The sequence below is a fragment of the Pimephales promelas genome, chromosome 13 (genome assembly GCF_988280905.1).
Source record: "Pimephales promelas chromosome 13, fPimPro1.hap1.1, whole genome shotgun sequence".
NCBI classification, from domain to species: Eukaryota; Metazoa; Chordata; class Actinopteri; order Cypriniformes; family Leuciscidae; genus Pimephales; species Pimephales promelas.
In genome coordinates this window covers 319,171-454,700 of record NC_142781.1, presented here as the reverse complement: position 1 = coordinate 454,700, position 135,530 = coordinate 319,171, and the positions used below count along the sequence as shown (strand labels likewise).

The 135,530-nt window shown below is 38.8% G+C and overlaps 5 protein-coding genes and 2 long non-coding RNA genes across 9 annotated transcripts; 1 reads left to right on the top strand and 6 right to left on the bottom strand.

Moving 5' to 3' along the window:
* Positions 1 to 10,497: 10,497 nt before the first annotated feature.
* LOC120479278 (protein NLRC3) lies at positions 10,498 to 27,359 on the bottom strand. 3 transcript variants are annotated; one of them, XR_016145943.1, is made up of 5 exons: positions 27,253 to 27,359; positions 18,910 to 19,355; positions 12,651 to 14,534; positions 10,744 to 10,867; positions 10,498 to 10,637 (listed from the first exon to the last, which is right to left on the bottom strand). XR_016145943.1 is itself a non-coding variant. In XM_089118274.1 (3 exons), the coding sequence occupies exons 2-3, from the start codon at positions 19,335 to 19,337 to the stop codon at positions 12,647 to 12,649; spliced, it is 2,316 nt and encodes a 771-aa protein (XP_088974400.1). In that variant the 5' UTR covers positions 19,338 to 19,355; positions 27,253 to 27,359. The 3 variants fall into 3 exon arrangements, 2 of the variants coding, with proteins under 2 accessions (XP_088974400.1, XP_088974401.1); XM_089118274.1 differs by lacking the exons at positions 10,498 to 10,637; positions 10,744 to 10,867 and having other exon boundaries at positions 12,647 to 14,534; XM_089118275.1 differs by lacking the exons at positions 10,498 to 10,637; positions 10,744 to 10,867 and having other exon boundaries at positions 12,647 to 14,531.
* Positions 27,360 to 36,185: 8,826 nt separating this feature from the next.
* Positions 36,186 to 38,695, bottom strand: pcare2 (photoreceptor cilium actin regulator 2). The gene has a single exon (XM_089118273.1). The coding sequence runs from the start codon at positions 38,643 to 38,645 to the stop codon at positions 36,186 to 36,188; it is 2,460 nt and encodes an 819-aa protein (XP_088974399.1). The 5' UTR covers positions 38,646 to 38,695.
* Positions 38,696 to 39,605: 910 nt separating this feature from the next.
* On the bottom strand, positions 39,606 to 53,078 carry olfcb1 (olfactory receptor C family, b1). Its single transcript, XM_089118272.1, has 6 exons — positions 52,825 to 53,078; positions 49,370 to 49,661; positions 44,141 to 44,896; positions 42,658 to 42,861; positions 42,451 to 42,568; positions 39,606 to 41,141 (listed from the first exon to the last, which is right to left on the bottom strand). The coding sequence occupies exons 1-6, from the start codon at positions 53,019 to 53,021 to the stop codon at positions 39,982 to 39,984; spliced, it is 2,727 nt and encodes a 908-aa protein (XP_088974398.1). The 5' UTR covers positions 53,022 to 53,078; the 3' UTR covers positions 39,606 to 39,981.
* Positions 53,079 to 66,534: 13,456 nt separating this feature from the next.
* On the bottom strand, positions 66,535 to 96,820 carry LOC120479288 (apolipoprotein B-100). The gene is made up of 24 exons (XM_039671589.2): positions 96,714 to 96,820; positions 94,827 to 94,856; positions 94,587 to 94,690; positions 94,358 to 94,503; positions 93,673 to 93,820; positions 93,200 to 93,352; positions 92,371 to 92,495; positions 92,075 to 92,160; positions 91,541 to 91,997; positions 91,095 to 91,206; positions 90,382 to 90,528; positions 89,640 to 89,851; positions 89,375 to 89,570; positions 89,073 to 89,240; positions 88,814 to 88,993; positions 88,547 to 88,714; positions 74,867 to 75,072; positions 73,793 to 73,972; positions 73,603 to 73,712; positions 73,319 to 73,519; positions 73,017 to 73,153; positions 71,522 to 71,580; positions 71,058 to 71,425; positions 66,535 to 70,983 (listed from the first exon to the last, which is right to left on the bottom strand). The coding sequence occupies exons 1-24, from the start codon at positions 96,763 to 96,765 to the stop codon at positions 66,785 to 66,787; spliced, it is 7,944 nt and encodes a 2,647-aa protein (XP_039527523.2). The 5' UTR covers positions 96,766 to 96,820; the 3' UTR covers positions 66,535 to 66,784.
* Positions 76,878 to 84,998, top strand: LOC148973775 (uncharacterized). The gene is made up of 3 exons (XR_016145945.1): positions 76,878 to 77,151; positions 80,182 to 80,295; positions 84,620 to 84,998. It is a non-coding gene; the product is annotated as an uncharacterized LOC148973775 (long non-coding RNA).
* Positions 96,821 to 117,721: 20,901 nt separating the features above from the next.
* LOC120482543 (sentrin-specific protease 2-like) lies at positions 117,722 to 122,838 on the bottom strand. Its single transcript, XM_089118278.1, has 10 exons — positions 122,738 to 122,838; positions 120,449 to 120,564; positions 120,235 to 120,276; positions 120,075 to 120,146; positions 119,921 to 119,986; positions 118,971 to 119,059; positions 118,769 to 118,877; positions 118,572 to 118,680; positions 118,154 to 118,224; positions 117,722 to 117,968 (listed from the first exon to the last, which is right to left on the bottom strand). The coding sequence occupies exons 1-10, from the start codon at positions 122,772 to 122,774 to the stop codon at positions 117,876 to 117,878; spliced, it is 804 nt and encodes a 267-aa protein (XP_088974404.1). The 5' UTR covers positions 122,775 to 122,838; the 3' UTR covers positions 117,722 to 117,875.
* Positions 122,839 to 129,116: 6,278 nt separating this feature from the next.
* On the bottom strand, positions 129,117 to 129,736 carry LOC148973774 (uncharacterized). Its single transcript, XR_016145944.1, has 3 exons — positions 129,475 to 129,736; positions 129,303 to 129,350; positions 129,117 to 129,223 (listed from the first exon to the last, which is right to left on the bottom strand). It is a non-coding gene; the product is annotated as an uncharacterized LOC148973774 (long non-coding RNA).
* Positions 129,737 to 135,530: the final 5,794 nt, after the last annotated feature.

The window sequence follows — 135,530 nt, the reverse complement described above, 5'->3', positions numbered from 1 at the left end:
CCAGATCGGACTATAATGGACAACCTATTTTTGATAAGAGATGTGTTAGATGTGTGTAAAGTGTATGATCAAAATGTTGGACTTTTATCTTTAGACCAGGAGAAAGCGTTTGACAGAATCGATCATAGGTTTTTGTTTTCTGTCTTAAAAGCTTTTGGTTTTGGAGAGAGATTTATTGCCTGGATAAGTCTCCTCTATAATGGAGCTTCTTGCATGGTCAAAGTAGGGGGAGGACTTAGCAGACCAATTCCTGTGGAAAGAGGAATAAGGCAAGGTTGTCCTATTTCAGGACAGCTTTATTCATTAGCTATTGAACCTCTTTTGTGTTTTTTGAGGAACAATTTGAATGGTTTTAGGTTACCAAATCACATTTTTGAGTCCCCTTTAGTTGTTTCAGCTTATGCCGATGACATCAATATATTCATTAAAAATGATGATGATGTATGTACAATTTTAAGGGCTTTGAGGTGTTATGAAAAGGCTTCTTCATCGAAAGTCAACTGGGATAAAAGTGAGGCTTTACAGGTGGGAAAGTGGGAACAGGAAAAGCTGCCTTGTTTACCTGGAGGTGTGACATGGGGGAAAAATGGCTTTAAAGTTTTGGGTATTTTTTTGGGCACACAACAATATCAAGAAAAGAACTGGGAGGGAATAATGGAGAAGGTGTCTGCAAAAATGTCCAAGTGGAAATGGTTGTTGCCCCAGATGTCATACAGAGGGCGTGTTCTTGTAATAAATAATTTGGTTGCTTCCATGCTCTGGCATAAATTTATGGTTTTAAATCCACCGGAGGCCCTGGTTAAAAGTTTACAGAGGAAACTTTTAGATTTTTTTTGGTCAGGCTGTCATTGGATTAGAGCTGCTGCCCTTTATCTGCCTCTTTGTGAGGGGGGTCAGGGACTTGTAGATTTATCTTCACGTATTGTGACGTTTAGATTAAAAACTGTACAGAGATTTCTATATGGGAATGGGTTGAGATGGCATGAAACTGCAAAGTTGCTTTTACAGAAGGCAGGGAGGCTGGGTTATAGTAAGCAACTTTTTTTGTTAAAAACTGAAGAAGTAGATTTTGGGGAATTAACATCCTTCTATTATTCAGTTTTAAATGCATATCACATTTTGAAAACTACAAGAGATTCAACTGCATTGCCTGGAATGTGGATCTTTGAAGAGCCTCTATTTTTTAATGATTTTATTAATGTAAGGTCATTAAAATCTTCCAGTCTACGATCAGCACTGAGAGAGGCTGGATGCACAAAGCTGGGACATCTCTTTAGAGCCATGAATACCTCTCTAGTTGAACTAGGACGATTGGCCAATGTAAGATCTGAGAGATTGATTGGAAAAATAGTGGATGAGGTCTGTGAGTCACTACCATCGTCACTGAAAGCTTTTGCCAGTGAAAGAGATGTGCTGGGTCAATGGGAGGACGGGTGTGAATATGTTTTCCCATCACTTGATGTTTCTCTAACAATTGAAGAGGGGCTCAGCATAGAAAATAGCTTTCTTTCATTCTCAACTGTACAGCTAGGTTCTTTTGAAGAGTTGGGCAAGAAACAAATGTATATTCTGTGTGTAAAAATGTTTTACATGAGATCCTTGGTGGAAATGAAACCATCAAAGTGGTTTGATTACTTTGGCCCTGATCAGTCTGTGAAAGGCTGTTGGAGATCTTTGTATAAATTACCAATTGATAAGAGGACGGGAGATCTCCAATGGAGAATAACTCATGGGGCTATAGCCACTAATAAACATGTTGCCCATTTAGATCCTAGTCAAGGGGTGGAATGTCCTTTTTGTACCCAGAATGAAACTTTGGTTCATTTGTTTTGTGAATGCTGTAGGTTAGGAGAGTTGTTTCATTTATTGGAACAGTGGTGTTTACTTTGGGGAGAATGTTTTTCATTTTCTTTGTTTATTTTTGGACCAAAGTATTCTGTAAAGAAAAAACAAAAACATGTTTTGATGAATTATGTGTTTGGAGTGGCTAAACTTTCCATATGGATTTCAAGGAAACATGTGATTCAGAAAAAAGGGTCAAATGAAGTCAATGGGGTCTTTTTAGGCCTATTAGCATCCCGTCTTAGAATTGAATATGCTTATTACAAGTTGACAAACAATGTACAGTGTTTTGTTGAAAAATGGTCTGTTGCAAATGTTCTTTGTGTTGTCGGTGATGATGGAGAGATGGTTTTATCTTTTTGATAATATTTAAGTGTTTGTGAGATTGATGTTATAATGTCAATGTTTTAGGATGTTAATTAGGAATTAAAGGAGTTTTTCAATCAATCTCTCTCTCTCTCTCTCTCTCTCTCTCTCTCTCTCTCTCTCTCTCTCTCTCTCTCTCTCTCTCTCTCTCTCTCTCTCTCTCTATATATATATATATATATATATAAGTGGGCCGTGGCTTGATGATCATATGGGGGAAATGTGTGATATTTTGATATGTGAACTACTATTGACCAGGGGCGATTCTAGGGTCAGAGCTTTAGGGGTGCTGAGCCAATGAGCCCCACTGCCACCACCCACATTTTACACCCATATACGCTCCCTCTCTCTCTTCATTTTATTTATTTATTTATTTATTTGTAAGAGGGACAATGTACACATTAATCAACATTAGAATAATGTAAATGTACCCGAGTTAGCTAAAAGAGCTCATTTTCATCGGCAGTTCCCCAGCCAGCAATAAAAAAGGCAAAAGATATTAACAAATTTGTAAAACTATGTGGTGGACTCTGTTCCTCTAGGGGGGTTCGGGGGCATGCTCCCCCGCTAGAAAATTTTGTACATTTTAAGGTTAAATGCATCAATCTCGTGCTCTTTGAGAGATCAAAATTAAGAGCTTCAACCCATGAACTGCTCGTTGAACAAAGAAAACGCATTGATTTGTACCAGGACAATAAAAAGGGCTCAAACATCTTTTTAGTTGTGAGAGTCTCAGTCTACATTACATTATCAATGGTGTTTTAGGATGCCAAACAATTATTATAATAATGTAATAATGATTTATATAATTATTCCTATGATGTAAAATCTATATAGCCTATAAATGAACTATATAAGTGAAAAATAATTTTTTAAAAGTATATTTTAATCAACATTACACTATAGGAAAATTAAAATACATGTCATATTTCTACACTTGCAAGAAATAAACCCTTAAGCTTTTATTTAGGAGAAAACACCAGATATAACCATGCTGATCACGTGAGCAAAGTGCACACTTTTCTTTAAATCACCCAGCAAATGTGGAAGCCTATTCTTAAAGTCTTGTGCTGTTTTATAAAGGCACAAAGTCATATCATGGATTCGATTTTAGTTTGTTGGCAAAATACTGTATAACACTAGAGCCCTTTATGTTAGGTTATAAATTTTACATCTCATATGTGTTGGGAGATAAAGGGAGAAGAGAGAGTTCGGCAAAAGGCGGATTCGAACTCAGGTCGAGTGCATCTAAAACTGCTTTCAAACACATCACGCCCTACGACCTACACCACTGTAGCTTCTCCGCCAACGTGCATCTATTTACTAGAAAGACAGGCACTTAGTGCAAATATACGCTCCGTTATCGAAAATAAGAAAAACACAACTTTTTGTTCTTCCCCTCGCTTGGGCGCTTGGCGAACTTGCAATGTATAAATTTTATCAGACCAGCCCTCGCGGCCTTGAAACACTACCGGCTCACCGGGAAAAGTCCCGACTCTCCTGATTGCCACGCCGCTAACGTTACTCCACAGCGGCGGCGACCCGCTAGACTAAAACAGTCTGAAAATAAACACTTATTATAGGTTTACCATGGTGATTCAGGATACTGACTCCAGTACTCACCGATATGGTTTCGGAATCGGAACAACTGAAAGGAAAGAAGTGTGAGACACAGCTCTGGAGCGTCTCAGTTGATTCACAAAACTACCTAACGTTAACTGCCCGGGTTCTCTCTGCGTGTGTTTCGCGCTGGATGACGGCCGTGCTGAGCGGTGCAGGTACAAAAATGTAATGTTAGAAGAAGAGAAATGTTTTCATTTTCATTTCATTTTAAACCACAAACTACGGAGTATGTTTTGGACATTATTTAACCGTGTCAAAGACTAACTAAATTTTTAGAATAACAACATTTCTTGCTCCAAGTTTTAGGGGTGCTGAGCTCCTTTTTAGGGGTGCTGAAGTACCCTTAAGTACCCTACACTTTACACAGAGGAAGATGAGAAGAGCTTATACACACTTTACACAGAGGAAGATGAGAAGAGCTTATACACACTTTACACAGAGGAAGATGAGAAGAGTTTATACACACTTTACACAGAGGAAGATGAGAAGAGCTTATACACACTTTACACAGAGGAAGATGAGAAGAGCTTACACACACTTTACACAGAGGAAGATGAGATGAGCTTATACACACTTTACACAGAGGAAGATGAGATGAGCTTATACACACTTTACACAGAGGAAGATGAGAAGAGCTTACACACTTTACACAGAGGAAGATGAGAAGAGCTTATACACACTTTACACAGAGGAAGATGAGAAGAGCTTATACACACTTTAAACAGAGGAAGATGAGAAGAGCTTATACACATTTTACACAGAGGAAGATGAGATGAGCTTATACACACTTTACACAGAGGAAGATGAGAAGAGCTTACACACTTTACACAGAGGAAGATGAGAAGAGCTTATACACACTTTACACAGAGGAAGATGAGAAGAGCTTATACACATTTTACACAGAGGAAGATGAGATGAGCTTATACACACTTTACACAGAGGAAGATGAGATGAGCTTACACACACTTTACACAGAGGAAGATGAGAAGAGCTTATACACACTTTACACAGAGGAAGATGAGAAGAGCTTATACACACTTTACACAGAGGAAGATGAGAAGAGCTTACACACTTTACACAGAGGAAGATGAGAAGAGCTTATACACACTTTACACAGAGGAAGATGAGAAGAGCTTACACACACACTTTACACAGAGGAAGATGAGAAGAGCTTACACACACTTTACACAGAGGAAGATGAGAAGAGCTTATACACACTTTACACAGAGGAAGATGAGAAGAGCTTACACACACTTTACACAGAGGAAGATGAGATGAGCTTATACACACTTTACACAGAGGAAGATGAGAAGAGCTTATACACACTTTACACAGAGGAAGATGAGAAGAGCTTATACACACTTTACACAGAGGAAGATGAGATGAGCTTATACACATTTTACACAGAGGAAGATGAGATGAGCTTATACACACTTTACACAGAGGAAGATGAGAAGAGCTTACACACTTTACACAGAGGAAGATGAGAAGAGCTTATACACACTTTACACAGAGGAAGATGAGAAGAGCTTATACACATTTTACACAGAGGAAGATGAGATGAGCTTATACACACTTTACACAGAGGAAGATGAGAAGAGCTTATACACACTTTACACAGAGGAAGATGAGAAGAGCTTATACACACTTTACACAGAGGAAGATGAGAAGAGCTTATACACATTTTACACAGAGGAAGATGAGATGAGCTTATACACACTTTACACAGAGGAAGATGAGATGAGCTTACACACACTTTACACAGAGGAAGATGAGAAGAGCTTATACACACTTTACACAGAGGAAGATGAGATGAGCTTACACACACTTTACACAGAGGAAGATGAGAAGAGCTTACACACACTTTACACAGAGGAAGATGAGAAGAGCTTATACACACTTTACACAGAGGAAGATGAGATGAGCTTACACACACTTTACACAGAGGAAGATGAGAAGAGCTTATACACACTTTACACAGAGGAAGATGAGAAGAGCTTATACACACTTTACACAGAGGAAGATGAGAAGAGCTTACACACTTTACACAGAGGAAGATGAGAAGAGCTTATACACACTTTACACAGAGGAAGATGAGAAGAGCTTACACACACACTTTACACAGAGGAAGATGAGAAGAGCTTACACACACTTTACACAGAGGAAGATGAGAAGAGCTTATACACACTTTACACAGAGGAAGATGAGAAGAGCTTACACACACTTTACACAGAGGAAGATGAGATGAGCTTATACACACTTTACACAGAGGAAGATGAGAAGAGCTTATACACACTTTACACAGAGGAAGATGAGAAGAGCTTATACACACTTTACACAGAGGAAGATGAGATGAGCTTACACACACTTTACACAGAGGAAGATGAGATGAGCTTACACACACTTTACACAGAGGAAGATAAGAAGAGCTTATACACACATTACACAGAGGAAGATGAGAAGAGCTTACACACTTTACACAGAGGAAGATGAGAAGAGCTTATACACACTTTACACAGAGGAAGATGAGATGAGCTTACACACACTTTACACAGAGGAAGATGAGAAGAGCTTATACACACTTTACACAGAGGAAGATGAGAAGAGCTTACACACTTTACACAGAGGAAGATGAGAAGAGCTTATACACACTTTACACAGAGGAAGATGAGATGAGCTTACACACACTTTACACAGAGGAAGATGAGAAGAGCTTATACACACTTTACACAGAGGAAGATGAGATGAGCTTATACACACTTTACACAGAGGAAGATGAGATGAGCTTATACACACTTTACACAGAGGAAGATGAGAAGAGCTTATACACACTTTACACAGAGGAAGATGAGATGAGCTTACACACACTTTACACAGAGGAAGATGAGATGAGCTTATACACACTTTACACAGAGGAAGATGAGAAGAGCTTATACACACTTTACACAGAGGAAGATGAGAAGAGCTTACACACACTTTACACAGAGGAAGATGAAATGAGCTTATACACACTTTACACAGAGGAAGATGAGATGAGCTTATACACACTTTACACAGAGGAAGATGAGAAGAGCTTACACACACTTTACACAGAGGAAGATGAGAAGAGCTTATACACACTTTACACAGAGGAAGATGAGAAGAGCTTACACACACTTTACACAGAGGAAGACGAGAAGAGTTTATACACACTTTACACAGAGGAAGATGAGAAGAGCTTACACACACTTTACACAGAGGAAGATGAGAAGAGCTTACACACACTTTACACAGAGGAAGATGAGATGAGCTTATACACACTTTACACAGAGGAAGATGAGAAGAGCTTATACACACTTTACACAGAGGAAGATGAGAAGAGCTTACACACTTTACACAGAGGAAGATGAGATGAGCTTATACACACTTTACACAGAGGAAGATGAGAAGAGCTTACACACACTTTACACAGAGGAAGATGAGAAGAGCTTATACACACTTTACACAGAGGAAGATGAGATGAGCTTATACACACTTTACACAGAGGAAGATGAGATGAGCTTATACACATTTTACACAGAGGAAGATGAGAAGAGCTTACACACACTTTACACAGAGGAAGACGAGAAGAGTTTATACACACTTTACACAGAGGAAGATGAGATGAGCTTACACACACTTTACACAGAGGAAGATGAGATGAGCTTATACACACTTTACACAGAGGAAGATGAGAAGAGCTTACACACACTTTACACAGAGGAAGATGAGAAGAGCTTACACACTTTACACAGAGGAAGATGAGAAGAGCTTATACACACTTTACACAGAGGAAGATGAGAAGAGCTTACACACTTTACACAGAGGAAGATGAGAAGAGCTTATACACACTTTACACAGAGGAAGATGAGATGAGCTTACACACTTTACACAGAGGAAGATGAGATGAGCTTACACACACTTTACACAGAGGAAGATGAGAAGAGCTTACACACACTTTACACAGAGGAAGATGAGAAGAGCTTACACACACTTTACACAGAGGAAGATGAGAAGAGCTTATACACACTTTACACAGAGGAAGATGAGAAGAGCTTATACACACTTTACACAGAGGAAGATGAGAAGAGCTTATACACACTTTACACAGAGGAAGATGAGAAGAGCTTATACACACTTTACACAGAGGAAGATGAGAAGAGCTTATACACACTTTACACAGAGGAAGATGAGATGAGCTTACACACACTTTACACAGAGGAAGATGAGATGAGCTTATACACACCAAGTTGGGGCTCCATACACCCGGTGTGGGGGGCCCTCCTAGACGCCCCCAAAAGCCCAGAGTGTGGAGCCCCAACTCGGCTTATTTTTCACGTTACACCCGGTCAAAGTTGAAACTTCAACCGGGCACTGGGCTTTATTCGTGCCCAGGAGACCAGCACCCTGCCTTGGATGCACTTTTCTGTTCGCCGGGACCCCCGACTTTGAACGGCTAGAACTCGGGGACCCGGGCAAGTTGGACCTCGGAGGCGGGCTCTTTCAAAAGGCCCCGTCCAGCACTACGATCGATTCGAGTTTAGGGAAGATTGGGCCAGGGGTTATCGAGATATAAGCCAAAAATGCTGCGCCTTTGACCAGGCGTAACTCCCTGACCCCGAGGCCCTCGGGGACGCGGCTGGCCTCTTTGGATAGGGCCCCTCGAGACCTACAGACGACCCGAGTTTGAAATTGTTTTGCCTTTTGGTTTTCGAGATATTGGCGAAAAACAGATTTTTCCCCTCCGTTCCTTCGTTCGGTTGGTGTGGATGTCTCCGGGGGGACTTGTGCACCTTCCTGGGTGTGCCGTCAGAGCCTCTGGGGCCCTGGAAGTCCCCACCCACTGCACGTTTTCGGACTTTGAGGAATTTACAGACCCAGAAAAGGGCCCTGAATTTGAATGCCCATAACTCGGGGACCCGGCAGCCCAGAGACACCAGACTTGGGTCAAAAGTAGCGTCCCGGTGGGCCCCTCGCAAAGAGCCCGCCCTCGAGCTCCGGGGCCCCCGGGTCCCGGAGAAAAGGGGCCCGACGGATTGGGGGCGCCTCGGAAGAAAAGGTCCCGGGGAGGCGGGGTCCGAGAGGGCCCATGGGGAGCCCCCGACACCCGAAAGGGCGAGCCGCTGGGACCTCCCTTCTCCAAGATACGGGCCGTTTTGTCCAAAAGTCGCCCGCGCGTAACGGGGCCTATCTCGGGACCGGAAGGTCCCAGTGGCTCGGGATGGCGGGTGCAGGGCCCACCCTTGGCGACCTTGCTTCTCCCACCGTCCCGAGCCACGGGGACCTTCCGGTCCCGAGATACAGCTACTTCCTGTCCAGCTTAGACCGGGCGTAACTCGGAGAGGAAGCCGAGTTGGGGCGCGAGGCTCTGGGTGTTTAAAAGACATATTGAAGCTCTTGGTACAAAACTTTAATTCACTCTGGAATGTTTATATACACTCACCTAAAGGATCATTAGGAACACCTGTTCAATTTCTCATTAATACAATTATCAAAATCAACCAATCACATGGCAGTTGCTTCAATGCATTTAGGGGTGTGGTCCTGGTCAAGACAATCTCCTGAACTCCAAACTGAATTTCAGAATGGGAAAGAAAGGAGATTTAAGCGGTTTTGGGTGTGGCAAGGTTGTTGGTGCCAGACGGGCCGGTCTGAGTATTACACAATCTGCTCGGTTACTGGGATTTTCACACAGAACCATTTCTAGGGTTTACATAGAATGGTGTGAAAAGGGAAAAACATCCATCATGCACCTCTCAGGTTCATCACTCTTTGGCTATCAGACACATCACTGCATCTTATACAGAAACAGGCCGTCAATCAAAGTGCGCAGGATGCTTCATTGGCACATTTTTATTTATAAAACTATTTTAGGTCTTTTGCCTTCTTATATCTGTTTAAAATGTGTTCATAATCAAAGTACATATTTAAGATATAACAACGGACTACTTTGTAAGGTACCAAGGATGAGGACAGAAGCAGGAAAGAGGAGTCTTTCTGCCCTTTGAACTCCAGTCTAGGCTTAAGATTGGTGCGCTAATTTCCCTAGCTGCTTTATAAAAAATAATATATGACATGCTGACGGACATATGCACTTGTTTTTATTAATGGTAGGTAGATCTCGACTTTTAGTCTGTATTTGGTTTGTTTTTACATTTTAAACTTATTGCTTTTTTTTCTGTGTAAATTTTGTAAACTTTGAGTAAATCTTTATTGTATTTTAATTTACGTAACGTGTTGTTTTTCAGCTCATGTTGAAAATGTTGCTATACAGGACTCCCTTGTAAAAGAGACTGTCTCAACGCGACATTTCCTGTTTAAATAAAGGTTATATATATTGTCACACATACTTGAGTATCTGAAATGTGTAGTTTGGATCCTTCAGTTTGTCAGAGAGCAGCTTCACGCCTGAGTCTCCTGGGTGATTGTAGCTCAGATCCAGCTCTCTCAGGTGTGATGGGTTTGAACTCAGAGCTGAAGACACATAACCACAGCCTTCCTCTGTCACCATACAGCCAGACAACCTACAGACACACACAGTCAGACCATCTACAAACACACATCAACATTATAACCGGCAGACTGTAAATAATCTCTCATATGTTCTTAAATACCTCAGTATCTGCAGCCGACAGTTTGGGCTTTTCAGTCCATCAGAAATAATCTTCACTCCTGAATCCTGCAGGTCATTGTTACTCAGATCCAGCTCTCTCAGGTGTGATGGGTTTGAACTCAGAGTTGAAGACACATAACCACAGCCTTCCTCTGTCACCATACAGCCAGACAACCTACAGACACACACACACACACACACACACAGTCAGACCATCTACAAACACACATCAATATTATAACTGGCAGACTGTAAATAATCTCTCATATGTTCTTAAATACCTCAGTATCTGCAGCTGACAGTTTGGGCTTTTCAGTCCATCAGAAATAATCTTCACTCCTGAATCCCGCAGGTCATTTTTACTCAGATCCAGCTCTCTCAGGACAGAGTTTGAGGATTGTAGAGCTGATGACACAATTTCACAATCCTGGTCAGTGAGATTACAGCCAACAAGACTAGAAGAGAGGAAACACTGCACAATAAGTTGGGGTTCAGGGTGCTTTTGTTTAAAGGAGTATCAGTAGCAGCTTAAAAACCAGAAAAAATAGATGAAATAAATAATTGGCAATAAAAAGACAAAATAAAGTCAAATATTGTGAAATATGTGGTTGTTGTGGAGAAGTAGTCCACATTGGTGGATGAACAGCTTGACTCATTGTCCATAGGGTTCCCTTGGCCATAGCATAGTTATTCAAAACTGAAGCAGTATATATTACAAAAAACTAAATCTATACTGGGACCAGCCATCGGGAGGCGATCGAGACTCTGGGTTTATGAGCTATACTGGGACCAGCTATACTGGGACCAAACCACATGTTTGTGTGCATTTTGTTTTGTGATTTCACCGTAACGAATAGAGTCTTCGCCACGGCGTTAGGGATAGACTAAAGTGCGCGTCCGAGTGAAGACTGTGCACGAGCTAAAAGAGATAGAGAACACTGTATCCGCGTCACTGATAGCAGCGGCAGCCGGCACTCAGCAGCTTGATTTAAAAACACATTTCAGTGCTAGAACGCCTCTTATTTAACAAACGAGCGGGAGATCGTAGCTGAAGGCCCTGACTGAAACCCCGCAGTATGCCACTGTTCATTTGACTTTTTATTCATGCAGAATCAAATCTGGCCCGAGTAATTTCTGTTGCCCAGTCTCGTTCATCTCTCCACGCAACGCAAAACGAAGATCGTCGGACGTGTCACAAACACACGCTAGTAGCACACATTCTTCACACGCCGTGTATCGCCTCACTGTATATAAAGCACTGAAGAAACTACGAGCATGAAACATTGTTACGTTGTAAATTAGTAAATCACAAAATAAAAGTAAAATCCCAATAAATCACGTTACTGGTGCGTCATGTGTTCGCTGAGAAGGATTAGCATGCAGGAATGATGTTCATTCTGTTCATCAGGAGCAGTTTCCATGTTTCATTAACAGTTCTTGTTAGTATTGTGTCACCATGGTAACTGTTGTTTCCATAACCCCAAAATGCCACTTTATTTTCACTTTGGGGTATTTTGTATATTATTAAATGACTGGTTGCTCAATCCAACATTGAATTAACAAAAACTAGTTTGGGACTGATATTTAAGAGCTGAACCTCATAGGCCTACTGTTTATTTATCAGTATTAGTCATATTATTACAATTTATGTGCATGTTCAGTAAAAGGGGACAGTGTGTGTGTTTGTGTGTCAACAATTTTTGTGTAAACAAATGTATTATAATAGGCTTATATATATATATATATATATATATATATATATATATATATATATATATATATATATAAAATAAAAAGTAGAACTGAACAAAAGTGGGCCATGGCTTGATGACCATATGGAAAAAATGAGTTGAGAACCAATAATGATTATACAAAACATCATTCAATGTAAATGTGATAATCGTAATTAATAATCACGATTACAATCTCAAGGGGATAATCAATAATTATGATTTTATAATCGTGCAGCCCTACTGTGAGCTGGAGTGAGTGGAGGCAGGGCTAATTAGCATATTCATAGATCAGCGTATACTAAATGAAGCAATGGTGTAGAGTGGCATTCAAGCTATTTTAAGAGGAAAGCTATTTCCACAGGAAAACACATTTAAATATGTAATTTTGTTGATCAAAGATGAGTTTTAAGGGATAAATGATTGGCTACAGAAGAGCTTTAATAATGAACACTCACAGAGCTTTTCTGCAGTTGACCACAGCTGGTATCAGTCTTCTTCTGCCCTCATCTGATGTGTTGTATTTCTTGAGGTTCAGCTCATCCAGCGGCTCTGAGATCTGAAGCATGAAGGAGATTGTTGAGCAGTGAGACGGAGAGAGTTTCTCCTTTGAGTGTTTGTCTGATTTCACAAACTCCTGAATCTCTCTGGACAGAGTCTGATCTTTCACTTCCAGCAGACAGAGGAACAGATTGATGGATTGATCTGCTGAGAGACGATTAATACTCCGCTCATCTTTGATCATCTGTAGAACGTCCTGTGTGATTCTCCTGATGTCCTCTGAGCTGTTCTCTGTGTGTGTCAGTAGATCCTGTAAGAGTCTCTGATTGGACTCCAGTGAGACGCCCAGCAGGAACCGCAGGAACAGATCCAGACGTCCATCAGCACTCCTGAGGGCTTTATCTACTGCTGATCTTAGTAGATTATATAGAGAGACTTCATATTCTGCTGGTGTTGGTAGATCATACAGAGAGTCAAATCTGGAAAATTTGAATTTATACAGCGGTTCCTTGTTCTTGATCATATACGAGTAAAACAGATAGAAAGCACCGAGAAACTCCTGGACGCTCAGATGAATGAAGCTGTAGACTTTCCTCTGATGAATCACAGATTCCTCCTTAAAGATCTCAGTGCAAATCCCAGAATGCACTGCGGCGTCAGTGACGTCTATGCCGCTCTCTCTCAGGTCCTCCTCGTAGAACATCACATTGCCCTTCATCAGCTGATGGAAAGCCACTTCAGCAAGTTTCACAATCACTTCTCTGTTGGAGCGCAGGAGTTTCTCTGGATCTCTCTCTTCATACTTCTGATTCCTCATGTGGATCTGAATCAGCAGGAAGTGGATGTACATTTCAGTCAGAGTTTGAGGGATTTCTGCACTCAGATCTTCTTCCAGGAGCTTCTGAAGCACAGTGGAGGAGATCCAGCAGAAGACGGGTATGTGGCACATGATGTGGAGGCTTCTTGCTCTTCTGATGTGAGAGATGATTCTGCTGGCTTGATGCTCGTCACTGATTCTCTTCCTGAAATATTCCTCCTTCTGAGGATCACTGAATCCCTGAATCTCTGTCAGACGGTGGATGTATTTGGAGGGGATCTGATTGGCTGCTGCTGGTCTGGAGGTGATCCAGATGAGAGCCGAGGGAAGCAGATCTCCTTTCATGAGGTTTGACATCAACACACCCACTGATGAAGACTCAGTCACATCAGAAACTTCCTGAGCGTCTGAAAACATCAGTGGGATTCTGCTTTCATCCAGACCATCAAAGATCAACACAACTCTACACTCCTCATACATCTTTGAGTCCAGATCTTGAAGTTCAGGATGAAAGTCCAGCAGAAGTCTGTGAAGACTGTACTGATGATCTCGGATCAAGTTCAGCTCTCGAAATGGAAGCACAAACATGAAATCTACATCCTGATGGTCTTTCCCCTCGGCCCAGTCCAGAATGAACTTCTGCACAGAGACGGTTTTCCCGATTCCAGCGATGCCTTTAGTAAGAACAGTCTTGATCTGCTGTTTCTCCTGGCGTCCTGGTTCAGGAGAGGCTTTAAAGATGTCATTGCAGTGGATTGGAGTGTCTTGTGAGTGTTGTGTTCTGGCTGATTTCTCCATCTGTAAAACCTCATGTTCTTCATTCACTCCTCCTCTCTCTCCCTCTATGATGTAGAGCTGTGTGTAGATCCTGTTCAGGAGGGTTTCATTCTCTTGGAGATTCATTCCCTCAAATAATCTCTCATACTTGCTCTTCATGCTGGTTTTGTGTCGGTCTTTGACTCTCTGTAGTTCATCATTCACTGGTTGAGGAGAATCTCCAGTTTGATCATCTCTATCCACTCTGCTGAAACAACACAAATGGGACAATAAGAAGATGATTTGATTAAAATAAATGATTTAAATCTATAAATAAAATATAGTCAATCAATACTAGGGATGTCCCGATCCGATCCACATCATCGGTATCGTGCCGATAATGGCCCACAATGCTAGATCAGAAGGGGGAAAAAATATGATCTGATCCCTATCCAACACAAACCATGGGAAAAATCAAGCTTAACCATCGCCTAAAGGCTGGAATATGAACATGTCCCTTGCTGTGACATCCAGTTAAGTGGCGCAGCCTGTCACGCGATAACAGTAGGGTTGCCAGATTGGGCAGTTTTCCAATCTATGGCAAAAATGGGTTCGGGCGGGTGGATAGAAATAGCCTAAGACAAAACATATCACAGTCTTGAACTAATTTATATTTAAAAAAGCAAATGATAATTGTCATCACTATTATTAGCCTACATTTAGTCTAGAAAACGCTTTTATCCCGAAAAGGAACAAAGCAATTCATCAAATGTCAGTCGTAATACAGGTTGGAAACCTTCTGATTAATCTGTAGCTATGAAATTCTCTCTAAAGGCGCATTCGCTTTACAGCGGAGATGGAGATATATTTCCAGCCCACACTGATTTAGAAAACACTCGTTTATTAATAAACAATTCAAATGTATCGTTATTTTTTCAGACACATTTATTTATCATTATTGGCCTAAATCACCTATAGCCTAAATCACCTCTCTGTATGGTTCCAGAGACATGGCTCTTCTCATTAGCACTGTGAGAAAAATATCATTTCCAGGTTTGGCCTTAGAAAACCAGTAAAATCTTTTTTCAGTATTAATTAATGAATATTTTACCCCTCATGTGGTGTTCAAAACCCTATAACACCTCTGGTGTTCCCGGTCAAAAATGAGCAGCCCATAAAAAAACCTTATAAATCAGTCATTATACCATATTTTCACCCAATCTTGGATTCAATCTTTTTGTCAACATGTTCTCTTTCAATTAGGACTGGTTTTATATTTTGATTAGCATCTGAATAATCATAGGCCTATTTTTTGAGTGTCAGGCCTCAACAATAAGGCTTGTCCGCTTGTCTGGGACAAGTGGATTTTTTATAGGACAAGTAGAAGAGTTAGTTGTCCGACCAGACAAGTTAACGTAAATTTCAAACAAAATAAAATGCCATGTTACTTCACGTTATGTGTGTAATGACTCACGGAACACGGAAGAATCCATTTGCAGCTTTATTAAACAATGTCGTACAGGCAGGGTCAAATCGAGGCAGACAGAGCAATGCAGGCAGAGCGATGGGATAATCCAGATAACAGGCAGAGTTCTGGGCAGGCAGCAATAAACACAATCCAAAGACAGTCCAAGATCAGGCCAGGCAGAGATCACTCGTAGAATAGTCAAACAGTCCAAAGTCAAAACCAGAAACAGGGGATAACCGCTCAGAAATGATCACTGGGGCAAATCAAGACTTCACAGAGATGTGGTGTGTGAAGGTGGCTTTTATGTGTGTGTGTAAATGCAATGCAGGTGTGTGACGCAATCAGTTCCAGGTATGAGGCATGATGGGAATTTGAGTTCAAAGCCAATGATCAATACTCCGGTGAAGGCTCCCTCTGGTGGCGGAGAGGAGGCGGAGTGGGAGCCTCCACTGTAACAATGTGCCACTCGTTACGTCTATTTTACAGATTTAATTTTACCGATTTGAAACTAACACATTTTTCGCGCTGCCTGTAAATGTCCTGAATGTGACTCTCAGAAAGACGCGCGCCAGTATAATGCGCATGCACAGACCGTGCGCCAGAAGTTCTCTTTCTCGCTTGAACGAACATCAACAACACACACAATTAAGCCAAAACGTCATTTGTCGAGTATCTTCAAAACATAACATACTCTGCGCCTCTGCGACTTTGGGAAGGAAATGATTCAGATTTCTCATGCCATAGCCATTAGAAGACAGACGGGTTGCTCCTACGTCATCAAGCTCTGTTTGAGTCTGCGCGTCAGGAACGGAAGTGCTAAAAAAAAAAAACGCTAAACATGGGCTTCACTTGTCATGAGATGGCTCTGTCCATTTTTTCTTTTACTGTCTATGGTGAGAACCTCACAGTTCCAAAACAAAATGTCATAATATTTTGTCTGGAAGCTGTGATGAAACATGAAAGAAAGATTCTTTTGAAGCCGGATCACTGCAGTCACGGCCAGTTTGTGTGTGTGTGTGATTATGTCAAATGGATAAATGTATATTAGATGCAGGTTAGGGTAGGATCAAATTTCTCTCTGTGGAAAAGAATGTGTGTAATACTCAAAGTTTGTGTGTTGTAACGTGTGTGTGCCTGAGTTGCGTGTGTATAAATGTATCGATACATGCACAGGTCCAAGGGCTCGATGTTTGCAAGCACACATGCTTATATGTGTAAATGAAAATAATGAACATGCTCCTGAAAACTAAATTGTTCTGTTATTTTCAGTCTCTCCGATTCACTTTTAATGGTCAGCCATTGTGACCATTTTTGACCATGCCTACTCTCGGATAAATTAGGCCCACGATTAATCAGATGCAAACAGAAATATAAAACTAGTCCTAATTGAAAGAGAACAAGTTGATAAAAAGATTGAATACAAGATTGGGTGAAAATATGGTATAATGAGTGATTTATAAGCTATTTTTTATAGGCCGGTCATTTTTGACCGGGAACACCACAAGTGTAACAAGGTACGTAACAAAACTCCCACAAAAAAATAAAAAAATAAAAAAACAAACAAATGAGATTTAGTTATACCGTTTGTCAACAAAGTCACTAAGTTTCAGTCCAAAGCGATAACATTAACTAGTATTTTCGGGAAAAAGAAAATCTTCTCCGGGTCAAATTGACCCGAACACCACATGAGGGTTAAATGTTAAATCTAAAAGAAAAAAAACACGCAATATTTATTTTTTTGCACAGCATTTGGTGTGTCTAGAGTTCAAATTCAAACTTTGCGTTTTAAAAATACAACAACCGTTAATTTTTCGTTTTTAAATTACGGGTTAAAATGGACGCAAAAGTACACGGCCCAATGGGTAATTTTAAATCTTGTTAATGATTAACTTTAAACCTGTTGGTGCTTTAAGTACTGAAGTACCTGTATTATTATTTTTTGTAGTGTTTGAATAAAGGGTGGCAGTCTTTCATAATCAACTGTTGTTGTAGACTATAAAGTGATGTGAATAAGTTTGGACACCCATGCTAAAGTTGCCTAAAAAGAGGAATAAAAAAAACATCTTTTGGAAATTGATGTTAATGCCTTAATTTGAAAAAAGAGGAAAAATCCAACCTTTAGGGACACCAATTTTCTTTGTGTATAAATAATGTATCATAAATAAATAAATGTTCTTCCTTAAAATACAGGGTGCACAAGTCAGGACACCCCTATGTTAAATTCCCATAGAGTCAGGCAGATTTATATTTTTAAAGGCCAGTTAATTCAGGTGGATATTTTAAGGGAACTTTATCAGGATGCATTTTATCCTGAATCCATGAAATAAGTGGCCTTTAAAAATATAAATCTGCCTGACTCTATGGGAATTTAACACAGAGGTGTCCTGACTTGTGCACCCTGTATTTTAAGGAAGAACATTTATTTATTTATGATACATTATTCATACACAAAGAAAATTGGTGTCCTTAAAGGTTGGATTTTTCCTCATTTTTTTAAATTAAGGCAATAAGATCAATTCCCGAAAGATTATTTTTTTATTCCTCTTTTTAGGCAACTTTAGCATGGGTGTTAAATTATTCACATCACTGTATAGTGTTCTCCATTTGATGAGATGTTTTTAGGTGGCTAATTGACCAAAGTGCTTCCTTATATTTTATTATTAGTAGTATTAGATCAAGAATAAAATAAAAATATCGGATTGATATCGGTATCTGCAAATAGCCAAAGCTGCGGCATCGGTATCGGAAGTGAAATAGTGGTATAAGGACATCCCTAATCAATACAGATGTCAATCTTGTGTTTTCTGTATAATTATGTCTGTATAATAAAGTTAATTTCCCATCACAGCTAAAGATGAGAGACCAGGAACAAACTCACTAACAGATTTAAGAAATGAGGAAGACACCAAATCCTCATCCTCAATCTGACACCAGAGATCCTGATAGACAATAAGTTTCTTATATCTGGACATTGAGGTCACAGTTCATTCTCCATCACTGAACGTTTGTCCACAGATTTGAGGAGAAATCAGAAATAAAAACTGAACTCGTCTCTCTGTGTGCATCCAGTGCGATATATATCATATATTAAAGAGAATATTATTAATGATCTGGATAATCTGGAAGTTGGCGTCGGCTTGGTGTGTATCGGGCTTAAAACTGGATTATATCTCACCTGGGGTCAGAGGTCACTGCTTCATCACTGATATTAGGAGGACTCATGGATCTGTTACTCTTCATAGACACACAGCTGGGGTCAGAGGTCACTGCTTCATCACTGATATTAGGAGGAGGACTCATGGATCTGTTACTCTTCATAGACACATAGCTGGGGTCAGAGGTCACTGCTTCATCACTGATATTAGGAGGAGGACTCATGGATCTGTTACTCTTCATAGACACACAGCTGGGGTCAGAGGTCACTGCTTCATCACTGAATTTAAGAGGATGACCCATGGATCTGTCACTCTTCATAGACACACAGCTGGGGTCAGAGGTCACTGCTTCATCACTGATATTAGGAGGATGACCCATGGATCTGTCACTCTTCATAGACACACAGCTGGGGTCTGGAGATGAAGATCTCTCTCTGTTCTCCATCATGAGAAACTGACTTCAGACCTGCATATGGAAACACAAGAGAACAAACACAAAACTTTAAATATACACTGAGGATTATTAGGAACACCATACTAATACTGTGATTGACTCCCTTTCGCCTTTCTCTGCAAGCATGTCGAACAATTATCCGATCAGATTTCTCTCCTTCTGACATAGGAAGGGGATCTTATTATAATATTACCTGCCCTAAATCTGCACCTTTCCATCGACGACAGAGACCAGTTCTAACGCAATGGAGAAGATCCAGCAAAGCCTGAAACTGTTCTGTGGACAGTGAACACTATTGACCAGAACATGTCACGGCTGTCTTATAAACCCCTCAGTCCAACATGATGATGAGATGATCAGTGTAACTCCACAACAACTACACAAATGTTAGGGATGGGAACTGGCAAAAATGTGACGATTCAATAGTATTGCGATATTTGGCCCACGATTCAATATTATTGCGATTCTTATATTGCGATACAGCAAGTATTGCGATTCGATTCTGCGATATATTGCGATTCATGTTCCCTACATTATTCAAAGGCATTAGGCCTATAAAAAATGAAGAAAATAAACTCAACTCACTCAAAATGTCACATGTAATTCTGTGAACATTATCTTCTACACATTAATTGAAGTACACAAACGTTGTCCTTGAACACTCAGGACACAGGACCTTATTACAGGACGTCATTATTCTCTGAATAGGAGACTTCTCACATGGTGAGCTCTCAGCACATAGCCTAACTTAAAATTATTTAAATACAATAGAGTAACATAACCCTGAGAATAATCATATAAATAATGTCAATAATCTAAAGGCGGTCGCACCGGACGAGAAGCTGATGTATATTGCAGCACAGGGTGAAGTCAGTATACATAATGACAATTTGAGACTAATAAATGTACATTTAATATAAAACTGTATAAATGGCGCTCTGTGGCGCGGCAGGATTTTAAACAAGGTCCTTGAGAAAATAAAAGCCTATTTGAAGTTTCACGGTTTCATACTAAAAGCTAAAAAAAGATTTCATACTAAAAGCTAAAATTTAGATTTCAGGGGGCTTTATCATGCGCAGCAGTCATATTGATCACAATAACTGGTCAAATAGGGCTTTGCTGGGACAAAAATTAGTTTTGGCAGTCGCCAAAAAAGTTGCGATATTAAAACTAATATATGGCCTGACAGGTGTCAGAACGCCGTTACTGGTGTAACCTTGGTTCTATGAATAGTTGAAGACCGACAGAGACGGTCGAACATAGTGGAAGGAGTCGCGTCTTGCAAGCCATATCGAGAATCTCGTATTGAGCTATATCCGCTCCGTTCACGTCACAGTCGTTCTCTGCAGTCATTCTCTCAATCCGAGCGACCAGAGACTCTGGTGGTCTTCCACTATTCATAGCACCAAGGTTACACCAGTAACCAGCGTTCTTTTTCGCTATTACAGACCGCCAGAGACGGTCGAACATAGTGGAAGGCGAAGTCACGAGGACCACTCACCTAGATACTGACCGCTAACACAACAGAACTGACCAAAGGAATAGGGGCCACACTGATCCTGTAGAATCTTGTGAACGTGCAAGGTGACGTCCATGTAGCCGCTGCACATATTTCAGAAAGGGGCACCCCTCGTAGTGCTGCTCAAGAAGTAGCCACGGACGGGTTGAATGGCATTTAACAGACGCTAGAACTGTCTGACCAGCCGAGTCATATGTCTGTATCCACCACCCAATGAGACAACCTTTGCTTCGACAGGGGTGAGCCTCTCTGACAAGCATCAAAACGGACAAACAGCTGATCAGTGATGCGCCATGAAGCGGTCTTCAACACATACTGATGCAATACTCTCACTGGACACAAGGCTGTCTGAGAAGCCTCTTGATGAAATGCTGCAAGCTGGGTTGGTTCACAAAGCCATCAGACAACACCTTAGTTCGGAAAGCTGGATTCGGTCAAAGTGTAACCTCAGGCCCCCACCTGAGACACTGTGGACTCACAGAGAGGGCATGAAGCTCACCTACTCTTCTGGTAGAAAGTTATAGCCAAGAGAAAAGCAGTCTTCATCAAAAGAGTTCTAATATCAGCCTGTTCAAGTGGTTCATAAGGCAGTAAACGCAGACTGTTAAGCACCATCTGAAGATCCAGTATGCATTATCCGCACCGGTGGATTAAGACGTACTGCTCCTTTAAGGAAAGCCACCACCGATTTTTCCGCACCAACCGATGGCTCCTTGTATAGCTTGCCTCCTGCGTGCTGTAAGGGTAGCCCTCATTATTCTGGAGTCCAGATGCAATCCCAGAAAGCATATTGACTGGCATGGAGTAAGGCAGCTTTTCTCTAGGTTTAGCCTCAGTCCTAAACAGTAACATGCTCCAGTAGGTGCTTTGTGTTGTTGGCTACTTGCTGAGGTGATCTGGCACAAAGCAGCCAATCGTCCAGGTAAGGGAGAATCAGCATGCCCTCTCGTTGTACAGGTTCCAGTGCCACCTGCATATGCCGTGTGAATACACGGGGAGAGAGGGAGAGGCCAAATGGTAGGACTCGATACTAGGGGTGTGCACGAATATTCGAATTTTGCGAGAATTGCGATCTGAAGTAGTGTAAAGCAGATCGCAATTCTCGCGCATGCATCGTGGAAATATAAGGAAATCTCGTTACTGGCCTACAAGGAAGAAAAGAAATAGTCGAATAAACTCGTTATTTTTGTTTGTTTTTTCGCACAAAAAGTATTCGCCTCGCTTGATAAACATATAGTTGAGCCACGGTAGTCACTTGGGATATTTAAACATTTTCTTCATTGACTTTCTGGGCCGTCAAGAGGCAGTCCTTTAGGAGCCAATGTGGTAGTGATACAGCTCTCAGATTTAATCAAAAATATCTTCATTTGTGTTCCGAAGACGAACGAAGGTCTTACGGGGTTGGTACAGCATGGGGGTGAGTAATTAATGACTTCATTTTCATTTTTGGGTGAACTAACCCTTTAAGCAAAGAGATAAAGCATGGGCTAATTACCGGATATCTAGAGATCCTATCGATTGGGAAAAATACAGACATCTGAGGAACCTATCTAAATTGGAAAGAAGGAATGCAAAAGCTAATTATTTCAAAGATCGCCTTTCTCAAAACTTTCATAACCCTAAACAGTTTTGGAATCAGCTGAGTAATCTGTTAAATAAAACTAAAAAAAGCTTGATTAAAAATATTAAATTTAATAATGAAATGATTTCTGATCCTTTACTTATTTCTCAAGCTTTTAATCAACATTTTTCCTCTATATGTGATTCTCAGTGGTCTGAATCCTATACTGCTGCACCATTAAACTCAATTTCTGTTAATAGATCATTTTCTTTTAAGAGGATTAAGCCTGTCGAAGTCTACTATGTTATCTGTGATCTAAAAACAAATAGTAGTGCTGGTCCTGATGATTTAGAAGCTAAATTTGTTAAATATGCCGCACATGTTCTAATGTATCCTCTAGCAGACTTATTTAATTTGTCACTGACTACTTGTTCTATTCGTCTATATGGAAATGTGCAAAAGTTACTCCACTGTTCAAAGCTGGAGATTCATCTGATGTCAATAAATAACTATCGGCCAATTTCTATTGTTTGTGCTATTGCCAAAATTTTTGAGAAGTTAATATTTAATCAACTATCATCATTTATTAATTCATCTCACATTTTATCTCCATTTCAGTCAGGCTTTAGACCTAATTTTTCCACTACAACCGCTCTGTTAAAATTTACTAATGATGTGTTCTCGTCCATTGACAAAGGCCAAGCAATAGGTGCCATATTCATAGATTTTTCCAAGGCCTTTGATATGGTTAATCATTATCTTCTTCTTGATAAGTTGTATTCCATTGGTTTAACTAGATATGCTCTTCTCTGGTTTAATGCTTATCTTCATAACAGACGTCAATGTGTTGTTTTTCAAGGTTTTCAGTCAGACTATGTTATTGTTTAAAAAGGTGTTCCACAAGGTTCCTCTCTTGGACCACTACTTTTTTCTATTTTTATTAATGATTTACCTCAGATTAGTTTGAACTGCTCGGTGCACCTTTATGCTGATGACACGGTAATTTATACCTCTAATTCTGACCTATCACAAATTCAGAACTCTTTACAACTTGACTTTAATTTGGTTCAAGAATGGTGCCATAACAATATGCTTACACTAAATAAGAGGAAATCTTGCAGTATGATGTTTGGGTCATTCGAACACGTCTGATTTGAATATTATCGGTGATGATGGCTTATCTCTTGAGAAAGTTAGTGCGTTTAAATATCTTGGCCTCTGGATTGACACAGAACTCTCTTTCAAGCCCCATATAGATTATATTACTAAAAGATCTTATCATTGCCTGCGTTTACTTTATTGCTCAATTAATTGCTTTACATTTCAAGACAGGAAAATAATTGTTTCTCAGCTAATATTTCCTCTTATTGATTATGCTGATATTGTTTACCAAAACACCTATGATAGTTATCTTAAGCCTCTTAATGTTGTGTTTAATTCTTTGTGCAGATTTGTGTTAAGGTGTCCATATCGTACTCATCATTGCCATATGCATGATTTGCTTAATTGGTTGCATCCTAAATCCAGAAGACAATTTCATTGGGTTTTGTTTATTTTTAAATGTGTTTACTTTGCTTCTCCTTCTTATTTGAATGAACTGCTAATTCCATATAGAACTCCTTATTCTCTTAGACATTCGCAACATCCCTTTTTCTTTGTTCCAAAAACTGTTAGTGTAGCTGGACGTAGGTCATTTCTGTATAAAGCCCCTTCTGACTGGAATAATCTTCCTGTTTCTTTGAGATCTATTACTTCTTTCAATCGTTTTAGGTTATGCCTATTCTCTTATCTTAAAATTACCTGTTTATGTTTTTGATTTTATTTGTTTATTTATTTTTCCTTGGTTGAGATTCACTTAAGGATATTTTGCTGTTTCCTGGCTCTATGTTGATGATTTAAATTATGATGATGTGATGATGAGATTCTGTAATGAAACTACTAACTACTGAAACTATGTTGGGTGTAGAAGCCCACAAGAGTGTGAGAAGCAGGTTGAGCTTTTTTTTTTTTTGTAGTCTTGTTTTGTAATGTTGTTGTGTCTTATGTTGTCTGTGTTGTAAATTACTTATGTTTTTAGGACCCCCTTGAAAATGAGATGTTGCATCTCAAGGGGCTATCCTGTCAATAAATTCAAATTATACCCCTTATTTGTCATACATTTTATATCTAAATATGACCTAAACTAACAAGTTAGAAAAAAATTCACCCCTCTCACAGTTTTTAGGCACGTGGAACATATTGAAGATTACAATAAAAGTCCATGGGACCCAACTGTAAAAACATGAATTTATGCTGTGAAAATGGACATTTTAACATGGGGTATATGGACATTTGCTCCCTTTTGGGACCGTCCTCTAGCGGATTTTCGATGTATTGCAGTTTTTCGCTAGCCTGGCATGCCAGACCTACATCAAGATGTTGGGTCTGGAAACTCTTCATTGACAGGGCTCAATCCGAGGGGCGGGATAAACGGTTGTCTTTCAAATTCTCTCTGCACGCAATTGGATAGCGCTACAGCCAATCAGAGCAATGAAGAAGGTGACGTACTAAGCGGAGCAAGTTGATAAATTAAACTTTTACGGCATCCAGTCCAGCTGTCAACTTCGAGCATTGAAAATAAGGGAGATTTCCCAGAATTCATCCCCAAAATAATGGATTTTTTTGTTTTTTACACGACCCACAAACTTTAAAAATAAAACACTAATTATTAAAAGTCTAAAGAGTCTATAACTAGTGTACACTAGCCTACATATGTGTGAGAGAGAAAGAGACAGTATGTGTGTGTGTGTGTGTGTGTGTGTGTGTGTGATCCATGAGCACGCACACCTCTGGTTGCAGTTTCGCTTGACGCCAGAGGGGGCGTAGTTCTGCAAAAACTCAGAGACTTAAGTTTTGCACCTTTAAGTCTGTTTCATAAAATTGTTCTCATTTGAGTCTGAAAAGTAAGACTGTTAGCCCTATCTACAGATTGATCCATGATGCAGAAAATTAACTTTAATTTTGCCTTTAATGCTCCTGTTCTCTTCTAGTTCACCCATTAAAGAAATTGTCCACCCTGTCATCTAGTTCTCCACCCTGTCATGTTCCTTCTTTTATGAAAATAAACTAACTATTTTAACAAATTAACAAAACCTTGTGTGTGATTTCTTAGTAAACAAATGAGACCCAGTTAGTATTGTTTTAAAGTTTGACTAAATAACTTTGTTATTAGATTTTATTTAGAAAAGAATGTGCAACTATTGCATATTTTATAGGGCAAAACATATTTAGGCAGGAAATTCATTATTATCAAAAGACCATTAACTAAAATGTTTTGTTGGGAAAGGGACACATTATCTTTCTGCAGATCTACATTTTAAATTTACTATGCAATGAAAATGTATTTATTCTACTTCTAATTTGTCCATGACAGGGTGGACATATTTAATGGTTTGCTCGTATATTGTCAGCAGGGCCACCCCGAGACATAAGCGAACTAAGCAGCTGCTTAATCAGGTCGAAAAATATATAATTTTAGATAACTTAAACAAATGACACAAATGAATACGAATGAATAACTACAGACAAGAACATAATTTTTTCATGATCAATATACCTCCCTACAACTGCAGCTGTGTCTGCCAGCGTTTAAGTCTGCCATGCGCATAATCTTGACTCCTCGCGCGTGCGTAGACAATTCGTGGACTCAGGGTAATGTTAAACCATGTCACAAAAAAGGCGTATCCCTCTGGTACCGAAAATAGAATGAAGAAAATGACATAGGAGAAAAAAAGAGCAAGATAAAAGTATGTTTGCCTGATTATTTACGGTTTATTTTTTGTGCAACAATTGAAAAATTACTTTCTACGGCAAGCCCAGAGGGGAAAAATACATTGCATACACAACCATATTCAACGAGTGCCAGTACATCATTACCGGTATTATAGTAACAGACTTTGTTGGATTCTGTCATGTACAATCTAATAGTTAATAGTACTACTCTGTTACAATATTAATAATAAATAATAATAAAAAGATTTAGAAGTTAAAAATAAGTTTTACTGTTTTGAGACAGTTGAGAACTAATAATATTTTTACAGTTTTTAACAAGAATTGTCATTGTTGAACCCTTGCTTATATTATGTTTTTGATTTCCCAGTTATCTTTTTTTTAGCAAATAATTTATTTGATATGTTTTGAGACAGTTTGTTTTAAGAAGTTTCAGTAAAAGAGTAAAGTAAAAGTAAAAAATACTTAAGTTGTCAAGTACTTATTTTGTATTTATACATAAACTCACCATATTAATTTATAATGTATCATTATTGCGTGACATTTGTGTCAATAATCGTCAAGCACAGGTGACTTTGCGTAGTGGGAGGGACCTTCAAATCAATTTCTGATTGTCAGCTTGCAGTTAATTTAGAAAAATTGCTGGAGCTTGACCAATCTGCATTTCTCACAGCCTAAAGTCTCCTCAATACAAAACATGTAAAGTTAAATGGAAAATTTCAGATTTTTTTGCGGAAATTGTGAAGTCTCAAAGGCACTTTATTGTGATTCTGACCCGGCTGTGTTGTGCTCAGTCCCGCTCCTCCGTCACGCTGACGGTGTACAGTTAAAAAATCATAGCAAACGAATTTGAAAGTGGGGGGACATGGGCGGGATTTTGAAAAGTGGGGGGACATGTTCCTGTCCCCATAGGAAATTACGCCCGTGCTTTGAACATTATATTCCTGAAGAATTGGTCGTCACGTAATTTTACAGGCATCACAACTCAATAATGACAACAGCTTGTTTAGATGATAGCAAACACTGTACAATGTGACATGATATCTGATACTTGAACTTACCGTGATATGTCAATTTTCAAGTCCTCAAAATGCGTCTTTACATTTCGCCTGAATCAATCGTCGCTTTCAATGGGGCCAAGTCCACACGGAAGTGAGCATCCCTGTGCCCTACTCCCTAACAACAGTAAGGACTTTGGACATAATGTGTGTGCTATTATGTAACTTGGACCTTTGGAACGCACAGCTAAAGCGAAGCCATATAGAGATAACAATCTGTCTGTTGATTAGCTGTTCTTGAAACAGATTTATTATTGCTGAACATAACTCTAGTAAATAAATATATATTTATATATATATATATATATTTATATTTATATATATATATATATAAATTTATATACAAGTCTGCATGTGTGTGTATGTATTTCTCTGCTTTCAACTTAAAGGGTTAGTTCACCCAAAAATGAAAATTAAGTCATTAATTACTCACCCCCATGCTGTACCAACCCCGTAAGACCTTCGTTCATCTTCGGAACACAAATAAAGATATTTTTGATTGAATCTGAGAGCTGGATCAGTCCTACATAGACTGCCTAAGGGACTGCCTCTTGACGGCCCATAAAGTCATTAAAGAAAAGGTTTAAATATTCCATGTGCCTACAGCAGCTCAATTATAAGTTTATCAAGCGACGAGAATACTTTTTGTGCGAAAAAAACATAAATAACGACTTTATTCCACTATTCCATTACTTCCTTATTGGCGCATGCGCGAGAACTGAGACGAGGACGTTCTCATTCGTCTACTTCTTGTTACCGGCTGCTCACCGCTTAGGAGTTTTACCGCCCCCTACCGTATAAGATGATGTGCTGATATAGCTGGAAGCGCAAAACTTTCTGTTTACAAGCAGAGGAAGATGCACGCTGTACATACGCTTTTCAATTTGCGTATTTTCCGCACTATAAGGTGCACTTAAAAGCCTTTAATCTTCTCAAAAAACGACAGTGTTCCTTATAATCCGGAGCACATATATGGATCATCATATATAGATACAGATCATCACCGAAATGAGCTTTCTCCGCAGGGTGGCTAGGTGATCCCTTAGAGATAGGGTGAGAAGCTCGGTCACTCGGGAGGAGCTCAGAGTAGAGCCGCTGCTCCTCCACATCGAGAGGGGTCAGCTGAGGTGGCTCGGGCATCTGTTCCGGATGTCTCCTGGACGCCTCCCCGGGAGATGTTACGGGCACGTCCCACTGCGAGGAGGCTCCGGGGAAGACCTAGGACACGCTGGAGAGACTATGTCTCCCGGCTGGCCTGGGAACGCCTCGGTGTCCCTCCAGAAGAGCTGGAGGAAGTGTCTATTGAGAGGGAAGTCTGGGAATCTGCTTAGACTGATGCCCCCGCGACCCGGCCCCGGATGAGCGGAAGACTTATCGTCGGCTTCTGGTAGGTGTAAGACTGGAAAACTGGTTAAAGAGAAAATATCTGACCAGTGGCCTTTAAAGACAATGGCAAAATTAACATTTGACACCCTACGCCCTTCCTCTGAGCTACATCTCCCTCTCTCCCTCTCTCTCAACCAGTAACACTGAAAACACACACAAGAATATTTAAGTTTTTAATGTGAATGTGATCATCTTTAAGGAGTGTTTGATATCATTTTGAAATTCTCAGGGTGACTGGTAATAATGTCTCATTCCCAAAGAAGTTAAAGAAAAGGTAATAAGGTTTTTAAGAATATAGAAATATCTTGCACACAAAAGGGTGTGTCTTTGAGTTAATCACCTTCTACCTTTTATCTGAGTGCAAATTCTCCTTCCCCCAGTAAGCATGGTGGGGGGATTCAGTAACCTTCCATTGTAGTTTGATGATTAGATCAGGTAAATTTGGTGATTATACCAGGTAAAGTCTGGCTCTATTTAAGGGAAATGTAACAAGAGTTCAGGGCTGCTATTCTGTATCAGATTCAGGTTCGCTCTGATTATCTTGTGGAACTGTAGTAATACATTTACCTGACATAATAAATTGTTCTGATTATTCTAAAAGACTTTGACTATATTTTCATTAAGTTAAAAGGAATAGTCAAGCTTTAAAGTATTAAGTGATGCACTAAAACACGTGAAACTAAAACACGTGAGGACGTGACCAATAGCGGCCGCGGCGCTCAGATAAAGAGTGAAAACCCTTGTTTAATAAATTTAAAGATATCCTTGTTTGTTTAAGCCAGGGATTCCCAAACTGTGGTGTGCCCATCCCCAGGGGTACGCAAGCTGCCACCAGGGGGTGCGCGAGAGGAAAAATGTAATGGCAGTCTGTTTTTTTAAGTGAAATTTTCCATACAATAAAAAAAAAATGAACTGTAAACATTTTCTTTGAAATTTCTTATATTATAAATAAAAAAACCTATAATTTATCAGTATTTGATAGAACATAGAAGACAGCTGTTGTCATCTTCTACACACTGCTCTGCACTGCAGCCGCTGTTTACGTTATCAACTCCTAAGTTCAAACGTGCTTTGGCGTGTTAGCTGGCACTGAGTTTCTTGTTGAATCCGGTGTTGAACTCGTGGAGATTCTGGAAGCTGTCTTCCTTAAAATGCGCAGCACAGAGAGCTAGATTATGATCATCATTTTCAGGAACATAATCAAACATAAATTGTATCCATTGTTGACGAAGTACAGCGTCCGTGGGAAGCTCGAACACAGAAGACCTGACAGCTGCGTGAACAACACACTTGACATGCCTCAGAAATATGCGCATGCCCTTTTCTGCATATTCCAGAGGGAGGGGTTGATGCAAATGTGTGGGTTAGTGACGTCTAAAACCCAGCTGTAGTCCCAATCGAGTCGTTTTTGTAGGCAATATACTTCCTGATTTTTAAAAGACGAAATCTCTGCTTACACTGAACTTTCAGCGCTGCAACTGTGCAGATACTGTTCATGCACCAACAGCAACATTACACACTATTTGAAGGTGCCCTATAATGTAAAATTGAATTTATTTTGACATAGTTACATAACAAGAGTTCATTACATGGACATGACATACAGTGAGTCTCAAACACCATTGTTTTCTCCTTCTTACTTAAATCTCGTTTTTGAAAAACACCCCTGAAAAACAGGCGAATCTCCACAAAATACCGACTCGGGATCATTAATATGTATGACCCAAAATATTTGCATATGCCAGCCCATGTTGACAGACGAGACGGAGCTGCGCAGCCGAAGCATGGCCGTTGATCAGTGTTCGGATCTACACATGAACACAAAAGTATTTTTTAGTTCCTTCATCCGAGCCTCTGAAGAAACAATGGGTTAATTTTATTTTCTCTGGATATTTCCAAACATTTCACCGACGACTGATTCCTCAACTTGCCAAGAGCTGGGGCCCATTCTTCGTACGTCGCTAACTCATTTAGCTGGATGTGATTGTTGGCGATTTGGCATTATCTTGGATCGTTTGGTTCTTCGACGCTCATCCAGGACTTGCTGTCATAGCAACAGGTGCGCTAGCTTGAACCTGCTCGCGGGCAGGCTTATTTCAGGTTAACAGGATTAGATCGCGGCTTTATAAGCGGGGGTGAAACGGGGAGTCTTTTAGCGCAGCGCAATAGTGTACTTTTTGAAAGATATCATATTTCTCATGACTCGTGAGGATGGCGTTTACATCATTAATTTGTTGGAAACGCATAAATGTTCGACTCGGAGTCGGGTTTTAACATGGGTTTTAATAACAGTGCAGGCAAGTTACTATTGCGATCCTTATCCAGATTAGTAAGATTATATCAAATTTTATCAAAAGGCAGTTGACTGACTAATCTCTTAGATGGTGTGTGACTATGTTCCATATCACAAATATGGCCAGCATCTGTGCATGATTCAATAATTTTCAGAGATTTATTCACATTATTTGAACGTGGTAAGGAAAAATATATCAAGCTCACTTACATGTATGTATGCTTATCCTAACAGAACTGAATTTTTCCATTATACAGGTGATTACAACAGGATCTGCCTGGAGACAGGTGTTTTATGCCCCCATTCCCTGACCAGTTACAATGCCGCTCTAGCCAGGACAAGGGCACACAATGAAGTGAACTTTAGCCAACTAAAGAGTCTGAAAAGTCTGAGGGTTGCACCTGACAGGGCCTGTGACATTGCATGGGCCATATTACACAACAATGCACCATCAGAAACAATATAAAAAATTTCATTAATGTTTAATAAAAGACAAGACAAGTTCTCGGAGAACGAGTGTAAAGCGGCTCACGGGTAATAATGATGGATACTGAATACGTGTGTGTGTGTGTGTGTTTACAGATTTATTATGAAGATCACATCACATTTAAACAGAAGATCATGCAGAAATCTGAAGGGCTCAGCATCTTCCACACTTATGATCACAAATTACCACGAAATAATCGTAAGAGTTTAGGAACGAGACACACTGTGAAATGATAGGATTAGATATTTCTAAGTAGTAAGTCTCAATAACAGCTCCTGATAAATGAGGAGAGAGTATGATAGGAGCCGTATTACAGAATATAAGACGCCTTTCCTCTGTGTCGCGTATCAAAACCGACAGAAAGATTAGGCTATAAACAGAGAGGTAAACACACACTTAAATAAGAGATCAACAGAGTCAAACAGATACACAGATAGTGTTATTTTAACACTTCTAAGCGCTTCTAAGCATTGTGGTGTAGATGTTTATAAGGAAATGTTTCCTGAAGTGTCCCAGATCTGCGTAGAGAGAAAGGCCTAGTCCAGCAACCGGCTGTGTGTATCCAGATCCGCTCTCAGCGTCCTGGGAGAAAACACACAGAAACATCTATAAACATCTCACATATCTTAAAAAGCCTTGAAATAGGAAATTTGAGTACTTTAAGATCTTGTAAGTGCAGAAATCCTGTGTTTAAGGGCACATCCCTCATCACTGCGACAGAACCCTTACACTACTAATGTGTGTAGACACACAGATGGTGAATGTGTGTATGCTGATGTATAGACAGATGGTGAATGAGGCCATCAGGACAGGTGAGTTGGAGATGCTCTTCTGCAGGGATTATGCTGAGATTAACTCTGATCAGATTAACCGCTCTCCAAGCAACACTCAGAGAAACATGTGAGAAGTGCTTTACACTTTCTTTAGGAACTTCCCCAGCTACTGTCTTTATCGTGTCATCTCCGTGTGTGTGTGTGTGTGTGTGTGTGTGTGTGTTTCAGAATGTGCCACCATAAGAGTTTCCCAGTTCTTCTGGTTTTCTGCAGGGTTTTCCCCTGGACTGACATCTCATCTCAATGAAGTTAAAACATTTACGTGATGCAAGATCTTTTTTTTTTATGTCTCAGATACCTTTGAAATATTGAGGGTTACAGACAAAGAAAAGCCTCTGGTGCTGTAAAATGATTAAAGACACCAATGTTCAATAATAAATGCATTTGCAAATGGTATTAGTGGGAGTCTCAGCCAGGAAGTGGCGTTGTGTAACTTACCAGGACATATGATGAATTCTCATATTAATATATATATTATGTTCATAGAAAACCAGAAATCATTGTGAATCACACTAGTTTTTGTTTCTCCCTTTTTTTCTGTAACGAAAGATTTGATTTATCACATGGTTACAGCAAGTTCTTGTCTTGCATTGCAGGCAGGACTGGGTGATGAAATCAGGACAGTAGGAATCTGTACAACTACAAACCAGTTCTTTCATTCTGGGTCAATCTCGTTCAACAAGAAATGATGAGGAAGAAAGAAGAAGAGGGAGAGAGATGAGCGTTTGTTCACTGAGAGACTAGCTGTAAACAATGGGGTGGCATTCCAGTTCAAACTGGTTCGATTTTAGGAAATTAACAGGATTTCTATATTTTATTCACTTATTCCTATGAAAGTGATACGAACCCAGCACAAAAAGAGCGAAGTAAAAAATATATAATAAATGCAGCGGTCGATGTATTATACAATTGGTGGCGCAATCGACTTTTGTGATTGGCCATAATATCTGCAAGTTGCAGCCGATGACCATGAATCAAAGCAAATCACTTCAGGTAAATTAAGTGGGATAAACTGAGATTTTAGCCGAATCGTTACTTTAATAGACTTGATCTGGATAAAACCGCATTTACATAGGCTATCTGAAATTATCCAGGTTTAATCAGATTTAATGCAAACTCTGTCTAATAATGATTTCTTGCCTGAAAAGAGACTGTTTCCGTGACAGTAGAGCTGCACGATTAATCATTAAACGATCAAACACACACGCAATCTTATTCCTGAACAACAATGATTCGTCTACTAAATCTTTGAAAAGTACGATCACGGCGAACATTCAGAAGTGTGTTGGCACTGACCCAAAGTGAGCAGTTAGACTATAAATATAAAACAGCTTCACAAACAGCCTTTTCAACTGGATCAATATTTCTTACAATAATTCAGATTATCACAGAAGTACTGGAATGAAAGTTTATAGTTTTGAACACTGATGAATACAGTAGCGATTAAAATAGAGCAAATCTTAAAATAGTAACTTGACGCTTCAAATAAAGATAGTTTCAGTTATATAGTTACACCAGTAGGTGGCGACAAGTGACTGTTAATTTATTTATTTTTTTGTCATTAATTGAATCATTCATCCAATAGATTTTTAAAATCACTTATTTATCCAGTATTGAAACAAGGGAAGTGAATCATTGAATAATTTATAGAGTGATTAAAAAAAATCATTCATTTTATTCATTCATTAATTTTACTGCAGCACTTAACATTTTGTCAGAACCTTTAGTAAATTGTATCCTATTTTGTTTAGTTGTCTATTCAGAATCGTGATCTCAGTTTTAAAACAGAAACGTTGTGGATTGTGCACTAAATTGAGTAAAAGCAGTATCATAACCTCATGTGATGAAGCAGGTTGAGAGAAGGGAGGGGAGATCAATTCATTAATACTCTTTACATTTTTCTTCAAACTATTTTTGTCAAGCAGTTGAAATTATTTCTGAGAATTCTTATATTTTATTACCAATGTCTATGGTAACATCCTCAAACAAATATTTTTCAATATTATGTATTCTAGAAGCATTATACAAATTATTTTAATTTTATAATGCACATTAACTCCCCTTTCCCTTAAAACAGGATTAATCTTTAAATGTGTTTAATAATTATTTATATTCAAAGCACTAATCTGAGAATTCACGATCCAAAACATTCTACACCTTTTCTACTTTATTCTGAAGATAAATGTTTTCAAAAGGTTTGTGTCACCTGTAATATTCTGCGTTGTGCGTCTTGAGACAAAACCATGGCACTGTCATACTTAAAGATTTCTCAGTGCAAGTTGCTTTCAGTTCAGACACCTCAAACTTTCATTTTAGTCTTAGACTAGCTTACGCCATGTCTATGAAACCGAAGGAATGTATCTTTAATTTGTCCAGAATTAAATAGGTAATTATCTCCAAGCAGAGATACTCTTGAACGAAGAAGAGTTTGTGCCACACACAATTCATAAATGTTGTTTATTGACCTCCATATAGCTGTCTTGATGCACAATAAAACAATCTTTGGAGGAAACATGAACTTTTATATTTAAATTAGGGGTGTAACGATTCACTTGTTTTCTCGATGCATCGATTATAAATCCTGGCGATGCTTATGCATCGATCCTGAAACATGTATTTTGAATCGTGAATCGTTTATTTACGTGAATAATCGATTTAAAAGGCTAAGAATCGAATTAATCACGATTTTATAGCGATTCAGTGGTTTAAAATATATAAACACAACCTTAAAGTGTTCCTGGTACAAGCTGCCTCACGCATTGGCCGTCATACGACATCCGCATTTGATTGGTTTCAGGCGCTCACACACCCCTGATTTCTCACGCTGAAGCCCGGTCGGTCAAATGCCTGAAAGATGAGTTTATCTTTCTACCTGTTGAGCTACTCGAGTCGTGATCAGCTTGTATTAACGCAAATTAGTTAAAATCTCCCGGAATCTAGAGCGAGCGTGCATACGAGACAGAGGTTGTGCTCCAAACCGCGTATCGCGTTGTTCACACACGGCTGCACGCACTCGGCAGAGAGGGAAAGCGAGCGAGAGACCACCTTGCGTGTACGGAGAGTCCATGTAATAAATGAATGAAAGCGTTTTATTTCATAGTGCCCACGCAATGGCATGGCAGCTTTATCAATGGCTTGAGCGGTTTGCCTCAAAACTATTGCTTTCTCGACAGAGCTCAGCTGGAGAGCTCAAACATGGACTGCTCAAAAATCTGTAGTTAACGTTATGAAAGCATGAGAGCTATGGGACCGAGCGCGAGCAAAATCCAGTGAAAAGATGATAACGAGTGCACTGAGAGGACGCAAAATGAAACTAATGAAAACGTCTCCATTAATTTGTGCATGTAGTCATTTAATGCAATACTTTAAAAGCCTTTTTCAAAATATTTGCTACTTGCAAATGCTAATATGTAGGCCATTGAATTTTTTTTAATAATAATATATTCATTAAAATTAAAAACAAACATGAACTAACATTAACAATGGACAAAATCCCCACTATCTGATCCCCGAAGGCCGCTGTAGGCTAATTCAAACCCAGACAAAGATGGGTGAAGCATTGAAATAATACTATAATGCATATAAAAAATTAAGAATCAAATCGAATTAATCGAATCGAATCGTTCTGAATTTGCACAAATCGTTCATGAATCGAATCGAAAACCTATGAATCGTGAATCGAATCAATTCGCTGTCTACCCAAAGATTCACAGCCCTAATTTAAATACATCAAAAAAAGTAATTTAAAGTAAAAAAAGATAAAAAGTACTAAAACTAAAGTCTCCCCAGTGAATCTCAGCCCTGGTTATAAAGATTGGCAAAATCTGATTCAACAAACTCAATCATGTTCTACCTGTTTTGTCTTTTTGTATTCAGACCTTTGTTGTGTCATAGATTTGCTACATATTGCATCACAAGGAATGAGGCTGGAAGGTGCTTACCCCTCACTACTGGTCGAAGGTGAGTCATCACTGCCCGGACCCTGTTGCTGTTTGGCATCGGGCAATGACTGCGGCGGCTCACTGTGGGATGACCTATGACCTGACGGACGGCGTCCCATGAAAGAGTTTTGAAGGCGAGGTCTGGCAGGTTCACCCCAAGGCCGAGGCAGTGTAGATGTACTTGAAGGAGAGAACACAGCCCGGGCTTCAAAGTATGCTTGAGAGCCAGAAACACTGGAGGTGTTTGATGGAGTCCACTTCCTCGTAGAGGGGCAGTTCGTGGATGGAGGGCTTGGCACTGGGTGGTGCAGAGTGGGACAAGAGGGTGGAAGCCGTGTCCTTGAGACAGGGGGAGTCGTTGGGGGGAAAACTTTCGAGTGCGTAGTTGCGGTCTCAGCCTCATCTTGCCTCAGTGGCTGAGTAGTTGCTCTCTGCATTGTACCCCTGTTGTTGGGAGCAGTCTCTCTCTGTGTTAAAGTGCGGAGTCGCTGCCCTCTGCACTGTGAATCACGAGCCCGGTCCTCAGTGGGAAACCCTATGCTGCTTTCAAATGTGTTGTCCATGAGCATTTCTGGCGGTGGAGGCGGGAGGCTGTCTATATCCAGATGCTCAGGTTTGTCAGCCGGTCTGGGCTCAAGCGAGCGGATGCTACTCTTGATGTTCCTACTGGTGGTAAGTGCTTCTCTGCTGGTCTGCAGCAGTGGGAGAGAGCATTTCTTGTTGCCCCTAACTCTCACCATTTTTTGGTCTACAGGACTTGAATTATCCTCCACCCCTTGGCTAAACGTATTGATGAGCCTCTTGACAGCATGTCGCCCCGGTGGTTCTGGAGTAAACTTTGGAGGAGAGCTAGATTGGACTGCCCTGAAAGGCCCTTTGCTGCCATACTGGAGGCCGTAGTACCTTGCTGAGCACTGTCCTACAGATGAACCTCTTCCCGCCTTGGTCCATACGCGACTCCCATGATTATCTGGGAGATTATTTTTTCTCCTCAAGTGCATATTCCTCAGGTTACCTTGTTCCTCATTAGGGTCTGATTCTTCCGCTTTGCTACACAAGCACTCAGCGGATTGCGAGCGCTTTGGTCGTCTTACATGGCGGTGCTTTAGTTTCATCTGAAAGTTATTGTCTGCGGTTTTTGGCCGTCTGATTTTCCTTTTCAAGATACTGGTCTTGACTTGATCTTGGTTTTGAACGCCACCCTGATCTGGGGGAAAGCTGGAGTTTGCTTCAGAATAACCACTCAGTGTTCCCCTTGTCTTGTCGGTCAATCTCCCCAGCTCATCTTTTTCACTGACGTCATCATCAAGTTCTGCATCCTCATCATCCTCATCTTCATCATCATTATCTGTGCCTTCCTCATTGTCGTTAAGGAGCTGCTGATCTGGAGAGCAACCGGTGGTAAAGACAGATGTTATTCCAGCGTTTGCTCCTGATCCCGAGCTCCCTCTATTCCGACGGAAGCCGTTCTGGCACTCGTTGTCCGCCCCTATGCCGCTGTCCTCACTGTGCAGCGCAGAGTCCTCTGGGCCGGGCTTCCTAAGGGCCGCAGCTTCCACACGGGACAGAACCTGCTTCAGGCGCTCCTCGGCCGCATGCTTAGCCAGCAGCTTCTCTCCTAAGACCTCAGACAGGGACCCAACGTAGTCAGCTAGCTCCTGTAAGGCTGCGTCACCTAGGCACTTCACGGAGTCTCCCACTGAGATCATCTGAACCGTGGAGCGAAGGAGCATGTGCTGCAGCAGTTCGGAGGGAAGCTCGTTCAGGTCGTTGCTTGGTTTGGTCGTAGGGGGATAGTCTTTAAGTAAAGCAGGCCACTTCATGTTGTGTCCATGTTCCCTCAGCAGCTGCTCGCCCTCAGCGGCCATTTCCTCCAAAGCCTGGTTGATCTCTTCGTAGTGCACAACTGCTGCAGCTACTGCGGTCTGTACGGAGAGATGGGTCTGAGCAGCCTGGCTCACGAGCCCTAAAAGAGACTCGTATTTGGAAATGCTGGGGTTCAGGTATGCATAGGCTGCCTGGTGGGCTTTCAGTATGAACTGTGCCTTTGACTGCGCATAGGAATTTTTTCTCAGTCTCTGTTTCCTCTGCCTCCTCCGCTTTCCTTGCTTATCTTTCGTCCGTATATCTTCTATTCCTTCTTTCTGGTTTTCTAAGAGGCCCTGTTGTGCACTCTGTTCATCCCGAGAGCGGGCCACATCTAGCGTCTTCTCAGAAGCATTTTCTTCGACTGTGACAGTGGCATCACAAACTACATCATCGACTGAGGATCTCTTACCTTGAATGTGTTTTTCATTTTCTTGTATCTCTAGACCTTCTGAAGCAGTGTTTATCTCTGATTTGATTTGCAGTCGTGCCCCATCAGAGGGTAGGTCAGCAGTTTTCTGGCTTTCCTGTGATCCAGGCAGCAAAGCTTTTTTGCTGAAGAGTTGACCTTTAGATGGAGAGCACCCCATGTTGATGGGAGAATCCTGTTGCTTTTCCTTTGATTGACTACAGATTTGAAGTCAGAGAACCTCAACTTGGTTTTTGTTTACATACCATACCAATTGTGTCCCGTTGTCCTTTACTATCCCTGTCCACAATCCCTGTCTTTCTCTACTTATTACCACTGGCCAGTTGGTTTTGTGTGCCATAGAGAGCCCAGGATTGAAGCTTCTAGTCTGTCCCACACACACACACACACACACACACACACACACACACACAATCACGCTACAGGAATAAAGCGCATGCTTAAGACTATAAGCTCATCTCACTAATCAGGTACCCTGCTGGTTACCTTTTCTTATTTTGTTTTTACCACTTGTTAACCCTGACTGAATTAACAATATATTTGCAATCAAGATATATAGTAAAAATCTTTTCAGTTTTTGCTACAGTGGAAACAGTTTTCAAGTGACTGTATCAATTTCGTTTCTGTGAAACTGAACAACAACCAGCAGATAAATTAAGTTCAGTGTGGCTTGAGGTTGCAGTATTTATAGATGTTTACTTCTGACTTAAATCCTCCCTGGATTTATGCCAGTGTTGTCTGCAATCTGCTGGCAAAGAATTTAAACAGGGCAAAATGATCCACAATAATCACAAGCAGTGGGAGTCTATGATAATTGCATTTAAGTCCAACTAAAGCTCAAATCAGTTTTTTATAGTTTATTAAATGTACAGTTTTACATATACAATATGCAAGAAGAAACAGTACAGAAAGAGGTGTGTGATTTCTGTGCCATGGGTCAGATGTAGCAACGGTTTGAGTTGTTATTTTTAGGATTACACACATCACCATTTAATTTAGCACATTAATACGTAAATGCAGACTCCCTGTTTAGTTAAATACATAAAAAACATACAGCAAAAATCATCAAATCACCATTTTAGCAACTTTCATCATAGGTTACATGCAGTATTGATATATGTACAATATATATCACTGCAAAACAATGCTTTTCTAACTTAGTATTTTTGTCTTGTTTCCAGTCCAAATATCTAATCTTAAACAAGATTATTTTGCTTACCCCATTGGCAGATCATTTTGTTTGTTTTAAACAAAAACTCCGTTCTTTTGATTTATTTTCCCAGAAAACAAGACATAGTTTCTTATGGCCTTTAAAGACATCTTTATTTAAGAATTTTTAGATAGCTGGACTGGAAACAAGACAAAATACTAAGTAAGAAAAGCATTTTTGCATGAAAAATCCAGATTATTTAGTATGAAAGATTCACTGTTCTGGCCAAGGAAGTGTTTGTTTGTTGATGGAATTGCTAGAAGAATACAAGTCAACACTTTTATTTTTATTTCGTAGTGTGTCGTTGTGTCAACCTGAAATGGCGGAACACTGTACTTTCTATACCGCCTCTATCCATATTAAAATCATCCTCAGTCTTCAGAGTACTGAAAACATCTTTAGTAATGGCGTTGATCTCGATTACAGATGGTGCTACTTGATCACAGATGGTGGCTACACCAGGGCTGGTGACGTCTGGAGTGGTCTGGCCCGCTTCATGTAGTACGGTAATGTCCGCGGTGGCTGTTTCCTCTCTAATGCGTTTAGCCAACCTCGCCATGATCGATGCCCTCGAGTTCTCCGACAGCTCCCACAGGACTATGTAGCACTTTGGGATAAAATGACAAAAGATTATGCCATAGTTGGACGCCAGGATGGCCGAGGCCTGGACAATGTGCCGCTGTTCGGTCTTGTTTCTTTCAATATAAATGGGAATAAAGCAAAGCCAGACAAACAGATGAATCAATATGCTGAAGATGATGACGCCAGTCTCGTTGAAATCATGTGGCACTTTTCTCCCCTTGAATGCAACAAAGAAACAAATGAAGGCCAATAGAGCTATGTAGCCATGCATCACCACAAAACCTATGATGGAGCCCTCGTCGCAGACAACATATTGTTTTAGGCCAGTCTCAGGCCACTTTATCTCTGGTCGAGGAGACTTTCCCAGAGTCATCCAGAACAACAGGATGATTCCTTGAGCACCGGTAAGCAGGACCAAATTGATAACAGGCTTGTAGAGCTTTTTAAGCTGGTGCTGCTTGGCCGGATCAAAGGCCAGGAAAGCCAGGAAAGAGCGGTAGGCTTTAACCAGGATGCAGGAAACACAGAGGGTGAACCCGAGGCCGTACAAGGCATGCTGAGCCCTGCACTGGTGCTCGTTCGGCCGGCCGATAAACATGACTACGCTGGCGAAGCTGACCGTCAGCCCCAGGAACATGAAACAAGACATCGTGTTGTCAGCCGCTTTGATGACTGTGGTGTTTCTGTGCACATTGAAAATGATGAAGGAGATGAACACTAAAATCAAGCCTATCGCTGTGGCCGCTAACAGAGCTATGGGATAACTGTCGTTCCAAACCAGATAAATCTCCTGGAAATACTCGCATTCACTTGCTCCCGTAGTAGACCATTTTCCTTCAGGACATTTCAGGCATTTGGGAAAATCTGAAAAGGAAAACACACTTATTTAATCGTCAAAGTTGAACTAGGAAAGCACAATATATTGTCAAACCAAAAAGTAGTCAGACATTAGATATAATTTTTATTAAAAAATTACATATCACACCCAAATATTCGTCATACAGCGACTACCAGTAACATTTATACAAATTTGGGACCAAAAATGATTCCTCCTTTTTGAAGTGTGTTTTCTGTAATTGCTAATGCTCTTTTTACACACACACACACACTGAACAACACGAAGCATTGCTTGGTCACTGGTTGAGCTAAACTGGTATTATCTAATTGTGTAAATTTAACAGCTGACAGTCAGCATAATTCATGTGTGAGAGTCCAACTGAAGGACGGACAAAACCAGTCATATATCCACTGATCTGAGAACTGAGTTCTGCTCATATTTATTACCATTTTCCAAACTATAGGGAATAAACTGTGATAATGAGAGAAATGTTGAAGGTGTCTGATTACATTTTGGTTCGACTGTAGCTTTCTATCAGCCCTAATAACCCAGATAGCAAACTGACATTGAATCAACGTGGAAACATGACATCGAAACAACGTTGATCTGACATGGTTTTGCTCATCGAATTAACGTTGAACCAATGTCAGACGCGTCATTCTTTCAAAACTAATGGAAAATCAACTTGAAATCAATGTTGTTTTAACGTTATGAAAGCAAACCAATTTTCGATTTTCATTTAGCTTTGAAGAATGCGTCGTCTGACGTTGGTTCAACGTTAATTCGAAGAGCAAAACGTTGTTTCAATATCATGAGAGACGTCGTTTCCACGTCGATTCAATGTCAGTTTGCTGTCTGGGAAGCTTGTTTCTCTATTATTGGTATATTAGAAGTAGCCTGGTAATACCAAACTCTGTACCTCGCTTCGTAGACAGAGTCTAGCATGGCATAATTGTTTTCTTCCTCGCGGGGGTGCTTTTCAGAAGTATAAAATCATTGGTTACCCGTAAGCCGATCACATAACATCTGGTTATGACGTCTGTTATTCGCCAGCTCAGCCGCATCGAACTTCCACAGTAAACACATGTATGATGCGAAATTCTGTGCTTTATGACTGGATTTTGTCAGAATTTTATGTACATGTACTCAGAAGCGAACTGAAATAGAGCAGAAGTACGAAGTCTAACATAGTCAGGCTATATTGGCTAAATGTAAATGTGTAAGTATTACAGAACTACATATTTTGTCACAAGTTTTTTACAATCTGAAGTCAGTTCCAGTGTTGCTGTGTTCTGCTATTTGTAGTCAGATGATTCCTAGTGAATTCTGATTTACCGTATCCATCAGCATATTTTCCTTCAGAACATTCAACGCAGTTGTAGCAGCAGGGGATCTTGGACTGGTTCTTCGCAGTGCCAGGTGTGCAAGAGTTTGAGCACCTGGCCATGGGTAGCTGGAGGACGAGAGAGACACATGTCAGTGATGGCTGTTTCTTCTGGTGGTGGTCGAGAGAATAGCAAAAGTAGAGACAGCTCAACTCACGCTGTCATTTATCGACTGGAATTCACTGAAGATCTCCACGTCTGCTTTTTTCAAGAGGAATTTCCCCACAATTTCAATAATTCGTTCATCATCTTTTTCCTTCCACATTATGAGGTCGTAACCATCCACAAAGTCACCGTTTTCGTCAAAGAAATATCTAGTGCCATCGAGCGTGAAATTCACACTGTGCATACTTTCCAATAGCTGTCAAAGAGTACAAGTGTTCTCGATATTAAACAATTCATCACACTGCTGTTCATGCTAATTAAAACACTGGAGAATATGGTGTTTGATCTTGGTAACACTTTATACAATGCATTAAAATGCAAGCAATAGATTTTTTTCAATTAGTGCAATTTAACTCTTTCCCCGCCAGCGTTTTAAAAAAAAGTTGCCAGCCACCGCCAGGGTTTTTGACGATTTTCGCTAAATTTGAATGCCCCGCTGAATATTTTCTTTCATGAATATATGAAGATGATATATATAAAAATAAAGATCTGAGCCTCTGCTTTTAGGCAAAAAAAACGTTTTCATTTTATCTTCATCTGTTCTTTTGTTATTGCCTCTTGAACAGAGGTAGGTTTTGTCAAAAACACAACATTTTGGACAAAAAACTGAGAAAAAGGTATTTTTATCAAACAAGTGCATTTAAAAGCAGAATACATTCAGATGTTGTTTCCTTCATATATAAAACTTTCCAAAATAAATTAAAAACATAAAATAAATGTAAAATATATCAAATTTCCCAGGATGTAAGGGAAATGTAACTTTTGCAATAAAACTTCTGCCTCTGCCTCTCTGTGTTCTACCTGTGAATAATGAATAATTGGAATTACAATAAACAGGCCTAGACACACACACACACACACGCACACACACACACACACACACACACAAATACATATTACAATGTGGTAAATGTGCACAAAGAGAGAAATAATTTGACAATTACACCTTCATATTTAGACAGCCACACATAAATGCCTGCACACACACATACATATTATAGTGTCATAATATTATACGATCTATCTGCGGCACGTCCATGGCTAGAACTTTCTGTGACAACATGTGCATCTCTCTCACTGACTACTTCGTCCCGATCAGATTCAGAATTATCAAATAAAGAGTGATCGGACTCCGAGTCCATTAACCTCCAGTACTTCAGCCATATACCTCTGCATTGTCTGATACATTCTCACTACTCCACTGTTTGAGACGATTGCAATCTGTTTCTCTGATCAAAGAGTTGCGCACTCATTCAGGACATGCGCGCGGGTCTTCCTTACCGTATACCACCTAAAACACGGATACCCGGAAAATTCCGTGTTTGGCGCAGATGCGTTTTTTCATTAAACCCGGAAAATTCCGTGTTTGGCGGGGAAAGAGTTAATATGCTTTATGAGTTAACAATGAGCATTAACCATCATGTTCACCAGTTGAACCTCACAGTTCTAAGCGCGGTGGGATTGAGAGGTCTCACCTTCCATGGAGGGAAGTTGTTGTCTCCGGAGCAGGCGGTGTCGTTGCAGTCCAGCAGTGTCCTGAGCCCGTGTGCTATAGCATATATGGCCAGCCTCTCCATGTAGGCCTCTCTCAGGTCCACGGCGTACAGCACGTCATCTGTGGAGCAGTTCCCGGGCCAAAGCGAGCAGTTCAGTCTCAGCTGCTTGTACTCTTCTATGAAGCCATTTCTTGCTCCTGGCATCGGCCTGAGGTTTCTCAAGTAGTCTTCAAACCCTGGTATGTTTCCCATGGTAAAGGAAAAGCCAAAGATTTGACCCACTTTGTTTATGTCCTTCATCTTTGTTAAGGGCTGGTAAATGGCCCATGCATCGCTCGCGATCCAGACTCTGCTTGTGTTGGTTTGAATCATCTCCTTGAAAAGCTTCTCCACCAGCTGTGGCTTCAGGATGAGCAGCACCACCTTGGCGCGAGACTCTCTAATGCTCTTAGCAGCATCTTTGATGTACTTCTCCACATCGACGTGGTCCAAGTAGTGCGTTACCACTTTCTCAAAATCAACACATATCGTTCCTGCTGACTGTTGGACGAAGCTTTGGTAGGCCCCTCTCCCGTAGTCATCATCTCCATGCACGACACCGACCCAGTTCCATGAGAAATGAGACATGAGCTTGACCAGCGCCTGAGCCTGGTAGATGTCACTGGGGATCACACGCATGAAGGACGGGTACCGCAGTTTGTCGCTCAGGACTGGAGCAGAGGATGAGGTGCTGACCTGTTGGCAGAAAAACATTATGCCTTAACACCGTGTGCTAAACAGATCAAAGTCAAAGTATATTTTATTTGTGTACCCAAGGAGAAATCCATTTTGGATATGAAGAGATTGCTACAAACAGATACAACAGACACAGAACACAGGTATATTGTTCAAAGACAGGAGTACATGGAACATTAAGGATATTCACAGAGCTGTGCAAATAGCAAATCACCATTTTCTAAAATCTGCTTGTGCAAAAGTATTTTCATATCATGTCCATACGTGACTGTAATCACAGATATACTATACATTAATAAATTCATGGTCACACATTCATCACTGTTTATGAGCTTAATTGAGAAACAAACGAGTGCAGTGTAGTTTGCAAAACAAACGAGTGAAGTTTAACTCCTCTCTGTCTGATCTAGCGGTGTGCAACACTGGCGCCCCCCAAGGGTGTGTTAGCTCACCTCTCCTGTGTACATTGTATACTAATGATTGTATCAGCTCTGAGCCAAATCAATAAATAGCAAAATTCTCAGATGATACTGTCCTTCTCAGTTTGCTGACTAAAGAAAGCATCATGAACATCCACCAAGTTGCTGTGGACAAATTTGTCAATTGGTTTGATTTACATCAACTTCATGTCAACACAACCAAAACTGTGGAAATGTTGGTAGACCCCAAACCAGTTGGAGATCAGAGACCTGTGACCATCCATGGTCGTGACATCAGGCAGGTGACATCCTTTGAATACCTAGGAGTGTTTATTGATAATGAACTGAGTTGGCACACATGTTAAAAATGTCTGTGCCAGAACTCATCACCAGATTTTTGATCTGGTCAAAACTGCAGGTAAAATTATGGGTACACCGTCAACACCCTCAACCTGAGGAGCTTTTTGACCAGACAACAATCAGGCAGCCTAAAACCATTATATCTGACAACTCTCATGTGTTGTTTTAAGAGTTTGAGCTATTAAACACAGGAAACAGGTACAGGTTTCCTCTGTGCAAATACAATAGGCACAGCTAGAGTGTGAGGAGATTACCTGCAGACACAGGTAGAGAGTGGAGAGATTACCTGCGAGTTCAGAAATAGAGTGGAGAGATTACCTGCGGACATAGGTAGAGAGTAAAGAGATTACCTGCGGACACAGGTAGAGAGTGAGGAGATTACCTGCGGACACAGGTAGAGAGTAAAGAGATTACCTGCGAGTTCAGAAATAGAGTGGAGAGATTACCTGCGGACATAGGTAGAGAGTAAAGAGATTACCTGCGGACACAGGTAGAGAGTGAGGAGATAACCTGCGAGTTCAGAAATAGAGTGGAGAGATTACCTGCGGACATAGGTAGAGAGTAAAGAGATTACCTGCGGACACAGGTAGAGAGTGAGGAGATTACCTGCGGACACAGGTAGAGTGAGGAGATTACCTGCGGACACAGATAGAGAGTGAGGAGATTACCTGCGGACACAGGTAGAGAGTGGAGAGATTACCTGCGGACACAGGTAGAGAGTGGAGAGATTACCTGCAGACACAGGTAGAGAGTTAGGAGATTACCTGCGGACACAGGTAGAGAGTGAGGAGATAACCTGCGAGTTCAGAAATAGAGTGGAGAGATTACCTGCGGACATAGGTAGAGAGTAAAGAGATTACCTGCGGACACAGGTAGAGAGTGAGGAGATTACCTGCAGACACAGGTAGAGAGTAAAGAGATTACCTGCGGACACAGGTAGAGAGTGAGGAGATAACCTGCGAGTTCAGAAATAGAGTGGAGAGATTACCTGCGGACACAGGTAGAGAGTAAAGAGATTACCTGCGGACACAGGTAGAGAGTGAGGAGATTACCTGCAGACACAGGTAGAGAGTAAAGAGATTACCTGCGGACACAGGTAGAGAGTGAGGAGATAACCTGCGAGTTCAGAAATAGAGTGGAGAGATTACCTGCGGACACAGGTAGAGAGAGAGGAGATTACCTGCGGACACAGGTAGAGTGAGGAGATTACCTGCGGACACAGGTAGAGAGTGAGGAGATTACCTGCGGACACAGGTAGAGAGTGGAGAGATTACCTGCGGACACAGGTAGAGAGTGGAGAGATTACCTGCAGACACAGGTAGAGAGTGAGGAGATTACCTGCGGACACAGGTAGAGTGAGGAGATTACCTGCGGACACAGGTAGAGTGAGGAGATTACCTGCGGACACAGGTAGAGAGTAAAGAGATTACCTGCGGACACAAGTAGAGTGAGGAGAATTCCTGCGGACACAGGTAGAGAGTAAAGAGATTACCTGCAGACACAGGTAGAGAGTGAGGAGATAACCTGCGAGTTCAGAAATAGAGTGGAGAGATTACCTGCGGACACAGGTAGAGTGAGGAGATTACCTGCGGACACAGGTAGAGAGTGAGGAGATTACCTGCGGACACAGGTAGAGTGAGGAGATTACCTGCGGACACAGGTAGAGAGTGAGGAGATTACCTGCGGACACAGGTAGAGAGTAAAGAGATTACCTGCGGACACAGGTAGAGAGTGAGGAGATTACCTGCGGACACAGGTAGAGTGAGGAGATTACCTGCGGACACAGGTAGAGAGTAAAGAGATTACCTGCGGACACAGGTAGAGTGAGGAGATTACCTGCAGAAACAGGTAGAGTGAGGAGATTACCTGCGGACACAGGTAGAGAGCAAAGAGATTACCTGCGGACACAGGTAGAGTGAGGAGATTACCTGCGGACACAGGTAGAGAGTGAGAAGATTACCTGCGGACACAGGTAGAGAGTGGATAGATTACCTGCAGACACAGGTAGAGAGTGAGGAGATTAACTGCGGACACAGGTAGAGAGTGAGGAGATTACCTGCGGACACAGGTAGAGAGTAAAGAGATTACCTGCGGACACAGGTAGAGAGTGAGGAGATTACCTGCGGACACAGGTAGAGTGAGGAGATTACCTGCGGACACAGGTAGAGAGTAAAGAGATTACCTGCGGACACAGGTAGAGAGTGAGGAGATTACCTGCGGACACAGGTAGAGAGTAAAGAGATTACCTGCGGACACAGGTAGAGAGTGGATAGATTACCTGCAGACACAGGTAGAGAGTGAGGAGATTACCTGTGGACACAGGTAGAGAGTGAGGAGATTACCTGCGGACACAGGTAGAGTGAGGAGATTACCTGCGGACACAGGTAGAGAGTAAAGAGATTACCTGCGGACACAGGTAGAGTGAGGAGATTACCTGCAGAAACAGGTAGAGTGAGGAGATTACCTGCGGACACAGGTAGAGAGTAAAGAGATTACCTGCGGACACAGGTAGAGTGAGGAGATTACCTGCGGACACAGGTAGAGAGTGAGAAGATTACCTGCGGACACAGGTAGAGAGTGGATAGATTACCTGCAGACACAGGTAGAGAGTGAGGAGATTAACTGCGGACACAGGTAGAGAGTGAGGAGATTACCTGCGGACACATGTAGAGAGTAAAGAGATTACCTGCGGACACAGGTAGAGAGTGAGGAGATTACCTGCGGACACAGGTAGAGTGAGGAGATTACCTGCGGACACAGGTAGAGAGTAAAGAGATTACCTGCGGACACAGGTAGAGTGAGGAGATTACCTGCAGAAACAGGTAGAGTGAGGAGATTACCTGCGGACACAGGTAGAGAGCAAAGAGATTACCTGCGGACACAGGTAGAGTGAGGAGATTACCTGCGGACACAGGTAGAGAGTAAAGAGATTACCTGCGGACACAGGTAGAGTGAGGAGATTACCTGCGGACACAGGTAGAGAGTGAGAAGATTACCTGCGGACACAGGTAGAGAGTGGATAGATTACCTGCAGACACAGGTAGAGAGTGAGGAGATTAACTGCGGACACAGGTAGAGAGTGAGGAGATTACCTGCGGACACAGGTTGAGAGTGGAGAGATTACCTGCGGACACAGGTAGAGAGTGAGGAGATTAACTGCGGACACAGGTAGAGAGTGAGGAGATTACCTGCGGACACAGGTAGAGAGTGAGGAGATTACCTGCGGACACAGGTAGAGTGAGGAGATTACCTGCGGACACAGGTAGAGTGAGGAGATTACCTGCGGACACAGGTAGAGAGTGAGGAGATTAACTGCGGACACAGGTAGAGAGTGAGGAGATTACCTGCGGACACAGGTAGAGAGTGAGGAGATTACCTGCGGACACAGGTAGAGAGTGAGGAGATTACCTGCGGACACAGGTAGAGAGTGGAGAGATTACCTGCGGACACAGGTAGAGAGTGGAGAGATTACCTGCAGACACAGGTAGAGTGAGGAGATTAACTGCAGACACAGGTAGAGAGTGGAGAGATTACCTGCAGACACAGGTAGAGAGTGGAGAGATTACCTGCAGACACAGGTAGAGAGTGGAGAGATTACCTGTGGACACAGGTAGAGAGTGGATAGATTACCTGCGGACACAGGTAGAGTGTAAAGAGATTACCTGCGAACACAGGTAGAGAGTGGATAGATTACCTGCGGACACAAGTAGAGGCTGAGGAGCTTGGCGATGGCGATGGACAGCTCGGAGTACTTCTCTCCCAGAAGAGCTTTCACTGGTGGACGGAAGTCAGAGTAGTCTGAGAGCGACGGCAGTGACCCGTTAACGGCCAACAGATGCTCCACGCATTGCAGAGCTTTGGTGGGAGAGGCACACGAATCACACACTTCATATCCCAGCTTAATCCCCGGAAGTAACGAAGAGTTGTTGATTTCTTCGATTGTGTAGATGGCACCCAGCGATTGTAGAAATGGGATCAGATCAAAACTATAGAAAACATAGAGAAAGACACTTTGTATTAATTTCTTAGCTGACCAGTTGTAAGATTTTTTGTTATTAAAGGATTAGTTCACTTCAGAATTCAAATCTCCTGATCATTTACTCTCCCCCCACATCATCCAAGATGTTCATGTCTTTCTTTCTTAAGTCAAAAAGAAATGAAACATTCCAGGATTTTTCTCCATATGGTGACTTCAATGGGGTCAAATTGGTTGAAGATCCAAATTGCAGTTTCAGAGCAGCTTCAAATGCTCTACACAATCCCAGCCGAGGAATAAGAGTGTTATCTAGCCAACCATCGCTCATTGTATTAAAAAACCCCAATACATTTATTTATTTATTTTTTACCACAAATGCTTGTACTGCACTGTGATGCACCACACTTTACATGATCACGTTGAAAGGTCACGTGTGTTCCAGTTCAAAAATGTAGGGAAGGGTGAAAATCTCCATCACATTTTCTCCTCCAACAAAATCATCCGACATCATTGTTTGACCTTTTTTTATGGCGTTTGACGTTTTTGCACATACACTTTGTAAACACTAGATCTTTTCTTCCGCCTATGTCTCACGTCACGTGTGACCTTTAAACCTGATTAGATGACGTGTGGCGCATCACAGCTAGTGCAAGATGAGCATTTGTGAATAAAAAAATATAAAAATGTTTTAGGGTTGTGCCTATAGACAATAGTATTGTGTATCGATGATAGTCAGAGATATTGCTGATGGCTTTGATGATGTCAATGCAATAATTGGCTCGTTTTCCCATTAATGTTATTATTATTATAAGGCTAGATTTGTTATTAAATTAACATTAGGAACTACAATTAATTTCCCTTGCCTAAATTAACGACATCACCACATTATCACATGTGCGACATCACCGACACGTGCGTAAAGCCGTTTTTAAAGCGGCTCACGCTGAAAATAACAGCAACATTTTGTCACATTTAGCTAGCCTGGCATGCCAGACCTACATCAAGATGTTGGGTCTGGAAACTCTTCATTGACAGGGCTCAATCCGAGGGGCGGGATAAACGGTTGTCTTTCAAATTCTCTCTGCACGCAATTGGATAGCGCTAAAGCCAATCAGAGCAACGAAGAAGGTGACGTACTAAGCGGAGCAAGTTGATAAATTAAACTTTTACCGCATCCAGTCCAGCTGTCAACATTGAGCATTGAAAATAAGGGAGATTTCCCAGAATTCATCCCCAAAATAAGGGATTTTTTTGTTTTTTACACGACCCACAAACTTTAAAAATAAAACACTAATCATTAAAAGTCAAAAGAGTTTATAACTAGCCTACATGTGAGAGAGAAAGAGACAGTATGTGTGTGTTTGTGTGTGTATGAGAGAGAAAGAGACAGTGTGTCATTAAAAAAATAATAATATCATAGAGAATGTTTAAATACTAATATCAGCTTACGAGGGAAACGGAGGCGGAGTAGTGGTGCTTCGGGGTTCTGGAGATGATTCGGGAGAGGTCCGTGCACCTTACCGCTCATAGCGCGCTCTGACACAGAGTAAAGCCTTTATACTCGACGTGACAGCACGAGTGGCCAAAAATGACAAGTTGATCATTTCGCCACAGCTTTTTTGTAACAGTGCGCGCGGCACCGGCCGCATCCGAGGATGAACGACTTAAACCCGAATATGTCCGAGCTTGCTCTGACCGTCGCAACTCTGTCATCATTATGTTAAGCCCGCCCTCCGACTCTATACACGATGTGATTGGCCCTACCAGAGTTGGGGTTTTCCAGCTCAAACGTCTATGGAGTGTTGCTAGACCACACTTTGCTGCAAAATCATTTTTGCTGCCGCTAGGGTGCGTCTAGATTTCTAGGCTAACATTTAGCTTCAAACAATGTTTAAATACTGGTATAATTTTTTGACGGTCACTTTTTAGCACATTTACAACAATATGGAGGGAAAGTGCAACTTTTTTTTGTGGTGCTTTTTTTATTTAAAAATGTATATATATATATTACTGTTTACACACAGCTTCCCTGTCAAACAAATACATTTATTGAATAGTGTATCTAAATATCAGGTCAGGAGTTTTTGAAAATTTGACTATTTCAAAGTGTGCTTGTTTTTTTTGTTTTTTTTTTGATGTAGGTAAAGTCAGATAAAAATATGTAACAATGTATACATATAGTTTTCATCTGATTGGTTCATCCAACCGCCTGAATTTTATTAAAATATTTTTCGGTACGTCATCCGCCCGAGTCTGTGGCAGTAACTGCCAACCGCACATCTCTAAAACGCAGCACAAATCTGCCATCTGTGAAAATCAAAAGCAGCTTCAAACACACACACACACACACACACACACAAAAAAAACTTGTTTAACAAGAAATAGGCCTATTCTTATAATTTTTTTCACTGTCATTCAGGGGCGTTTGTAGGTTTTAAAAACATCAGGGGCTTAACCCGAAACATCAGGGGCTGGGGTGGGGGAATAAGAAAGCATGATTCAATACAGAGAATAATGCATATTGCAGTCCTATATGCGGGGGCAGACTGGTTAAGAAAAAAACATTCCTGGAACTGTACCCACACCAGCCCACATTACCACACAGTCACACACATGCAAAGGTGAGGTAGTTAGGGGGGTTCGGGGGCATACTCCCCTAAGAAAATGTGGATTTCTCAGACCTACATTTGTGCGTTTAAAGGTTTTTGAAGATGATCATTTTTTAACAAGATGAAATTTTGATTTTACTTCGTCCAACACTAAAATGTGTATTTTGTTCTAAATGTCGGCTGGTTTGTCTAGATCAGACTCTTATTCCTCAGCTGGATCGTGTCGAGACTTTGAAGCTGCACTGAAACTCACATCTGGACCTTCAACCCGTTGGAGCCCATTGAAGTCTATTATATGGAGAAACATCCTGGAGTGTGTTCCTCAAAAACCTTCATTTGGCCGATGTGGAGGAGAGGAAATGATCAGGAGGTTTTAATTCTGAAGTGAACTACTCCTTTATATAGAATAATAATAGTACATGGAACCCACAACTATTAATAAACAAAAATGCTTTTGCATGTGTTGTACTGTAATACTCAAGTGATGATAACAAGTGAGATTTGAAAGAACTGAAGTTGTAAACAGTTGTGAATGAAGGTGATGTAGAGGTAGAGGACACTTACTCGGTGCAGACGAAGGGATGAGGTCTGGTCCTCTTGTGGAGGTTGGTCACTTTAGCGTGGATGGGGCTCAGGATGGCGATGTTGACGTCTCCTGGCATGTACGCTCCGCTCAGGGAGCTGGAAAAATCACAGCGGACCCAGAGACCCGAGCTCAGCGTCAGCAGGGCCAGCACACGCAGATCCATGCGGGACAGCATCGCCAAACATCATGAGCTCACACATCAATTCTAGCATCTACTTATCGTAGAACTGCTTCTGCTTTTCATGTGACGTGAGCCAGAGGGCCGGGAGTGTCTGAACGATACCGGTTTCCCAGAGAAATCCACCCGCTCCGGCACATTTCTGCACAACTGGAGGAATGTGGACTTACTGTAACTTACATTTTACTGGAGATGATGTCATGGCCACCGTCAAACCTGACCAACGAACAGTTCTGATGAAAGGGGGATCGGGGAAAATGACACGGCAACAAACTGGGGCTACAGCTATAAATGTTAAAGAAGTGCTGAGAGTGAAATGTGAAGAGGTTTGAGACACACACACACACCGAGTATATCGTGTAGTACAGTATAATCTTGACCTTTCATCCCACTGAATGTCTCCTGTATAGTGAGATGTTTAATCTGCTAAACCAGTGATGATGAAGAATTTCCCACAAGGATGGGTCAGTCGAGGCTGCTGGACTTAAGGCTAACTTGGAGTCATTCGTTATTATTGTCAATCTTCACATTGTTGAAAAGGTATTGGCTATCACATTTGGTCTGTCTGAACAGCTGCAGGAGTCATGCCTTGTTGTCCTTAAAGCAGTGGCTCTGATCAGAACCACCAAAGAGCACCTTCACAACATCAGATCCGACAATGAATGGGAGGCTGTGCTGGAAAAAGCAAAAAGCTTTGCTGTCACACTAGGCATTTCACCTGAGTATGCTGCCACAGTATCCAAGTCCTGACCTGCAGATTTCACTCAGTTGCAGTCTCTACCTGTGGCCTACAGTGAGTTAATAAAACTATTTCAAATCGTGCTGACCCTACCGATCACGACAGCTTCGAACGAACGCTTTTTTTCTGTCCTTAAACAAGTAAAAACTTATCTGAGGACAACAATGGGTGATGAGAGACTAAGCCACTTAATGCTCATGTCTGTGGAGAAAGAGTTGGTGAAATGTTTTGATCTGGATGAGCTTGTCACTGACTTTGCACTGCTCCGACCTCGCCGCTACCCACTTATGCAATAAAAACTGCACTGCAAGGTAACACATGTGTTTTTTTTATATGTAATGCTGTTAATAGAATTTGTAACAAGTGGAAATAAGGTGTGGCCCCTTTAAGCGCTGCGCGCGCCCTGTTGAACTGTCTCGAATGCCACATGTATGCGGGTAATCTCTGACTCTGTTTGGTGCTCATTTTATTGTATGTGGTTTTGTTTGTTTGATAACGATGTGGACGGAGCGTGGTACAGGTAGTTGCCCCGAATTTGATTGGTGAGTAAAACTCAAGTTGTTGTGATGCCAATCGCCTCTGTGATTCTGTCTGGCCTAATAAGCTGTGAGCTATCCCTATTTTCTTTCCCTCCTGACACAATGCGTTACAAGTTAACAGTGCATTGTGCATTTTGTTAATGTGAGGTATATCGTTTCGGTAATGTCGTTGTTCGAGGGTGAATTTTCCTAATGTGGGACATCTAAGGTCTAGTGTGTGTAGGTCCCCCATAAATACGTGAATGCCCGTCAAACTCTGGCTTAGCCAAATAGGGTTAGAACCCGTGGTGGCATGTTTCAACTAAAACCCGTGGTGGCATGTTTCAAAATCACACCAATTCTCAAATGTTCAGTCATAAATGAGGGTGTAGCCATCATCAAACCGGGACCATTTTGTGTGAAGATCACCCAAAGGTTAGTGACATAGACTTTTGACCAACTTGATATTACGGAGGAAAGTGTATTGATATTGAAGCGAATAATCATGCTAATTTTTTGCCCTTTTGCCAGTTATTAAATGTTTTTCCATCAAAAAATACTATAACTTTGTATGTGTAAACTATATATTTTCTATTTTTATCAAATTTCTTACTGTCCCAGATTAGGAAATGCGTTTTCGTAATGTGGGACAGCATGATTAGCCTAATGTGGGACAACTGGAAAGTACATTGGTCAGTCAAAAATGTGTAGTGGGACAAAAAAAGGTTATTTACAGGTGTAATATTAGAAGACTGTTACTACAGATGTTTAGGGTCATGGGGATTTTTTTTTCTTAAGTAGATGGCGGTTTAAAGCTATTTTTGGTTGAGAGTGTGAGAAACTAGGTGTCTTAAAATGAAAAAAATAGCTCTGACTTTAAAAAACTTGAAACTATTTAAATCATTCCACTTTATTTTATGTATTTCATGATTAATGAAATGTATTTCAGATCGAAATGGCAAAGCAGAGAAAGACAGGGAGAGATTGTCAGACGCACAACAAGAGGCACAATAAGGGAAAGGATAAGAGAAAGAAACTGAATCAGTGGAGGCAGGATAGGAACAGCAAGGTTTATTCCAGCCTAAAATATGTTCAAGCAGTGGATTGTTCTTTTTTGCAAGTCATAAGATTTTATATAGTGCCTTCAAATAGGCCTAGGCTATGCCTGTTGTGGTTGTTTGTTGTCAAGTAAAGATCAAGAGAACAGTAAGGAATTCTGAGCATTTAACTCTTCTATTCCTCATGTTAATAACATAACATACTGTAGGCCTGTGATAACAGTTGCTTAATGTCTTTATAATAAATGCATCAAAAATATCATTGGAGTATTTGTCTAATGGTGTTCAATTATCCATGTTTAATCCATCCATAAATGAAATTAAAAATAACTTATGGGTTTTATAAACTTTTTTACATTCTACATGAATCAAGTTGATTTTGGCCTTTTCCCATAGACTTTTCAGTGTCCCAATCCCCACATTAGGAAGTCGAAGGCGATCGTCTCAAAGAATTTGCACTCAGAGCATCAATATGTCTGGCATTTCCATTAGGAATGTGTTATCTGTATTTTCTCTTTTGATATGATGAGGAAACATCCTGAGGTTTTTAAAATGGTATTGGGTGTTGATTTAATACACTAGCTTCACATCGCAATATGGCACAGAAGTCTGGAAAACAAAAAATGTCCCACATTAGGGCAATTCACCCTATGTAACGACGTTATGCCAGAGGGAATGCCATACTCTAGGTTTTTGAGAAACGCCACCACTGATCTTGGATGACATGGGGGTGAGTAAATTATCAGCTACTCATTTAATAATGATAAATGTACAACACTGCTCACTCGGGTTATTATGCGCGAGTTTACAGCGACAGAGGGAGATTTACAAATACAGACTCAACTCATATATGCAATATGATATTATGGTGACAGAACCTGAACCCAATTATGCTGTACATAGTAGAGTTTCAACATGAATATGAAAACACAATAATAATAAAGAAACCTGAAAGACGTTTCACAGCTTGTGTCCATCAGTGTATTTATCTAGTTGGGAACATTATCCATCTTTATGATTGATTGATTGTCATTGAAATTGATTTTTAAAGATATATTTTACAAATCTATTTCAAAACTGTATTTTGTCATTAATATTCTTATGAACGTATAGTACAGTAATAAAAACATTAATATTTCATTAGGAGACTTTGTGTTCTCTGGCTTCAGAATTGGGATTTTTTCCTCCAGGTTCTGAAAACCCCGAAATGGAGAATGCCGTGAAACGGGCCGAACGAGATTCTCCAGTAAACACTGAACGTGAGATTAAGCAGAAGGCGTCACATACCAGAATTGGGATTTTTTCTTTGGGAGAATGCCGTGAAACGGGCCGAACGAGATTCTCATACCTCGATTTACTGTCTGATCATTATCTTGATCTGGCCTCCAGTCAGGACTGCCCTAAAACACTTTCACTCTCTAGCTGACAAATTCATTCACACACACACACACACACCTGCACCTGTTCCCCCTCACAGATCTGGCACGGTGCCGGAATAGTTTAAGCTAGTGATGGGCAGATCGAGGCTTCCTGAAGCAATGAAACAGTTGAAGCAAACGTGCCATATTGTGTTGAGGCTTCGGATCAATCCGACACCCTTCTCCACTGTGACATCTAGTGGTCACTTGCAGGAGTTGATCTGAAACAACCTTGACAACAAGCGTTATTTTTTTTAATTATTGTGGCTATTTTTCTAATATGTGAAGCTCGTAAACCGTACGCTCCTCACTGTGCAGAATGTTATTTTGCTCCTGACAAATGAATCATAATAGAAATCAAGCCACAAAGTCTCACTTTTTGGAGACTCTTATTAAAAATATTCATTTCTCTTCTTTGGGAGGCTGAAAAATGTTCTTTGGTCTGACCAGACCAATAAAAACATCACTATACAAACATAAACCTATACAAAAATACCAACATCATATAATCACTGCAGTTTAGCCTAAAGTTACCCCATACACACTGTGTACATACAATATATACTCTCCAATACAATATAATACCACACTCTCCATACAATATAAACCACACTAAATTACCATTTAGTAATATGTTACTGTAATGTATTTCTGCTTTTCTGAAAAATAAGTTCAGGGTAATTTTGACATCTGTGGGTTGAAAATTAAACACACACACACACACATATATATATATACTATGATAAAAAAAATGATTGGCTTTTCTTACTAGATTACTAGAAAAGTCAAAATAATTTGTTTCTGCTTTGATTTTAATTTAGACCGTACCATGTGGTAATTAGTACTTACCTTATCCCATTGAATTGCAATGACACTTAAATGTCAGGGCAAATATACTGTGTAATTTTTTTGATAACAGTACATTTCTCTGCAATTACAGTGCAAATAATGTTGTTTCGTATTGCTACATAGTAAGTAGCGTTTGTTACCCCCTTGTTCTGTGTAGTTACAGGGTAAGTGTAACTCCTGCGGGCTGTAAATTAAAGTGGTGCTTGTTACCCCTTTATTACCCCAAACTAGGGAAATATTGTTCCCTTATACCTACACGGAAGTACACTATAATTACAGAAACGTACACCGTAATTTCGGTGTACTTACACAGTTGTTTGCGGGTCGGAAAATAAAGTGTTACCGATTACGGCCACACCAGTGTGATCATTCGGGAATATACCATTCTGTGCTAAGTTGTGTGAACATTGGATATTAAGAAGATCAGGCAGTTCAGGGAGAATGGAAAGGCAGGAAGGCAGCCATGCATCTCATTCTCCTGGACAAAAGTTTTCAATGTGATGGTGAGCCAGTCTCCTTTTTTGGCAGGGTAGTTTGATAATTAGTGAGAGTGAATGAACAAGTCTGATAGGGAGGAATTATTTATAGTGTAGAAAGTGTGGTGACTTACCTTTTTTGTCTTATAATTATTTAACCTAATTTGTAAATCTGCCGACACACAAACAGCATCCCACATACGGGCACATGTAATGTCACACATTCACACAGTCATCGGAAAGCATCTTTACACAAAAGTGTAAGAGTGGCATCTTAAAAATAAATGGTTACTTATCAAATCCTATTGAACTAGAACGCAGAACAAGACAAGGGTGCGGACTCCTTTACTCTTCACCACTAGCTCAACTAATAAGACAAACAAACAGTATGAAAGGTATAAATATTTCCGGTGACGTACACAAGCTGACACTATACGCCGATGATGTTTTACTGTACATAAGTGAACCAAACACCTCATTGCCTAAATTATTCCAGACTCAAGTAGTTTTGGGGACTATGCCGGTTATACATTAAATGTAAACATGACACAGATATTAACATTTAATTATAATCCTCCAAAAACCAAACAACTTAAATGGGACCGGACCATATTATAATATCTAGGTATCTTAATCCCCAAAGATATGACCACTATAGCTAAGTGTAACTTTGATGACATTTCGAATAAAACAAAACTTGATATAAAGAGATGGACCATCACCCCCTTTATGAGCCTAATTCAAAGAACTGAATCTGTAAGAATGAACCTATTACCAATATTTCTAGTTTTGTTCCAAGCTCTCCCAACAGAAATCACAAAAAAGCAATTTTTAGAGTGCAGTCAATGTGTGGCTACAACAGTAAATATAAGGAACAGAGTTAACACTGCGCCACGCTAAGAATGCTAACGCAAGTCTGATAAGGACTTCAGCGCTGCGTTGTCATCGGGTCCAGGAGAAGGTCAAGATCTGGATCCGGCAGGCTACAGGAAAACCTCAGGATAAACAGGCAAGCTGGAAGTGTTCTCCGGGATTTTATTCATGTAGTATTCATTATATAATTTTCATTTTCCCATTGCAGACGAGCAGACGGAGCCAGATGCTAAAAGTAGAATTTGCAGCTGCCATTTGCCTCATGGGAAAGACAAAGGGCCAAGTTTGTTTAAAAGGACAAAGTGTAGCGCAGTCAGCTTACCCTCAACAAGCAAGTCCATCGCCCACAGCTATGCCAGCGCAGTACTATGGTGACAACAGTCAGTAATGTGGTGGACATTGTGATTCATCTGCTCCACAAGGTGCAGTTTCAGGCGATGGTATCCACTGTGCCAAGTAGGGGTGGGCGGTATGACCAAAATTGTGTTTCACGGAATGACTCATTTTATTTCATGGTAACGATATATTTCACAATATAGTTAATTATATATGTAGTTATTCTTGAAAAATCGACAAAAGGGGGTTTGTATAATAAATAAAGCCAAGTACTTTAGAAATGAAAAGTACTTCACCTTGTTTGAATTTTCTTTTTCTTTTATTTGGTAAATTATTTCTTTGGTAAACTATTTTGATAGCTAAGTAAACAAAACACACTCATCAACTTTTAGAAGAACTTCCCACAACTGATTGATATTAAATACAACTCATAGGTGCAATTAAACTTTAAATAAAGTGTTGCTGAATAATTTTTTAATCTCATGCATTGCTTTACTTCATCAATCAGTTTATAATGGCTGAATATTTTATATCGAACTATACTATTCATAATAAATAAGTTCCTTCGGAAATTACCCCTGACCCCGCCCCTAAACCTACCCATCACGTGGGTTTAGGCAAATCTTACAAATTCGTACAAGAAGTGAGGTTGTACGAATTAGCCAGTAATCAATCACTCGTAGCCTACAAATTCGTACGAATTGGTCGTGAGGTAGCGTTGGTCAGACTTATGATGGGTGATCAGGTAAACATTTCGTTTTTAGTGGCTAAATTTAATGATAATCTAAAAATGTCATCCAGGTGCCATCATCATCTTTGTATTTATTGATAAATTGTACAAACAGAAGATTGGTGTTCCTATGGGTTGTTGTTTTTCACCCAATTATGCTTGTCTATTTTTGGGGTTATGAGAGAAGTTACATATCCTCAATTCAGTTAATCCTTTCTTTCATTGTATTACATGGTATGGTCGGTATATTGATGATTTACTGTTTATTTTTAAGGGTACTGTCACTCAGGTTTTGGGGTTTCATCAATATTTTAATTCCATCAATAAGAATATTAAATTATCTTTAGAATACTCCAGGACCACTATCGATTTTTTTAGACCTAACCATTTCCATTGATCCAGAAGGAAAGTTACATACCACGATTTTTAGAAAAAAGACCTCCAGGAACACCATCCTTAGGGCTGATTCTTTCCATCCTTGTTATCTCATTGATAATGTACCTTTCGGCCAATTTCAGCGGCTACGTCGTATATGTGATGATGATGTTGATTTTGATAACCAGCGTGAGGCTTTTTGGATTCATCAGCTGGATGCGCTCCGTTTTCCAGGTCTGAATGAGGACATTGAATTTAAGTTTTTTATGATATAATTGTCTTATACTTGTTTTGTTGTGTTTTGTATATGATGGTCATCATGTTTTCTTTTGTCTCTCCAGATAACCCACATTGACGGACAGTGTTTTGTACCTATTTTGTTGATTATCTATATGTAACTATGTTAAACCTGATTACCTTTGGTTAATTGATTGTCTTTGACCTAAGTAGATTGATTGATTGTTCTCTGATTTAAGGTGGGGTGTTATTTATAATCTTTCGCCATTCTCTGTGTGTGTTATTTGGCTCTGAAAAAGACGGTAACACTTTAAAATAATGGTCCGTAGTTAACAAGTAGCTATGCAGGAAGTAATAGGTAGTAACACCGAACTTAATACTATTAACTAATATGGAAGCAATATTAACTAAGCATTAAGTAATAGGTAATTTAGTACAAAGGTAGTTCCTTGGTAGGTATTTGAGGATTACTAAAGAAATATATGAAGAGTTCAGATGCAAAAGCCTCTAAATGCCATTTGAAATTTTCTTCTTTAATGATGATTTTTATCAAACTTGTATATTTAAGTTCAGTAATTTCACTTAAATAACAATTAATAGGTAATTTTCATTGTCATTTAAGTGAAATTACTGAACTTAAATATACAAGTTTGATAAAAATCATCATTAAAGAAGAAAATTTCAAATGGCATTTAGAGGCTTTTGCATCTGAACTCTTCATATCCTCATTGAGAACTACTTGTGAACTAAGAAATAATAACCAATTAACATCACAAAAGTAACATGTCTAAAAAGTGAACAATTGTGGGGATTTTACACTCTTAACATTGTCATAACATTTCAGAAGCATGTGCCTCAAATGGGTTCTTTGTGGAAACCAGTTTATGAAGTTTATACATCCCCCCAAATACATTAGCTAGGTTGAGATTGTGACCACTACTCTTGCCAGGATGGACGCATGTTCTCTGTTTATTTAAAACTTAAACATAAAATAATCCTAATAATGACAGTTTTTAAAAATAAACCTTAAATAATTAGGAAGTGATGCTGACACTCTCATGATTGGATTAGTTCACTATTATGAGCTCTATTGAATGTCAGTCACATATATCTCAGACTCCAAAGACCTATAACTTTATGTTACAGTAGCTGCCTGAGGAGGACTTCTCTTTAGCACATGAATATAAACATTGATGTTCACTTGTCAAAAACAATTAGCATCTTTAATGAAGTGTTTGTTAGAATATTAGTGCCTCACAGAACCTGTACAGTATGTGTCAAATATAAAATTAAATAACTTGTATCATTTGTGAAAAACATGTTAACTCCTCAATAACTACTTAAGCGTTACCTTGTCATCCCGCAGGAACTACTAGTGATGTGGCCCATTATTTTAAAGTGAAAAACATGTCTTGCAGAAAAACGCTATTTCATGGGGTAACTGTGCAAGTCTGTCCATTGACAATGCACCTGTCAACACAGGAGCAAAAAATTCAATTTCATCAAGAGCACTCAATGAAAACGGAAACATTTACATTCATGGGTGCCCCTGCCACATCATCCACAACACGGCCAAACATGCTGGGCAGAGGTTTTTGGATGTAAGTTTGATAATGTCAATGACCTACACTAGCTGTGTAATGCCATGTAAAATAGTTTGCTGTGCTGGATTGTAATGAATATGTAACTAATTGGAATGTGATTAAATTGTCCTTTATTGCAGGTAACTGGATTTGATCCAGAGGACCTGTGTGTGGATGTTGCATACTGGTTTAGGGGAAGCACCAACCGTAAAGGATATCTGTCAGGTTTGTTACTTAACATGCACTTGTTGCATGCAATGGCAATGCGGAAGATTTTCTTTGAATTGATATAATGGATTATATATTTTCATCACAGAATTTTGTGACCTCCACGAAGCATGTTTCCGTTCGATGGTTGAGCCTGCAGCGGTATGAGCCACTCACTAGCTACTTCAAGTCCTTAGGTAGGCTGAATATTTCATTACGCTGTTGCAAGATTATTGCACACACACAAAAAAGAAACATAAATGTCTGTACTGTGCATAACCTGTACTTTTTTATTCACAGATGAGAAACAACCAAGGTCCCGAAGGCTGGTGGGTGCATTTTCCAACCCACTTACGGAAGTGTACCTCCTCTTTTATCAAGCAACATTACCAGCCTTCTCAACCTTGAACCTTCTCCTCCAAAGAGAGAGGTCATCCATATTTCTTCTACATGAAGAGGTAAAATGGAAGGCTAACCCATGATTCTGCTTATAATATTAGATTTGACGTGTGTTTTTGATATGTCTTTTCAAATAGTATGAAAATTGCTTTCTGAAATACATCTTTGTAGATGACAAAGTTTGTTCGCAAGGTTTCTAAAGCCAGCAGCACTACAGTGTCGAGAACTGGATGACATCCACTACAAGGACCCAGCAAGCCAACTGCCAGGTAATGCTCCCACGTTTCACATAAGCAGATACACATACTTCACTCACTCCCTGAACACAGATACTTTTTATAAGAAGACCTTTTTATTCAGTTATGAGTTTGTTTATAACTGAGTTTATTCAGTTATGAGATGTCACTAATGTGATTTGATTTACTTATATTAAAGTGGGATATTCAAGCTAGCAACTGTGGTTATTCTAAGTTGTTAATAAACTCAGTAAAAAATAAATAAATGAATATCTAAAATAAATAAATAAATAGCAGTTATATCTCCTGCATCGGCTCCTCGAAGCAGGAGATATAACACCTCAACAGGTGCAGAGATTCCAACAGGCAGCACAGGCTTTTCTGGTGAGAGCAGTGGAATATGCAACAAAACCAAAACCAGAAACAGGTTGGCTCTGGACGGTCACTGTCATCCATTATGACCGTGAAAATGTCTGGCATCGAGCCACAGTGCTTCAAGTGGGAGCCCCCTACCCCTGTTATCAAGGCATCAAAATGTGCAACAAACACTTACAACACAAAACACATTTCATAAGCTGGAGTATGTACTCTTGTGCACACACACACACACACCTTTAATACTCTAATCTGTCCTTTTGTTCTCAGTGTCCCACCACACAATAAATCATTCGTCTAGAAGACGCGTTCAAAATGCAAAAAGATTTGTTTGAAACTGTTTGGAGCAATTTGTTATATTTTTGGTTAGCTATATTTGATGTGATGAATTGCTCTGTCATTTATCAGATTTACTAATTGTTATAATTTCAATTTGTTCTGGTTAATTATGAACAATGGGTAAAATTGGGGGTGGGGATGGGTGGGGCGGGGCTTCATTATGGCTCCTCCCCTAACCGCGTGTGATCTCACTCCAAGCTTTTGCTCAAACTTGAGAACCCTGATTTCCAGTACAGTAATAGCAAATAAACTCGCCCCTTCTCGATTATCTAGAAATATTCTATTCACAAAATACAATCAATAGTACGGTAATGTTAAGACTTACTTGTGAAAAGCCCTATTTTCGGTGGTCCGGCGATTAGAATGGCATCTTATCTGCTGCCACGCAACGAGACTAGGAATACGACCGGTTCAAGATGGCGGCCGGATTTCTCGTTTTCCAGCGGCCAATAGGGTATCTAGTCTCTATATGACATCTATGGTTCTAACCAACACCAGTGCCAGGGCCGTTAGGGAGGGGCGGAGCTTAGGTTTGAAACCTAATAACGCCACCTTAATTTGGAGGGTATTTTACACATGAAACAGCTTTTATTGAACATGAAACGTCCTACTCTCTACGTATGGATGTTATGATGCCACATTAAAGTACAATAAGCATTTTAAAACGTTGAGTTTGTGTAATATAATTGTATATAGTTTCAGTTATCCATTTCATTGTATTATGAGTTACTTCCTGATCATGATAGTGAAAAAATAATAGGCTACTTGAAACTTATGGGCATTTTAATGTATAACAGTTTAATAATTTTTTGTTTTCTATGAAGGAGTTAACTTTGTATAATAAAGCTTTGAAAGATATAAAACAAGACAAGCATTGGAGGTTTTCAGAATTATACACAATTCGATAACTCATTAGACCTCTGTGATATTTTGATCTATTTATTTATTGTGTTTACAAAAACCTTAAATTGTTTTGATATTGAAGATAAAAAAAAAACCGCATGGGTATTTTTTATAAAATATACTTTATTTCACAAGAACATGTGCAGCATGCATTTTTCGTGTAAAATAATAATGTCAAAATCTAAAAAAGAGAGAAAATTCAGCATTGTTTTGTTAAAAATGTATACAAAATGACCAATTCAACCCTAGCTAGGTCTGTTTTATCACAACAATCTTGTATAAATTTAACTTACAATGTATCAAATGAGCCAATTTTGTCCTTGCATTCTTGCTAAAATAACTATAATGCAATAATAATAATTCTGCCCCTCCCTCACTTCCGGTTCTGGCGCTGGGGTTCTGAAACTGGTGGTGCTGCGGGTCTGCAGCTGGATATATCTCTCTACCGTAGCCTACTTGGTTAAACACTGTGATTATGCTAATATAACGTTTTTAACGAATTCAAATGTTATTCAATTTTGTGATAACAGTATGTTATCACAAAATTACGATAAAATACGTTCATCCCAGCAGTTAGTTAATTCATTGATAGACCTATTTTTGTATTAGTCATAAATATTTAAATAAATGATGTTGCTAAAAAAAATAAAAATAAATACATTGGCCATACCAATGTTTCCATGGCTGTTTCGGAAAGGAGATTTAATTGTTCTTGAATAAGATCATTTAAAGAGCACTGGTTTAATAATTGTTAGCCTACTAAATCATCTAGTCATGGCAATATTGTTGTTTTTCAGTTCACACGTAGGCTATTTGCATCATGTTCTTTAAATTCAATAGTTATTAGATTTCATTTAAAAACTACAAAAGAAAAAAAAAAAACGTTTAACTCTGAATATAACTAGGAATATTAATAGGCCTAACTAACTTTTGCCAAAAGTCATTTGATCCTTTTTTTATTTTGCAAAAATAAAATTATATTAAAGGGTTAGTTCACCCAAAAATGAAAATTCTGTCAGTATTTACTCACCCTCATGTTGTTCCAACCCCGTAAGACCTTAGTTCATCTTCGGAACACAAATTAAGATATTTAGGATATTAAGATCGCTCCTGTATACTAGTCCATAGGCTTCTTGAGGGACTGGCTCCTGCTGTCCTCGAAAAGTAATTGAAGACATCGTTAAAATAGTCCAAGTGACTACAGGGGCTCAATCTTAAGTTTATCAAACGACGAGAACACTTTTGTGCGCAAAAAACAACAAAAATAACGACTTTATTTCAACTATTCACTTCCTTCTCCATAAGCCTGTAAGTCAGTTAACGTAGTGTGATTGCGTAGAGCTACGTCACACGTAGGCTCACTATTGGCCGACGCTGGTCATGTGTGTGTGATGCGTGTGACGTACAATAACAGAAGCTTACGCTATTAAACTAGTAACCTGACTCGCGCAGAGGGAGAAATAAACGAATAGTTGAAATAAAGTCGTTATTTTTGTTGTTTTTTTGCGCACAAAAGTGTTCTCGTCGTTTGATAAACTTAAGATTGAGCCCCTGTAGTCACTTGGACTATTTTAACGATGTCTTTAATGACTTTTCGAGGCCAGCAAGAGCCAGTCCCTCAAGAAGCCTATGGACTGTATGCAGGAGCAATCTTAATATCTTAAATATCTTAATTTGTGTTCTGAAGATGAACGAAGGTCTTACGGGGTTGGAACAACATGAGGTTGAGTAAATACTGACAGAATTTTCATTTTTGGGTGAACTAACCCTTTAAATATATGAACATAAATATAAACAATGAACATCACAAAATGTACAATTTTATGTAAAATTGTCAATGAAGAAGAGTCGAGTCTGTATTTACAGTTAAATGATTCATTTATTGTAGTGTTTAAATGGGATATAATATTTCAGGGTTTCAATCACTAGACAACCATGTTTACATCATTGTGCTTGAGAGTGACTTTCTAAAGTTATTCGGGATCTGTTCATGTCAGTGATTATGAGGCCTGAGGTGAGCAAGCATACAGTAAATAAAGCCCAATGATTAGTTGAAAGCAATCCCTAAATGAAATATTTCCTCCGCTGTGTATTCAACAAAAAATTATTTTAATTGAGCAGGCCAGTTCTAGCTAAACTTAATTCACCGTGATACTCCAGAAGTGTAGATGGAGATGTGAGATTATAAGAGCACCCAAACACAACCTTTGGGATGGGTACATCACTATACTTAAATGATATTCCTGTACTTGAATTAAACCAACGGGAGAAAGTCTCTATTTTGCTAATTAACCCATCTGGCAAAATATCTGCATGTCTTACATCAAAATCACTATCACTTGGCTGAGTCAAGAACATGTCTACAGCAGTCAAGAGGGTGCTTAGGGGAACAAGTTCAGCTTTACCAAGAGCAGTGTGGTTTATTGCAAAGTCAATCAAGTCGTAATAGATATATATATATTTTGAATCAATTTCTCGCAAAGAATACATACGGTCAAGATCTCCCTCCAAGGTCAGCTGGTCACTCATGTCAAACTCTAGCTTGGAATATTTATTACCAATGTACCCATTTCCAGTAGCCTTCAGACTGGATTTCAGACCATCAGCGCTCACATAGATGTTAGCTTGATTAGCCATTTCTCCCTTAAGTTCAGTAGCATCTCTGAATGTAGAATTTGTGGTTACTTGGGTTGTAGACTCAATGGAGATGAAGGAAAGAGTTGCATCCAGCTTTAATGTATTCACAGCATCTCCACGTCCAGCAGTCTCCGAATCTGGACGATCGAAAGTGTACTTGATCTTCAAGTTTGATGTTGCCTTTGGATGGACCTTGGGGTCTGCAGAAAGTTGATGAGTGGCATCAATAGTGAAGCTTGTCAGATTAATCTTAACAACTGTGTCCACAGACAACACAGCCTCATAGATGTCTTCCAGAGTCAAGGTACTCTCATGATGACCGCCAATGTGGGCATTCTCCAAAGACAAACAAGAGGCCAGTTTCAATCCACCGTTTGTGATCAGGCCAGTGGTTCCATTAAGCTTCGCCTTCAATCCCTGAAACATGGAGGCAGTCGTGGCACTTACACCCATCCAGTAATCCTTCGGGTAAACACCTGCATTAGCATTGAGGTTAAGAATAGAGGACTTGAAAGACACCTCAGAGACTAGGTTACCCAATGAAGGGACAATCAAATCAACAATAGGAGCAAACCAGCTCTTCTGGTAGACAAGTGTGGCACTTAGATTAACAGGCTGGTCATTTGTGGTAAAGTCATACCATAGGCCAGTATCATCATTCAAGTTCAGCTCTCTAGTTGCTGGAATCTTGAAAATGGCCGGCACAAACATTTCTGCAGCATTCAAGTACCCAAAGCTGGCCAAACTACTCACAACAGCGTAAACACCCATCTCAGCTTTGTCATTGCTGGCTGTGAAGTTATGTCTGTAGTTGTAATTGTTTAAATAGGCGACTAGCACACTGCGGATTTCGTGTATGTCAGAGTTGAAGGTAACAGTGAAGTCTTTCTGGACATCAACATTGGCTAAAAATGACTCGAGGAGGTTGATCTTAGCAATACCCCTGTTCTGAAAGTCAATAGAAACCTCACTAGGACAAGTCATGATGTTGGCGGCATTGGAGAGGACACCGCTGACAGCTCCGACAACCGACGTGACGTGGGATGCCTTGATTTCCACCATCATATCGCCCAATCGAGCCTTCCCAGACGCAACCAGCAAACTGTTCTTGATAAATGGAGACTCGGTATCAACACTGGCATTGAATTCAAGGTGGCTTAGAGCAACAGCATCAGCATTCACTTTCATCTTCATCTTGATCTGCAAAGCATCGCTATCAGTGTGGCCAGTAAAAGACAGCTTGGCGGCGCCAATGCCCACGTTCAAATGCAAGTCACTCTTATGGGTGCCTTCCTCAGAGAAGTCTCGAAGGGCAAATCCTTCATTTTTAACTGTCAGTGTGAATGCAGCATCACCCTGGCGAGCTACAGCCTTCTGAATCAGGATAACTTCACCAGACAGTGAGTGCGAGGGGATGCTCACCTGGTTTTTGTATGAAGTTTCAAGAAAGAAAGTATTGTTAGAGGAAGATCCATTCAGAGTCAACAATGCCTGTTGGTCTAAAGTCAAATCAATGTGTGCTAACTTGAAAGTTTCAGTCACTATTACAGGACTCGTCTCAGGGATCGATATCTGTGCGGTGGATTCTAGATCATAACTCAGAGCGTTGAGGTTTGCGGAGGTTCCTTTAGAGTTAATGGAAGCTGTGAAGAAAGGGTATCTCTCTGAGGCGTTCTTGAACTCTGCAGAGGTTCTGGCGTTGTAGAGAGGGGTTTTGATTATGAATTTACCATACAGTTTTCCAAAAGATGGCACTAGAAGAGATGTCGAAATTGCAGGAATCTGCTTGTTCTCAGCATTGGCAGGATTGAAGATTTCATTCAGCTTTGAGTAACCTTGGGTGTTGATCAAGCTTAGGATATTTTTTACATCCTCAATGATGGAAAATATCAATACCTTGATGTACTTTGGGAGGATTTCAACAACTTTGTCGATATGCATACCCATCACAAACAATTCCCCCAAACTATCCAATGCCTCAATGAAACCATTGAACATATCACTCACTAATTTCTCAAAAGCACCGATCAGACCTTTCAGCTTTAATGCGTTCTCGTGGTACAGAGTTTTCAGCTGCACAGCTCTTCTCTCAAAGTTCAATTTAGACACAAAGTCGCTTACACGATGAGGTATGTTCTCAATCCACTCTCGGTTGATGTATTTCCTCAGGGTCTCGCCCATGCGCACAAGTGTTATTCTGATGTTTTCAGGGACTCGTGAAAAACTTTCGATGAAAGGCAAGCTAACTGATCGTGTATCTGTGCTTTTGTCATACTTTAGGAAGCCAGAGACTGCAAAGTCCTGATAAGCAGTGTTGGCAGTGTTGAACAGATTGGTGCGCACTTCTCCAGACCCTTCCAGCCCAAGCCGTGCCGGACTGTTGTAAGCGCTGATCTCCTGTTTAATGGCATAGTCGTTTACCTCAGCCTTAATTGCCACTTTAATCTTTTGTTCAGAGGGGATAAGCAGAGTGTCAGACATGCTTTCAAATTGTGATTTAATTTCGACACCGTTGTTTAGGTCAAGGCTGGTTGAGATTTTGCATTCATGAGAGTGAGCTAAGGATTGTGGGTCTGCTTTAAGAAATACTTTTGCAGTAAAATCATGCCCTGTATCTACATAAGGGAAGTATGAGTAATCCTCACCATTAACACTGGCATCAAAATTGAAACTGAATGGAATAGATGTCCCATCACTAGTGGTGTCAAAATTAAATGATCTGGAGTTGAAACGTATATGATTTTTGATTTTGCCAGAAAGTCCAGCAATCTCTAGCTCAGTGCTGTGGTCAATGTGACTTCCCATAATTTCTCCAATGGTTTTGCACTGAGCAGTGGCCGTTTCATTTTTGTAGGTGATCTCGAAGGTGTGTTTAAGCTCCTGCAGACTCAGGAGGCTTTTCAGTGAAGTTGTGCCATTGGTTCTCAGGCCATCTTTATTGAGGTTCAGAATGGCTTTGTGGACAGCTTGGTGTCCAATGAGTTTCACAGAGGCGTCACTGTGAATAGCTAGACCATTGATGTCCATTGCTCCTGTAATCAGGGAATGGATACGTTCTTCAATGCTGTAAGTTGAGGTCTCAATCTTAATGCTAACGGCTTCAACACCAGCTCTGGTCTCAACCACGTTTTGAATCTTCAGGCCAAGAAGCTTTGCTTTCGTATGAGAACTTAGATCAAGCTGGGATTCCTTGAAGGTTATTTTAGCAATGTTTAGCAATGTTACCAGGTTTTCATATGCTGTGTTGTTGGACAGAATGATCAGCTCTCCATTGGCAAAGGCTACAGCAAAGGAGTTGTGAGCCTGAAGAAGTTTTGAATCTACTTTCAGTGAAGAATTCATCTTTGCCTCTTGTCTGAATGGGAGGACTGAGACTGATTGCAAAAGGTTTCCTGAACCATGGACTGAACCAGCCTTAAAGAATCCTTCCAGGTTTCCATCTCCAGAGATCTCCTCGACATCAACGCCAAACTGTCCAGTGTGCTCCAATGAAATTTGCGCTCCATCATGGCTAGTTATTTCAAGCTTGCTTTTGGATTTCACACTGAGTTTTTCAGCAAATTCCACTTCCCCCTCAACACCAATCGTGGCATCGATAATCTTGTGGCGAAGCACGGCCTTTACGTTCACCTTGAGAGGATCGCCAGGTGTGGTCTCAACTAGAGCAGATCCTGTGAAATAAAACAATCAATCAATAAGCAAACATCCGAAACAAGTGCATGTGGTACTTCAATTATAGGTTTACCTTCGACCTTTAGGGAGAGGAGGTCAACAGGACTTGTGCCAGTGACTTCAAACTTAGCAGAATAACTTTCGGCAGGATCTCTGGCTGCAGACACAGCTGCGTCTAAGATGTAATAGTTACTGTTTAGTTTTCCGGACAACTCTACCAATCCGAGAGTTGGCACAGACAGCGACACACTCCTAGGAATGATGACCTCTGGAAGGTCAATGCTAGCAGATTCAAACTCCAGACCAAGATGAGGTACAATCAGGTTTGGTGTGGAGAGGGTTGTGGGAAAGTTCAGATCCCTCGTGGATTTTCCACCCAAGGGCAAGGGAAGAGTGATGGTGTAGTAATGCTGGCCAAAGTGGTGTTTAACAGCAGCCTCTCTGTGGTGTTTAAGTGGTGTTTAACAGTGTTTTAAATTTTAAATGGTAATTGTGAAATTAATTGAAATACTTTTGAACATGGTGTCATTTACTCACACATTTACGAACAATCTTTCAGGAAGAGTGATCACCGGCTCGGCGTGGACTCCCAAAATCTGCATACATGTAAAAAATAAATAAATAAAAGTCAGTTATTATTTACCCACCCTGGTGTTGTTCTAATGCAGTCTTTTTTAGACCACCGCGCGCACCTATCCTCCGTCACCAACCTCAAACTTTCATAGAAAAACGCTCAAGTATCACAGAATGGTCCGATGCATCACATGTCATATATTCCAAGTGTTTTGGGGTTTACAATAGTGCTTGGTGGAAAAGAAACCACAATTTAATGTATTATTTAACGAAAATGGCTGCTTATCCTCTATGCATTCATGATACTCTTATTAGCGACGCAGTTCACTCGCAGTTTGTCGTAAACAATATTTGACTATAATATAAAACTATATTTGATTCAGTGAAGGAAGTACTTGGATACTTTTTGGAATTTATTGGTGATGTATTTCATCATGTGTTTTAATTTATTTTGATTTCTCAAAACTTGTGGCCAAGGTCAGGATTTTTGATAAATAATACATTGAATTTCGTTTTTTTTTTTTTTTTTTAACCAAACCCTATCGTAAACCCCCAGAACACTTGGAATATGTGTCGTGCCACGAGAGATCATTCTGTGATGCTTTTGCTTTTTTAAAAAAGCTTGATGCTGGTCACTATTCACTGCCATTATATAGACAAGAGCAAACACTTCATTTAAAAAAAAATAAAACGTTCTCCTTTTGTGGTCCGAAAAAGAAAGAAGGGTATATGGCATTATTAGGAGGACGTCAGGGTGAGTAAATTACTTAATTTTAGTCCATTTTAGGGTGAACAAAGTTTAAGAAGCATTTATTCGCTGCAAAAAATTCTGTTCTTACTTAATATTTTTGTCTTGTTTCCAGTCCAAATATCAAACATTTCTTAAATCAAGACGCATTTACTAAAGTAGTTTAACAAGTTTGTTTGCCCATAAAATCTTTAGGATATTAGGTTAAACTTATTTGGCTTGCTGTCCACTGGAGAGGGGCTCGATGAAGCAGCTTCCGCTCGAGCTCTGATATACCCCCCAGTGGCTTAATGTCAATTAAAGGGCAAGGTACCTAAGATGAAGGTGGAGGGATACTGGAACGGCTGATACTAGGGAGAGGTAAGCGGCTGCTTATATACTTTGGTTGTTGATTGAAAGATTGGATGGGCTCGCTCCTCCCTAACTTACGTTTAGTAACTTCATAAAATTACATAATATATTAAGTTTTGTTTTCTGGGGAAAGTTAAGTTTTTGCTTAAAACAAAATTCAATTTTCACTTAATTTTAATCACTTCCCCCGGAAAACAGGACATAATATCTTATGTCATTTTACTCATCTAGTAAATGGATCTTGATTTAAGAATTTTTAGATATTTGGACTGAAAACAAGACCAAAATACTAAGAAAGAAAAGCATTTTTTTTTGCAGTGTTTCTTTGGGTATACTCAAAATCTGATGGCAGATTCTTACCGCAACTGCCTTTGCCAGAACATCGCGGACCTTCAACTCATTCAGGCCAATCTGGCGATCGAGAAGGATGTTGGGAATGATTCTTTGAATCTCAGATCTGACATCAGACTTAAATTCAGCCTCAATCTTTTCATTCTCTGAGAATATATTTTGAGAGAGATAATTCACAAGAATGACACTGTCATGGTCATTTAATTACTTATTTGAATGGCAAACTGAGCCTGAAATTTAAACTGAACAATTATTGTGGTTATCTAAATTTGATCTGATAACGCGACAGGCCATTTGTACTGGACATGTACCATATTTCAGGATGAGTGTTTGAACAGAAGTCGTCTCTGGGAGTTTTAGGTCACTCTCGATTTCCAAAATCAACTTCTCTCCACGCTTCAGTTTTGCAGAAACTTTAGAATCAACCTGAAGAGAATCGATAAGCAACTCTGCAGAGATACTGTACTGCTGTCTGTTTAATATCACTACAGTTCTGGCCTCATGGGATGTTCCTGTCAGTGAGCAAAAGACAAATGATGGTAAATTTAAATTTTCTCTTTTGTCCAGTTATGTATTTTGTTAAGTCATCTCTAACCTCCAGCCTTCAGGCCAAACGTGACTTTGTCTGCCTCATCTTCGTAGGCGTAGCTGATGGTGGCAATATACTCTGTGACCTCTTCAGATGGATGGAGCTCAACAGCAAATCTAAACACAGACGAATGTGGATGAAATGTTTGAGAAAAAGCATTTTTTTCCATATTAGAATATAGATGATTTTCACTTACTTGCTGTCACCAGTGAGAGGAAAGTAAGGGGCAGCATCGTTTGATGTTGCATCAGGATACTTCAGGACTGTACAGTACTTCAGTCCAGGGAAAAAAGCAGTGCATTTATTCATATTAATAAACTCGCCCTTGGCCGGAATGGGCGTAGCCTTGGCACCAACAACAGACACCAGAGAATTGCTATAGATGGGGCAAAATAACAGCATTTAATGTGTGTAACGTGACTTTTTTAAGGCTGTACGATTAATCATATTTTTATATTTGATCACAATTTTTACTTGACTCTATTAATTAAAGGAACCGTACGTAAGATTGTGGGCAAAAAAATAGTTTTTAATGGTGCAAAATAAGAATAAAGTTGATAAAAGCTTCCATATCGTTGCAACATAATCCTGCACATCAAACTCTTGAGTCAGTCTGAATACTAAGGCCTGTTGCCATAAGAAATCCAAGATGCGTTTTAAAGAAAAAACAATCCATAATAGCCAAAACATCCACCATTATATTCGCAGGATGAAGCATATAACAAAAGACGAATTCTGAACAAACTGTGGGAAAACTGGTGTCTAGTGGAGACGTTAACCTGGTCATGTCAATTTAGGTTTAATAAATTGCATGAAACCCCCAACATTGTCTCTTTGGTATTGATTTTCAACTTGAGTTGGATCTTTCATGACTTTTTGCAGTTTTATTTATTGGGCCTCACTACTAAAATAGTGAATTTTTTCTTTAGCAAGGTTGTTCATGCTAACTGGGCTGCTTGACTTGAACTAATCGAGCCGAGTTTCTGCCAAGCCTTCTTTAGTGAACTACTCAAACTCCAATTCTTAACCTGGGCGTTTATGCTTATCTCTATAGCTTTGGGTTTTGTTTTGTTTTTTTTTTGTGCAGGGTGCAGACTCTCACTATTCTGTCTTTTGGCGAACCATTTAATGCTGCCTAGGAATAAAATTTATTTAATTATGACTATTTCACAATTCTTTTCTTGCAATTGCCAGTTGCTTGCAATTCTGATTCTTGCATCTCCCTCGTCTGTGAAGGGCTTTTATGCATTGATAATCAAGTTTCACTTACGTGATGCTAATGAGTTCTGTTGGTCCATGAGGAGCTGGAATGGAGAGCTTGAGCTGACTGTCAGTCACAGAGGCCCTCGCTGTAACACCGCTCTCGTGATAGATGTCCGTGTGCATCTCCAGACCACAGTGAACGTAGTCAGGAAAGTGGGTCCCAAACTCAGTCACAAACTCAATGCCAGCAGACAGGGTCAAAGCAAATTCCCTCTGTGGTGTAGTTAGTCATTAATTCATGTTAGTATACTACAAGTGAAAAGTTTGGATTAAGATTGTTTTAGCATTTATTTGATTGAAAAAAAAAAACAGTAAAATATTATCACAATGTAAAACAGCTGTTTTCTATCTGAATATAGTAACTTTAATTAGGGGTCAAGCCCTTATTGTAATCTCCCCTTACGAAAAATAACTGCAGTACAATGAAGTACAACTGTAGATTTGGAGTATTAACGAAGTATAACTGCAGTATAGATACAATGTGACTGCAGTACATTCAGGCCCGGCGCCACGAGGGGGCAAAAGGGGGCATTGCCCCCTCAGATCTGATTTGTGCCCCCTCAGTTTAATTTTTGTATTCATGGTTACAAATGAAATGTTTAACCTTTTGAGCGGTACAGTCCCATATGGGATGTATAATGTTCAGTGACGTGACGTGACATCACGTGACATCACTACCAGATTCGCGCGTTGGTTGGCACTGAGCCAGAGACGGACAGCGCTGTCATATCAAAACTATGCAGTGTTTCAACCTCATAATGTTTATTTTTAGGTTTCAGAGATTGAAATTCACTTAAGCACTAGTAAAACATTACATTTGGAGTTGGTAAAATACACACGGATGTCTGTGGAAGCAGCAATAACAATCTATTCAAATATAATTTGCCAACGTGTTATTCATATCAGACAAAATAGTGGAAGTGACTATAAAGTTTACTTTATTCTTCTCACACCGGCCACTTTCATACATATATCAGAAACTGATGATGACTGACTCTGAACTGCGGCGCAAATAAACGTGGTGTCGTCCATCTCACGTTATAGATCAAGATCAAGACTATTTATAAAGGTTTTAAACGACCAACCACACTCACTTAGCTACACATTTTTGACAATCGGAATATCAGATAGTCGATGACATAAGCAAGTTTGTGAATATTCTTTCTATATTAAACAATCTGCAGTGCAGTGGTTTTCTCAGGAACAACATAAACTGATATCATTACAAATATTTTAAATAAAAAAAGGAAAAACGAAATAAAAGCGATACACATCTGTCATTCATTATTGTGGCTATGGTGTCACGTGACAAATATGACGCGTTGCCATGGAAACATTAAGGGGGAACGTTCTAAAATAAAAACTTACTCTGGGGAGTAAGTCAGAATATTTTAAACTTAAGCATGAAAGAGTTATGAATAAAAAATTATGCTGGCTTATCTTTTTATTACGTGGTTGCATATGGAGTGTGTTATGGAGCACTGCATTTAAAAATCTGTTGTTCCAAAGCGAGGTGTGTATATTGATTGTTCATTGATGGTATAAAGTTAAGCCCCCTTAACAATTTCACATGCCCCCTCAGTCATTTCATCCTGCAGCCGGGAAGTGCAACTGCAGTAAAACCACAGTACAAAAAGTACAACTTCAGAATAGTGAAGTAAAACTGCAGTACAACTGTAGATTTGCAGTATAATGAAGTAGCCTATAGATCAATAACCTTAGTTCAGTGATAAACTTTAAAAAGTGATAGACTTTTTTTGATAGAGAAAATGGTTTTAGCTTTTTGTTTTTATTGGGCTCTCAGGCAATGATATCAGTTTAGTTGCCATTAAAAAGTGAAATTACTGAACCTAAATAAAGGAGCTTTATAGCATGAAAAAAAAAAAGATTAAGTTTTTGTTTTTTACATCTGAAGTCTTGGCCTACCGATATTAAACTGTACTGCAGTTATGCTGTTTTGTGCGAGACATAGCCCATGTGACTAGAGCTTCCTCCGCGCGCACGCGCCGTGGGCGTTGTCCTGACAACGAGTCTCGAGAGCAGCTGATGCTCATTACTGTCAGTTAGCGTCTTTCCGCGTAGTGTCTGCTCCATAAAATACGGTTTGGTTGATTTCCTCACTGAAATTATCGTTCATATACGTTCATATTTATGAACTATCACAATTAAAACACAAAGACATGACAGCATTACTCGTGGTGGCGGTCATTAACAAGTGGAATGGAAGAGAAGCGTTTTCTGGACGAAAAGAAGTTCATTGCGCGAGGCCTTGTCAAGTCATTCAGCTTAGAGGTGAGTAAATTATTACATATAATGTCCTCATATTTCTCTATTTTATATTTTAGTTTGGTGTAAAAAGACTTTACGTATATGTTGTTCAACCCGGTGGGAAAATAAGAGGAAACGCCGCTTCTATTCTGTAATGTTTTACCATTCTCCGGTGTAACGTTACACTGTTTAACGTTAGTGTTAACTGCGTCACAGCAGATTGTGTAACTTATGTTTGGGTCAGTGACGTTTTAGAATTTCAAAACAGTAAAAAAATAAAAATTAAAGGACAAAGTAAATATAGCATTTTTTGTGTACATCTATGTGTATATTTTTTTGTTTTTATTAGTGCCCTTTATAAAAAATAACAATATATGACATTTTAATGTGTTTCTTTGTATACAGTCCTTGAAAATGTCATACGGTAAAACGAAGTGATTTTTAGGAATAAATTAAATTTAATATTCATGACACAGTTAAAAACAACCATGAATGTAATAGTTGATCTGTAAGTATTATATAACAAGTTGCAAAATATAACCACCTACACCACAAATACTAGATAGCCTATTTTGTTTTTTAACAACCACAGCATGTCATCTATGGACATTTGTTCTATTTTTTTGCAAGAAATTAGTCAAAAATGCCTTGAAGTTACATATATGTGTATATCATACTAGCTCTCTTCCATTATTTTCATGAACCTTGTAAACAAACAAAGTATCTATTTTTATTTCTTTTAAAATTCAATGTTTTACCATATGACATATTTTGTTTTACCGTATGACATAGTACAATTTCAATGTTTCATTGCATTTTTAATGTAATAAATTGATGTAGGCCAATTCAAAATGATTTCAAAGAAACAGGCATCTCAAGTGAACCTTTTTTTAACAGTAGAATATATTTCCCAACACATGAACATTTCTTTTAGTCAACTCAACTCTCTTTCAGTACAAGGAACACATAGGACGTGCTATATGTAAAACATGACAATATCAGTCAGATTTACAACAGTGAGATACACACACACACACACACACACACACACACACACACACACACACACGTGAATAATATATCTACAGTGGGGCCAAAAAGTATTTAGTCAGCCACTGATTGTGCAAGTTCTCCTAGTTAGAATAATGAGAGAGGTCTGTTATTTTCATCATAGGTACACTTCAACTATGAGAGACAAAATGAGAAAAAAAAAATCCAGGAAATCACATTAGGATTTTTAAAGAATTTATTTGTAAATTATGGTGGAAAATAAGTATTTGGTCAATAACAAAAGTTCAACTCAATACTTTGTAACATAACCTTTGTTGGCAATGACAGAGGTCAAACGTTTCCTGTAAGTCTTCACCAGGTTTGCACAGTGTAGCTGGTGTTTACAGTGTTTACTTTGTCTCTAATAGTTGAAGTGTTCCTATGATGAAAATTACAGACCTTTCTCAACATTTTAAGTTGGAGAACTTGCACAATCAGTGGCTGACTAAATACTTTTTGGCCCCACTGTATATAAAGCCACTTTCCAGAAACATTGTGATGCTGACTTCAACTCAGGCCAGTAGATAAGATACTGCCTATACTGACTAAACTGGCACATCCTAACATTACTGGCATCATATACTCTCACATCATATACCCTTTCCCTCCTCTTGGCTAGGTTCTCCTCTCTAGCTGCAGGATCTGCCCTTAGCTTTGCACAGAAATGTGCACCCCTCTCCTTACTAGAAAGAGGCATCTGTAATAATGTGAAAAAATGCTTAAAATAGGCAGAAATATATTATATATGTTAATATTAATTCATAGTAGTCGTACAACCTATATATGTGATATAACAGTTAAATGCTCTGTGTCATATGGTATAACAACATGTCATACGGTAAAACCGTTTGTCTGTATGACATTTTTTGTTTGCCCTTATGACAATTTTGTGCTGTGTCATTTATAATAGGCAGTTGCTTGGCCACCTCCTTCCATTATACCCTTTACCTTGACTTTTAAACTTTATATTTCACCTGTAAATAAATATTTTTTCAAATTTTAAATGTTTTAAACCCTTTTTTGACGTTTGTCCATATGACATCCAAATCTGTGACACATTTACCCCAAATTTAAATTAAAATTACCCCAAATGTAGGAGCAAAATCTTAAACTTGCCTTCAACTTGGCTGGTCTTCAGGGGTCCTCTGAGTAATGTCATCAAATTTCACATGACTTAAGTCATTAATATTCAGTTCCAAAATGGCTTCTAAACTTTGTTTTACCGTATGACATAGGGAAAATGTGTTTTTGCGGAACAATTTGTTTTAGATAGAAATAACATTTCTGAAAGGACTATCTTACTGATACTTTAATATGCTTATCTTAAGACTTGAAAAAATATGCCAAATGAAAAATTGTATCATTTTTAAACATTTTTAATAATTTTAAATACAATTGTCTTAAATAACTTTAAGTGAATTCCGTTTGTCCGTATGACATTTGACCACATTAATAGTCTAAAAATTACCTATTTTTGAAATTTCACACAATTAAGAACAGTGAGGAGGACAGATGATGTGAGATTAAAACATGTATATAATTTTAAACATATTTTATATTATTATATAATATTTATTGCTCCTGGAAGTGCAAATCAGTGCGGCACGTCACTGACCCGTTTGCACTTTGCAGCATTATTGTCTTTATCACTTTTAACGCATTTTTTAAAACTATTTGTATTGTATAAAGTGCTATACATAATGGTGACTTTACTTAAATTGTTTCAATTTAATATCAGGAATATTAGAAATATCAGACACAAACTTACTGGAAAATACAAGCAAATATGTGCTGTAGTTTGACATTATGTGCAGAAAAGGATGTTTTTGTTTTGTTTTGTTTTTTTTTTTGTTTTTTTTTAAAGTAGGCTAATTTACTTTTTTTGTGTGATTGCTATTTCCAGGAAAATGTACTGGTAACAACTAAAAACAGAAGACGATGGCTGCGGTGAAACAAATATGCACTCACAGACTTTAAAAATTGTGTGTCTCTGCTTTTTTCCAGAAATGCATGTTATTGGGCAAATTGTGTAGACTGTCAATGGAGTGACAGAAAGATTTCATCAAAAAGATCTTCAGTTGTGTTCCCCGTGTCTTGTGGGGTTGGAATGACATGAGGGTGAGTAATTTAACTTTTTATCTGGAGTGTTCAGGAGTGTTCACTCATTATTAATGCTGAACAATAAACCATAAATTAACATAAATAGGATGCATTTCAATTAGATCAAATCTAATATGGATATGTCTAGATATTGAATAACATTTTGCTAAAGAAAACCCCAAAAAGGTTCATTATAGATACAGTAAACACCTGTTCACTGGTCATTTTCCACAGCTGTATGCAAAGGCAAGTGGGCTTCTCCTGGGAGACTAAATTAATCACCTATTTTATCGCTGTCTACTGTTTTAGAAGAGGAAGTTGCTCAACTGCATTTATGAGAAAATTGAGCCGAGATCTCTCATAAAAAGCCAAATGTTAGGGATGCACGATGACATCAGCACGACATCGGTATCAGCCGATAAAAGCTTAACCCTCAAGTGCTCTTCGGTCATTTCTGACCGAAAAAATTTATGTTTTGAAATGTTAAAAATCACAACTTCATCGGAATGTTACGAAACTTGGTGACTTTTATTCCATTGGCTATGTGAACACACAAAAAAATTGAGGTCATGATCCGAGCATGCTAAGTGGTCGTAAAAAAAATAGTCACACTTGTGCTCTTCGGTCAAAAATGACCGACCATAGGAAATGAATGGGAAATTGACAAAAACACAAAAACTTTGAGAATTTTTGTGTGTACAATCTACAAATCGGCCACGATGCAGAAAAAAAGTGCTCAGCATTGAAGGGGTGACACTCTAAAACATCAAGAGTGCAAAACAGACATACCCACACACACACACACACACACACACTTTTATACACAAAAACACCAATAAATTGTGATTAAAAAATCTGTTTTGAATTTCTAAAAAATCACTGCTTCATCAGAGAATTACGAAACTTCGTGACTTTTATGGCAACATGTATGTGAACACACAAAAAAATTGAGGTCATGATTCGAGCACTTTAAGTGGTCGTAAAAAAATGAGATACACTTCTGCTCTTCTGTCAAACATGACCGACCATAGGAAATGAATGGGAAATTGACAAAAACAACAATCTACAACTTCAAACTACAATTTGCAATCTACAAATTGGCCATGATGCAGAAAAAAGCTCAACAATGAAGGGGTGACACTCTAAAACATCAAGATTGTGATATTGACACTCACCCACACTCACAAACAGACGCACACACGCACAAATAAACACACACCTATATGAACCACTGTGTCTGTAATAGAGCAATGTTGTGAGAATATGTTAAATCTATTCAATAATTCAGTCATAATGCAGGAAAAGCTCACAGCAGTGAAGGGGTGACACTAACTTCAATACTGAAATTAACACACACACACACACCTATAACAAAAAAAATAAGTAAACGTGTCCATAAACAGCTGGGGAATTTACATGCCTCTCCATAGAGAACTGTACATTTCATCTAGTGGTTACAACATGGTTCTACGCTTTCTCTCCATACTCTTACCAGATGGCTCTAATCTGCCTTCAAAAAATTTTTTTGGAAGGCCTAGTCTCTATTTTAACCTAAAATACTGCTTAAAATAAAATAAAAAATGTATATATAAAAAAAAGTTTGTATTATTTTCAATGGCAAAAATGGACCATAAATATTGCATAAATATTAATAAGTAACATCAAATTGGCTCAAAATACAAAATTAAAAAGAAAAAATATAACTGAACAAAAATAAATTGCATTGGTTTTACTGGGATGGAGGAAGTTTCATTTTTAGGTGTCCGGTCACTTTTGACCGGGAAGATAACAAGTGTGACTCCGAAACGAAGGCTAGTGATTACACCATGATTCTACGCTTTTTCTCTATACTGTAACTAGATGGTGCTAATTTTCTTCAAAAAATATTTTTTTTCTGAAGGCCAAGACTCTGTAGTATACTAAAATACTGCATTCATAATTTTTTTTTAAAAATTATATATATTTAGAAAAATATACATACTTTTACATGGCAAAAATAAACCATAAATATTGCATAAATATTAATAAATTCAATCAAACTGTCTCAAAATACTAAATTAAAAAGAATGAATATTATAGAACAAAAATAAATTGCATTGGTTTTACTGGGATGGAGAAAGTTTCATTTTTAGGTGTCCGGTCACTTTTGACCGGGAAGATAACAAGTGTGACTCCGAAACGAAGAGCACCTGAGGGTTAATGATCATCGGTATCCGCCGATAGTAATATCTCTGCCGATGAGCCTTGCCAATATGTGGTGAATATACTATGCGCACGTGACGACTGTGAACGTAGCATGAGCGCCAGCAACTTAAATGTCCAGCTGTGTGGAGGAAAAGGCGCGCTTGAGTATCGAGTTCTTTTTCAGGCTTGAACAAACCATAACACACGCACACAATGTGTGCCAAAATGTCAGTTTTGTCGAGTGTCCTCATTTGAGCAGTTTCAAAGGTCCCCTGACATGGGTTTTTTTTTATTATTTTATAATATTTCCTGGGTTGCCCTTAAATACTATTTTTTTAGATAAAAAATAGTCATAATTTAGAAATAAAAGGCATTTTTCCAACCTGATTTTAGCCTCTGCTTTGAACGCTCTGTTTGAAGGGGCGTGTCTGCTGTGGGATTCAATGTAACCGCCCACTGCTCCATGTGAAGCTCTCTTGAATACTTTTACTATTATACGTTTTTACTATTGCAGATATCGAGATTACTGAATCGTGAGAAGTTTTTGAAGTATTTAGATTCTCATCACATAAAATGTTGCTGTGATGAGAAGCAGATGACAGTCTGTCGATCGCGAGAATGAAGATCTTATTGTATAACGCAGTTTCTGCTCTCTCTGCTTTCACCAATGCAGACACGATGATGTACATACAGCAAGAGCTTCGTTGTGCAGTGTAACGCAGTTTCTGTTCTCTCTAAAGCCCCGAACTCAACTTTGGGAGTTGAGTCGGCGCATTTCCAGAGAAAATAAAATTAACCCATTGTTTCTTTTTAGATGAAGTAACTAAAAAAATACTTTTGTGTTCATTTGTACATCCGAACACTGAGCGACTGCCATGCTTTGCTTGTTTGCAAGCCATGATATTTCTCGAGGAAAAACTCAATTCTCCTATTTCTCTAGGAAAAAATAAAATCACGCCTGCGCGTGTTCGTACTTCCTGTTCCTAGCTCGTTTTGTCATTGTCGGGCCAAATTCTCTGGGCGGGCAAAGCAGAGAAAGGGGAGTAACCTTTCCCCCGTATGACGTTATATAGGGGGAGATTCGAGATCAGCGCGTCTGAGCTGCAGACGGATGCAGAGAAGAGAAAAATAGCCAAAGCTCGGTTTACACCGATTGAAAATTCTAGACACGAGAGGACCAAATACAGTCTAGGGGAACTCATATTAATGTTAAAAAACATCAGAAAATGAAAATTTCATGTCAGGGGACCTTTAAAGGATTTAAATAATCTTAAATTAACGTGGAGATTTGTGAGAAAATCGGGACACGTGTCTGATTGCATCTCTGTCAGCAGCGGCTGATCTTAAAGTGCCATTAATGTTAATCAAAGAACAAAGGTAAGAGTGAATGACTCACTCAGACCTGGAGCCAGGAGGGTTATTATACCGGTAGCCTAATAATCATCAATGCACTCCTATATTTTAACACATCTCCGCCGAACGGCTTCTTCACGCAAAAGAAAAACTCTTAAACTCTTACAAAGCACAGTAAAATTCAGCGACATATGGCTTTTCCTGATGGATCGTGTTTGTTCCTTAACTTCATTTTATATGTGCAACTCGCATAGCATACAGTATAAGGTGTGAATGTCTGTCTAAATTTGTAAAAATTATATTTATGATAGAATCAAATGTTGTTTGTCTTTTGTATTGCCTTATCTACAACACATGAGGGTAGTAAGGTAACGGTAGTACAGGAGAGAGACTTTATTTCATTTCTCTTCAGTAATCAAAATGTGTGTGCGTGTATTTTTAAATATCGGTATCAGCCAAAATGAGTTTGCAAATATCGGCATATCGAATATCGGCCAAAATCCAATAATTTGCATCCCTACCAAGTGTCTCACACTGCATTTTCGCTCAAATTGACCTTTTCACTTGCACATTGCTTGCTTTGTTTATGAGTCGAGTTTTCCTTTACAAAGCAGATTGAGTTTGTTTGCAAATGCTGGATTTGTTTAATTACGGCACAATATTAATTCCATTGAATAACCCCTATTTCAAAAAACAGTGGCGTGTTCCTGCATTAACTTGCAGATTCATTTTAAGCATAATATATGCCTGTGGTGAAGAGTAACTGAAAAGATTGTCTCTGATTCTTTTTGTTTGTTTATTACAGACTACTTCCAAAATCGTGTTTCCACATCTGAGATGAAGGCAGTGAAAAGAACGAAGTGGAATAAGAATAAGCTCTTCAAAAAACACAACTTCTCTGAATAATGTGGGGGAAGATGTTTGCATGATTTGTAAGTTAACACTTTAAATACATTGTCTAACTCTTAGCCTGTTATTTGAAATAAAATAAAAAGTAAAATCACATTATTTGTTGCATTGCAGTTTGAGACATTCACTGTTTTGTACCTTAATTCATTATTGCAGATGTGTGAAAACTTATTTGGGATATTCTGGTTGTATTTCAATGGCATTTTACAGCATTTTATTTGTATTGCATTTCAGTAGTATTGTACTTTAGTCAATTATGTATTGGAGTGCTACCGCAGCTATATTGCAGTATTATTGTAGTACTTCTGCATTTATATTGCAGTACTACCGCAGTTATATTGCAGTATTATTGCAGTACTATGGCTCTTATATTGCAGTACTACCGCAGTTATATTGCAGTATTATTGCAGTACTATGGCTCTTATATTGCAGTACTACCGCAGTAATCTTGCAGTAGTACCGCAGTTATATTGCAGTATTATTGTAGTACTACTGCACTTATGTTGCAGTACTACCGCAGTTATATTGCAGTACTACCGCAGTTATATTGCAGTATTATTGCAATACTATGGCACTTATATTGCAGTACTACCGCAGTTATATTGCAGTACTACCGCAGTTATATTGCAGTATTATTGCAGTACTATGGCACTTATATTGCAGTACTACCGCAGTAATCTTGCAGTACTACCGCAGTTATATTGCAGTATTATTGCAGTACTATGGCTCTTATATTGCAGTACTACCGCAGTAATCTTGCAGTAGTACCGCAGTTATATTGCAGTATTATTGTAGTACTACTGCACTTATATTGCAGTACTACCGCAGTTATATTGCAGTATTATTGCAGTACTATGGCACTTATATTGCAGTACTACCGCAGTAATCTTGCAGTACTACCGCAGTTATATTGCAGTATTATTGCAGTACTATGGCTCTTATATTGCAGTACTACCGCAGTAATCTTGCAGTAGTACCGCAGTTATATTGCAGTATTATTGTAGTACTACTGCACTTATATTGCAGTACTACCGCAGTTATATTGCAGTACTACCGCAGTTATATTGCAGTATTATTGCAGTACTATGGCACTTATATTGCAGTACTACCGCAGTTATATTGCAATATTATTGCATAGTGTTGTCAAAAAACTCGGTACTTCGGTACCAAGTCGGTACTAAAAAAAAAAAATGTTACGGTACCAGCTTTTCTAGGTACCGAATACCAGGTTCGTCCAGTTCTGTTCTAGACGCGATGTCTGAAACGTGCACAGTTGCGTCCTCTTCATAACGCTGATATGGCTCTCTCTCTCTGAAGCCACATATGGAAATATTTTGGATTAGGCTAATAATGTCACGTTGCCATAAGAGGCCGATTACATGCAAATTCGCAATTTCAAATATAGGCGTGATTCAAGCGCGCTCCTAATAAAAACTCGTTGGCGTTGCATAGCAACGACAGACGCCGCGTGAGAGCAAGCGCTTTGGAAAGAATAAGCACGCGCAAAAATATAATTAAAAAACACGCGCGACATGTGAACGTCCTCTAAAGTGCTTTCGGGGTAGTTTTACGAGTACATGAGCACAGTAGTATCTACCCGACACCAGAGTACTATGGTATTAGTATTGTCATTTAATGTCAGTGCCAGTTCTAGGCGTATTCTTGCCTTTATAACTTAGCAGGTTTAAAAAGCCTTTTTAAAATTAAATATGAATTCAGTTTTAGATTAATAAAAGGACAGTCAAGTCAAATAAAACATGTTTTATGGTAATGCTACAAAGATACCATTCATAAACATTACTTGGTTATCAACGCATTGAGTGAACAATATATTTTTACAACATTAATTAATGTTTGAAAATGTTATTTATTACAAACACCTGATTGTTAATGTTTGTTCACTTAATTCATTGTGCATTAAATAAATAATGGATTAAAACTTTACAAACAACTTTAAAAATGTGTTAGTGTATAATATTGTTTATTTTAGGTCATTTTATCTAATCTTTTTCTAAAGTGTTTATAATACAAATGTACAGTTTCCATACTTGTAACCGTGATAAACACTTAAATATATGTAAATTTAAACTAAGCTTTGGTACCGAGAACCGTGAATTTTAACTGGTATCGGTACCGAATACTGAAATTTTGGTACCGTGACAACACTATTATTGCAATACTATGGCACTTATATTGCAGTACTACCGCACTTATATTGCAGTATTATTGTAGTACTACTGCAGTTATATTGCAGTACTACCGCAGTTATATTGCAGTATTATTGTAATACTACCGCAGTTATATTGCAGTATTATTGTAATACTACTGCAGTTATGTTGCAGTTGTACTCCAACTACTGTATACTGCAATAATGCATTTTTTTCGTGTCCAAAAAACTGCATTTTCTACATGCAGTATTACTTCTAAAAAAACTGCAGTAATTTTTTGTAATTCCTCCCGAATGGGAGTATGGCAGCCCTATTAACGGAACAGGAAAAGTATGAGATTTGGCACACTTTTAGGGATGGTAAAGAACAGTAATTGGACCAATTTTGGAGTCTCTAGGATTAACTTTATAGCTTCAGTTCAAATTTCAATTTTGAAATGGTTATAACTTTTGAACCTTTTGTTCTAGAAAAATGAAACTTAGTACACCTGATTTTTCTCATTATGCAGGTCACATTCAATATCTTACATTACGAGTGCCCATTTCAGTAGAAGCCATTTTGAAAAGTACAGTATTCATGTTTTTTTTCACTACTCCTTTAAATTTTGCTCCATTCTTACGAAAATTGGTTCAGGTGACCTTGGGACTGAGATCTTGGGGATGAACTTGAATGACTGAACAGATTTTTTAAAATTCATCTTTGTTCAAAGTTAGGACGTTAGAAACATTATGTGCCTTGGTTTTTGCCGATTTTCCAACAAGTTGACTGTCCATCATAATGAAGCAAATGAAAAACGTTTGCCAAATCGTGCTCAATTTTGTAAATAATTGGCTCAGATGATCGTTGGACCAAGCCGCACAGAACAGAATGGATTTTTGATATTCACCACCGTTCCCGAAAAATTCTTCTTCAAAGTTGACCTTGGTAATTGGTTAGCATACTAACCAGATGACATTATTTCTAAAGTGGCTCTTTAGTTATCAGGTTAACCTGTTAAAGTTACATTAGCATTAAACTAGCTTAGCATGCTAATCTGGTTAACATGCTAAATAATGCTGTTGTGTCCTCATTCTCACACCGAAGGCTCTCCTTTGCAGTTCGGTGAGTCATCGTCAACTGAGTAACGTAAATGTGTGTTATGTTGCGTCATTTCAATTCCTTTATTATCTGAGTAAGCGATGTACCAATCTTTGGATTAAAAATAAGTATGTTTTGTTCATTCTGTGTTCTGTTCATTTTGAGTTATTTTTTACCTGTTCTTCTGAACTAGCCTTTGTTTCATTTCTGCTGTTTTTTTCTTTTCCTGCTCCGCATTGCGCTACGGCCCCTTCTGGGGCTCGGCCTGGAAATTGCTGCTAGCCGATATATTTTATTCCTGTGATCAAAGCTAAATTTTCAGCATCATTACTCTAGTCTTCAGTGTCACATAATCCTTCAGAAATCATTCTAATATGTTGCTCAAGTAATATTTCTGATTATCATCAGTGTTCATTCATGTTTTTCACAAAAATATGACTGCTTTCAACATTGATGAAATCAGAAAAGTTGCTTGATCATGTTTTCAAAAACATGAACACATCTTAGAGCATAATAGAAATGCAAGATAATCTGTTGTTGACAATAACACGTGCACGACTGAAGTGGTTTGGACTCACCTTGCCTGGATTAAAGCTCAATCCTCCTTTGACTCCAGGAGTAAAGGTCCCAGACAGAGCCACTCTCAGAGGAAAACCAGCTCCGGTGGGCAGATAAAACTCATTATCCATGAACATGTAGTGAAGAAAAAGCTCGTTGTCGACACTCGAGAGCAGTCTTTTGAGGAACTATATAAAAAGTTGACATGTCAACTCCCTTGTTTGCATTACTAATTCTGATGACAGAATCGATGTGATGACAGAGGTGGTTGGTAAAACTGTACTCACGTCAGTGGGGATCATCTTAAGGAGATTGTGAATCATCTTGCCATCTTTTGTATCAAGATACCCAAGTTCAGCACCCAGAAGCTTGAGGTACACCATTGCTTCAGGAGCATCTTGGGCCTTTAGGTCCTCGATAAGCTTGTTGACATTATGACTGATTTCATTTACTATGTTTTGAGAAGCCTACAGCACACAGAAGAGATTGAGATTGGGATCCAGCTGTGAAGAAATATCCATTTGCAACTTTCAGTAGATTTAATACCTGTCTCTTCTTCCTATCGTTTCCCATGAACGGCAGCATGTTGTCAAAGACCTCATTGAGTTCGATGGGCATTTTGTCGGTGGCATATAAGGTGGTCTTCATGATAGTATCTGGGAAGAATCCATCGTCACCGAAGAGAGCCTCCACAATGGGCTCAAAGCCCTTTCCCTCCATGCCAATTTGAAAGCAAGAATCAAAGACATTAGAGCTGCTTGATTATGGCAAACAGAATTTGGCAAATATCAAACAGATTTCATAGGGCCAAAATCAATTAAATGTTGGACTTTTATTGAACTCTGTACCTCAATCAAGTCCATATCAAATCCAAAAGCATTCAAGGTCATCTCCAGCATGACCTCCCTTGGAAGTTCATTAGAAGATTCAAAGATCATGTTTCCCTCTAAAGACCCAAGTCTGTAGTACCGGGAGAGTTCATTTGGTTCCATAAGCATTTCAATTTCATTGCCTTGAAAGGCCTCTCGAATCTTCTCTTTCAAGCTAGGGAGTAAACAAAACAACATTACCTTTTCTTCTGAAAAATAGATTAGCTTCTTCTTCTTAACTTACTCCAGGGTCTCTGGTGCTGTAGAGCTCAAGATGTTGCTGATATGAGAGATGATGAAGCTCTTGACCTGAGGATTTTCCTCAACAAGGAGAGCCGCTGCCAGTTGAGCGAGTTCAGCAGGTGTGGGGTTCTTCATCAAGATGAGATACGCAGCTACACGCTTCTGTACGGACGCGGCTCTGTCCAGAACAGCACGCATGAGCACCTCTCGGCCCTGTAAAAGCCATGAAATGACCATTAGACTAGGGCTGTGATATCGCAAAAGAATAAAGTGCATGCTGTGATTGTATTAGGTAAATACATGCACAACCGGTTTCAGAGTGAAGTTTGTCATTTACGCATGTTTATTGCATGATACAGCTTTTCAGAGTCTCATTAGCTATTTCTATCCATCTATGTTTGGAATATTACTGGATTAAATTAATTTTATCCAATAAGAAGATGCGCAATGATGTGATTGGATAACTGGACTAACCAGCGGACCAATTGCATCACAGCATCTCAGATGTTGGTTTGATCTGAAATGCCTGAGCCAAAGTCTTTCATCAGAATAATTTGTTTTATTTCCCTCCTAGAAGCATCTCACATGATTGCGATCAGAAAACAACAGGAATCCGAACGCAAGATAACTTGATATCACCAAGTCACAAAATATCGCAATGTCAGTATTTTCCAATATTGTGTGGCCCTATTTTATACTGACTTCAAACTCACCAAGAGTTGTGGATTTATTAAACAGCTCACCTCTTCAGGTACAGGAGTCTGTCTGTAGACCTGGACCGCGGCCTGTTGGACTGCGGCGGAGGCAGACGGCTGCTTGATGCATTGAATAACAGAAGACTGCAAAGCAGGACGTGCAGCTCCCAATGCAGCCGCCATGTTGCCAATGACCTGTAATAAGACTTTTAGAGTAATGCATGATGTTTGGCCAGACCATCCAGCCGTTATAGGCAAAAACTCAAATCTCCCTTTCTCTTGAACAGTAGGTGGTGCAGTGCCACAAATGAGCAAGTACCATCGAGTCATGATTATGATAACATGCACCAAGTTTCGTCCCAATTTGCTGAGGCATTCAAGAGTTGGAGCCCAACATCCATTTTGGCGTGTCAAATTCATTGTACGGTATGAGTAAGATTTGGTCAAACAAGTATCATTTACAAACTTTTTACCTAAAATGTGTGCACATTACTGTGAAGCAAACCAGTTATCCCTTCTTATGGATTTGATGGCAATTAACTTACCAACATGACCTCCGGCAAAAAACAGACGGTAATTTAGCCGTGAATTTTTATGCAGATAGTGGGAGAAAAATACAGACATTCAATAAGACGCCAATAAAATCACAGAATAACCCCTGTAAATACGTCCCCTTGATAAACAATTACCATCCGAATAGGGCTTAAGTTGTAGAGTCTGAAGTTGAATTTATTAGCATGTAGGAATTTGTGTGAACATACCTTCAAAGAAAGAAATATGTGTTCCTGGTCCCCTGTGCAATCACCGATCTGTTCAAGGGCGTAATCAGCCACTGCCTGGATCTCACTGGTGACTCCATCTGTCTCAAAGAGCCTTGGGTCACACAAAGAAGAAAGATGAAAAGTTCACTTGTGTGCAACATTGACGACAGTCAGTGAGAAAAAAACTGTGATTTGTCTGAAAATGTCACATGGTTTCACATGTTTGCATTGGCCACACACTATAATCAAGGTAAACATTACCACTCAAAGTTTTAGAATAATAACATTGTGCATGCATTCCCTTGGAATGGAACCCAAGATCCGTAACTGTTTGAACTACAGAAATGCAACCAATTTGTAAAATTCAACTCATATGTTAGTTGACGCTTTACTTTTACCTTAATCTAAAGTTTTAAATGGAATACATTTCTACAGCTGTCCCTCACCTTCTCACAGCATTGCTGAGAGCGTAGTAGATGGGTTTGCTTGGTTTGAACTTTGCCATCGCCAACATTTCCTTCACAAGGACGTGGGAGGACCGGGGTATCATTCCCATGGCATATACAGCAGCGTCAATCTCACCCGAGACCGAGATCTTGTCAAAGGTCCTGAATATCTGCATGACAGCACTGCAGCATTCTGGGGTACCGCACTGCAGCAAAGCCTGGTACGTGACAGACTGAGAGATTTCCAATGCCTCGGGAACAACAGCCGTCAAGGTTTCAGCTTCCATCTTGCGGATCACGGCTATGAGCTTGTGGGCCAAGTGGGCTCTCTTGCGTCCATCGTTGGTTTTGGAAAGCCCAGCAATTTCCCTCAGAACAACAAGAGCGGCTTCTTTATCCTGGATGGGGCTCATGTCAACACTGCTGTCTTGATGGAGGGGTTTCATGTTGGCCATATCTGGAGGAATGCATTTTGCATTCAGTTTGACATGCATGCAAATTATGAATATTCATACCAAAGAGATGTTCTCTTACTTTGGTCAAAGACTCTGTCACTGTACTTAGCGACTCCCAGAAGGGTCAAGGCCTGTTTGCCAGTATTGACCACTCCATATTCTCCCCTGGTTGAGTCAAAGTCACAGAGACAAACATCAGTGCATGAGCATCCAAAATACTTAATGTACATTTATTTGGCAGATGCAAAACTTCCTAATAATGGTTTTAGTTTTAAATATGCACACAATCACTCATATTCATATGCTTAGTTTGTTATGACATTGGCATTTCTAGAGCCATGCACTAAAGTTACAGGAATGTATTATTTCACTTACTTATGTGAAAAGAGCGCAAGCACATGTTTTTCGGTGCAAGTTCCAGAGGTCATGTGGTGCTGCTCATTATTAAACTTGTATTTGCAGGTCTGGTTGCTTCTGATCATCTGAGCAAGAGGATAATTCTTGGGAAGAGAGAAGGACAAACATTGGACATCTCAACCTACTCATCTTTACTAGGTTTAAAAGGGTTCATGACATTGATTTTTATTATAATGTTTATAATTTTAATATGTTCCTTGAGGTTCCCTCTATAACTAATTAATTGTCATGGAAGTTTAAGCCTTGCCAAATTAAATATTCAATTATATAATAATGTGTCCTGTTAAGTAAATCTGGCCCATTGTCTCCTAAAAGAAAGAATAGATTCTGAACTGCCTGAAACGAGTCGTCAATAATTGAGTCTCACTTCCTGGTGAATCTGTGAAGGTTTGTAACTAATTTGCATAATTGGCTCGCGCGTCTCTGGTCTTGATTGGCTGAACAGCGTCTCTTTACCCCGCCCTCAATCACTGTAGTGTTTCTGAGACTGAAAGAGTTTGGTTTGTGTTGTTCATGTTGAGAAAGCCGCTGTTTTCTGCTGACAAAGCAAATCCACTATGATGAGAGATATACAGCAAAACCGACGGCATCGTTACTGTTAGTAGTACTGTGTATCAAGTGCTGAGAAAGAGCTGATATGCTAATGAGCGTTTGGTTTCAGACCAATCACCACAGATTGGGCCGTCTGGCCAATTAGAGCGTTGGATGAATGTAAAACTCAAAAACAAAATTAGCAACCTATAAAATAGCATGATTGGAGCACTTTAGGTCTGGTCTCTGAACTCACCATGCCGGAGATGAGGGCGAGGGGACTGGTGTGGTCTTCCACCGGCCTGAACTTGTCACAATCGGACAAGTCTCTTCTAAGGGTGACTTCGGTGGCGACGTCCTTTCTGGTGTTCACAACATGGTCAGTCTTGCACAGACCGTAGATGGTGGGCTGGAATAGAAACGGTCTGAATGTTAAAAGTGGATTTGGACAAATATCTTAAATCTTAATTTCTTAATTGTTTAAACAGTAACCCACCAAGCTTTTAAAAATATAAAAAATAGGCAATTAAAAATATGTGCAACTGGTTTCAGATTAAAGCTCAGCATTTGGTTCATTCACATGCTTGTAACCCATGATATCATGTGTAGATGACATGCTTCACTCTGAAACCAGTAAATATCGTAATTAAATTGCAGCCTGTGCGGTTTGACAAACGCATTAGGCCATATCACGATACCGATTTCATTTTGATAAATCATGCAACGGACCATGTCTTCGTTCCTGTCCTCCTCAAGCACAGGGACAGCAAGAGCAGAGACGATTCCCCTCTTGATGTTGAGGATGTTTATCAGCTCATCTTCCTCAGGGAAAAGCTTGATGTCATCGTCTCCCTCAACGGTGAACTTCAGAGGGCGTCTGAACAAAGAGAGACGAGTCTGCTGAATATGACCATCTAGTGCCCGGATTATAGGGAGCTGATTGAGATGCACCCTAGTTATTGTTAGTGTTGTCAGATCCAAGGTTAGAGCAAATCTGTGAAGACCGAATGAAGGAGGAAGTAGAGGACCCAGTTGCAGAAACGAGAGCTCAGTCAGGGTGTACACTTCACGTCTCCAAAACAGAATCTCCAAATTCAGTCAATCCAAAAAAATCCAAAAGAGGGTCTAGAAAATCCAAGGGTAAATTATGTTTCCCAAAAACTTACATTTAAAAAATAAGGACAACAAAATGAAAACACAAATAAATCCAGAGAAAATCACAAGAGGAATTTACCAAAAGACTGGAGAGGTTGGTCTCAACATAACAAACACTGAGCAAAAAACAGAGCAACTTAAATACACAGGCACAGGTGAGAACGATAACACATGATCAAATGAAGCTGAAATGAAACACAATAAGGGTCTATAGTTGCTAAAACTAGCTCATGAACCTAACCAGTGAACTGGCCTTTACCTCTCCATGGCGGTTTTGAAGTCCTTCGCACCGGCCGCTGCTCCAAACACAGGCTTTCCATCCACATCCACGTCGACCACTTCACTCAGCGTGCAGTCGGTGGTGCGCACAATGTAGCTGCATGTACCAGGAGCCGCAATCTCAACCTAATACGACAGTCACACTGCGTTGCTGAAAAAAACAGTGGTATCTATACAGTTTGATGAGGTGACATGAACTCGTACTGTACCTTGCAGCTGGCCTTGGGGCCGTTGACAGCCCCGTTCAAAGCATTCAACGACTCTGTCTCATAGAAGTACTCATACTTGGTGAAGGGCTTGTATCTTCCGGACACTAGAAGAAGCAAAGCGTCTCATTTAATACACATTATCATACTGCAGAAATACATGCTGACATTTAATATTGAATTTAGATCATTACAAATGTAGGTTTTGCGTATAGTGGATTCTGCAGAATAATTGAGACATACTCAAGCATGGCGCTCCTTTGTCCTGAGCTTCTGCAATACAAAAAAAATGTACATTATTAGAGTGAATTGAAACTCTAGCGTAGTCAGGGATGAAAATGTTCAAAAACACTTTGAATGTACAGTATGTGTGATCCTTTACTAATCTAAATACAGCACTTTTAGAAATCTAGAAACTGGTATACATTCGTCCATTCATTGCTAAGACATTTGAATGAGCTGGGTGACTTTCAAAAGTGCCACTCGACTGAGTCTCGGTTATTGAAGCTCTGAGACTGGCAAGAGCAGCTTTCAAACCCTCAGTTCTCATCTTGCTGGATCTGTCTGCTGCTTTTGACACACCAGATCCTCCAGTCAATCCTCACGATGAAGGACATCAGGAACCGCAGAACTCAAGAGTCCTTCAGGGTGTCGTGGAGGGGTGAGGTGCCTCAGGGCTCAGTGCTGGGGCCGCTTCTCTTCTGCATCTTCAGTCATTCAGAAACATGGCTTTTCCCATCACTGCTATGCTGACGACACACAACTTTACCTCTCATTCCAGACAGAGGATCCGACGGACATTTCTTGCTGGATGAAGGACCACCACCTTCATCTCAACCTTGTGAAGCCAGAATTACTCGTGGTCTCGGCTAACCCAAAACTTCAGCACAGCTTCTCCATTCAGCCATAGGCTCATCAACCTTAACTCCACTGAGGACAGACAGGAACCTTGGAGTTGTGATGGATGATCAGTTGAACTTCAGAGATCAAATTTGCCTTATACAACATTAGGAGGATCAGTCCCTTCCTATCAGAGCTACACAACTCCTCTTCCAAGCTCTTGTTCTCTCCAGATGTCACTCCTCTCCCTATAAACGTGCACTGGTGGTCAGGCGCTGCTTTATTGACCCTTTGGATAAAAGCGTCTGCTAAATGATTAAATGTAAATGTTAAATGGAAAGTTCTTTATTGCAGTGGCATTAAGAAACGAGAAACACCTGACAATGAAGTAAAAAGAGTCTAATTAATTCAAACGTTCTGATTGTAGTGCTTAGCGCATCATATTTTTTGTTTATCTCATAACAATGACTTATAATATAATTATAACAAAAAATTCTGAATAATGACTTATGTCAATTTCGACTTTTTATGTCATTATTTTGAATTTTCAATCTCATAATCAGGACTTTGTATGTCTTAACTTCAACTTGGATCATAATTGACATAAATATGAGATAAAATGTCTTTTCTTTTGTAATTATTAGTTGCATAATTACTCTGTATAATAACTATTATGATTATAATTATTACTTTTTATGTCATGATTTTGATTTCTCAATCTCAAAATTATGATTTCGTATGTCATAATTTCACTTTTTTTTACCTAACTTCGGCTTGTCAAAACAGATATAAAAGCCACAATAATTAGTATGTCAGAATTATAACTTGAATGTAATAAGTTACTCACATCTTACAAGTTATCATAATAACTATTATTATTAGACTTAGTATGTCAATTTCAACTTTTTATGTCATGATTTGACTTTTCAATCTCATAATTATGACTAAGTATGTCATAATTAAGACTCAACATTATTGTCTAATTCAGATTTACTAAAGCATGATTTTTTATCTCATTTGGCAGAAATGGGCTTGCACATGGATTTCATATGCGTCTCAACAATATATCCTAATAAACTGGAAAAAAATATTTTCCGATATTTTAATTAAGCAAAAATGTTTGTATCGGTGTCATTTCATGTTTATGACATAAGTCATTTAACATTTTTAGTAAATGTATATTATTACTTGTATTGGAAAAAATACAGAGAAAGAAAGCTTTTTGCGAATATTTGGGGGTAAAAAATTCGATTTGTGCTCCTCAGAATAAGCGGCAGTAGAGACACTTACTGGACATGGTGACGGTCAAAAGCAGCAGAAGACAGAGCTTATTATCACCCATGATGACTTCAGAACATTTCTACGTTTCACAGCCTCAGTTTCCAGGACATTTATAGCAAAACAAACTCATGTGAGCAACGAGTGCTTGCTCGTTTCAGCCCTTACTCCAAAGTTCATAACTAGGCTGTGGCAGAAAAAAGCAGAGCCAAGTTTGAGATTGATTTCGCAAAGTGACCGATAGCAAGAACAAACATAGTTTGCTAATAAATATTTGTCTGGCCTTTTATTTGCTCAGTTTGTTGTTTCAGTATATCATTGATTTAAGTGCACTGACACAATCGGAGGACGACAAAACTTGAATCTCAGTCTTGCTTAATCTATTTATGTTCATGTTTAGATCAGCAAAAGATAGTTTTAAATAATCAAGGACTTTGTGACAAACAGAAACTCCTCATGTGCATATGCTGATCTGAACTTATGCAAGGACAATTCTGCTGCAGGAAAACATAAAAGGTCTATTTAGAATTCAGAAACCCTTGTGCAGTGTATTGCTCGTGCACACGTAAATGAACATGATTCAAAACCCCACTATACTCACACATGTTTGTTCTTAGAAGTAAAAAGAAGTGGAAAATACCTTTGCAGTGATATACATTAAACGCTGTAGAGAGCGACCTTAAAGGAACACGACTCCGACTACAGTCTGTGACTATACAAACCACAACATGTAAATAGGAAAACGTTTGCGTTATTTTGTCACTCATTTGGATTAGTATGAAAGCTGCAACCATTCACATCCAGTCTTTGTGCTAAGCTAGGCTAGCAGTGGGTGCGTCAAACAGACTTATAGCACGCACGGAGATGAAAAAGGTATGTATGGACTTATCTAACTCTGGGGGGTAAGGTGAATAGGCTAAAGTCCCAAAAAGTCGGAGTGTTCCTTTAAAAGCAGCACTGGATGCAACAGCGATGGACTTGTAAGTAAATCTCTTATTTGTACTTGTTTGCGTTGTATTTTTTTTTTTGTATTTTTGTATTATGTATGTGAACACACAAAAAAATTGAGGTCATGATCTGAGCATGCTAAGTAGTCTTAAAAAAAATAGTCACACTTGTGGTGTTTGGAAATAAATGGGAAATTGTAAAAAAAAAAAAATTAAAAAAAAAGTGTGAAGTTTTGTTTTTTGTCAATTTTTTTTATAAGAAATAGTTTTTGAGATTGTTTCAACTATATATTCAAATCCACCAACAACAAAAATGTGTTCATAAACATCTGGGGAATTCACATGCCTCTCCATAGAGAGCTGTACATGCCATCTAGTGGTTACACCATGATTCTACGCTTTTTCTCTATACTGCAACCAGATGGGGCTAATTTTCTTCAAAAAAAAATTTTTCCTGAAGGCCTAGACTCTATATTAAACTTTTTTGAAAATAATATATATATATATATACAAAAATATATATATTTTTCCACGGCAAAAATAAACAATAAATATTGCATAATTTTAATAAATTCAATTAAATTATCTCAAAATACTAAATTAAAAAGAATAAATATTATAGAACAAAAATAAATTGCATTGGTTTTTCTGGGATGGAGAAAGTTTCATTTTTAGGTGTCCGGTCACTTTTAACGGGGAAGATAACAAGTGTGACTCCGAAACGAAGAGCACCTGAGGGTTAATAATAATTCCGGTTCTGTTGTGGATCCGCGTTCAATGACGCGGCTGACGTGTGTCTGGTGCGTCCGTGTATTCGGGTTCAAATAAATATGGGCAAAAAAATGCTAGTCTTCCTCTGTGTGGAAATCCTTAGACATGTGTGCGAAGATTGTTTTGTACAGCGTGCGTTTCCCTCAGACTGTGAACGAAGCTCGGACGCACCAGACACACGTCAGCCGCGTCACTGAACGCAGATCCACAACAGAACCGGAAGACAATACAATGCTGAATAAAGTCATTGTTTTTGCTATGTTTGGACCAAAAAGTATTTTCGATGCTTAAAAAAATTCGAACTAACCCACTCATGTCACATGGACTACTTTGATGATGTCTTTATTGCCTTTCTGGGTAAGGACAGTATAAGGTACATACATTTTCAATGGAGGAACAGAAAGCTCACCGACTAAATCTAAAATATCTTAAACTGTGTTCCGAAGATGAACAGAGGTCTGACGGGCTTGGAACAACATGAGGGTGAGTCATTCATTTTTGGGTGAACTAACCCTTTAATCGCTGTTTAGGGTCTATCTGACCCCACTGGACTTTTCCTTGATTTTTTTTTAAATGTTCCCTTCATCTCAGGGCCATGAAAGTTGACGACTTTTCCTACATAATCTAAACATGCATAAAAAAACTGATTTGATTTGGTTGTTATAAAGGTGTGTAAAATTTTTTTTACCATTTAAGCTGTTTGGGGTCAAAATGACCCCAATTGAAAATGAATGGGAAAATGAAAAAAATGACTTTTTTTTATTTTGTTTGTCAAAGAAATAAAAGCAAATCCATTATAAATCTGAAATCTTCTACATACAAACCAAGGTCTGGTTCTAGAGCATAAATAGAAAGTAGAACAAACTTTCTATCTCATACACACACAAAAAACACGTCATGACTGCAACAGAGAGCATTTTTACAGAAAATGGCAAATAAAATAAACAAAACTGGCATAAATCTAAAAAAAAAATGTACATTTAAATCAAGGTCTGGTCCTAGAGCATAAACACAAAGTAGAACGAGCTTCTATCTCACACACACACACACACACATGTAATCAGTCCCTCCAGTTTTTCGCGGAATCAACAAAGTGTTGCATTTTTTTGCGATCCTACATAATTCGGAATTTAACCACAAAATAATCACAAAAATGAAAAAGACCTTACAAAACATTAAATTATAATCACCCAATTAAAATATCTCTTATTTAATTAACGTTAACGTTTCAATGCATTTCACGGAGATGATTTGCGCACGCGTGATGTCTGTCAGATGAATAGACGGTCAGAAGTATGGCGAAAGCAAATGTGTCTCACCTGCCCTCTCACATAAGCGCTAAACAGTATCCTGATATATTGCACGAGAGTGGGGGTAAATTGTTTTGCAGCCCGTGTAACAAAATTTTAGACCACAAAAGAAAGTCTACTATCGACTATCATCTAAGCGGGAGCAAACACCTCAGACAAACAGACCTGGAAACGCAAGCAGCTGACCATGTCGGAGATGGCTTCAAGGATGACGGCCGCTGGACATGATCGTAATGAAGTAAGCAAAAGTGATTCTTGTGTTGTTTTATATTGCTGTGTGGTATGTCGATTTAACTGTCAAATCACTAAAGATTTGTTATTTTATATATACGGCTATGTAGCTGCTGAATCAGCCAGTTTTCATTGGGCTGTAGGCTACGGCAAACTTATTTTAACATTGATTGAATGACATCACAAAAAATATGATATGCTTGATGGTACTAAAAATAATAATAAAAGCGCAGTATACCACGAAAGAGAACTAATTTCAGCCAGTCGAGTGACAGTCTGTCTCTGACTGAGTGACTGCAGTGTGTGTATTTGTGTTTATTTATTATGTTGTCAAAGCTATTGCAGGCCACCTACCCAAAAATGGGGGAGCTGCAGGACCGGTGGCTGATAGCAGGAGGTAATGTCCAATACATAAACTGACACTTCATTCATTTAGGTAAAATAGGTAATGCAACAGAGAATGGTAACATACATCTGGGTCCTCAACTCCCTCATTACCTCTCCTTCCCCTCGTCACTATAGCTGATGTGGTGAGCGCTCATCCAGATGAGAGCTACACATTGGTTGTGATGTGCCAACCCTCTCATCTTGAGCACCTCAAACTTCTTATTGATGGAACGCTTTATAAATGCTATATTATTTGTTATTCCACATATCCATTTTTTCAATCATGTTTTTAATTTTACCAGATGGAAATGGGAGGAGAAAAATGTCCGCTATCCCCTTGGAGGCTGAGGGCTACACTGGTGCTATGCTGGTGGTGGGAAAGGCACTCTTTACATAATGCCTCTTCAGGATGTGTTGGACCTCTCAACCACTCTTGGCAAACACTCCAGAGTTTGCTTTGATGCCCAAGGCCAGTTGCAAATAGCCTGACTTCGTCATACTCATATTCAAGAGAGAATATGAGTCTGAAACTCCTCCATTGGGCTTTTATTATGAGGCGTGTCATAACCGAACCAGGACAAAAAAAACCTCTGCACTCAATTGGATAGTCGGTAGACCTACAACCAATCAGAGCAACGCAGTAAGTCAACTCCTTTGCATAGCGCAGTTTTCAAATACAGAACGTAGCCTAACTTTATTTATTTTAGAAGTTAAATAACGAGTGTTGCTTCTTTACTTACTTCTCCATGAGTGCCACCAAAGGAGAAACCACAACGACCACAGGCTTTTCATTAAGTACCATCTTCTTAACGACCGTCAGAGCCAGCTGATAAGTTTACACTTTTGCCGAATCATGTTGGAAGGACGCCAAAAATATCTTTCTGATCGACAAATGCCTTGATTGCAGTTCTCTGTTTGTCTATTATCCCTCAGGTGCTCTTCGTTTCGGAGTCACACTTGTTATCTTCCCGGTCAAAAGTGACCGGACACCTAAAAATGAAACTTTCTCCATCCCAGTAAAACCAATGCAATTTATTTTTGTTCTATAATATTTATTCTTTTTAATTTAGTATTTTGAGACAGTTTGATTGAATTTATTAATATTTATGCAATATTTATGGTTTATTTTTGCCATGGAAAAGTATATATATTTTTCTAAATATATATAATTTTTTTTTTAAATTATGAATGCAGTATTTTAGTATACTATAGAGTCTTGGCCTTCAGAAAAAAATATATTTTTTGAAGAAAATTAGCACCATCTAGTTACAGTATAGAGAAAAAGCGTAGAATCATGGTGTAATCACTAGCCTTCGTTTCGGAGTCACACTTGTTATCTTCCCGGTCAAAAGTGACCGGACACCTAAAAATGAAACTTTCTCCATCCCAGTAAAACCAATGCAATTTATTTTTGTTCAGTTATATTTTTTCTTTTTAATTTTGTATTTTGAGCCAATTTGATGTTACTTATTAATATTTATGCAATATTTATGGTCCATTTTTGCCATTGAAAATAATACAAACTTTTTTTTATATATACATTTTTTATTTTATTTTAAGCAGTATTTTAGGTTAAAATAGAGACTAGGCCTTCCAAAAAAAATTTTTGAAGGCAGATTAGCGCCATCTGGTAAGAGTATGGAGAGAAAGCGTAGAACCATGTTGTAACCACTAGATGAAATGTACAGTTCTCTATGGAGAGGCATGTAAATTCCCCAGCTGTTTATGGACACGTTTACTTATTTTTTTTGTTATAGGTGTGTGTGTGTGTGTTAATTTCAGTATTGAAGTTAGTGTCACCCCTTCACTGCTGTGAGCTTTTCCTGCATTATGACTGAATTATTGAATAGATTTCACATATTCTCACAACATTGCTCTATTACAGACACAGTGGTTCATATAGGTGTGTGTTTATTTGTGCGTGTGTGCGTCTGTTTGTGAGTGTGGGTGAGTGTCAATATCACAATCTTGATGTTTTAGAGTGTCACCCCTTCATTGTTGAGCACTTTTTTCTGCATCATGGCCAATTTGTAGATTGCAAATTGTAGTTTGAAGTTGTAGATTGTTGTTTTTGTCAATTTCCCATTCATTTCCTATGGTCGGTCATGTTTGACAGAAGAGCAGAAGTGTATCTCATTTTTTTACGACCACTTAAAGTGCTCGAATCATGACCTCAATTTTTTTGTGTGTTCACATACATGTTGCCATAAAAGTCACGAAGTTTCGTAATTTTCTGATGAAGCAGTGATTTTTTAGAAATTCAAAACAGATTTTTTAATCACAATTTATTGGTGTTTTTGTGTATAAAAGTGTGTGTGTGTGTGTGTGTGTGTGTGGGTATGTCTGTTTTGCACTCTTGATGTTTTAGAGTGTCACCCCTTCAATGCTGAGCACTTTTTTTCTGCATCGTGGCCGATTTGTAGATTGTACACACAAAAATTCTCAAAGTTTTTGTGTTTTTGTCAATTTCCCATTCATTTCCTATGGTCGGTCATTTTTGACCGAAGAGCACAAGTGTGACTATTTTTTTTACGACCACTTAGCATGCTCGGATCATGACCTCAATTTTTTTGTGTGTTCACATACCCAATGCCATAAAAGTCACCAAGTTTCGTAACATTCCGATGAAGCTGTGATTTTTAACATTTCAAAACATAAATTTTTTCGGTCAGAAATGACCGAAGAGCACCTGAGGGTTAAAATGAATGCGCTGTCGATTTATTTTACAACAGACGCGTCAGCAGAATCTAGACATCTCAATTCTCCAGCTGCAGTCATCTCTGACAAGCGCTCTTTAATAACGTGAGGATTACGTTACTGAAGACCACCTGTCAATCAATCGTATAAAGCCCGCCCTGGCAATTTGATTGGCCCGATGATTTCTGAACCGATCATAATTACTCCTCAATGGATCGAGTCCAGACCGAACTTCCCGTCCAAAAAATGTTGTGGGCATTTAAAATATTCACAGCTTAAAAGTTTTATGTCTTCCAGGTCTACAGATATTATGTACATTCCCAAACTGTCATTAATAGAGGAAATAATTGGAAAAAGAAGTGAAAAGGGCCATTTGTCAAAATATTATAATTTAATAATGTCTAACTCTAGAGAGTCTGCTGTAGACAAATGAAACGCATGGAGGAAAGACATTCAAGAAGAAATAGAGGAATTTGAATGGACTGAAGCATGTTTAAAGGCACAAAAAAATCATGAACACACAGCTTAAATTATTACAGTATAAATGGTTGGCAAAGGTTTATATAACACCTGCTGCTCTTTTTCTTTCAAAAAGGGACTGTCCACGTTAGACTTTTTTTTAATTACGTTTATCTCCTAAAATGTATGCTCACTCGTTGCATTTTTACAATGGGGTAAATGTTGTTTTCATGAATTGTTCTTAAGAATTATACGCAACACACAGAAGCTTGATTTCAATCTTTGAATTAAATTGAAAAAAGTAGCACAAAATTACAATAGAATAAAGATACCTATAAAGAGAAAAGTTTTGCTGGTCTGACACCAGTATTCAGAAATAGTAGCTACTACAGAAACTGAATAAAGTAATCAAATGTAAAATAACACAGGGTAGTGTTTTAGGCCTGAGAACTAAAATAAATATATAGGATATTGTTCCTGATTCCTTAAAATGAAGCTATTTTTTGCTGTTTTGACAACTAAATTAATGACAGACCATGGCTGCTGTCGCTGTAAGAGCTTGTGCACAAATCCTGTAGCCACTAACATTATACGGTCACGTGCGATGTATGCTTATTTAAGACATAACCGACTGTGTTTAGGCTAGAGGATACTCACCAAGACCGAAATTGACAATTTTCGCATGTTTTTGACTGTTAAAGCGATATAATCCCTGAAAATAACTGTTGTTACCCGTGAGCTTGTGAGGCAGCTTGTATGTGTGCAGAAAAATCATCTCTCAGACAGCGCACAAGTACACTACTGAATAGTTCAAGATCGCTTGAATTTTTAAACTGGTAAGCCTTAAGACGTGACAATGGTAAACTGTAGTTACTCATGATGCAATGCTGGCCCATGCAAACGACAATTACGTCTATCCCGACTCCGAAACGCGTGTGTATCATCGCCGCCTGAACGAGATAGGACATTTGTACATGTTACTCTTTTTTTTGCCCCTCTGTTTGGGCATTTGATTATTATTGCACTGATTATTTTGTGGAATTGTAATAATACATTTACCTGACATAATAAATTGTTATACTTGATTATTCTAACAGACTTTGACGTTATTTTCATTCGAGTTAAAAGGAATAGTCAAACATTAATGTGTATTTAATGATGCACAGATATCATTGATAAACCTTTTTCATTTTATGGAGTCAGATGAAATGAGCTAATACATATGATTTAATGTGTTTTATTTAATTAAAAATCACTTTGCTATGGGAAAGATGGAACATGCGTGAAACCTTCACCACGAATCAAACTCATTGGATCGATTTTGTGGCGCTTTACAAGACACAATGTCTAATGCAAATAATTTTTTCTTTCTATTCCTTCTCAGAAGGAATTTAAAGTTTTTAAATTTTAAAAACGTAACGTCAAAACGTAATGAAAGTGGGCTACCTAAACCAAACCTGCATGGGCCCAAAGGTGCAAAACCTGCTCTGGCATCAGGCCATCAGGCTTAATGTGGGCAGCCCGCTAGGTGTGGGCAGCTCCCCGATAGCCCGTGGTGAGCCCAAAGCTGTGGGCCTCGTCTGGGCAAGCCCACACTGGGCCTGTTTAGGTTTGGCGTGGCCTGGCCCTAGCCCACTGTGCCCACAAAAAGCTAGCGTGGGCCCCGCAGGGGAATAGAATGCTGAAAAAAGACATAGATTTTGTTATTTTTGGACCAAAATGTAGTTTTGATGATTCTAACTTATTTCCTTTCTGGACAAGGACAGTTTACCATGTTCAATGGAGGAACAGAAAGCTCTCGATCAAAAGAAATGTATCGATCAAAAGTCTAACGATACGATGCATCACACAAAATGTCACACACAAAATATCGATATGAGATACTTTTATTTTGACAGTCTCCACTCTCCACGTCCTCACGTAACATCCGTTTCCGCCTTTCCGCCAAATCGTGCGTTTGGTTTTTCTCACCTGCCTGTCACTTGTGTGTCGGATTGCGAATGAGATGGAGCAACAAAAGCAGCGGTAGCAGCGAAAAGACCACGGAAAAGACAGATGCTGAACATTTTGACGCTGTTGACGGGCGCAAATCGTGGGTTTGGAAACATTTTCCAAAAAAGATGGTGAGGTAAATAAAACCCATGTTATGTGTACACATTGCCAGTACAAGCTAAAATATTCGGGAAACACCACAAACTTGTCAGTGCATCTGAAAACTCGGAATCGAGGAGAGTAACGTTAATTTGGCTGAAGAAAAACAGCCTCTCTCACCCCCCATGAAGAACTTCTGCGCCCCGACATTAGCCCACAACTCCAAAAGAGCGACTAGCATTACGTCCGCGATCGCTTTTTTTATATGCAAGGATATGAGGCCCCACAATGTAGTTGAAAATGAAGGCTTTCGTCACCTACTACATACTCTGGAGCCGAAATATAGCACTCCATCAAGACAGCACTTCAGTGAAAGTTGCATTCCTTCCGAAGCTGTGGAAGAGAAAATACAGCATACACTAACTGATGCAGAACGAGTCCCAATCACTACAGATGGATGGACATCCTGGACAACCGAAGGTTATGTAACTTTGACCTGTCATTATATTGACACTGACTGGCAAATGAAGAATTATGTTCTGCAGACACGTGTTTTGAATGACTCGCACACCGGGGTAAATCTGGGTCAAGTCTTGAGAGAAGCTTGTGAAGAGTGGAACATACTTGACAAAAATCCTGCACTGGTCACCGATAATGCCAGTAATAATGGAAATGGGCTATGTGCACACGCGTAGTTTCGAACTTCCGCTTTTGTCAGAAGTCGGCGTATCGTTTTCTGGTCTACGACTGGTCATCCGCATCCACTAATAAACAAAGAAGATGAGTGCTGCTGTTGTATGAAAAAAGGAGTTCTTAAACACATCTAAGTTTCTAAGAACTGTAGTGGATCTAACGTCCGTTTCACACCCGTTTGCAGTGTGTGTTGCGGTGCAGGAGCGTGCTGTTAGTGCGTTCACATATTATGATGCGTTTGCACAGTGAATAACTGATCCGCCGCTGTACAACAAACACATACTTAATATTTTTATTATTTTTTGCGCGTCGATCAAAATGTCTATTTTGTGCAGCCACTGCGCACGAAGGTTGGTGTTTATCAGGAAGCAGTAGAAGCGACTTGAAGCAGAGCAAGTGCCGCACAGCAGTCTCCTAACGAACCACGTAAACAGGTTAGGGCTTTCACTTTTCACTGATAACAGCAGCACAGCGATCGTTTCCACACCGAATCTATTTCTGCTGTGCTGCAAACGCTGGTGGTCAAAATGATAAAGATTGACCTGAAAATGTAGTAATTTCACCATAAATGCGTTTAATTAAATAAAATGTAATAATCTCACCATAAATGCACATTTAATCAAGGAAAACAACAATTTACTTCAACCAGGCGACAGAATGAACTCGTCTCGATCGTGGAGGTGGAAAAAGAAGTTTTGTGACGTGCAAGATCTATTGTTTTAAAATTAAAATGCAAAAGAAAAGGCAAGTCGGCTGCTTTTGTCAATTTCAAGTTTTGATTTAAATTATTTGCGATTTTAATATAGGAAATATTTGAAAAGTTCATTAGGCAAGGCAAGTTTATTTATATAGCACATTTCATTCACAATGGAATTTCAAAGTGCTTTACATAAAAGTAATTAAAACAATCAATATAAATAAAAACAGTTAAGAGTAAAAATAAAATAAAGTAATACCCCTAAACCTCGTTCCTTGAACTTGCTGTTCAAATGCCCTATTAGCCCGCTCGTTGTGCCAACCATACTAGGTGCGCCATCTGTAGTGATGCTGGCCAGTTTAGAAACAGTGTAGATCCAACTCTTCCATTGTTTTGCACACTTGGACAAAAATATCCTCTCCTGTTGCAGTACCATTGAGACTTTTTAGAGCAGCTGGACTTTCTTTTGCAGCTGGTCACACACATTGTCCCCCAAATCTTCGATTCGCCTGGTCATAGTAGGTGCGGAGAGACTCACTGCGTTGAGTGCACCTCCTCGGCCACAGCATGCATGCATTCTTTAACAAAGTCCCCTTCAGTAAACGGCTTTCCGTGAGTAGCTAGTAGGTGAGCTATCTTATAGCTAGCTCGGACAGCAGCCTGATTGACCTGAGTTTGGCGAAGGAATAGATTCTGTTGTGCAGCCAGTCCTCCTTTCATCCTGATCTGAGCCGCATTCATGTTTATTCATTCACACGCACAGACACGATTCATATTTAAAGTATTTTTTTGCGCTTCACAGACACTATTCCATATCGTGATTCGAACAAAGCACTTACGAATAAATAACTTTCAGCCAGCATAATCTTTCCCAATTGCTGTCCATTACACCCATCAGGGTCAGGAGGGATGACAGTCAATTTCCGCTGACCACCTCCACCTATGATTCATAGTAAATAGACTACACACCAAAAATATTTAACAGATAAAATCCACCTGATATCTATCAACACATGTTTTAAGAGGTTAGGAGATTGTTTTCGAAAGGATCCTACACACTTGCACTTGCAGCAACCATCCTCTGCAGACGTTTGCCGGTTTTAGATACGTTAACAAGCACTTCTGATAGCTTAATTATCAAAGCAGAGTAAAACAGAGTAAGGAAACTCACCCAACACACAAAAACCCCAACAAAAATTACACTACTGATCTTACCTCTGAATGAGTCATGTTTTTGAGTCCTGCAAGTGTAAGTTGTCATTTTATCTCTCCTTTAGGCGTTCTCATATTGTTGGTCAAGAAGAAAAACAAACATCAAAAAGCTTTTTTGTGGCCGTTTATATGGTCCAAAACGTGTTTTACCCCATACTTCCTTTCTGAAGAATCCAAAAAAATGACCTAAAAAGGATATTTATTTTGAACCAGTTCATAACATTGAGAACACTCACATGCACACTAATATATGATGTAATGTTAATGTGTGATGTAACTACTTATGTACAATATGTAATAAAAAAATATATATACTGTACAAACTGTATATTCTACCAGTACAGACACACAGTTTAAGAAAACAACATTACACTGAATCTCACACCTGTCCATTTCCTGCCCATTGGACTCGGACCTTCGTTCTTCTGCTGACTGTACACTGATATTGGACTGGTTCCCCACTTTCGGTTGGCCAACACTTAAGGTGTTGGTCAACATCGACACCAGATTCTGTGCTGTATACAAGATGTCACCTAATGGAAACTGGTGAGCAATGAAATATGACTTAAATAAAACTTAAACAGTGAACACTTTTATTACACTGTATTACATTATTATTAACTTGTGTGTATTACAGTGCATGTAACACGGCTGTTAGGAAGTCAACACTTAAAACCAATATATACAGTTGAGGAAACCGATATATACAAACCAATATATACTTGAGGAAACCAATATATACAAACCAATATATACTTGAGGAAACCGATATATACAAACCAATATATACTTGAGGAAACCAATATATACAAACCAATATATACTTGAGGAAACCAATATATACAAACCAATATATAGTTGAGGAAACCGATATATACAAACCAATATATACTTGAGGAAACCGATATATACAAACCAATATATACTTGAGGAAACCGATATATACAAACCAATATATACTTGAGGAAACCAATATATACAAACCAATATATACTTGAGGAAACCGATATATACAAACCAATATATACTTGAGGAAACCAATATATACAAACCAATATATACTTGAGGAAACCGATATATACAAACCAATATATACTTGAGGAAACCGATATATACAAACCAATATATACTTGAGGAAACCGATATATACAAACCAATATATACTTGAGGAAACCGATATATACAAACCAATATATACTTGAGGAAACCAATATATACAAACCAATATATACTTGAGGAAACCGATATATACAAACCAATATATACTTGAGGAAACCGATATATACAAACCAATATATACTTGAGGAAACCAATATATACAAACCAATATATACTTGAGGAAACCAATATATACAAACCAATATATACTTGAGGAAAACGATATATACAAACCAATATATACTTGAGGAAACCGATATATACAAATCATTATATATATTTGAGGAAACCGATATATACAAACCAAACTGATAATCATTCATTATATTATTTACTTCAACATAGCTATCTAATCTTTTAACAAATAATTTCTCTAATATTTCTGAAAATTGTGACAGAGAAATAGGTCGATAATTACAAAACAGATGTTTGTCGCCCCCTTTGTACAATGGAAGAACTTTTGATATTTTCATTTGAGTTGGGAATATACCAGTTTTAAAAGATTGATTGCAAATATATGTAGATGGATAAATAACATTTTCAATAATATTTTTAACTATAAACATATCAAACCCATCATTATCAATTGACTTTTTATTCTTACAGTCTTTCACTATTTTCAATATTTCATCTTTATTAGTTGGGTTTAAAAAAATGAATTTGGACTTTCATATGTAACCCCAATTTCCATTCCATTGTTTCGAATGGGTACAATTTTCTTTGCTAAATTATTACCTATATTTACAAAAATAATCATTAAACTCTTTAACTATTTCCTCTGTACGACGTATTGTATAGTTTTCTTTATTAAAGTAATTAACACTATCTATATCACAGTATTTTTTATGTATTAAATCATTAAGTACCTTCCATGTTCCCTGAATGTTATGTCTATGTTGTATCAATAATTTTGTGTAGTAATCTTTCTTACTAATATATACTTAAGGAAACCGATAGAAACCAATATTTAGTTGAGGAAACCGATATATACAAACCAATATATACTTGAGGAAACCGATATATACAAATCATTATATATATATACTTGAGGAAACCGATATATAGGAATATATAGTTGAGGAAACCGATATATACAAACCAATATATACTTGAGGAAACCAATATATACTTAAGGAAACCGATATATACAAACCAATATATACTTAAGGAAACCGATATATAGAAACCAATATATACTTAAGGAAACCGATATATACAAACCAATATATAGTTCAGAAAACTGATACAAACCAATATATAGTTAAGGAAACCGATATATACAAACCAATATATACTTGTGAAAACCAATATATATACAAACCAATATGTACTTGAGAAAACCGATATGTACAAACCAATATATAGTTGAGAAAACCGATATGTACAAACCAAAATATACTTGAGTAACCAACATATACAAACCAATATATAGTTGAGGAAACCGATATATACAAACCAATATGTACTTAAGGAAACCAATATTTAGTTGAGGAAACCGATACAAACCAATATATACTTAAGGAAACCGATATATACAAACCAATATATACTTAAGGAAACCGATATATACAAACCAATATATACTTAAGGAAACCGATATATACAAACCAATATATAGTTCAGAAAACTGATACAAACCAATATATAGTTAAGGAAACCGATATATACAAACCAATATATACTTGTGAAAACCAATATATATACAAACCAATATGTACTTGAGAAAACCGATATATACAAACCAATATATACTTGAGGAAACCGATATATACACACCAATATTTAGTTGAAGAAACCGATATATACAAACCAATATATAGTTGAGGAAACCGACACAAACCAATATATATTTGAGGAACCGATATAGACAAACCAATATATAGTTGAGGAAACCGATACAAACCAATATATAGTTGAGGAAACCGATACAAACCAATATATATTTGAGGAACCGATATATACAAACCAATATATAGTTGAGGAAACCGATACAAACCAATATATAGTTGAGGAAACCGATATATACAAACCAATATATAGTTGAGGAAACCGATACAAACCAATATATAGTTGAGGAAACCGATATATACAAACTAATATATAGTTGAGGAAACCGATACAAACCAAAATATACTTGAGTAACCGATATATACAAACCAATAAATAGTTGAGGAAACCGATATATACAAACCAATATACTTTAATTTTTATCAATTTTATAATTGGATAAAATGCTGAAATTAAGTCCCGCCCACGGACGCTCAGTGTCTCTGTGGTGAATAGAGGAGTAGGCTGGCCTGGACTGCATGTGCTTGTGTTTCCTTGTGCCATGTGCTCTCCTGTGGATTGTGTCGACTACCATCTTGTTTCCTGATTATTGGTTAATTTGCCCCACCTGTCCTTCCTCGTTACCTGCCTTGTTTTCTCCCTATTTATTCTACTTGTGTTTGCAGTCCTGTGCTGGAGTAGAGTATTCAAAGACATACAAGATAGAGAATGGAACTCCGCAAGGAAGTGTATGCAGCCCAATATTTTTTTTAATATTATGATAAATGATTTTTTTTTTGTAAATTAAAAGGTGATGTAGGAAGAGATTAATATTTACAGATGACGGGGCAATATGTAAAAGAAGACGTAATATTTCAAATGTATCACAAAGTATACAAAAAGCAGTAGATGAAGTAGAGGTATGGGCAAATAATTGGAGCTTTAGATTATCTGTGGATAAAACTGAAAAAGGTACCAGAGGTTAAGTTAAAATTATATAAGCAGGAACTGGAACAACTTTCAGTAGTCAAATATCTTGGTGTATGGACCTAGGTTGCAATACATGCTATAAATCTGGTCAAGAAATGTAAAATAGGAGTATATATTTTAAGATGTTTATCAGGGGTTAAATGGGAAGCTTGCAGATAATCACTGAAAGGAATACATAGAACATTAATCAGATCAAGTTTGGATTTTTGACATATGATTTACAGATTTGCAACCGAAACCATCCTCAAAAAGATTAAAGCAATACAAAATAAAGCTTTAAGAATATGCTGTAGTGCATTCAGAACATTTCCCACTGCAGCTTTACAGGTAGAAGTTGGTGAAGCTCCTTTAAACCTTCATAGAAATAAAATAAGACTAAATTATTAATATAAAAGGTCTTAAAGGAAGTGATAGAACAATGCTGGGAACAAAAACATTAAAAGCTTGGGATGGATTGCTCACAGAGAACCACAAGAAGCTGGTATTGCAAACTGTGATGTCAAAGCTTGCACATTTGAAGAGCGATGAAGACCATTGGGAGAAAATAACTTTTGTCTCTCGAGTCATTGTATGAACAATTGGTCCTGAGAGAAGCACTTAAAATCATGGCTGATCCATTGCATGCTCTGTACACACAGTATGAACTTTTACCTTCTGGAAGACGATACAGATTTTTGATGTGTAGATATAACCGTTTTAAGAACACACCTTTCAGTGTGATGAGGTCAAATGGAACGGTTTAATTTATAGTCTGACAAATGCATTTTAGTACAACTATCTCCCAGATTAAGAGTGAACTTTTTGTTTTACTGGAATGCATTAATGAAGGGATGGAAAACGAAAACTCAAGTGATGCAGCGGAGGTTTAACATTTATTCATACAGATACTTAAATTATGAACATGGAAAGAACAAATTATCATCATGGAAACAAAGGATGAGGAGTTGGAAAATAAAGTCAGAGCATAACCTTTCAGGCACTTGAAACATTTTTTTCCAAATAGTGCTAAAATAATAATAATACACTTTTATGAGAAACACCACTTGCAGGTATGTATGGACACATGTATGATGTTTGAAGGTCCAAATGTGCCTGAATAAGTGTATGTGTGCATGTAGGCATTTATAAATGTCATCATGTGCATGTTTGTGTTAATGTGCATGTTGTCCATGTGTGCATGCTTTCATGAACATGTGCACATCATGTAGATCTGAAGGTGTCTGTATGGATGCGTGTGTGTGGACTTACTACATATATGTATGTAGAGCTTTATATAACTGCACATGTATGCATTTATGTACATGTCAGTACAAGTGTATGAATGGATGTATGTGTTTAATTTTAATTTTTGTGAGAAACGCCACTTCCTAGAACCTTCAGTTCAGTTTATTCACAATACCTCTTCAAGCATTACAATAATACAGTTTTAAAGGTATAGAGTAGATTGGGTACAGCGAAATGGGTCTCCCAAAGAAGTGCCAAAAGCTTATAAGTAGGAGCCCATAGTTCTTGAATGGATAGGTACTGACAAGGGACAGAGAGACACAAAAAAAAAATGTACCATGACATGTTACAACAACATACTCACTTATACAAACATACACATACATCCCAGTAATTGGATATAGGTTAAGAAGAAATGATGTTTTAATTGTCTTTTGAAGTTGGAGATAGAGGGCAACATCTTAATACCATCATCAACCTTGTTCCAGATCTGCGGACCCCTACATACAACACTCATTCTGGTGCGCACATGTCAGCATTTTCTGACGTTGTTGCTGAATCACACTGCTCACAAATATTCAATGCTTCATCCCATAACTTATCAAAGAAAGACTCCTGCCTGTGGTCTTTCAATGTTTGGACTAAAGCTTTTACTAAGTCAACAGCTCTTGACAGATCAACAGTTTCTGTCTGTAACATGTCAGGCAGTAGCTTTGTCTCCCCAAACAACTTACACAGAGGAACAAGATGCACGACAAATTCTAGGTCAATTTGAGGCAGAAGACCTCGGGCCTCAACAGTTTGGGCAATCTCTTGCAGTAGTCGTTTAAGGGCAGGTAGAATGTCCATAATATTACGTAGAGCAAGAAATCGGCATGTGCAACGTGTGACGCTTAAACGTTGCAGCTCTCTAGTTCTGCCATACATTTCTCTTTGGATAGATAGCCATTTCGGGTGCACATATGAGGCAGAGGTAAAAATAAAAAGACTCTGCAACAAAGAAAAAAACTCCTCTGTTTCTGGGACACTTTTGACTACATCAATCAAAGCTAAATTAAGACAATGTGCACCACAATGGATGTAGAAGGCAAATTTAGCCTGTTCTTTGATCCTTGCCTGAACCCCTGAATGCTTACCGCTCATAACGGCAGCACCATCGTATGCTTGGCCTACGAGGTTATTTTTGTAGTTCAGGCCATAACGTTCCAGTGAGTGCACTATTTTTCCAGTAAGCCCTTCTGCATCTAACCTCTCTGCAGATTCAAAATGGAGAAAACTCTCCTCAATGGCCCCATTGTAATAGTACCTGAGTGTAAAATAAATCTGTTCCCTTTTTGAAACATCCATAATGCTAAACACCTCACTGTTCTTCACTTCTTCTATGATTTCAGACCGAACCATTTCTGCCAAACAACCCAAAACCTCATTCTGGATGATCTTGCTTGTGTACTTTGCATTGTGAATGGAAGTTAATCTTCTCTTAACAAGTGGGTCGTGGTTAGCAACCGTTTTAAGAATTTCCTTAAAGTTTCCTTTGTTATTGGACGCTTCAGATTCGTCATGTCCTCTTTGTGCTATATTTTGTGTAGCTGTAAGTAACAGCACTTCCCCAACTGTTTTAATGTATGCCCGATTTTCTTGTACTTGTTTAGTATGTTCTTTGTCAAGAAGATCTGCTAGTGTTGCATCAGTTTTAACAGCTCTTTGATAATCCCTCCATGCCACCATTGCACACTTGTGTCGTTCAGACTTTGCATGTACTGAAAACCCTGCATCTCTCAGTTTTTTTTTCCAGTTTCTAAAACCAGGTGTTGAAACAAAAACAGTGTCAGGGGCATTTGGTGTGCTAAACTGTCTACATGCATAGCAATATGTAGAGTCCATCATGACAGAATACTCAAGCCATGAATGAAGATTATACCAGTTTGGCCTGAAGCTAATCCGTCTTCTGTCCCCCATCAAAGTAGTTGGGAATATATTCAAGTTGGGCTGTACTGGTTCAGTTCAGTTCAGTTCAGTCAACTTTATTAATCCCACAAGGGGCAATTCATTTAGAGCAGCATGAATGAATACATAGAACAATCAGACACAATATTCACAACATACTGTCAGTCAGTTATGTGCACATTTAAAAAACCTCAAAAACCGTACCTACTGTAGAGTTTAATAGTTTAATCGCACAAGGAATGAAAGATTTGGAGTAGCGGTTCGTCTTACATACGGGAAGCGCATAACGACACCACCACTGGTACATCGTTCTTGGACTTGCTGAAATCTGTACATCGTTCTTGGACTTGCTGATATCTGTAGAAAGATGTAGAGTAAACATAGAGCACAACTACAGCATTTATTTACATATGCATGTACAGGTGAAACTCGAAGAATTAGAATATCCTGCAAAATTTATAATTTTGATGATTATGACTTACAGCTTATGAAAACCCCAAATTCAAAATCTCAGAAAATTAGAATATAACATGAAATCCAAAAAAAGGATTTTTAATACAGAAATGTCAGCCCTCTGAAAAGTATAATCATGCATAATATGTATATAGTTATATATACTAAATATATTAGTAAAAAAATAGAATATTGTGCAAAAGTTAATGTGTGTATATGCATGTATTTTAAAAGGTTGGGCAAGTATGTAGGCTACATAAAAACAAAAGAAACAGACAGGTGGCACAGTAATGGCGTCACACAGAGGGTGTTTCGATACCAAAGGAGGAGAACGCAAGCGACATAACGCAGTTCCGCACCATCTCTCTGCTCAGCGTGGAAGGCAAAATCTTTTTCAAGATTGTGGCCAACAGCCTGAGAAATTTCATACATTGACACCTCGGTGCAGAACGGTGGAGTCTGGAACATACAGGAGTGATCACCCAGTTTATCCGGGAGGCGAGAGAAAATCGAGGAGACCTGGCAGTCCTCTGGCTTGACTTGGCTGACACCTACGGATCAATTCCACACAAGCTAGTGACAACATCTCTGACGATACATCACATTCCTGAGAAGATCACTGAACTCATAAGGGACTATTACAGCAGTTTCAGCCTGAGATTCACCTCTGGAACAGTAACATCTGCGTGGCACCGCCTACAGAAGGGCATTATCACAGGCTGCACCATATCAGTGGTATTGTTTGCCCTAGCGATGAGCATGCTGGTCAAGGCTGCTGAGGTGGAATGTAGGGGCCCTCTGTCCAGATCCGGCATTCACCAACCACCAATTCGAGCCTACGTGGACGATCTGACTGTCACATCAACATCAGTGACAGGGTGCAGGTGGCTCCTCAAAGTTGGAGTTCAAACTAGCTAAGTCCAGATCCTTGGTCCTGAGTAAGGGGAGAGTGGAGGACAAACACCGTTTTCGTGTGGAAGGAGTCACTATTCCAACAGTGTCAGAGAAGCCCGTGAAGAGCCTAGAGAAGATCTTTGACAGCACCCTGAAGGACAAGGCAGTGGTGGAAGCAGCCCACATGGAGCTGAAGACATGGCTATCAGAGGTGGACAAGTCCGGTGTTCTGTCGATCTGTCCTACCTTGTCAGATTTTCCTACCGTAGCGCAAAATTATAGCCATATCTATCGGTTCATCCTACCTCGTCGTAAAATCCTACTGAGCGTTTCTGCTTCGCGTCTGTGACTAAGTACATAAAATATTTCAGTGTAACTTTGCCGAATTTTCTTATTAAGCCATGTTACGGTGATTTTACACTGCAAAGTAATTTTACCTCTTCAGATTGTCCTATGAAATAAACGGTAGGATGATTTTACGTTGCAAAATACCTCATCAGATTGTGCTACCAGTATGAAATAAACGAGTAGTATGATTTTACGATGCAAAATACCTCATCAGATTGTCCTACCAGTATGATATACAAGGGTAGGATGATTTTACAGTGCAAAATACCTCATCAAATTGTCCTACCTGTATAAAATAAACGAGTAGTATGATTTTACAGTGCAAAATACCTCATTATTGTCCTACCAGTATGAAATAAACGAGTAGTATGATTTTACAGTGCAAAATACCTCATCAGATTGTCCTACCAGTATGAAATAAACGAGTAGTATGATTTTACGATGCAAAATGCCTCATCAGATTGTCCTACCAGTATGATATACAATGGTAGGATGATTTTACAGTGCAAAATACCTAATCAGATTGTCCTACCAGTATGAAATAAACAGGTAGGATGATTTTACGGTGCAAAATACCTCATCAGATTGTCCTGGAAAAATAAACAGACAGGATGATTTGACATTCTTAGTTTTTAAACTGTATAGTCCCTGGACAGATGTTACAAATTTACTCTAAACCAGATGATAATGTAAATTGAAATAAGATTGGTTATTGAGATAATTTATAATCAAGCAGATAGAATATATACATAAAGGAGATTTTTAATCAAATTCATTTCAAAATTCAAAATCATGCAACACAGAGGCACAATACAAAACAAGTAAAACAATAAGTTATTAATATAAATATGGACTAAGACTGTTAGCATTGCAAATGATAAAGGCACATACACTCAATCTAAACTACACACTTTTTGCACTTAAACACATTAAGGCTACTGAAGTTGCAACATTTAAAATGTGCCCATCTATTGCAGCTCTCACACTGTACCTGAAAATAAAAGAGATGAATATATATATATAAATTAGTACATTTAAAACAATATAGAATCTGAAAATATGAAAAGAAAAATTACCTTTTCATTTAAATAACAAAATTCTACAAAAAAAACAAACAAACATGGCACATAAAGTTAAACTATTGTTTTTTGGGTGTGTGTATTATAAGTTGTATACCATTTCAATCATGCTTTCGTTGGGGTCGTCTTCCAGCATGCTGCAAAGCACACAGTACTCCTCTGCATTACCTATACATTTGTTAACATTAAAAAAAGATACATATGAATTCATTGGACAATCATATATATCATAGTGTACTAAATGTGAACATAAACGCCATGAAAAAAAATTCTCAGACCTGTTCTGAAATTACATTAAATCAAATCATTCTTGCAATACTTTTTGCATCCTTCAAGTTATTTTCTACTCGGAAAAATGTATTTAATCAAGTAAGAATATCCAAATATACAGAGGGGATAGAGAAGAAAATTACAGAGTGAAGATAGCATCTACAGAGGTGTACTACATGACACACTGTACATTACAATACAGTACATACATCACAACGGTATTACAGAATTAAAACAGTACTCACCTCGACATGCAAGAAGTGTGCAGGCTACTTTCATGCGTGCTGAGCTGACCGCTTCAGGCGTAGTCTGAACATTGCTGATTGTTCCTGTCAGCAGGTATTGTTCAGCAAACTGAAACAATAATTGACAGATGACTTAATTAAATTCATTATAACATATCCAGATCTGAAGCCACTCTTGAAAATATATGAACACATACATTCAATACCAATACTCCACAACTGCTGGAATCCATCTGCAGGTCGTGCTTCAGGGTCCGTAATTGCCACTGGGCTGTTTGCTCATCACACCTTGTTTTTAAAAAGTTCCTAAATGTCGTTGAGACATTTGTACTGTTTAGAATCAAATAGCATTAAAAAATTAAAATAAAAAAAGATGAAACAGAGTTCTAACAAGGTTACCTCCAGTTCCGCAGAATTCTATGTTCATAAGAACATTCATTTCCCATTGGGTCAATCACAAGGAGTGTTTTTTCAGGCATGTTGATAATCTGAAATATAATGTCATATAATCATAAATAAGGTTTTAAAATATTTTTAGATCACTACTAACAACTACAGGAAGCTGCTTAAATAAACCTTTAAATTATTGACCTAAAGCATTAAAGAATGTCTGCAGATTATGGAGAAAGTGTCAACACAGTGATTTAGTTATTTGCAGGTGAATTTAACACATAAGAATATAAGTGAATGGTAGCAATATACTGAGGGAAAATTCCAAACGGAAGTGAGCATCCCTATGCCCTACTCCCTTCAAAGGGCAGAGCCCTTGAAGTGGGGACTTTGGAGTGAGCAGTGCACTTGTGTGACATTATGTAGCCATTTGGAATGCACTTGGTGAAGAGAGCGATGAAAGACAATGTAATTTCCTCATTATCTTCACATGGGAATGTTCCCACTCTAATATATATATATATATATATATATATATATATATATATATATAGATATATATCTGTATCTCCTGTCTATATATATATATATATATATATATATTGACAGGAGATACAGATAACAAAGGCTCTTTGCCTTGGCTTCGTCGTGTATAGCCTATTTGTGTGTTAGCCTACTTCTCTGCTCACAACTTTAAAACTTGCAGTGTATCATCTTTGACCATGCATTACCCAACACATTTCTTAAACTTATTTAAACATAACATGACAATCATTTGTGAAATATCACGAACATGAACAAAACAACTTTAATTGCTCTGTTGGTTAGTTAACTCGAACTCTCCCACCAGTATTCTGTTTGACAATAGCCCAAGATCACTAAAGAAGAAGAAGAAGAAGAAGAAGAAAAACATTTTCTGTAATCTCACTTGCAATGTACTTTGAAAAATACACACGCACCACAAGAATCCAATGTGCTCCAACGTTCACAGGGCACAGCCAAATGTCCTCAATGGGAAACTTCATCTATGAAAAGTATTTAATAACAAGTTTGTGATGGTTCCAAAATACGCAAATATTATCTACTTTATTACTTTCTGGAAAGCTAAATTACCTTTCCTAGGCATCTGAACTGTCCAGCAAACAACGAACGTGCAACAACTGCACAAAGCTGGTGTATGTGGTTCTAAAAAAAAAAAAAAAAAAAACATTTTGTAAGTATATACAATTAAATTAGTGTTCCTAAATAAGTAGACATTCTATACAGTACATACCTGTTTTTTTTTAATGACCAGGTTCAGGTATGCATCAATGACCTAAATTAAGAAATATTAACATGAATTTAAACAAACTAAACTTTGTTGTTGTTGTTTTTTTGAGACAAAACATTTTCAATCAGGAGACTCTTAAAATCATGTTCTTAAGTCATTTAGACAATCAGCTGATTGGAAAGAAAGGCCACCTATAGCATAAGAATAAATAACTTACTTCATCAGCAAGCCACTGGGTCCCTTGCAGTGAGTGAAAAGAAGAGTCATAGAGCTTATATGGCCCAACAACTGCTTCAACCTGACCAGTGACATTTGCAGCCCAGACCTTCACTACTGAAAAAGAAAGACAAAGTTAGTGTTGCCAATAATTTTTTCTAATTAATCAAATTTACAGGGCCAACGAGCCAACATAAAATAAACTTGGCAAAATGAACGTGCCAAACATTCAAGGCCATAGGTTTGGTCTTTAAGTTGGAAGAGACAACAATCCACCCCCTACCCCCACATCGGTAGTAGCCTATATAATATGCACAATAATGTGATGGAGTTCACAGAAGTATTAGGAAGAACAATTCTGTCCTCCTAAAATGTATGCAAACCTACGCCCTTGCAAACAGTCATCATGTCAAAAGTGTACAGGACAGCTAGAGGAAGTGGATATAACTCAAAACAATTTATGGTATCTATATTAAATAAGAAAAAATTAGAAAAATTTAATATTTTGGTGGGTGCAGTTGTGAAGGTTTTTCAGTGAGCTTGGATTTACAAATACTGTTTGACTTAGTTCATGCATTTTGAATTTTTTAGGCATATTTTTAGGGGTTGTTTTTTATGATTTATTGGTTATTATGTCCACTTCCTATAAATAACGGTGACCTGTGACCAACAGGTCAAAATGGCCACCATGATTTAAACACTGCAAGCAAGGAACCATAACAACAAGACCAAACTGGTCAGTTAGGCCAAACTGGCAACTAAGGATGAACTGAGATCTCTGTAAATATAAAACCTTGTTCCTCTGAGATTTGGTTTACATCTGATGGGAACTTTATTGCTGTCTCTTCATCTGTTGGGGTTACTTTTAGCTCCTTGATGTACCCATTTGTTTGGTCAAGCATTTTAGGAGCAACTGGAATAACAGAAGGTCTTTGTAACGCTGAATCTTGGACCATCTCTGAATCATTTACCTTGGTCACAGAATGCGGAGTGCTGAGTGTAGGTGCAACAGTGCAAGGAGGCATCTCGCAAGAACTGTTACTCTCTGTAGACCCACTGATTGAGATAACGGAACAGTCATCAGGCACTTTTCCAGTTTGGCTTCTTCTGTATGGTTTAATGTGACTAATGCTATATTTAGTTTTTAAAGTAATCCCTCCAGGTTTGTTTAATGTGACAAGTTTGCCACTGAGTCTCTCAATGATGTAGGGTCCTGAGAAGTCAGGTTCAATCCTTCCTCCTTTTCTTCCACGCTTTCTCATATTCATCAGAAGAACCTCATCACCAACATTGTAAATCAAGTCTTTGTACTTCTTCTGGACCTTTTTAGCATATGCTTCCTTCTGTTTCTCCTGTGATTTACCAATGTTTTCTTCTGCCTGCTTTTTGGCCTCATCTCTCTTTTTTTTATCAGAAACTACATAATCACTAAAACTTGATTCCACAGGAAGACTGATGGTGGAAAGCTAAAAAACAAGGCAATATAATTGAAGCAATATAAATTCATTTGTGAACTATTTAAATTTTTACATGTGCATGTATATTATGAAAAGCCCATGGTAGCATGAGAAGAGGCCCTTTGCTAAAAACATGGTTGTTCACTATTCATAACAAACTGTTAAGAATATTAGTGACCCTTATTGTCTGTTGTGAAACAAAGACCAAAAATTATGATCACTATCAGTTTAAGATCAAAGGTTTTATAACAGATGTTAAAATTGAATACAGCTAATCAATTCAGGGTACCAATAATAAAAACGATATTTACTGTATGATTGGTCTTGTAAAAAAAATAAAATAAAAAAAAATAATTAGCATCTTCTACTACAGTACCCATTGGAAAGGATTTCAAGGCTAAATTTTCTTTAAGCACAATTCTTCTGACATAGGCTAATATGACAATATTGCTGAAATGACTCCATAAGCACACTCACTGGCATTTCAGCAGGAATCTCTGCAGGGAACACTGCCTCTCTCCCATACATTAAAAGAAAAGGGGAGTGTTTTGTGGTGGTGTGGACCTTTGATCTTAAAGAAAACAAGGTGGCATCCAGATAGACATCCCAGTCATTCTGCTGGTCATTAACCAATTTCTTGAGGGCTCTAAAATGACACATAAGAGGGAAAGGTTTTTTGTTTTTTAGAAGGCTTATAAACTTGGAGTATGAAAGCCTTTTTAGGAATGCATTTATAACTTATTTGGTGCCTTGAAGCGGAAGATGGTTCAAAATGGTTGGGCGGGGGTGCCTAAACTTTTCCTGACCTAGGTACATACATTAATAAAACTTACCGTTTAATGTTGTCGTTGGTCTTTTCATCCAGGCCATTAGTTTGAGGATGATAAGCTGCTGTCACACTTCTTTTGATGCACAACATTTCACAAAGCCTGTGGTTAAGCTTTAAAAATAAAGGGGAAAAAAAATCACTGTGATTAAATGGGAGAAAAGCTCCTTAAAACATACAGTACTTGAATACATGTACTGTATGTGCAAAAATTAAACAACTCTTGAAAATCTGAAAAATGTCTCATTCATGAAACATTCGTAAATATACGAGTAAGTATGAGAGTGATTTGCATGTAAAGATACCTTCCCGAAAAACTCATCTCCTGATTCACAAATACTTCATAAACATCAGATGTGAAGGTGAAATGTGTGTTTTAATGAATTACCATAAATCCCGCCCATTAAATCCGACTGACAACATGGGCATCATATTATGACACGAAACGAAGCATTTCAAAATGTCTTCTCAAAAGCGAATGAGAAAGAAAAATTTCTCAGATGCAGAAAACGAAGTTTTATTATCAGAAGTTTTATTATCATTCAAAGCACCACATTTTATTTAAGCGTAGGCTACATAGTGGCGTATCAGGTCCTAAAGAAAAGGAAACTTGGCAGCATATTACAGATGCAGGTAATGGAGTTTCATCTGTTAATCGAACAGTCCCAGAAGTAAAAAGAAAAACCGTATGTAATTACTATAATATAATATTTTTTTCAAAATGCTGTGTAAATATGTACCAGATTAAGGTGAATTAAAATGCAGCCTTAGTTATTAATGAGCAAAACTTTCGGATGTTAAACTCACTATTTACAAGTGGCTGGGAGCCGCTGTATATTTCTTTCGTAACAACTAACATTTGGAAAATACGAAAATTTGAATGAATCCGAAAATTTACGCCAGAAACACTTTACACACGATTTACACAAAAATTCGTTCTGCTCGTGTTTCGTGAATGAGACCCATTGAGGCTAAACCTAAATCACTTTAATACTGATCATTTTAAATACACTTACATCATTTACAAATTCCCTTCCCTGATCTGAGAGAATTCTCTGGGGACAACCATGCCTATAAATGATGGAACAGAGATGTCTTCCAACTTCAGCTGCTGTCTTGGTTTTTAAAGGAAAAGCCTCAACCCACTTAGAGAAGTAGTCTGTGGCTGTGAGGATGTATTTAAAGCCCTCTGCAGTTTCAGGTAATGGTCCAGTTAAATCAATGCCAACAAGCTCCCAAACAGCAGAAACCTATCAAGTCCACCAAATGTAAAGTAAGTTTAGTGTGTATAAAGTAGGTTTAGTATATGTATACTGTATGTTACTGCACTTGTTTACCTTGATGCACTGTAAGGTCTGCACAGCAGTCAAAGGCTTTCCAACTTTTTGACATTGATCACATTCCAATACCTTTCAGAAATTGTATACATATATATATATATATATATATATATATATATATATATATATACACACACACACACATATATATATATATATATATGTGTGTGTGTGTGTGTGTGTGTGTGTGTGTGTGTGAGTTGATATACATCTAGAAATATAAACTAAAATAACTATATAAAATAAATAACACATACCCAATTTTCAATGTCAACTGACATGCCATGCCAGTAAAATCTGGCACAAATGGCAGCACGTGTTTTACCAATCCCCGTGTGTCCACCAATGGGCGAGGAATGGAATTCTTCAAAGAGCATCCTGGCTTCCTCTTTGGTCTTGATCACTCTTTTACTTCCATAAAAAAGCTCTCCATCTACATTAAAGAGAAAACATGACTATGACAGAAGTAAAAGGACATTTGGCATTGTTGGAAAAGAAAATCAAGATGGGAACAAATGAATAATAAAATAAACATAATTGAAATTTAAAGTAAAAATAACTACCCTTTAGGTTGAATTTAAGCGCATATCTTCTAATGTTCTGCCTTTTGGACTTATCATACCCTGATGGGTACGATCCCACTGACAGAAGATTATACAGTGCTTCCCACTTATCTTCCATAGCTGTCAAAAAAAAGCAAGAAAAAAAAAATCAAAAATACATGAATAGATAGATTAGTGGGGGATAGATTAATCAAAATTTGTATGTGATTAACGTTAACTGTAATTACAAACATTACACATTTATTATATTTTATAATGTAATAATTTGATAGTTGATCTCCAAATGAATGCAAAAACAATAGAGTATTTCTTTTAAATATTTGTTTAATGTCATGTTTTTATGAAATCTGCCGCTGCTGAGAGAGACGCTGATCTCACACGCGTCTCACTCTTTACGATCATTTGATACTTTATTTAATTAAGACTGATCTTATGAGGACACTCGACAAAACGGACATTTTGACATTATCGTGTGTGTGTTTATATTTTACACCAAACAATCAAATCAATTCCCCGCCAATTCATCAATTTAATGTGAGAGTAAACAGTTCTCATTACTGCTATATATCTTTGTATAGTAATAATTGACATAAATAGTGAAAAACTTACCTCAGATGAAGAAGATCTCGTGCAAGTAGTAAAATATTATGGGCGTGTTGTTCAGCGTGACAAAAATGACGTTTTATTGATGTGCGCATGCGCAGTAAGCCTTGGTAGGACAATCTGACGGGTAGGATGGAATGTCAGAACACCGGTCTTCCGGGGAAGTTCAAGGCATGGATATATCAGCATGGTATCCTGCCAAGACTCCTGTGGCCACTACTGATTTACAAAGTCCCATTATCCCTTGTGGAGGGCTTTGAAAGCAATATCAGCCAATACTTGCGGAGATGGCTGGGCCTGCCGAAGAGCCTGAGCAGCATTGTTCTTTATGGGCACAACAACAAGTTGCAGCTTCCTTTTACTGGCCTGACCGAGGAGTTCAAAGTCACCAGAGCCAGGGAGGTGTTGCTTTACAGAGACTCCGCTGACACCAGAGTCTCTTCAGCAAGCATCACAGTCCGAACTGGGAGGAAGTGGCGTGCGCAAGAGGCAGTCGACCAAGCAGAAGCAAGACTGAGACATAGGGTCTTAGTGGGCTCTGTGGCAGTGGGAAGAGCTGGTCTGGGTACCCACACAAAACCGTACAACAACAAAGCCCAAGGACGAGAGAGACGCCAGATGGTACAGGGAGAGATTCGTGCTGAGGTGGAGGAGGAACGTCTAAGCAGGACCGTGGCAATGCGCCAACAAGGAGCCTGGGCCAATTGGAATCATGCAGTTGCCCGGAAGATCACCTGGACAGATCTATGGAAGTCTGAACCCGCAAGAATTAAGTTCTTGATCCAGTCGGTGTATGATGTCCTTCCAAGTCCATCTAACCTTCATATCTGGGGCCTAGCAGAAACACCAACATGTCCTCTGTGCCCGGCTCGTGGTTCCCTGGAGCACGTCCTAAGTTGTTGCCCTAAAGCTCTAGGTACACGTGGCGCCATAACCAGGTGCTGAAGGTAGTGGCGGACACCATCTGCACCGCAATCCGGGAGTCTAAACATCACGTCCCAGTGAGGCACAACATCTCTTTTGTTAGGGCAGGGGAGAAACCTCAGGGAGAACGTAAGGCCTCAACTGGAATGCTAGCCATGGCCCGTGACTGGCAGTTGCATGTGGACCTCGGGAGGCAGTTTAAGTTCCCAGAGCACATAGCAAGGACGTCAATGAGGCCAGATCTGGTCTTAATATCTGACTCAACAAAGCAAGTTGTGCTAATGGAGCTTACTGTCCCCCGTGAGGACAGGATGGAGGAGGCCTTCGAAAGGAAGAAGGCCAAATATCTTGAGCTGGTTGAGTCATGCAGAGGGAGAGGGTGGAGGGCCCACTGTGAGCCAATAGAAGTGGGCTTTCTAATTCAATCTGTGCATCTGGCATTCGGGCTTCTTGGCATCAGAGGGTTGCGTGAAAGAAGAGCCACTAAAACATCAGTGAGGCCGCATAAAAAGCCTCATGGTGGTTATGGATTAATAGGGGAGAAGCATGGAGTAGCGCGCTGCTTGGACACAAACCGGGGACTGATCAACCCCGGTTGGGTCGCCCAGGTGAGGGTGTCTGAAGATCAAAGACCCGAAACACCCTGTGACCCTGGGTCCTTCACTGAAGATGTGTCCAAGCTGCACCTTAAAGGTGTTTCAAAATCTACAGTAATTGAGATGTGGTTCAAAGAAAGTTTTATACAACATCATAAGGGCAGACAGAGGAAGAAAATGTCTGATCTTATAAAACAAGACAACATACTTTGATAATTTATTTACAAAGTAGTCAATATGACATTTAAAACTAAGAGAGTCATCAATGACGACCCCCAGTAATTTAGTTGAGTACACTCTTTTTATCACCTGCCCATTAATTTTAGTCAGGCAGTGAGAAGTATTTTTTTTATAAGACGATTTTTTGTTCGAATTAAATAAAATGATGTTTGTTTTGCTGATATTTAATGACAGTTTGTTGCATTTAAACCTGGAGTCAACTTTGGTTAACTCTGAGTTTACAATGTCTTGTAGCTTATGTAGGTTCCTGTGTGATGTAAATAAATTTGTGTCGTCAGCAAAGATTATTTTAAGAAATTTTTCAGAGGAATTTATAAAACCATTTATATATAGAATGAATAAAAGTGGCCCCAGGATTGAACCCTGGGGGACCCCATAGATTAGGCTTATAGGTAGAGTTTTGATCACTGATGTGGACATACTGTTCCCTCTCATTTAGATAATTTCTGAACAATTCAAGTGCGAGACCTCTGATACCGTAGTGATTTAATTTGTACAATAAAATATCAAAGTAAATTGTGTCAAATGCCTTTGATAGGTCCAAGAAGATACCAACACCTTATTTTCCCTCTTCAACACAGTTGTTAATTTGTTCTACTAAGTCAAGTATTGCCATACAGGTTGTGCTCTTTTTTCCTAAAACCAAAATTGTGATGGAACAAGAATATTCAACTTGTCAAGATAACCACTGAGTCTATTGTATACCACTTTCTCCAATGCTTTAGAGAAAGTGGGTAGAATTGATATGGGCCGGTAATTGCTCATTTAATTTCTGTCGCCCACTTTAAAAATTGGGATTATCTTAGCAATTTTTGTCATTTTGGGTACAATACCAGTAGATAAAGAAAGTTTAATACAATGAGCTAGTGGCTGTGCAATGATGTTCGCTATGGCCTTCATGATCCTACTACATAATCCATCCACACCTCAAGTCTAATATGATCTTGAGTAGCTCAGTACTATCTGTTGGCATCATAAAGAATGAATGAGTGTAGCTACCAGAGAGAAAATGCTTGAAGGTGATACCTTTTTGCCAATTTTTTGAATGAAAGATCAAAAGGATAAACAATGCAGATTAATTTTTTTACAGCCAGTTTTGAACATATTTACCAGGGGTGCCATCAATTCTGACTCGATCTCGATACTCGATCTCGATCTCCGATACTCGTACTGGAAACACGATCTGTACTGCACATTTGAAAAAAAACATGTCTCCTTCCTGTCTGATGTCGAAACCATTTACGGCGGTTGTTCGACACTACACGATCCGTATCGTAACTGAAGCCCCTTAACTGACCTTTATTTATCCTTTGTCATTTTATTTGTTGTTTATTTATTTCATTTGAACTTTAATGTATTTTATTCTCCCTAAAGTTGTCTTATTCTACATGCTCCGTTTCCTGTTAACACTCATATTTTTGTCAATTCTGTTTAAAAATTATATATATATAGTTATTGTCAATTTTACATACACATGTGCATTAAGTGTGGGCAGTTTGTTGGTTGTAGTGTGCGATCAGCCTCCTCTACAGAGGTAATATTGTAATATATTGTAATATTTACAATATTACTACATGTAATATTTCATTTTGTAAAGGTTTGTTAAACTTATTTTAGCACACTTTAACAAATGTCTGCACTCAAGAAAACACACAGAAACACTCAGAATAGCATTATTTTATTTATTTATTTATTTATTAATAAATGAATTAATCCATCCTTCTCGCTCGCTTGCTCTTACACTCTCGTTCTCACACTCCTCATTTGCTCTGACACACTCATGAACAAACAGACATGGCATTGACCTTCAGGCCTTGTTCATCAGCACAGGATGATAAAAATGTTTCCATGTCATCTAGACGCTGGAATAAAAACAAGAAGTCCTCCTTTGCGTCTGGAAGTTCCTCTAGGACCGTCCGGAGGGCATTTGTGTGTTGATTTCGGCTCATCTGCAGAAAAGAAAGCTCTGTCACCTTCCCACAGAATAAGTCTCCATGACTGCTGTAAGGTGGTCTCTTACAATGATTGGCTGTAAATAAATATAATGGCACAAAATAATTAATCTATTTATCTAGCATGCATGCAACTGCTTGACATAAGGCCAATAAAATAATGTACCTTCTTCAACTCTTTTGCTGAGCGCCAGTTTGGTGGTGGGTTCTTCTGACACCCTAAAGACGGGCTCAGGGTTTCCCTGAAGGAGTTGGGATGCTTCCTTTGTCCATGCCTTTGGAAAATATGTAAATGTATGAACACACATTTTAAAATAAATACTTTTTAAAAGAAGATATAATAGTATGAAGTACTTGTGTTTGTCCAGCTTCTTCCACAATCTTGAGGCAAGCATTTCTGATCTGAAATTAATTGAAAAAAGATTACATCCCATTGAAAGCTGCCTTGTGGAACATTATGCATTATCTGGGAATTTCGTTTTTTTTTTTTTTTTTTGTGGTGTAAACTAAGATTGAACATACGCACATCAGATCCCATGCACTGGCTTAAACCCCCGCTCCAGAAGTCTTCTCAGGTGAGGCACAATCTGCCTTGCTTTATAATCGGTTCTCCTTTTTGTCTAACACATACTTCAACTAAAAACAAAGAGCATTTGACATTATTAAGTAATGGCTATTTAAATATGCAAAGTTTTACTAAATAGACAGAATGTTTGCCAGTTCATCTTGAATAGGGCCCAAGTCCTTCTCCCACTCGAGCATATGGATGCTCAAATATTGAGTAACAGCGGTCCTGGACAAGCATCCTCTCACTTGGTCCATCTGATGATCCACATACGTGACAATTAGTGAGAAGACATTTTGTGAATATAAAAAAGGAAATCCAATGTTTCTGAATCTAGCATGTAATTGAAACTTTTGTAACAATACCCTCATGTCACGATACTGAACTCACGATACGATATTATTGCGATACTCCCAAGACATATGATAAAAGGTTAACAAAAAATGTGCTGTTCATTAAAATGCTAACTTTGATATTACATTGAATAGACTTGGACTCGGTGCTTGTAACCCAAGGACAATGGTGACACCAGAATAACAATATTCATGATTCTGAAGCTGAAAATACTTAACTAATTTAGACAAATATGCTTAACATTCTGGTAGCATCAGACGTTTGGCATTATCAGGACCCACAAATATACTGTATTGTGATACATTATAATCAACATTAAATAGTAGTTAAGGTGACTGTGTGTGCGATGTGAGAGATTGCATGTGAATGTTGAACAGTGAGTCACACCAAAAACATGTCAGGCGGACACAAACTTATACACGTATGTTTCACAGGTGCAGCAATGCAATGCAAGGTCCCCATAATGCATACAAAGAATTTGTCATTAAAGACACAACTGCACGGTTCCTGGCAGCAGATTTCAGGATCTCACAGGTAAATGGTTGCTTAGTTTCACATTAAAAAAATTTGATGATGAGATATTCTGTACGATTGCATTAAGATGTCACTACACTAATCATTCTTTAACATGTAAAGTGGTAACATAGAACATAACTACAGCTGTAATATGTTTCCAGAAACGTATTGTATGTAAGTAAAGCAACTGAAAACTGATCATTTACAGCAATACTGGTTACACTAACTAACCAATCCAGGCAGTTCAGAGAACGATCCGAGACTCTTCTCAGTCCAAGTCTGATATTTGTCCGATTGGGGCTCTCGTTGTCCAGATGCAGCTGTTTCTTCACAATGGCTCTTGATTCTAAATCGGCCGATGCGATCAATGTGTCCCTAAAAGACATGTAAATGCCATTATACCTCAGTAATCAGCCATGGAAACATTACAATAATTTGTTGTAAAGGTGTATTACTTACGAGGAATTACACACGGCTGCATAACAGCACACTAGTGTCCTGCTCCCTCCATAGGCCACTTCAAGAGCTCTGCCGTCCGCCCTTCGAAGGGAGTAGGGCACAGCCGTACCGGAAACACGATCTGTACTGCGCATGTGCGAGAACTACGTTTTTCTGCCACTTCCTGTCATCGTCAATGTTTTTACGACAACGTTACTGTCACTACTCGATGCGTTCTTTACTGTCACAATTTGTACTGTCCTGCATGTGCGAAAAAACATGGATTCTTTTGCATTTTATGTGAAAGTTCAAGAATTTCTCTTAAATAGAGAAATGCCTGACAATCACGGAGAGCGTCGGAAAGTGAAACGGTCGTCAGCGAATTTAATCATCAAAGGGAGCTATCACAAGGCTTAGACTAATACAGGATTACGCATTAGTTCATTTGTGTTGTGTGTTCCACAATATATCATAATACAAAAATCCAACTACGTATCGTGGATAGTGACAATATGTATCGTGCATAGTTTACTGAAAATAAAAATGGAGTTGACTGTGTGTCTTGCATGGTCATTGGTATCAAAGACACTTCTCCAGCAGCCTGGACATCATTGTCGCTTTCAGTCACCTCCTCTGTTTTGATGAATGCAATTAAGAACAAAATAATCACCACTTACTTTATTGATGACATAACCTCTGTGTTTGAGATTTGGAGGGTTTGTTTGCTCACCTGATAACTGAAGGTCTTCCATGCTACCAAAGATCTCGTTGAGTCCCATCTCAGGATGATCGTGTTTGTTTCAGCTCCCATTTTTCAGAAAGATTTTATTCTGATGCTTCAACTGACAAATAGCAGCCCGATATTCATTAGTCATCTTTTTCTGCACTCTTATAAAAAAGGGTTCTACATATGTAGCATAGGGTTCTTTACTCAACTTCAAAGGACATTTAATGCTAAAAAAGGTTCTATAATAACAAGAATGAACACTTTTTGGCACAAAAGTTCTTTATAGGCTATTATTCATTCATATATTTCATTATTCTGCAACATTTTGTAGTGGTAATTAAATTATTGTTTATTAAACTGTTGTAGTAACTTAATATCACATTTTAATCATGCAGATTTTTGGAGGTTAAAAACTGAAATGTCACTCTTCATCTGATATTGATTAATTACAATTTTTAACCCCCATATCTTGAATTTTGTGATCATTCACATGCATTGCATTTTAGGGGTTCCAAATACGTACCGCTTATGGTTCTATATAGAACCTTTTCTTCTAAGAGTGTGTTTTCCGGCTGCAGCAACATGACTCGTTGTTATTGACATTTTGCTGAGCCTATCAAATACAGCCTTTCATCAAAATTCAGAAAAATCGGTTTGTGTGTGTATACTGTATAATAACCACTATAGTGTCTATAATTAAGTCACATTTCCACGTTTTGGGCCAGTTTTTGCATTTGTTGAACCTCTATGTACCTTCACTGCACATGAGAAGCAGCTGAATAAGTCCCGTCAAGGATGCTTTCAGAGACCATCTATGGCAGGTGAGTTGATGCAAGAGTCCAAATTCAGAAAAAAATGGGGTTGTGTGTCCATGTAACACTATCAGAAAACTCAGATTTGCCACAGCAGATGACATCAGTGGAATTATGTTTATTATTAGTAGTAAAATGCACATATTTACACCTTCCTGTAACAGTTTTCTGCACAGTTTTGTTCTACCATAAACAAAAGAGGACTATTGGAAATACGGTTACTCAAATTAATTTCTGTTTGTATAAATACATTCATTGTTATTGTTGCAATGTAACATGTAGATATGATAATTACTATTATTCAAGCATATCTGACTTAAACAGTGTTTCCTCTTTGTTGATTTGACCGTCGTTGCCCCCCCACAGCAATATTTCTGCCCTCCACGGTATCAGAAATAGGGCTGCATTGTTAGTGCATGTCGGAGAATAGCGCGGACACACACTTCACACCGCAAGCAGGCACGCGCGTCACTCGGCAGAAAAAGAGATGCTGTTCGGATAATAAACCAGTTGAGATTGTGTGTGTGCTTCCTTGAGAACTGTAAGTCGTATAACTTATGTTGTAAGTCCATTTAAGTCTAGTCTTGTAAATTTTAATTAAGTTAAAGCTGCATTCAGCAAGTCTGGCTGATTGAGTGGATTTAGGCCCTGTTTACACGAGAACGCTCGTGGGTGAAAATGTAAAAATATTTAATCGGATGTGCCTTTCGTTTACACAGCGACGGCGTTTTGGGGGCTTAAAAACGCAAAAAAGTGAAACCACCCTCCAGAGTGGAAATCTTTAAAACGCTCCACCGCCGCGTTCCTGTGTAAACGGTAAAAACACAAAAGTCTGCTTGACAGTGAAGGTTGTACGCAAGCGCGTGGACTTGGTGTTGTTGTAGTATGCACTCCTAGCCGCCTGAAGTGCATACTACATTGAATTTCACACACTTTTGCGTCTCCATTTGCACACGGATTTCCCACACAAAAAAAACGCTCGTCTAAACAGTCAGATCTCACACCCCACTGCGCTGATTGGACCCGATGATCCGGAAGCGCTGGATTTTTGCAAAACAAACAACACGCTCCAGAAGGGTAGGTGGAGTTAGAAGCTCGGGTCTTTTTCTAAAACCACTTTATTAATGTTGTTCTGTCGGATTATAGAGTCGATTTCACTGAATATGATCAAAAAATGTTGCCGACGGCAGCTTTAACTGGTGATTTTTTGGGACCTGCCCCACTACTAAAAACAAAGGAAACACTGACAAATATAAATAATCGAACCAAAAGTGAATAAGTGGTCATTTATCACTTTGCGAGCTCCTCAAACTGGCAGTCCTCAATCTGACAGTCGTATCCATCCCAATCGTTCTGGAAGTCCATACTTGTTCCAGTCAAAACTTGAGGATAGCAGTCTCTTGCATGCTTCATCAGTCTGGTGACTTCTTGCTTCTTCCTCAAAGTTAAGCTGAGGAAACCCTTGATCCCTTCTTCACTTAGTGCCCACAGCTCACCTTATGGGAGTAAAGCAAAAATTATCAGAAACAAATTACAATGTAGAGTATAGTATTACAGCACATTACTACTTACGTACTTTGCAATGGCTCACTGGAAAGCTGGGATGACATCTCCTTGAGTGTGTCTGCACAAGTGGAGAGAGATTTACAATGCTTTGCCATCTTCTTCTCCTCCTCAAGTCTCCTTATTGCCATCACAACATCAAACGCCTTCCTCTTGATTTTCAAATCTACAAAATAAGTAAATTGTAAGTATGATTATTTTTCAAATAATATTTGAGATAATCTGAGATAAGGCATAATTGGTTTTGTGCTACTATGTGAATCAAACTAAATTGTGAAGATTTGTGTACATACCATCATGTGAAACTGTCTCATCAGAGAGAATGATGTCAAAGACGATTCTTTCTGCATCTGGAACCATACTGTTGTATTTTTTCAACGGAAGAGCTAAGAATGGCCTTCTCCTCTCTGATTTTGGGTCCGACCTTTGCTGCCATCGGTGTCTTTGTAAAGGCGCTGGGATCTTCTTTTAATGCTGGCCGCCAGCACCTCCATTCTACTGGTCACCGCGTCAAGATCGCCATTCTTTTGCTAAGTCTCAGTGTAACACAGTACGCCACAGGGAAGTCATAAGGATTATCTTAACCTCTTTGCTGCTCTTTTTTTCTTTATACAAATAAAAAGGTCCTGGACGAAGGACAGGTGAGTCTCAATAATCATTTCATATTTATTAGCGTGTATGGGAAGTATGTAACACGGTACCAAAGAAAATGACAACGTAGCCAAGATAGCCAAACACTTTATTTTATGGTGTCCTTGTTACATGAACTTAAAATAGTAATAACAATAAATTATGCATAATTACATGTAACTAACCCTCAACCAAATCCTACCCTAATCCTATAGTAAGTAAGTACATGTAGTTAATTAATATTGCTCCGTACTTAAATGTATAATTACACTGTAAGAAGGACACTTTAAAGCACAGGGGACCAAGAACGCTTGCCCGCGTTTTGATCGTTTTTTTTTCACACAGCTGCAACATAGACTCAAAATACTTCGTCATTAATGGTCATATAAATAAAATCAATACATGATTATAAACTATAGAGGGTCTTCTTCTTTTTGTGTACACTCTTATTAATATCAAAACCTTGTGTTTTTGTAAAATAAATCAAATAAACAGGGTGCGCTTTTGTCTCCGCAAAAATCTTTCTGAAACGCATCAGAAAAATTAGCTGTAACTCATTAAATACTTGTCACAGAGACACGAAAGATCTCTCTTTATGAAGCTAAAATTCTCTTCTTTTAAATGAAGTCATTTATATAAAAAAGCAACTATTCTCTGTTGATGTAATCTGTATGAAAAGAGAGAGATGTCAGTATTTTCCCTTTCACCTAATTATACAGTAGGTAATCAACCAGAATGTGTTTTTTACCGCCGCGGTGGTAAAACTTGGGGTGTATTTACTGCCTTTTGCCACTAAGAGGCACTACAATCACAGACTTTGAAAAGTGTCCGTTTTTTGTGTAATCTACAGCTGCGCCGCGGCTCATTCAGAGCGATTGAAAGTTGGTGGCAGATTAATTCAAGTGAAACATAAATTAATGAATTAATTAATCACAATACTGAAATTAAATTGAATAAATAATGAAAACATAAACATT

What these genes read in the sequence shown, in the direction of transcription:
- olfcb1 (XM_089118272.1), bottom strand. Translation starts at nt 53,021, where the DNA reads ATGCTGTCCCGCATGGATCTGCGTGTGCTGGCCCTGCTGACGCTGAGC. An exon ending in CATCCCTTCGTCTGCACCGA is followed by an intron (nt 49,662 to 52,824) that starts GTAAGTGTCCTC and finishes TGTTTTCTATAG; the next exon opens with TTTTGATCTGATCCCATTTC. An exon ending in TCCAGTCGATAAATGACAGC is followed by an intron (nt 42,569 to 42,657) that starts GTGAGTTGAGCT and finishes CTCGTCCTCCAG; the next exon opens with CTACCCATGGCCAGGTGCTC.
- LOC120482543 (XM_089118278.1), bottom strand. Translation starts at nt 122,774, where the DNA reads ATGGCCTGGATGAAAAGACCAACGACAACATTAAACG. An exon ending in AGAATTCTGCGGAACTGGAG is followed by an intron (nt 118,878 to 118,970) that starts GTAACCTTGTTA and finishes AACGACATTTAG; the next exon opens with GAACTTTTTAAAAACAAGGT. An exon ending in ACGAAAGCATGATTGAAATG is followed by an intron (nt 117,969 to 118,153) that starts GTATACAACTTA and finishes TTTTATTTTCAG; the next exon opens with GTACAGTGTGAGAGCTGCAA.
- LOC120479288 (XM_039671589.2), bottom strand. Translation starts at nt 96,765, where the DNA reads ATGGGTGATAATAAGCTCTGTCTTCTGCTGCTTTTGACCGTCACCATG. An exon ending in TTCTGGCAAAGGCAGTTGCG is followed by an intron (nt 71,581 to 73,016) that starts GTAAGAATCTGC and finishes ACATGTATGCAG; the next exon opens with ATTTTGGGAGTCCACGCCGA. An exon ending in CCTCTCCCTAAAGGTCGAAG is followed by an intron (nt 70,984 to 71,057) that starts GTAAACCTATAA and finishes TTTATTTCACAG; the next exon opens with GATCTGCTCTAGTTGAGACC.
- pcare2 (XM_089118273.1), bottom strand. Translation starts at nt 38,645, where the DNA reads ATGGGGTGCTCTCCATCTAAAGGTCAACTCTTCAGCAAAAAAGCTTTG.
- LOC120479278 (XM_089118274.1), bottom strand. Translation starts at nt 19,337, where the DNA reads ATGATGGAGAACAGAGAGAGATCTTCATCTCCAGACCCCAGCTGTGTG. An exon ending in GCAGTGACCTCTGACCCCAG is followed by an intron (nt 14,535 to 18,909) that starts GTGAGATATAAT and finishes GTGTTGTTTCAG; the next exon opens with CAGAGTGGATAGAGATGATC.